At 47.9% G+C, this 126,328-nt stretch overlaps 1 protein-coding gene across 6 annotated transcripts; it reads left to right on the top strand.

The window, feature by feature from the left end:
- Positions 1–43,218: 43,218 nt before the first annotated feature.
- On the top strand, positions 43,219–113,774 carry CCDC15 (coiled-coil domain containing 15). Of its 6 annotated transcripts, none has more exons than XR_012155904.2 (11): positions 43,219–43,600; positions 44,979–45,128; positions 46,155–46,364; positions 48,106–48,222; positions 52,331–52,495; positions 55,648–55,767; positions 60,233–60,336; positions 66,652–66,831; positions 66,959–67,107; positions 78,152–78,228; positions 93,153–94,517. XR_012155904.2 is itself a non-coding variant. In XM_073320787.2 (10 exons), the coding sequence occupies exons 1-10, from the start codon at positions 43,295–43,297 to the stop codon at positions 113,071–113,073; spliced, it is 1,548 nt and encodes a 515-aa protein (XP_073176888.1). In that variant the 5' UTR covers positions 43,219–43,294; the 3' UTR covers positions 113,074–113,774. The 6 variants fall into 6 exon arrangements, 4 of the variants coding, with proteins under 4 accessions (XP_073176888.1, XP_073176889.1, XP_073176891.1 ...); XR_012155906.2 differs by lacking the exon at positions 93,153–94,517 and adding an exon at positions 80,191–81,459; XM_073320787.2 differs by lacking the exons at positions 78,152–78,228; positions 93,153–94,517 and adding an exon at positions 113,027–113,774.
- Positions 113,775–126,328: the final 12,554 nt, after the last annotated feature.

Genomic DNA, 126,328 nt, shown 5'->3' with positions numbered 1-126,328 from the left:
AACTCCACATTAATTTGGCAAAACACCATGATTCAAAAGTGTGCAACTGTAAGTAAAGGCCTGCCTCATAATACGGGGGCAGTGTCCTTTGCCTCAGCTTTCCCCCTTGCAGTGTGAAAGTCCAATGGACAAACGTCCATTTAACATGCCACTTCCTTTCCCCTCTTTTGCACCCACAAAGCCCCAGAATTCAGGGGTGCTTTCACACGGGTTCCCCTCCCATCCGTGCCATCTGCTGCTGTCTCTGCTCACCCACACCGCTAATGTCTCTGCTGCTTGCCACTCACCACGGCCTCCGCCTCCAGCTGCAGTGACATGTTCCGAGATTCCCCCACCGAGCCCGGTTCTCAGTGATCTCAGCAGGGATCTTGGTGCGATCTTTCACTACAGGGCTCTCCCCAAATCCAATGGAAGGCTCAGTCCCCCGACCTGCTGATCAGTGATTTCAGCTCCAGTGACCCCTGAGCAGAACCAGGGGCTCTAAGTGGACTCTGATCAGCTCTCTCTTTAAGCACTGGAGGCAGAGGGTTAAATAGGACTCTTTAAACAGAGGCCATATATCGCCAAGTAGAAACACTTGTCCACCCCCTCAAATGTCCTTTGGACTTTACATTACCCCCTGCTTAGCACGTGAGTCCTGTAGGACATGTTAAGTTGCCTTTTCATAGAATCTCAGGGTTGGAAGGGACCTCAGGAGGTCATCTAGTCCCACTCCCTGCTCAAAGCAGGACCAATCCCCAATTTTTGGCCCAGATCCCTAAGTGGTCCCCTCAAAGATTGAACTCACAACCCTAGGTTTAGCAGGCCAATGCTCAAACCACTGAGCTATCCCTCTCCTTACTTTTAGGCACACAATAAGGATAATTATATTTCATTATCCCTGTGGTCAAGACTAAAGTGAATTTTAACCTAAAATAGCCAAAACTGGTCATTCTGGCGACGCAGTTCTGGCTGCTGAGCACCTAGGTAGAGTCGGAGTGTCGATGGACGCCTTTTCCACCAGTTTGTCAATAGATGGCAGAAGAGAATTCACTCAGATCCTGGCTAACACTGCAGATTGTTCTGCCGGGAGGTGGCATGAATGTGGTCTTGCCTGCTGAAGCCTGCAATCCGTAGTAACACTGAATTCCATCCCTGCAGATTTGGGGGGGCCCTGGGTAAGCACCTAAGGATCCACATATTGATCCAACACTCCAGACGCTCGAATTAGCAATAGACAATTGGTAGGTCAGAGACGGAGGTTATTTACAATGCCCAGTGGTTAATGTGAGGGGCCTGGAGCTAACTCGGTGTGTGTCAATCATCCCTCTGATTACTGCACCCGTTCCGTCACACCTCACCTCACCTGTGTTTGTCTTTTTACAGAGTATGTTTTTTTGTGGCAGAGGCAGCACGTACGTGTGTCTATATAGCACCCAGCATAACACACCCTGAACATGACTGTGCCCTTGGCTACTACAGCACTATAAATAAAGAACTGGGAAGATTGAAGGGGAAGACATGAAGGGGAAAGGAGTCCAGGAGAGCTGGCTGTATTTCAAGGAATCCCTGTTGAGGTTACAGGGACAAACCATCCGGATAAGTCAAAAGAATAGTAAATATGGCAGGTGACCAGCTTGGCTTAACGGTGAAATCCTAGCAGATCTTAAACATAAAAAAGAAGCTCACAAGAAGTGGAAGGTTGGACATATGACCAGGGAAGAGTATAACAATATTGCTTGGGCATGTAGGAATGAAATCAGGAGGGCCAAATCGACCTGGAGCTGCAGCTAGCGAGAGATGTCAAGAGTAACAAGAAGGGTTTCTTCAGGTATGTTGGCAACAAGAAGAAAGCCAAGGAAAGTGTGGGCCCTTTACTGAATGAGGGAGGCAACCTAGTGACAGAGGATGTGGAAAAAGCTAATGTGCTCAATACTTTTTTTGCCTCTGTCTTCACTAACAAAGACAGCTCCCAGACTGCTGCGCTGGTCTTCACAACATGGGGAGTAGATGGCCAGCCCTCTGTGGAGAAAGAGGTGGTTAGGGACTATTTAGAAAAGCTGGACGTGCACAAGTCCATGGGGCCGGACGAGTTGCATCTGAGAGTGCTAAAGTTGCAGTGGGGGAGGTTTAGATTGGATATTAGGAAAAACTTTTTCACTAAGAGGGTGGTGAAACACTGGAATGCATTACCTAGGGAGGTGGTAGAATCTCCTTCCTTAGAGGTTTTTAAGGTCAGGCTTGACAAAGCCCTGGCTGGGATGATTTAACTGGGAATTGGTCCTGCTTTGAGCAGGGGGTTGGACTAGATGACCTTCTGGGGTCCCTTCCAACCCTGATATTCTATGATTCTATGATTCTATGAAAGGAATTGGCGGCTGTGATTGCAGAGCCATTGGCCATTATCTTTGAAAACTCGTGGCGAACGGGGGAAGTCCCAGATGACTGGAAAAAGGCTAATGTAGTGCCAATCTTTAAAAAAGGGAAGAAGGAGGATCCTGGGAACTACAGGCCAGTCAGCCTCACCTCAGTCCCCGGAAAAATCATGGAGCAGGTCCTCAAGGAATCAGTCCTGAAGCACTTACATGAGAGGAAAGTGATCAGGAACAGTCAGCATGGATTCACCAACGGAAGGTCATGCCTGACTAATCTAATCGCCTTCTATGATGAGATTACTGGTTCTGTGGATGAAGGGAAAGCAGTGGATGTATTGTTTCTTGACTTTAGCAAAACTTTTGACACAGTCTCCCACAGTATTCATGTCAGCAAGTTAAAGAAGTATGGGCTGGATGAATGCACTATAAGGTGGATAGAAAGTTGGCTAGATTGTCGGGCTCAACGGGTAGTGATCTGGCTCCATGTCTAGTTGGCAGCCAGTGTCAAGTAGAGTGCCCCAGGGGTTGGCCCTAGGGCCGGTTTTGTTCAATATCTTCATAAATGATCTGGAGGATGGTGTGGATTGCACTCTCAGCAAATCTGCGGATAATACTAAACTGGGAGGAGTGGTGGATACACTGGAGGGTAGGGATAGGATACAGAGGGACCTAGACAAATTGGAGGATTGGGCCAAAAGATATCTGATGAGGTTCAATAAGGATAAGTGCAGGGTCCTGCACTTAGGACGGAAGAACCCAATGCACAGCTACAGACTAGGGACCGAATGGCTAGGCAGCAGTTCTGCGGAAAAGGACCTAGGGGTTACAGTGGATGAAAAGCTGGATATGAGTCAGCAGTGTGCCCTTGTTGCCAAGAAGGCTAATGGCATTTTGGGATGTATAAGTAGGAGCATAGCGAGCAGATCGAGGGACGTGATCGTCCCCCTCTATTCAACATTGGTGAGGCCTCATCTGGAGTACTGTGTCCAGTTTTGGGCCCCACACTACAAGAAGGATGTGGATAAGTTGGAGAGAGTCCAGCGAAGGGCAACAAAAATGATTAGGGGTCTGGAACACATGACTTATGAGGAGAGGCTGAGGGAACTGGGATTGTTTAGTCTGCAGAAGAGAAGAATGAGGGGGGATTTGATAGCTGCTTTCAACTACCTGAGAGGTGGTTCCAGAGAGGATGGTTCTAGACTATTCTCAGTGGTAGAAGAGGACAGGACAAGGAGTAATGGTCTCAAGTTGCAGTGGGGGAGGTTTAGGTTGGATATTAGGAAAATCTTTTTCGCTAGGAGGGTGGTGAAACACTGGAATGCGTTACCTAGGGAGGTGGTAGAATCTCCTTCCTTAGAAGTTTTTAAGGTCAGGCTTGACAAAATCCTGGCTGGGATGATTTAATTGGTGATTGGTCCTGCTTTGAGCAGGGGGTTGGACTAGATGACCTCCTGAGGTCCCTTCCAACCCTGATATTCTATGATTCTATGATTCTGTGATTGTAAGGAGCTGTGTACATGTGTGCTGCTGGTACGTGGATGACACTCATCTGTAGATCTCTTCTACTAATAAGGCATGGCCACCATCTTTATAACCTCAGTCCGCAAGACTTCCCAGTGCCTGGAGGAACTGCAGCTGGCTGAAACGCAGTTGGCACACAGTCAGTGCAGGAAAGACAGAAGTGGTGTTAGGAAGGACAGACACTAGCAGAGCGTACAACCGTACAAACACCGGAAGGACGGAGGTACAGACTGTGCAGAAACAGTGAAGCCGCGGGGTTATCCTGGCCCCCGCACTGCGTCTGCGCTGGTAAGGAGCAATGCCTTCTTGTACCTTCGGCTCAGCAGACTGCTGAAGCCAGTTCTCTCAGACAAGGAGCTGGCCCAGGGATGGACTCATTAGGTGTTGCACCCACAACGGTTGCTGTCCTAGGGGGTCTTTTTAACAGTTTCACTCTTAAATTCTGAATAACCACACAAGCTGGGGCCCCCTCTGCTTCATCAACTAACGGGCGCAGAAAAACTGCAAGTTACAATACCAGCATGGTTTCTGAACCCTCTTCTTGAACGATGGGAAATTATAACCTGAACGTTCTCGGCTACTTAAACAATGGGTTTTGTCTCCAAACACAGACAGAAGAGGAGACAAGGGAGGGAAGAGAACTCCTTTCTGTGCTGGTGGTAAGTAAGTAATGATTGCTGGCAGCTTCAAACTGAAGTCTTGGCTTTTTCCTCTAATAAGCAGAGTTTCTGGTCCATCTGGGGTCAGGTTGGAACAGTTGGATTGGAGGGGCAGTCCCATTGTTTGGGTAAAGTTTCCCCCTTGAAGACAGCATCATCTGAGAGCAGATAAATCCAGACCTAGGCCTGGCCAGATTCCTGGTACTTCTCACTGCTGCCCTGGCCTGAGAGTCAATAGGCACCATAGCTTGGTGCAGAAAGTAGAGAAAAGGACAGACCCAAACCACAGTATGCACAGTATCCACAGTATGCATCCGATGAAGTGAGCTGTAGCTCACGAAAGCTTATGCTCAAATAAATTGGTTAGTCTCTAAGGTGCCACAAGTCCTCCATGTCTTTTTCCAAACCAGACAAAGACTCCTTGGGGTTACTCTGAGTTTATGGGCGGCAGGTTTGTATAATTTTTGGTGGTGACCAAGTGGATCCAACCCATCCATAGGACATGGGGTCCAGGGTGGCCTGGGAGGTTAGCGGGGTGCCTGGCGCCGATGGCAGCGAGCAACCCTGCTCCACCCCGCCTCTTCCTACCCCACCCCCACTCCACCTCTTCCCTGAAGCCCCCACCCCTGAGCAATGCTGGCGAAGTGGAGCGGAGTGGGCTGGGGCCAGGTCACTCACTGCTGCCAGTGCCAGGCCCCCCACTAACTCCCCTGGGCACCCTGGACCCCATGACCCCCTGAAGTACAAGGCAGGGGTAGGCACCACCGTGTTGTGCGATGAACACTTGACAAAATTCCCGGACTTAGTGATGGACATTGGGGGTGGGGGGGTATTATATCATTCAATCATTCAACCCATAAAATAGCACACATTTTGCCACACTGAAAACCCCCCAGTAACCTAGCTAATAAATAATAACAAGAATAAAGAATAATAATAATAAATTCAACTCATATAATTAATGAAAAATGTGTGTCTACTGTATATGAGATTATATGAGAAATGAAAATGAGCTTGCTTTGGGATTTTACAAGGCACTTACATCATTTAAACACATTTGGTACCCTGAGTAATGATAACACTTCTTTCAAATCACATAAATAGGGAACCCATGGTCCCCTTCTCTCACCCCATTGCAAAGGCACAGGGGTTATTGCTGGCTGCCCTAGGGCTGCAGAAAACCCTATGGGCAAAACATATGGAAAGAAGAGGATCAGTTTATACAGAGGGCTGAAGGGGACTCCCACAGTGCATTAATTAACACTTAATAAATACATCAAAAGTAAATACATTACAGAGATAAGAACCTGTAAGGACAGGCTTTACTTCATGAGACGCTCCAGAGAAAGAAGACCCAGAGGAAGTAATGGGAGGGGCAATCCTAAGGAGACCAAAGGGGCTGCTAGAGGGAGCAGACCGAGAACAAGGGTAGGGGCAGAGTCACTGCAGGGTTGACCCAGTCTTCTGCCTCTCCCCTGTGGGTGGAAACACTGATCACTTTCACTATAGGAGGGAACAATAGAATGGAATGCCCAGAAGAATGAATGACTTGAGAACGTTTCAGAGTAACAGCCGTGTTAGTCTGTATTCGCAAAAAGAAAAGGAGGACTTGTGGCACCTTAGAGACGAACCAATTTATTTGAGCATGAGCTTTCATGAGCTACAGCTCACTTTATCGGATGCATACCGTGGAAACTGCATCAGACTTTATATACACACAGAGATCATAAAACAATACCTCCTCCCCCCCACTGTCCTGCTGGTAATAGCTTATCTAAAGTGATCATCAAGTTGGGCCATTTCCAGCACAAATCCAGGTTTTCTCACCCTCCACCCCCCCACACAAATTCACTCTCCTGCTGGTGATATCATGCACATTGTGTAAAGAGTTGTCACTTTGGATGGGCTATCACCAGCAGGAGAGTGAATTTGTGTGTGGGGGTGGAGGGTGAGAAAACCTGGATTTGTGCTGGAAATGGCCCACCTGATGATCACTTTAGATAAGCTATTACCAGCAGGACAGTGGGGTGGGAGGAGGTATTTTTTCATATTCTCTGTGTATAAATAAAGTCTGCTACAGTTTCCACGGCATGCATCCGATGAAGTGAGCTGTAGCTCACGAAAGCTTATGCTCAAATAAATTGGTTAGTCTCTAAGGTGCCACAAGTCCTCCTTTTCTTTTTGCGAATACAGACTAACACGGCTGTTACTCTGAAACCTGTCATTATGCAAGGCACTGCATTTAGCCGTATGGAGTGGAAATCTATCAACTGCATGAAAAAACTTGTACAGATACAGACAGACATCATCTTCCTTTCCAAATGCAAACAGATGGACATCGTACCAAAAGGACTGAAGGTAAAAAATCCATTACAATCTACATACCACACAGACTACGCTGATAGCTTGTGCCACACGCTCTCAAAGAAACTGCGGAATCACCTGATCAACATCCTCTACAGCAAACAGAGAAAGATTAAGAATGAGCTCTCAAAAATGGATACTCTCATAAAAAACCAACCTTCCACACAAACTTCCTCGTGGCTGGACTTTACTAAAACTAGACAAGCCATTTACAACACACACTTTGCTTCTCTACAAAAGAAAAAGGACACTAAACTTTCTAAACTACTACATGCTACAAGGGGCCACAGCAATGGTTCCCTCAACCCACCTAGCAATTTTGTTAACCTATCCAACTATACTCTCAGCCCAGCAGAAGCAGCTGTTCTATCTCAGGGCCTTTCCTTCTGCCCCTCCACCCCCACGAACATGATACAGTTCTGTGGTGACCTAGAATCCTATTTTCGACGTCTCCGACTCAAGGAATATTTCCAAAATACCTCTGAACAACATACTAATCCACAGAGACCTCCCTACCAACACGACAGAAAGAGGGATTCTAGGTGGACTCCTCCTGAAGGTCGAAACAGCAGACTGGACTTCTACATAGAGTGCTTCCGCCGACGTGCACGGGCTGAAATTGTGGAAAAGCAGCATCACTTGCCCCATAACCTCAGCCGTGCAGAACACAATACCATCCACAGCCTCAGAAACAACTCTGACATCATAATCAAAAAGGCTGACAAAGGAGGTGCTGTTGTCATCATGAATAGGTCGGAATATGAACAAGAGGCTGCTCGGCAGCTCTCCAACACGAGTTTCTACAAGCCATTACCCTATGATCCCACTGAGAGTTACCAAAAGCAACTACAGCATTTGCTCAAGAAACTTCCTGAAAAAGCACAAGATCAAATCCGCACAGACACACCCCTGGAACCCCGACCTGGGATATTCTATCTACTACCCAAGATCCATAAACCTGGAAATCCTGGGCGCCCCATCATCTCAGGCATTGGCACCCTGACAGCAGGATTGTCTGGCTATGTAGACTCCCTCCTCAGGCCCTACGCTACCAGCACTCCCAGCTACCTTCGAGACACCACTGACTTCCTAAGGAAACTTCAATCCATCGGTGATCTTCCTGATAACACCATCCTGGCCACTATGGATGTAGAAGCCCTCTACACCAACATTCCACACAAAGATGGACTACAAGCCGTCAGGAACACTATCCCCGATAATGTCACGGCTAACCTGGTGGCTGAACTTTGTTACTTTGTGCTTACCCATAACTACTTCACATTTGGGGACAATGTATACCTTCAGATCAGCGGCACTGCTATGGGTACCCGCATGGCCCCACAGTATGCCAACATTTTTATGGCTGATTTAGAACAACGCTTCCTCAGCTCTCGTCCCCTAAAGCCCCTACTCTACTTGCGCTATATTGATGACATCTTCATCATCTGGACCCATGGAAAAGAAGCCCTTGAGGAATTCCACCATGATTTCAACAATTTCCATCCCACCATCAACCTCAGCCTGGTCCAGTCCACACAAGAGATCCACTTCCTGGACACTACAGTGCTAATAAACAATGGTCACATAAACACCACCCTATACCGGAAACCTACTGGCCGCTATTCCTACCTGCATGCCTCCAGCTTTCACCCTGATCACACCACACGATCCATCGTCTACAGCCAAGCTCTGCAATACAACCGCATTTGCTCCAACCCCTCAGACAGAGACAAACACCTACAAGATCTCTGTCAAGCTTTCTTACAACTACAATACCCACCTGCTGAAGTAAAGAAACAGATTGATAGAGCCAGAAGAGTTCCCAGAAGTTACCTACTACAAGACAGGCCTAACAAAGAAAATAACAGAACGCCACTAGCCGTCACCTTCAGCCCCCAACTAAAACCCCTCCAAAGCATTATTAAGGATCTACAACCTATCCTAAAGGATGACCCAACACTCTCACAAAACTTGGGAGACAGGCCAGTCCTTGCCTACAGACAGCCCCGCAACCTGAAGCAAATACTCACCAACAACCACATACCACACAACAGAACCACTAACCCAGGAACTTATCCTTGCAACAAAGCCCGTTGCCAACTGTGCCCACATATCTATTCAGGGGACACCATCACAGGGCCTAATAACATCAGCCACACTATCAGAGGCTCGTATACCTGCACATCCACCAATGTGATATATGCCATCATGTGCCAGCAATGCCCCTCTGCCATGTACATTGGTCAAACTGGACAGTCTCTACGTAAAAGAATAAATGGACACAAATCAGATGTCAAGAATTATAACATTCATAAACCAGTCGGAGAACACTTCAATCTCTCTGGTCACGCAATCACAGACATGAAGGTCGCTATCTTAAAACAAAAAAACTTCAAATCCAGACTCCAGCGAGAAACTGCTGAATTGGAATTCATTTGCAAATTGGATACTATTAATTTAGGCTTAAATAGAGACTGGGAGTGGCTAAGTCATTATGCAAGGTAGCCTATTTCCTCTTGTTTTTTCCTACCCCCCCCCAGATGTTCTGGTTTAACTTGGATTTAAACTTGGAGAGTGGTCAGTTTGGATGAGCTATTACCAGCAGGAGAGTGAGTTTGTGTGTGTATGGGGGTGGAGGGGATGTGAGAAAACCTGGATTTGTGCTGGAAATGGCCCACCTTAATTATGCACATTGTAGGGAGAATGGTCACTTTGGATGAGCTATTACCAGCAGGATAGTGAGTCTGTGTGTGTGGTTTTTGGGAGGGGGGTGAGGGGGTGAGAGAACCTGGATTTGTGCAGGAAATGGCCCAACTTTATTATCATGCACATTGTGTAAAGAGTTGTCACTTTGGATGGGCTATCACCAGCAGGAGAGTGAATTTGTCGGGGGGGGGGGGTGGAGGGTGAGAAAACCTGGATTTGTGCTGGAAATGGCCCACCTGATGATCACTTTAGATAAGCTATTACCAGCAGGACAGTGGGGTGGGAGGAGGTATTTTTTCATATTCTCTGTGTATAAATAAAGTCTGCTGCAGTTTCCACGGCATGCATCCGATGAAGTGAGCTGTAGCTCACGAAAGCTCATGCTCAAATAAATTGGTTAGTCTCTAAGGTGCCACAAGTCCTCCTTTTCTTTTTGCGAATACAGACTAACACGGCTGTTACTCTGAAACCTGTCCCTACAATGTGCATGGTAATCAAGGTGGGCCATGTCCAGCACAAATCCAGGCTTTCTCACCCCCCCCCTTTTTTTTTTCCGGGGACACACACACACACAAACTCACTCTCCTGCTGGCAATAGCTCATCCAAACTGACCACTCTCCAAGTTTAAATCCAAGTTTAACCAGAACGTCTGGGGGCGGGGGGAGGGGTAGGAAAAAACAAGGGGAAATAGGCTACCTTGCATAATGACAAATGAGAACAATTTCCTGACGGGACCTTTACCCTTGCAGAGCTTTTCTAGCAGCAACATTTACATTTCTACACAGGGTGGTTTGGCCCACAGAAATAAAAATCTGCACACCTTCCATGTGTTTTTGGACCAATGGAAAAAAACAGGTACAATTCAAGTGACTTTTCAAATTGCCTATGAAACCGAGTTAACAAAATAAATGAGCTTATGAACAACCAGAAAATATACTTCTCAAGTGAAAAAACTATCCATGGACTTCTTTGCAAAGAAATTGTCAGTTTTCTTACAAGAAAAAACACAAACTGTCTGGAAAGGAAGAGTCGATTGAATTACTTGCCTCAGTGAAATTAAATACCCAGAGAACTGCTGGGCCTGTAATGACGACAACGATGACTGGGGCTTGCTCACCTGTGGCTCCCCCTCCCCGTGCTGTGGAGGCATAGCCAGGCAGGTCTGCATCTCCAAGCGGGCCCCCAGCCTCAGGTGCGGCTCCCATTGGCCGCGTTGGCCAATAGACTGGGAGCCTCCCAGCCAATGGGCTGGGGCGGAGTAGGAAGGCAAAGGGGGAGATTGCAGGGAGCTCTGGAGTCGGGGTGGAGAGCTGTTTCTGGAGGCACAAAGGGGAGGACTCTCTGGAGAGGGGTGATGGGGGCACAGGGCCAGTTGGAGGGGGAGAGGGTTGTGTGGGTCTCTGTGGGGCAGGGGGAGTGATGGACGGAGCCAGCCGCAGCCCAGGTCTGCTCTGCGGGGGGGTGTTGCTATAGACCCCTCAGGAAGCCCCCTCTGTACTGTGTCTTTTATGCCAGTCCCAGGGTGCCCATCGCTGCTCCTTTCCCCCGCCCACAGCTCCGTCTGTCTGTCCCCACAACCCCCACACCATATCTGTGTGTTTCTGACAGCGACAGACGCTTGCTGCTCTCTCTGCCTGCGGCTCTCTCCCCACCCCTGCTGTGGAGCTGTGGCCAGGCAGCTCTGGCATTGGCCCCTGCAGCTCCCATTGCCCAGGGTTCCCAACCAATGTGCCAGGAGCTGGGTCAGTGCGGGGGCCTCTCCACAGCATGCAGCGACTCCGGGATCTGGAGGAGCTGCTTGTGGGGAGGCGAAGGAGCTGCCCTTGAGGTGAGAGTGTCCCCCGTTGCCGACGCATGGTGCGGGGCCCCCCCAAAGCACGGGGTCTGGGGCCCAAACATTGGTGAAGCTGGGCCCACATTCATGAATATTGATGGAGCATAGGCACCCCGGGCCCATATAACTTGCTGCCTATGCTGAGTTTTACACTGACAGCTCATGGAAGGTTCCTAGATCTTTACAGTCAATGCTCCATGAGCTTTCCGGTAATATCTAATACCAACAAACTTAACCCAGAAACAAAGAAACCTGGAGGAATTTCACACCATTGCCTGCCTAACCCATCCTCAAACACAGAGGTGCAACCCACACTCATGCTGCCCTCTGGCCCCTCTAGTAGTTAGTCTATGGGTAGCCACCAAGCGGCTAAGGCTCTGCCTCGTGCTCCTAGATGCGGCGCTCCCAGGTTGAATCCCCACAGATGATGCAATCGTTATACAGGGTGGGCCCTACTCATCAGTTCATGCCATTTGGCCTATCTTCCCTCAAACAGATCAACTGTTCTTCTAATTCAGGCTATAAATTACTCCATATATCTTAATTATGTGTTTCTGGTTTTGTCAAGGACATGTGTTTTTGCAGCCAAAATGAAAAAATGCTTCTTTTGCTCTGCAGGCACAAAACTTCTAACCAGACATCTGTCTGTCTTTAACTTCAGACATATCAGGATGTTCCTAGCATTGAGCCGTGGGAACTTGGGGGATATGGGCCCTGAAATAACTTGTGTCAATTTTCTAGTCTTAGGTTAGTAGTTATACTGGATTTAAAATCCCAAAAGAAAATACTTGTGTTATTAAAGTATATGTTTTAATATTCATTGTAATCCCTTATAATTATGAATGGAGAAAACACTTGTAATATAGCTACAACTCAAATTATTAAAATTAAAATCAATGCAAACAGGAAAATTTCAATATTTTTTAAAATTAGTATAGGTATAGAGAAAATTCAAAAATTCAATAAAGACAAATGCAAAGTGTGACACTCTGTACCTTTGAGTAGCACTCTGGAATCCATATTTACCACTGTAATATAATTATGATATGTTTTGTATACAGTATGCCTTGTGAGGTATCATTTTAAAAGTCTTGATCTGTTGAACATTAATATCCTGTTGGATTGTATGTGCTGTCATTGTTTGTGAAGTTATGAGGTTTTGCTATGTGTGTGTTACTGAAATATGTTGTGAGGTTGGGAACACCCACAACCAGCCTTTCAGGTACAACAATGGAGTAGCCAGACGTGCTGATGGCTCATTAAAGGGAATCCACACTCTCAACAGCCATCCCAGAAGACTTCTCAGAGAGAACATGTGGACAATGGAAACCGCTTGACTAATGGGGACTGCCTGATCCCCACATCACAGCAGTGACATCATCACTTGGCCTTTTCCGTTCCCCCTACCAACTCAACACCTGGAGGAATGTCTGGAGGACAAAGACTTTGAACTGGGGAAGAGGGTTCCAGGCTGGAAAAGAGTCCCAGCCTGTGTACTGAGGAACTGTACCATCTGTCAGGGCGAGACACTGCTTGATTCAAATTCTGTTTAGTTTATATAACTTAGACTGCAAATTTATTTTTATTTCTTCTGTAACCAACTTTGATCTCTATGCTTGCTACTTATAATCACTTAAAATCTATCATTCTGTAGTTAATAAATCTGTTTTTTACCTAAAACAGTGTGTTTTGGTTGAAGTGCTTGGGAAATCTCAGCTCAGTTTACAAAGGCTGGTGTGTGCCCTCTCCACATAGAGCGAGTGGTAAACTGGATAATGAACTTACACTGGCCAGGCTTCTGATCAGGGTAGGACGGTACAGTTCTGGGGTGTAAGGCTGGGGGGTCTGGGGGGAATTGGCTGTAGTCTCTTTATTAATGGTTCATGAGTGGCTGGGAGAGCATTCATGTAACTCTGTTGGGTGTGTGCCTGCCTGTGGATGGCTGTGTTAGTGCAGTCCCTGCCAGAGGTTTATGGCTTGACAACAGCATCACAGTGTGAGAGGGATACCCCATGCTGGTGGGACAGAAGGCTCAGCGGGCCCACAGTCCAGATTGGGGCCCACAGTCCTGGGGACCCTGTCACACAAAGTACTACACTTAGGAAGGAAAAATCAAATGCACAATTGCAAAATGTGGAATACCCTAGCTAGGTGGTGGTACTGCTGAAAAGGATCTGGGGGTCATAGTGGATCACAAATTGAATATGTGTCAACAATGCGATGCAGTTGCAGAAAAGCTAATATCATTCTGGGGAGCATTAACAAGAGTGTCAGATGTAAGACACGGAAGGTGATTGCTCCCCTCTTCGTTCTAAGAAAAGACGACTGAGGGGGAGCCTGATAACAGTATTCAAATCTATTAAGGGCTGTTATAAAAAGGACAGGGATCAATTGTTCTCCATGTCCACTGAAGGTAGGACAAGTATTAAAGGGCTTAATCTGTAGCAAGGGAGATTTAGGTTAGATATTAGGAAAAACTTTCCCCTATAAGGGTAGATAAACTCTGCAATAGTTTTCCAAAGGAGGTTGTAGAATCCCAATCATTGGAGGCTTTTCAGAACAGGTTGGATAAACCCCTGTCAGGGATAGTCCAGGTTTACCTGGCCCTGCCTGAGTGGAGGGGGCAACTTCATGAGGTCCCTTCCAGCCTGACATTTCTACAATTCTTGGAAAATACTATAAATTGATTGTGTTTACAGCCATGGAGAGTTTAGACTTGGGAGCATTTCCGCTGCATTTATACTTGAGGAATCAGAAAGACAACACAATGAATGGACACTTTACAAATGTGTGTGCATACTGCTCCCTTGAGGAGATATTAGAGGTGTTTCTTTCTGACAAACAGGGCAACAAGGAAGCATTTGGTGCCTGTGCCATTGATCTTGGTCTCAGAGGTCAGTCATTGTACTGTGCTGTGTTCTATGTATCAGGGAATCACCTACTGCTCCCCAAGTTGATGTGGTCTGTAATGTAGCTGCACAGCAGGGCGGCCCTGCCCACCATGCTGCCATGATCTGTCAGAGATTTTAAGAGAGAGTGTTAAGGGTGGTGGGAGATTAGACTGCAGACAAGCCCCTTTTCAGGGAGCTATGTGGATAGGCTAGTTCTTTGGGATCTATAGGAGATACATGCACACACAATGCCTACAGAGTTTCTTTTACAGACTCTGTTGCTGTCTAGAAGGAATCACGTCCTTTGATTATCAAAAGGAAATGAAATGCACATGGGCAGTTCTGACCCCTTCTAGTCAGGGGCGGTGCAGCACAAGACAAGCACAAACACTAGACAGTGGATTCCACACAGAGTACCTAGATTCACTGTCCAACCTTGAGGCTGCAATACTGCACGCTAGGTGCTACACTACAGAGGAGCTGTTAAGCTGAGCTCCTCTGGGCTGCAGGGGGTAAACCAGAGGGATCTGAAGATCTCTTGGCCCTTGGTTTGTCACTGTGGTGTTTGGGACAAATTTCCCCTTCTGGGTAAAACAGGCTGCAATGCCTTAGCCTGTTTGGAAGGTACCGCTGAGCTTGGAAAGGCTGCTGTGTTTGCTGTACAGACCCTCAGTGAAGGAGTCACTCATTGTACCAAAGTGCTCTGACCCACCCATCAAAAGCAGCCCTTCTTCTAGCTGCAGATCTGGATCCCAAAGGACACAGCCACATGCCACCAGAAGACATAGCCATCAGTGACAGCACCATCACCAACAGATCTTACATCACTGCCAGAGGCAGAAACACAATCTCGGAACCGCTGCTGGAGGCTCAGCCACTACTCAGCAAGGCAGCGCTAGCCACTGGGTCCCAAATAGTCTGGTGTGTAGCCATGTGTCTCTTGGCAGAACATACGTAGGGCCCTACTAAAGTCACCATCCATTTTGGTCAATTTCATGGTCATAGGATTATAAAAATCGTAAATGTCATGATTTCAGTTATTTAAATCTGAAATTTCACAGTGTTGTAATTGTAGGGGTCCTGATCCAAAAAAGGAGGTTTTATTGGAGGAGGGGTTACAAGGTTATTTTATGGGGGAGTTGCAGTCAATGTACCCTCTAATTTTTTATATCTATGTGTGGAATAAATTTTGTGCACCAATATGAAGGTGATGTGTGGCGGGGGTGAGGCCGTGGGATTCAGAGTGTGGGGGGTGAGGGCTCAGGGCTGGGGCAGAGGGTTGGGGTGCTGGGGTGAGGGCTTGGGGGTGGGGCCGGTGGTGAGGGGTTCAGCGTGTGGGAGGGGGCTCAAGGGCTGGGGCAGAGCATTGGAGGGTGAGGGCTGCAGCTGGAGTGTGGGCTCTGGGGTGAGGCCAGGGATGAGGACTTTGGAGTGCAGACTGCCCTGGGGCTGGGGCCAGAGGACTCCCTGCAGCTTGCTCAGACCTGATTGGCTGCTCTTCGCAGTCCTTCTCTAATTGGCTGCCTCCTACACAGACTCCCTAGGGCTCTATTAACCCCTTTATAGGCCAGTGTGGGGCAGGTGCCCCATCACAGTCTCCCTCATAGTGACAGCCATTTGTTTTTCTGTCTCTGTCTTGTGTGTTTTGTCTCTTTCCTGCACAGGCTGCATGGATGCTGAGATCAACCAAACGCAGATCCTGTTGTCCAAAGCCATCAGTGCAACAGCATGTTCTGGTCCCGGGGAGATCCAGGGCAGGGACAGCAGCTGCTCTGCTATTGAGAACCCAGATAGGAAGCTAACCAAGGGGGTCCACATTTTGAAAAGGAAGAAGGAAAAACCAGAGAGAGTGCAGAGAAGAGCCATAGAAATGTTACAAGGGCTGAAAAAATGCCTTACAATGAAGACTTTAGGGAGCTCAATCTTTTAGCTTACCAATAAGAAGATGACAAGTTGATTTGCTTACAGTTGTAACCCTTCTGCCCGTCAGAGTCGGCAGCAGCAAGGGCTGGGTTCAGTATCTAGGGGATCCATTCCAATAACACAATGCAAAACTGGCTCAAGCCCCCACCCAGTGACCTGGGACAAACGTATACCACCCCCGCTGGGCGCCTCCAAGAGGCAATACTTCCCCTCTCCCAAGCACATAGTCTAAGTGTAGCAAAAAGCCTCTAATAACAGAGAAACAATGTGGCATTATGTTGGGGAAACACCACCAACAGGATTCATAACACAACCCATGAGCAAAAACCCCACCCCAAGCAAATCGGGGCATGTCCTTTCCCTTTGGTTCTTGAGTCCAGCAACCCCAAATCACCCAAAGTCCCAGAAGTCCAACGACCCAAAAGTCTCTGTCCCTGGTCAGGGTAGCCCCAGAGTTTGAAAGTTTATCTGCAGAGTTTTACCTCCCATCCTGGGTGGAGATTGGTGGTGGTGGGGGGGGTGTTAAGGGGCACCTGACATGGCCCAAAGCTGATGGCCCCACCTCTCCATGGGGCTCTGCTCTGCCAGCTGCCCCATGAGATGCTCTAGGCATCCGACAAAATGCTCTGCTCCACAAGCCGCTCTGTTATTGGGGCAGGAAGAATAAATAAATAACAGAGATCCCTCAGCAGCCAAAGTGACTATTTGGGCAGCTATGGCCTCATTCTAGGCGGGGTGGGTGTGCCTATGCAAATGAGATCGGCCCCTGAAGTTCTTTTCCACAACTTGCCACACCTCACCACCAGATGTCAGGGTGGAGCTCATCCTGACTGCTTACACAGTGTATAAGTACCTTGATAGGTAGCAAATACCAGGTTCTAAAGCAGGGGTCTCAAACTCCCGGCCCATGGGCCATCTGCAGCCCAAGAACCTCCCCAGTATGGCCCGTGGGGCTCCAGCAATTTTGGGGCCGGGTCTCTCCCTAGGCCCTGCCTGCGCATCCCCTGGGCAATTTACAATGGCCCGGGGCCCCACTCACCACCGGCATCGCAGCAGAGCTGACTGGCTTCTGCCTGCTCTCTCCACATGTCTGCCGGCCCCCCCCTGCAGCCCCAGGGCAGGGCGGGGAGAAGCAGTGCCTCCGCGCACTGCCCGTGCCCCAAGCACCCCTGTGGCCAATGGGAAGCTGCGGGTGCAGTGCCTGGGGGTAGCAGCACAGGGAGGCCCCCCTCAGCCCACCCTGCCTTGGAGACCCAGGTTAAGTGCTGCTCCCCCACCCCCAAACTCCCTCCCAGAGCCTGTACTCCCTCCCCCTTCCCCCACACCCCCTCCCCACACACCCCCAGCCCTTAAACTTCCTCCCAGAGCCTGCACCCCTCACCCTCCTCCCTCACAGAGCCTGCAACCGCACCCCCTCCTTCTGCCCCAGCCCAGAGCCTACACCCGCCACGCAAACTCCATCACAGATCCTTCATCCCAGGCCCCCTCCCCAACCCAAACTCCCTCCCAGAGCCTTAGGCAGGTTGGGGGCAGAGTTTGGGGGGGCAGAGTTTTGTGGTGCAGGTTCTGGGCATCATGAGTGACATTATTGACCTGCTGGGAGGATTTGAGGACCGGCACTGGCCCTAAGGTAAATTGAGTTTGAGACCCCTGGTCTGAAGCGATCTGTAATCTAGCAGAGAAAGGCAGAACGAGAACCAGTGGCTGGAAGATAGAGGCAGAGAAATTTGGACTACAGAGACACACATTTTTCAGCACTGAGGCTGATTAAGCATTGGAACAAATTTGCAAGGAAAGTGACGGATTTTCCATCTCTTGAGGTCTTCAAATAGAGACTGGATATTTTAGTCAAACATAAATGTAACCTTCTGCACATCAGAGTTGGCAGCAACAAGGGCCGGGTTAAGTATCTAGAGGTTCTGTTTCAATAACACAATGCAAAACCGGCTTGAGCCCCCACCCAGTTACATACCACCCCCTTGGGTGCCTCTAAGAGGCAATATTTCCCTGCTTGCAATCACAGAGTCTGAGTGTAGCAAAAAAAACCCCCAAAACCTTTTAGTAAAGGAGGGAAACAATATGGCATTATGTTGTAGAAACACCACAACTAGGGTTTATAAACACAAACCATGAATCAGAGACCAACCCCCAAGCAGATTGGGCTGTGCCCTTTCCCTTTGGTTCTTGAGTCCAGTAACCTAAAAGTCACCCAAAGTCCAGCACAGCCCCAGAGTTCAAAAGTTCATCTGCAGAGTTTACCTCCCAGCCTGGGTGGAAAAGTGGGGGGGTATGGGGAGACCTTTCATACTCCGCTGCTTGTGTCACTTGTGTCAACAGCCAACTGCCCTGGGTCTTCTACAGCCTTCACCACAAGCTGCTCCACTCCACCAACCATTCCAAAAGCCACATCCCCCTAGCTGCTCACCACTATATCTTCAGTGCTGATACAATATTGGCCCAAAGTAAATACAGCTCACCAGCCTGTAATCTGACTCCTAATAGAACCAAAATTAGCTCTAACACTACATAGTAGAGGGAGACCATAATGAAATTAGCATTTGAAACCATCAAAAGAAACACACATACCTCTCAACACATTGGGTTCTAGAACCCATGTCCCTTGCCTAGCGAGTGCTACTTAATTGAGGGCAAGTCCCTCCATCATAAAATGGCAGGTACAGTTCTACTGTCCTTGATTCACATAACCATGATAACAACACTTTATTACTCCTGTCCCAATAACAAAGAGACTGGGGATCCCACAGCAGCCAAAGTGACCATTTTGGCAAGGAGTCCCATCATGCTAGGCGGGGTGGGTGTGCTCATGCAAACAAGATCAGCCCTTGAAGTCCTTTTCTACAACTCACCACCAGATGTCAGGGTAGAGCTCAACTTGACTGCTTACATCAGTTATTGGGCTCAGTGAAGGGGTAATTGGGTGAAATTCTCTGGTTTGTGTCACACAAGAGCCGAGCCATCTGGACAGTCACCAGTGCGGGTCCTATACGCTAGGCCCATGTGCTTTTAAGCTTCCCTTGGGCTAAGTAGACTGCAGCACTGCTTTTCTTCCCTGCCTCTCTGGCACATTTTCTGGGCACAGACTGTTTGTGACCCCTTCGCAGAAATGGGCCCAAACAGCCTGGGTCCCCTATGCCTCAGGACCAGTGCTGACCCTGTCTTCCCACTGTCTTAAGCACATCCTCCCAAAGCTCCACGCTTGTGGCTACTCTGGGTTTATAGTTCACTTCTTGGACCACTTGGACTAGATGACCTCCTGAGGTCCCTTCCAACCCTGATATTCTATGATTCTTCAGGGGCACAGCATAGGTGAAGTAAAGATTTACACACAAGTTTTGCAAAGGTCTCCAATGACACGTGCTCTTTACTTTAGCTAGCACATGGAGCTTCCGTTTGAATGGAATCTCAGCTCTCCCTTGTTAGCCCTCTGCTAGGTGCAAGAAATGTTCCCAACTTCTCCTTTGTGTTTTAGCTCAGCTTGGAGGCTCCAAGGCCAGTTTTACAATGAAAATGGCCTTCACAAAACAAAATGGACAGGTAGGCTGGTGGACCCAATCTCCAGACTGGGAAATCAACTAGGCACACCCAGCTGAGTCTGTCACCCCTGTCTCAGGGCCCTGTTTATTCTCCAGCACACAAAACAGAGAAAAGTGGAGCAATAGCATAAAACACTCATCCTGTTCCTAACCTGGGTTTGGACCCTCTATCAGCTTACTGGTCAGGACCTTCCCCAAGCAGAGGGAAGGATGGGGGTTGATTGCAAGGCCAGTTTGCCCTCTTACAGTTATCTGCTCTAATCCCAGTAAATGGGCATGGGCATCTCCTCCTCCCATTGCCTTACAGAGCTGGGCTCTCATTTATATCCCCTAGCTGGGATTCATCAGGTGCAGTCACTAGATGCTGGGTATGAAGATTCCCAGCACCTGCCTGCTGGGATCATCTCCAGAATAGGGCTGGCTGCTCCATGGCCCTCCTGGCTCTTAAAGGGGCAGACCACCCTGTTATCGGAGGTTGCAGATTGACATAGGAGTGTGCAGACATAGTGTAATCTCTCACAGGATGCCACTCCAAAACCCAAAGCTTGGGCTGGCTGGGGTTCACCCATGTGACTCATGGCCAGGTGATTAGAAGGAAGCAATTGCAGCTGCAGGCTCTTTATTTTGGTGCTGGGGAAGGAGAATCAGGAGTGAAAAAGCTGTAGGGCTGACAGAAAGAACAGCTTAGTGCCAGACAGTCCTGGCTAATGTAGCCACCATGGGACCGGGATGAGTCTATACAGCAGGACCAAAAACTCATCGTTCTGAGCTCATGCTGCACCCTCGCTTCAGAGCACACAGTGGGAGCTGAGGATTTGTGCTTCTTGAACTCTGAACCAGGTCAGAGAGCACTTCATCTGTGTACCTAGGCATTGGGGACTGAATCCCTACTCTCATGGGGGATTCAGGGGAAGGTCTCTGTGTAACTTTCCACAGGGATCTCCTTCTGACATTGCTTCCAGACACAGGCTGGGGCTTCGCTGCTTAGTATCGCTTTATTGATGTCGATTTGAGCAGTCACCTCCTGCCTCCCTAAAGGGGGTTGGTGCTGGTCAGCTGCTTGTCCCCAGCACAGGGTTTAGGACCTGGCCACCACGCAACTAGCCTGGAGACCCCCATATGGCAGGGGAGACTCTAGTAAGACAGCTGGACCATGGGCCTGTCTAGCACCCAGACGGATAAATACAGCCTGTGTCACCACCCTAGCGTGACCGAAGGGCTCGTGGGAGATTACTAATTTTCCATATTCGGAAGAGAAATGTTACAGAAGTGCTCTGCATCCACAAATAGGTCAATAAAATATAGGTCAACAAGTTTCCAGTAGGTGGCACTCAACAGTAGTTCCTGGGATCTGTAGCATCAATAGAAACTTTGTGTTGTGCCTTAGACTCTATTAATAGTACACTGCCCTGCCCTTTGGGCAGCAGTCAGTGCCTGGTCTATACCGTAATGGAAAAGGACTACTGACCAAACTACAAAGAGAGACAAGGCGAGTGAGTGAATTTCTTTTACTGGACCAGCTGTTGGTGAAAAAGACAAGCTTTCAAGCTACACCGAGCTCTTCTTCAGGACCTGAAGTTAGTCCAGTAAAAAGAAGCTAGACCAATAAAAGATAGTACCTTACCCGCCTTGTCTCTCTATTATTCTGGGACCAACACAGCTACAGCACTGCAAACAAACTACATAATTCATAGACCGCAAGGCCAGAAGACACCATTGTGATCATCTAGTCTAGTCATTGTGATCATCTAGTGATCACCATTGTGATAATCTAGGCTGACACTTCTTGTCAGCAAGTTAAGGAAGTATGGGCTGGATGAATGCACTACAAGGTGGGTAGAAAGCTGGCTAGATTGTCGGGCTCAACGGGTAGTGATCAATGGCTCCATATCTAGTTGGCAGCCGGTATCAAGTGGGGTACCCCAAGGGTCGGTCCTGGGGCCAGTTTTGTTCAATATCTTCATAAATGATCTGGAGGATGGTGTGGATTGCACTCTCAGCAAATTTGCGGATGATACTAAACTGGGAGGAGTGGTAGATACGCTGGAGGGGAGGGATAGGATACAGAAAGACCTAGACAAATTGGAGGATTGGGCCAAAAGAAATCTGATGAGGTTCAATAAGGATAAGTGCAGGGTCCTGCACTTAGGACGGAAGAACCCAATGCACAGCTACAGACTAGGGACCGAATGGCTAGGCAGCAGTTCTGCGGAAAAGGACCTAGGGGTGACAGTGGACGAGAAGCTGGATATGAGTCAGCAGTGTGCCCTTGTTGCCAAGAAGGCCAATGGCATTTTGGGATGTATAAGTAGGGGCATAGCGAGCAGATCGAGGGACGTGATCATTCCCCTCTATTCGACATTAGTGAGGCCTCATCTGGAGTACTGTGTCCAGTTTTGGGCCCCACACTTCAAGAAGGATGTGGATAAATTGGAGAGAGTCCAGCGAAGGGCAACAAAAATGATTAGGGGACTGGAACACATGAGTTATGAGGAGAGGCTGAGGGAGCTGGGATTGTTTAGCCTGCAGAAGACAAGAATTAGGGGGGATTTGATAGCTGCTTTCAACTACCTGAAAGGGGGTTCCAAAGAGGATGGCTCTAGACTGTTCTCAATGGTAGCAGATGACAGAACGAGGAGTAATGGTCTCAAGTTGCAGTGGGGGAGGTTTAGATTGGATATTAGGAAAAACTTTTTCACTAAGAGGGTGGTGAAACACTGGAATGTGTTACCTAGGGAGGTGGTAGAATCTCCTTCCTTAGAGGTTTTTAAGGTCAGGCTTGACAAAGCCCTGGCTGCGTTGATTTAACTGGGAATTGGTCCTGCTTTGAGCAGGGGGTTGGACTAGATGACCTTCTGGGGTCCCTTCCAACCCTGATATTCTATGATTCTATGATTCTATGACTCCTGTATAAAACAGTCCACAGAACTTCCTCAAAATAATTTTTAGAGCAGATTTTTTAGAAAAACATCCAACCTTGATATAAAAATTGTCAGTGATAGCAAATCCATCCTGTTCTGGTGTCCACAATTCAAGAAGGGTGTTGATAAATTGAAGAGGGTTCACAGAAGAGCCATGAGAATGACAAAGGATTAGAAAACCTCCCTTGTAGTGATAGACTTAAGGAGCTCAATCTGTTTAGCTTAACAAAGAGAAGGTAAAGGGGTAACTTGATCACAGTCTAGAAGCACCTACATAGGGAACAAATATTTACTAATGGGCTCTTCAATCTATCAAAGAAAAGTCTAACATGATCCAAAGGCTGGAAGTTGAAGCTAGACAAATTCAGACTAGAAATAAGGTGTACATTTTTAACATTGGGGGTAATTAATGAATGGAACAATTTACCAAGGGTTGAGGTGGATTCTCCGTCACTGATGATTTTTCAATCAAGATGGGATGTTTGTCTAAAAGCTCTGTTCTAGGAATTATTATGGGGAAGTTCTCTGGCTTGTGTTATCCAGGTCAGATGAGATGATCACAGTGGTCCCTGGCCTTAAAATTTATGAATAGTACACTGCCCTGCCCTGTGCTGTTCTATGAAACCCTGCACTGTGCTGCACTACAGAGGTGCTGACTTTTAGTTTTCCCCGGGGGTCCCCCACTCCATCCCAAGGCCCTGCCCCTACTTCGCCCCTTCCCCCAAGGCCCTGCCCTCACTCAGACACTTTCCTTCCCTTGCTCCACCCCTTCCCCTGAGGCTCCACCCCCTCTCCTGAGGCTCCGCCCTCCCTCTGCCTCTACCCGTCCCTGCTCCAACCCCTCCCCCAAGACCTCCACCTGCCCACCGCTCGCTGCTCTCTTCTGCCAAACAGCTGTGGCTGGTGGGTGCTTGAGCCCCAGAGCAGCACGAAGTTGGTGCCTATGCTGCGCTATCCTGTGCTGTCTCACACACGCAGTATCTGAGCACCCCCGAGTCATTAATGGTTTTATCCTCCTCCTCCCAATGACCCAGAGAGGGGCTAGCCTTACCTTACAGATGGGGAATGAAGCACTGGGTAAATTAAGTGACTTGTCACACACAAAGTCTGCTGTTGATCTGGGAACTGAACCCAGGTTGCAGGCCATTGCCTTGTCCTCCAGCCCATCCTTACTGCAGCTGAGCAATTACTGGTGCTTGGCAGAGCAACATTCAGCAAAGCCAAACATGTGCCAAATGGTTTGATGTGTGTCTAAGAAAACAGAAGAAGGATTTGTCACATCTGGAAGGGAACATGGGTACCAAGGGACAGTGACCAGCCCCAAAGTCCAGACTGGGAAATCAACTAGGCACACCCAGCTGAGTCTGTCACCCCTGTCTCAGGGCCCTGTTTATTCTCCAGCACACAAAACAGAGAAAAGTGGAGCAATAGCATAAAACACTCATCCTGTTCCTAACCTGGGTTTGGACCCTCTATCAGCTTACTGGTCAGGACCTTCCCCAAGCAGAGGGAAGGATGGGGGTTGATTGCAAGGCCAGTTTGCCCTCTTACAGTTATCTGCTCTAATCCCAGTAAATGGGCATGGGCATCTCCTCCTCCCATTGCCTTACAGAGCTGGGCTCTCATTTTGCAGGCTCTTTATTTTGGTGCTGGGGAAGGAGAATCAGGAGTGAAAAAGCTGTAGGGCTGACAGAAAGAACAGCTTAGTGCCAGACAGTCCTGGCTAATGTAGCCACCATGGGACCGGGATGAGTCTATACAGCAGGACCAAAAACTCATCGTTCTGAGCTCATGCTGCACCCTCGCTTCAGAGCACACAGTGGGAGCTGAGGATTTGTGCTTCTTGAACTCTGAACCAGGTCAGAGAGCACTTCATCTGTGTACCTAGGCATTGGGGACTGAATCCCTACTCTCATGGGGGATTCAGGGGAAGGTCTCTGTGTAACTTTCCACAGGGATCTCCTTCTGACATTGCTTCCAGACACAGGCTGGGGCTTCGCTGCTTAGTATCGCTTTATTGATGTCGATTTGAGCAGTCACCTCCTGCCTCCCTAAAGGGGGTTGGTGCTGGTCAGCTGCTTGTCCCCAGCACAGGGTTTAGGACCTGGCCACCACGCAACTAGCCTGGAGACCCCCATATGGCAGGGGAGACTCTAGTAAGACAGCTGGACCATGGGCCTGTCTAGCACCCAGACGGATAAATACAGCCTGTGTCACCACCCTAGCGTGACCGAAGGGCTCGTGGGAGATTACTAATTTTCCATATTCGGAAGAGAAATGTTACAGAAGTGCTCTGCATCCACAAATAGGTCAATAAAATATAGGTCAACAAGTTTCCAGTAGGTGGCACTCAACAGTAGTTCCTGGGATCTGTAGCATCAATAGAAACTTTGTGTTGTGCCTTAGACTCTATTAATAGTACACTGCCCTGCCCTTTGGGCAGCAGTCAGTGCCTGGTCTATACCGTAATGGAAAAGGACTACTGACCAAACTACAAAGAGAGACAAGGCGAGTGAGTGAATTTCTTTTACTGGACCAGCTGTTGGTGAAAAAGACAAGCTTTCAAGCTACACCGAGCTCTTCTTCAGGACCTGAAGTTAGTCCAGTAAAAAGAAGCTAGACCAATAAAAGATAGTACCTTACCCGCCTTGTCTCTCTATTATTCTGGGACCAACACAGCTACAGCACTGCAAACAAACTACATAATTCATAGACCGCAAGGCCAGAAGACACCATTGTGATCATCTAGTCTAGTCATTGTGATCATCTAGTGATCACCATTGTGATAATCTAGGCTGACACTTCTTGTCAGCAAGTTAAGGAAGTATGGGCTGGATGAATGCACTACAAGGTGGGTAGAAAGCTGGCTAGATTGTCGGGCTCAACGGGTAGTGATCAATGGCTCCATATCTAGTTGGCAGCCGGTATCAAGTGGGGTACCCCAAGGGTCGGTCCTGGGGCCAGTTTTGTTCAATATCTTCATAAATGATCTGGAGGATGGTGTGGATTGCACTCTCAGCAAATTTGCGGATGATACTAAACTGGGAGGAGTGGTAGATACGCTGGAGGGGAGGGATAGGATACAGAAAGACCTAGACAAATTGGAGGATTGGGCCAAAAGAAATCTGATGAGGTTCAATAAGGATAAGTGCAGGGTCCTGCACTTAGGACGGAAGAACCCAATGCACAGCTACAGACTAGGGACCGAATGGCTAGGCAGCAGTTCTGCGGAAAAGGACCTAGGGGTGACAGTGGACGAGAAGCTGGATATGAGTCAGCAGTGTGCCCTTGTTGCCAAGAAGGCCAATGGCATTTTGGGATGTATAAGTAGGGGCATAGCGAGCAGATCGAGGGACGTGATCATTCCCCTCTATTCGACATTAGTGAGGCCTCATCTGGAGTACTGTGTCCAGTTTTGGGCCCCACACTTCAAGAAGGATGTGGATAAATTGGAGAGAGTCCAGCGAAGGGCAACAAAAATGATTAGGGGACTGGAACACATGAGTTATGAGGAGAGGCTGAGGGAGCTGGGATTGTTTAGCCTGCAGAAGACAAGAATTAGGGGGGATTTGATAGCTGCTTTCAACTACCTGAAAGGGGGTTCCAAAGAGGATGGCTCTAGACTGTTCTCAATGGTAGCAGATGACAGAACGAGGAGTAATGGTCTCAAGTTGCAGTGGGGGAGGTTTAGATTGGATATTAGGAAAAACTTTTTCACTAAGAGGGTGGTGAAACACTGGAATGTGTTACCTAGGGAGGTGGTAGAATCTCCTTCCTTAGAGGTTTTTAAGGTCAGGCTTGACAAAGCCCTGGCTGCGTTGATTTAACTGGGAATTGGTCCTGCTTTGAGCAGGGGGTTGGACTAGATGACCTTCTGGGGTCCCTTCCAACCCTGATATTCTATGATTCTATGATTCTATGACTCCTGTATAAAACAGTCCACAGAACTTCCTCAAAATAATTTTTAGAGCAGATTTTTTAGAAAAACATCCAACCTTGATATAAAAATTGTCAGTGATAGCAAATCCATCCTGTTCTGGTGTCCACAATTCAAGAAGGGTGTTGATAAATTGAAGAGGGTTCACAGAAGAGCCATGAGAATGACAAAGGATTAGAAAACCTCCCTTGTAGTGATAGACTTAAGGAGCTCAATCTGTTTAGCTTAACAAAGAGAAGGTAAAGGGGTAACTTGATCACAGTCTAGAAGCACCTACATAGGGAACAAATATTTACTAATGGGCTCTTCAATCTATCAAAGAAAAGTCTAACATGATCCAAAGGCTGGAAGTTGAAGCTAGACAAATTCAGACTAGAAATAAGGTGTACATTTTTAACATTGGGGGTAATTAATGAATGGAACAATTTACCAAGGGTTGAGGTGGATTCTCCGTCACTGATGATTTTTCAATCAAGATGGGATGTTTGTCTAAAAGCTCTGTTCTAGGAATTATTATGGGGAAGTTCTCTGGCTTGTGTTATCCAGGTCAGATGAGATGATCACAGTGGTCCCTGGCCTTAAAATTTATGAATAGTACACTGCCCTGCCCTGTGCTGTTCTATGAAACCCTGCACTGTGCTGCACTACAGAGGTGCTGACTTTTAGTTTTCCCCGGGGGTCCCCCACTCCATCCCAAGGCCCTGCCCCTACTTCGCCCCTTCCCCCAAGGCCCTGCCCTCACTCAGACACTTTCCTTCCCTTGCTCCACCCCTTCCCCTGAGGCTCCACCCCCTCTCCTGAGGCTCCGCCCTCCCTCTGCCTCTACCCGTCCCTGCTCCAACCCCTCCCCCAAGACCTCCACCTGCCCACCGCTCGCTGCTCTCTTCTGCCAAACAGCTGTGGCTGGTGGGTGCTTGAGCCCCAGAGCAGCACGAAGTTGGTGCCTATGCTGCGCTATCCTGTGCTGTCTCACACACGCAGTATCTGAGCACCCCCGAGTCATTAATGGTTTTATCCTCCTCCTCCCAATGACCCAGAGAGGGGCTAGCCTTACCTTACAGATGGGGAATGAAGCACTGGGTAAATTAAGTGACTTGTCACACACAAAGTCTGCTGTTGATCTGGGAACTGAACCCAGGTTGCAGGCCATTGCCTTGTCCTCCAGCCCATCCTTACTGCAGCTGAGCAATTACTGGTGCTTGGCAGAGCAACATTCAGCAAAGCCAAACATGTGCCAAATGGTTTGATGTGTGTCTAAGAAAACAGAAGAAGGATTTGTCACATCTGGAAGGGAACATGGGTACCAAGGGACAGTGACCAGCCCCAAAGTCCCGGGCTTCAGTTCTCAGAGCCCAGAACATCGAGATGGGTTTTCCGGCATTCAGGAACCTGTATAAACATCAGCCCACTTGTAATAAGAGATTTTGCTTTGAGTGCTCTGAAATACCTTGCAGCACCTTAAATAGAAAATTGCAGAAAAACCTCGGAAGGTGTTTAAACATCATAAAAATCACTTCTCCCAAATTGACATAATTAAGGTGGTGACAATATCAGGACACTTTGGTTTGCATTAAACACAGGAGTGAAAGTAACTTAAAGGATTTACTGGTGCGCTGGAGTCCTGAGTGGGGGCATGGCCTCAACCGGAAGAGGCAATTTAAAGGCCCTGGGGCTCTGGCTGGGAGCGCTGGGGCCTTTAAATCAGCCCGCTGCAGAGGTGGCTGGGAGCCCCGGGGCTCAGGGGTGAATTAAAGGGCCTGGGGCTCTGGCCGCCGCAGAGCTCTGGGCATTTTAAATCCCTGCTGGAGCCCGGCTCCCAGAGCCCCAGGGCTCTGGCAGCTGGGCTTAGGTGGGGATTTAAAGGGCCCAGTGTTCCGGCCACTGCAGGGAGCCCCCGCCCGAGCCCCACTCCCAGAGCTCTGGTGGCGCTTTAAAGGGCCCGGGGCTCCTCACAGTGGCAGGAACACCTGGCCCTTTAAATCCCCGCCTGAGCCCGGCTCCGGCAGCTGGGCTCCGGAGGTGAATTAAAGGGCCCGGGGCTCCCCACAGTGGCAGGAGCACTGGGCCCTTTAAATCACCGCCGGGAAAGCCGGTCTAGTCCGGCATGGCGTACTGGCTCTTGCTGGTATGCTGGACCGGACCGGCTTACTTTCACCTCTGGCCAAACACCACACTGTCTCAGGGCTGCAGTCACACAGTTCCCTCAATTGCCAGAAGCTCCTAGGTCTCCTCTACAGTTTTCCTTGGTCAGAAAGACAGTCCTCACACTCCCTGGTGGCTAACTCAGCTGGCAGGCTACTGACCCTTCCTCTCCAGTAGAGAGGCAGTAGCTCCTGTCTCTTCGCCAGGCAGCCCCATACTGAGCCAAGGTCTCCTTTAGTCCCCACTCTAGGCCTCACATTGGCTGCAGAGATATGAGGCAGGGCTCGCTGGGCCCAAAGGCTCTTTAACTCCTGGCGGGCAGTTTTTCTGCTTCATCACAGGAAGGTTCCATGTCTCATCAAGATTGCACCTCTTCTCAGCATAACAGACCCTTGGATAGCGCCTAACCCTGCACAAATCTATTCCTTTTATTTTTGTCCATTGAGCCAACATCTTATTTGTTATGAAGGCAAGCAGTTTGCCGCTTTGAATTTCTTCCATCCTACCTCTAGCTCCTGCATTAGGAAGCTGCCGTACCACAAACAGGTAATTTTTGATGTATTAGAAAAGAATGGTTCATTATTTTTCCCATTTCGCTGATTGTGACCTCCACTTCCCTAAACAGCTGTGCAGTTATCTTTGCATTCTAAGTATCCTTGAAATCCTCCCCTATATCTTCATTTTGTTGTTTCTTTAGCTTTAACAGGTTTTTCAGCTGAACTCTCTCTGATTTTCCTTCCACAATACTGATTCTGTGCTATTATTCCCAACACTTCAACTACCAGTATTGTTCCTATATACGTTTTCTCTCTCTTCCCTTTTCAGGCTACCAAATTTCTTCCAATTCCACCTCACCCATAGATTCTCTAAAATTTTGCATGACAGTAGTTCAACAATCCATTACATAGTAGGGACCTTCCCAACTGGCCTTTTATCTGAGACATACTGCATAAGTACCCGATCTCCACTTCATGCTCCTTGCCACAGGCTTGGCCATCAAAATATAGTTTTTCAATTTTCACTGGGCTTCCCCTAAATTAAGCAGCTCACACTTCTAACTGTGGTTTTATTTTATATTTAAGCTTTGAATACTGTCTTCACAGGTGAAATAACGTTTTGGCCTGGGCTCTGTTAGCAACACTCTGTTTTACTGCCACTTTTGAGCTCTTTATTCTTTTGAGTCTCAAGCAACTAAGATCTCAATAGAGTTTTGGCTATGGTGTTATTCATGTTTCTTCTTCTTTGACTTACTAGGTGTTTTCCCTTTTTTAAAAAAGATTATTAATATCCTCTTTAACACACTATTCCTGAATGTCTCAGCTATGCAATGTACTTAGAGTCTGTGCCAAAGCTCCTATTAATATCACTTTTCTTTACGTTACTCAGCTTCAGTTCTTCATTGTCAAACAAGACATTGCCCAAGGCCTCACTAGTTACTAAATTCTGGGATGTAAACTTTCTACCATATATGGCAGAGTGACACAGTTTTCCGCCAAATTATTTGGGAGCTTTAAGCTTATCTCTGTGCCTTTGATACTCATTTTGCAGCTGCAAAGCTGTATTGCCAGAGACAGTCCTTGAAAGAGCTGCTTTTTGTCATTTTCGGCTTTTCAGTAACCACATGGATCAAATCTGCTGCCTCTCTACTGTATAGATACTGTTTCTGAGGAAGGGGATCCTGTCCCTCCACTCAGATACATACATATTCTCCCACACTGGTATTTAAATTTAGCAAAAACTGAAGCAAGAGGCATACACAGCTCCAAAACCTCAAGTATTTTTCACAATCTCCTTTCAATCTATGGAATTAAGCCTTTTAACTGTAAACACCCTGTGAGCCATTGGTATACACATGTTCTCATTAGCCTGTGAGGTACTCCACAGCTTATCTCATCCATGCAGCAGGGAAAGGGCAGAGAAGCAACTGAGAGGGGAGGGTCTCAGCATTGGCTGGAATGCCAGTCTGTGCCTGGGAAACAAGGCCTTTGTGTGGGACTGAGACTGCCTGGGAGGGGTGAGGTCCAGGCTCCCCACCACGAGGAACAACAGAGAGATTAGCTGTGTGAATTTACAACTCAAACACACTGCTGGGAACTAGTACTAGACAGCTCCTTCCCAGCAAACCTGCGTGTGGCTTCATGTACCCACTTCCAGGGAGCTGCCTTTGCAGCACAGATCTCATGGAGACAGGGAGGGGAGTGCCCAGCCTGCATTGGATCCAGGCATTTCCCAGGCTCTAGTGCCATAAACTTTGTGTGGTCCAGCTCCGAGAGGCATTGTGGGAGTACCCAGGGGGCTGCCCCATCTCAAATCAGCTATGTTAGCACAGAGAGGGATTCTGTGTACAGTAAACATTGGATCTGATGAATGACAGCCGCACTGGAATCCTAAGACTGCTCTGTGCCTCTCAGTGAGTGGCAGGGCTTTGCCCATGCCCTGTTTGTGGCGCTGGAAGACAAAGGTGACTCCAGGCCTGGAGTGGAGCCTGGTTAGGATGCAGGGGCTTGGCAGCAGCTTGGGGGGCTCATTTCAGGACTGAGAGCAGCCATAAACTGGACACACACCAGGAAAACCAGAGAAAGGAGCCGCTCTAAGACCTTGCTTATTCCCTTTCCCATTGCTCCCTACATAGGGTTGCCAATTTTGGTTGGATGTACTCCTGGAGACTTCATCACATGACAATCTTTAATTAAAGATTAATTTTTAATTCCTGGAGATTCCAGGCCAATCCTGGAGGGTTAGCAACCCTACGTCCCTAGATGGGCTCAATAATACTTTTTTTCTTTTAAAAGCAAAAAGTGATTTTATTAAGTATAAAAAGGATGTAGGATTTAAGTGGATCCAAGTGATAACAGACAGAACAAAGTAAGTAACCAAGCAAAATAAAATAAAATGTGCAAGTCTAAGCATAATATAATAGGAAACTGAATACAGATCAAATCTCATGCTCAAAGATGTTCCAATACACTTCTTTCACAGACTAGACTCTTTTCTAGTCTGGACCCAATCCTTTCCCCGGGGTACCATCTTTGTTCTAGCTCAGGTGGTAGCTAGGGGATTTCTCATGACTGCAGCTCCTTTTGGTCTTTTTCACCCCCTTTTATAGCTTTGGCACAAGGCGGGACTCTTTTGTCTCTCTGGGTCCCCACCCCTCCTTCTAAATGGAAAAGCACCAGGTTTAAGATAGATTCCAGCACCAGGTGACATGGTCACATGTCCTGTGAGACTTAGCAGGCAAATAAACCTGCCTCTATTCAGTTCAAACAGCCCCCGGGCTGGGTTATCTGCTATTGGAGCATTTCACAGCAGCTCTCCCTGGGCAGGTTGGTACGTGTCATTCACAAACACACTGCTGAAATGGCTGTCCGCCTGGCATGCAGCAAAGCACAGAAGGATAGGCACAGGAGCTGAGCCACACCATAAAAACCAATGCAAAGCCCTACAGGGCTGGTCACATGGTTAGTGTGTTACCCTACAATTTTAGGTTTCAGAGTAGCAGCCGTGTTAGTCTGTATCTGCAAAAAGCAAAGGAGCACTTGTGGCACCATAGAGACTAACAAATTTATTTGAGCATAAGCATCCGGTGAAGTGAGCTGTAACAAATAAATTTGTTAGTCTCTACGGTGCCACAAGTACTCCTTTTCTTTTTTCCTAAAATTTTAGGCGCCAGTTTTGTTACCTATAAAATTTATCTAATTTTATCAAAAGATTAAACAAGGTTGTGGCCTGCCCTAAAGGAATTGCCAGGATGTTACCAGGGAGCTTGTCTCTGACCAGGGGCGGGCTCCCGAGAGCAAGTTAGTCTTGCTAACCCCGCAAGGACACAGATACAGCCTTCTGCTCAAGGACAGACACACAAGCAGTAATTCTTTGAAAACCAAAAAATATTTATTTAATGAAATAGGAGGTTGCAATGTTTTTAATAAAGCAAGAAAGAATAAATAAGATATAGTAAAACACAATAGAATTACATTTAAAAGAAGTGGTGGAACAAAATGAAAACAAAACAACAACAAAAACCCAACACAGACTACACAGGATATCTAACACATACAGTCGTTTCAATGTAATATGCACATAGGGATCCCGTATACACAAAGGCTTTTAGTATTAGTGACACCATATTGGATTAAGTACGGGGTTAAATTGTATACGTGACCTCTATATACACGTGAGAAACCACTGTAATGCCACAGATTTAAAGGAGACATTTACTTAGCACTAACATTAACATTTAATATTAAACAGAAACATTTAATACTTAATACCTAACATGAAGTATTTACATTAACTTCCTGTAAGGGCTGATCAGGCTGTCACAGCATGGGTAGGGGAGATCTCACTCAAACACGGGCATCCAGCTTTATTGACAGCCAGGACCCACACATTCCTTAATGATAGAAAAAAAATCACATTTACACTTCTTCTTACTTCCCTCTGACATAGTCACAAACGGGCCGTTTGCTCTGGCAGTTGGTAGCGTGGCTGTTTTCAAGGCGGGTGCTGCTGTCTTCTCTAGGTCTCCTCAGAAGCAGTGGTGGACGGTGGTTGCCACTTATCCGTTGCTGCAGGGCCGGATTAACCTTTTGTGGGCCTGGCGCCAAACATATTTGTGGGCTCCCACGGGGGCAATGGAGGATGGCACAGGGAGGTCGGTCCCCAGAGCGAGGGGCCAGCCAGGGGCAATGGGGCATGGCATGGCAGGGCTGGCCCCACTCCGCCCAGCCCAGTGCGAGGGCACTATTTACAAACCAGCAGTTGCCAGACACACAGTGGCCTGCCCAGCCCTGTGCTGCCAGCGTGCCCCTTCCCCTCTGGGGTGGGCCCATGCCACGCCACACAGCCCCCCCCCACCCCCCTCCCGCACAACACCCTCCGACTCCCTATGCCCAGAGCCGCCCTACACAAATGCACAGGGCCCTGCACACCACCCAGGCCCAATGCTCCCCTGCCCACAGCCCCACCACAACTGCCCAGCGCCCCCACAGAACCCCTACTCCCTAGTGCCCCAACACACACAGATCTTCCCCGCTCCCTCACAACCCCCCCCACGACCTCCCAGAGACCCACTGCCCCAAGCCCTCTCTCCTGGCTGCACTCACCAGCCCTGCTGGGAGGCGATTATGTCTGCCGGGCTGATCCGGCAGCGCAGCCAGGGGCAGGTCCCAGGGCCAGGAATCGCTCCGTCCCCTCAGGAGTGGCGCAATCAGTCAAGACGCCTTGCCTGGAGGGGCCCAGCCGAGTCCCCCACACTTTCCCGTCCCCTCCACCTGGCTGAGACTGGCCAGGCTTCTGCACCAGGCCCAGGTGGCTCAGCTTCGGGGAGACGGGTGGGGCCCCACAGGTGGTGGGAAGCAGAGACTGCCCGGAGCCAGAGTCCACTGGGGTCTGGCCAGGGGCCAGAGAGGAGCCCTCGGCCAGCCGGCAGGACCAAGTGGTGGGCGGGGGGCGGAGCAGGGTCTCGGGGTGCAGCGCAAGCCGAGTAGGCCGGGGCCGCGTCTGAGCATGGGCCTGGCTCAGTGGAGCCGCTGGTGCCACTGTAAACCCAGCACTGGTTGCTGCTGGTAAGGAAGCTGCTGGCAGGCAGTTGCTTGTTGCTATGGCAACCTTAGAAATTCTGCCGCTGCTTGATGCTTCTTGTTCTTCCAGGTAGCTGCTTTCGGATGTTCTGTTCTTCTTCTTCTTCTTCTTCTTCTTCTTCTTCTCAGGTGTCCGGCAGATCTGCTCTTCTCAAGGATCCCAAACCCACTACCAACCCAGCCTGCTGGCTCTCGGCCTTATATACTGATTGCTCCCATAAGGTCAGCTCCTCTCAGCCAATCAGCTTTCAGCTTTTCCAGCTCTTCCCTATGACCTCATACCTATTTTTAGGTAGGAAAGCTCCTCCCTCTGATACCATCTTGGATTCTAGACCTTTCTAACCTCCGCCTTCTGATGCCATCTTGTTTGCTAGAACTTTCCACTACCTAAATTTAGACTGGTCTCAGAGCAGCAGCTGTGTTAGTCTGTATTCGCAAAAAGAAAAGGAGGACTTGTGGCACCTTAGAGACTAACCAATTTATTTGAGCATGAGCTTTCGTGGGCTACAGCTAAGTGGGCTGTAGCTCACGAAAGCTCATGCTCAAATAAATTGGTTAGTCTCTAAGGTGCCACAAGTACTCCTTTAAATTTAGACTATTATCCCCGTCTCCACCATTTTGGTCAGCCATGTTAGATTTTCTAAATTTAAACTATCATTAATTTTTACTTAATTAGAGCTTTAATCTTAAAACTAATTACTGTTTAATCAGAGGTGAAAGTAAGCTGGTCTGGCCCGGTACGGCATACGGGCAAGAGCCCGGGGGTCCTGCCACTGTGAGCCCTGGGCCCTTTAAATCACCTCTGGAGCTCCGGCAGCGGGGCTTGGGTGGCACTTTAAAGGGCCGGGGCTCCCCACAGTGGCAGGACCCCCAGCCCCTTTAAAGCGCCACCGGAGCTCTGGCAGCGGGGCTCGGGCGGGGGCTCCCTGCAGTGGCCAGAGCACCGGGCTCTTTAAATCCCCACCTGAGCCTGGCTCCCAGAGCCCCAGGGCTCTGGGAGCCGGGGTCCAGCAGGGATTTAAAATGCCTGGAGCTCTGCGCGGCCGGGAGCCCCGGGGTGAATTAAAGGGCTCGGAGCTCCCAGCCGCCTCTGCAGCGGGGTAATTTAAAGGCCCCAGGACTCCCAGCCAGAGCCCGAGGCCTTTAAATCGCCTCTTCCGGTTGAGACCACGCCCCCACTCAGGACTCCGGCATACCATAAATCCTTTAAGTTACTTTCACCCTTGGGTTCGGCCTCACCAACCTTATGGCTGCCCTGCCCAAAGAAGCCTGGGACTGCGGCAGGGTGTCACCCATGATCCATGAAGGGGCACTCTGGGAGGAAAGCCACCCCAGCGAATTGGAATATAGGGGCCATGCTCCAAACTGAAGGAAGAGTGGTAGGAAGTAGCCCAGGGCAGTGGATTTAGACTCCCTGTTGGGAGGACCCCCTGTTCAGGAGTCAACTCTCACAGGGCCCTGGGTGGAGAGGGAAGGCTCATGTCCCCCTATGCCCCCCCTCTGCCTAAAAGACCGAGGCACCTCAACCAGGGAAACAAGGGGCCAGAGGTAAGGTACACAACCCACTAGGCCGCCTGGCCCTCCAGGAACCGTCTTACACTTTCTCTGGTAGTAGAAGAACCTGTGGCCACAGAACTAAATCACGCATTAAGGGTATTTGGTGTCCAGCCCATAGGTACATTGGAGTTTACCAGGGCAGATTACATCTTAAAGGAATATGTTATTCAACCTCAGATACTGGTACAGACAGGTGGGGGAGTCTGAAAATCCCCAGATACTTCATGTTGCTCCAAGGGCAGCAGCACCTGGTTATGTCATGAGGTACTGCAAAGTGCATTGCCAGAATGTGGGCTCACCTTGGTTGAAGAAACCCCAGATTGTACAGTATGCCTGAGACAATGGGGACAAGGTCAAGCCAAGGTTGCAAGGGCTGGAGAAGGCAAAGATTGTGTAACCTTGTGGGCTGGACACTTGTAATAGGGCACATAACTGGCCAATGTTCTGTTTTGCTCCAAGGCAGGTTACCTGAATATGGGGAAAGGCCATTTTTCCAGTTCCCCACCATGAGATCCACAACATATCAGCTGTTGCCCCTCTGACTGGTGGTGCCCTAGACCAGTGCTTCTCAAGATATCTGATGTGGGGGACCAGCAATTTTTCCCCCCAATATGCGCGCAAACCGGCAGCCGATGGCTCGTGGACCACCACCACTTTGAGTAGAACTGCCCTAGACATTGCGGTACAGTTAAGCTGCGTCATGCCACCATCGCATTTCAATGTGCAGGCCTTAACGAGTAGGCACCCAGAATGTTTGTTGACCTTAGGTCAGGAAAGTTGAATTTTTCAAAGTGATACAGATGTGCTGAGAAATTCCCCATGCTGGAAGTTCGCATACAAGATTGGGGACCATCTGTGGATACAAATGGTATCAATAGGCTTTGTAACTATGCAAGCTATATTGGTGATCATGTTAATTACTTAGATTTGAAAAGACAGGCACTTGGGTAGGCACTTGGGAAAGAGGAGATGTAAATGAAATACAGGCCTTGGTGAAGCCTTAAAAAGGATTCTATTGCTTCATGCTAGGGAGTGTTCGGAGGAAAGGTATATTTAGGCCTGACTGAAGCCAGCTGTGATCCAACAGTTTTACAGCTTATCATGCTTAATGTTGGGCATGTGCAAGAAAGATGCAGAGTAATCATGTTTGTGAGCAAAACAAAAGATAAAGTAATCCCAAAACTAGAAGAAACTGGTTTGCACTAACATCAAACCTGTTTTGACAGTAAAGGAGCGTTAACGTGGAAACGACAGACTAACACGTACATATAAGATAGCAGAAAGTTATATAAATGGAAGCTGAAGCTGTGTGTTGGCCGGTGCTGGATGTGATCATGGTGAGACCATCCTGATGTGCTTTCCACTTGTAAGTAACTGATCACTTCTTATGAGCTTTGCCTTAATGAAGATTTGTTAGGTCCACCTGCTGAGTGGTGAATTGTAATCCAAGAATGTGCAAATAATCCTCCCTCTCTGCCCAATGCATCGCCCCCTAGCCATGAGCAGAGACAGCAAAGAGACACAGTCATAGGTGCTGGAACTAGGGGTGCTGCACCCCCTGGCTTGAAGTGGTTTCCATCATGCCCAGGGTTTACAGTTTGGTTCAATGTCTCTCAGCACTCCCACTGTACGCACTGTTCCGGCCCCCCTGGATGCCGTGATGAGGCACTTTCATCCCAAAGCATATTACACACATACAGGGTTGCCGAAACCTGCCCCAAGGGGCACAGCTGCAGGGCCTTGCACAGTTCCAGCCCCTTCCCCGAGCCGCTCCCCCACCTGGCCTCAGAAAGTCTGTGGTGCTTAGATAACAAGGCCAGGACATGGCCCCATACCTCCACGTTTTGGCAGGCCATGAATCCAAAGCCAAACCACAAGCAAGCATCAGCAAGATCAGTCCGGCCTGGGCTTGCCCATCTTGAGGTGATTTTGGAACAATGGATGGGTAGACTTGCCAACTTTCTAATTGCACAAAACTGAACACCCTTGCCCCACCCCCTGCCCTGAGGCCACACCCCTTCTCTACAGCCCTGCCCCCACTCATTCCAGCCCCCTCCCTCCATTGCTCACTCTCCCACACCCTCACTCATTTTCACTGGGCTGGGGCAGGGGATTGGGATGCGGGACGGGGTGAAGACTCCAGCTGGGGGTGCAGGCTCCGGGATGGGGCCAGAAATGAGGGGTTAAGGGTGTGGGAGGGGGCTCCAGGCTGGGGCAGGGCCCATGGAGTTGGGGTGCAGTAGGGGGTGCAGGTGTGGGCTCCAGGAGGGGGCTTGGGGCTGGGGCAGGGGGTTGGGGTATGGGAGGGAGGAAGTTTGGGGTGAGGGTTCCAAGAGGAAGTTTGGATGTGGGAGGGGCCTCAGGGCTTGAGCAGGAGGGGGTTGGGGTGCGGGAGCGGGTGCAGGGTCTGGTAGGGTGCTTGGGTGCAGGAGGGAATTCTGACCTGGGGTTCGGGGTGTGGGCTATGGCCAGGCAGCGCTTAGCTCAGGCGGCTCCCGGTTGGCAGCACAGCAGGGCTAAGGCAGGCTCCATGGCTCCACGCTGCTCTGGGAAGTGGCCGCCATGTCCGGCCCATAGGTGGAGGTATGGGCAGGTGGCTCTGCACGGTGCACGATGCCCGCGCCCACCGGTGCCATCCCACAGCTCCCATTGGCCACGGTTCAGGACCAATAGGAGCTGCGGAGGCGGTGCTGGGACAGGGGCAGTGCGTGGAGCTTCCCTGATTGCACCTGTGCCTAGGGGCCGCAGGGACATGCCGGTCGCTTCCGGGAGCTTTGCGGAGCCAGGGCAGGCAGGGAGCCTGCATTAGCCCTGCTGCGCTGCCGACTGGACTTTTAACAGCCTGGTCAGCAGTGCTGACTGGAACCGCCAGACTCCCTTTTTGACTAGGCGCGCCTGTTGAAAACTGGATGTTTTTGGATGGGGCACTGCCCTGGAGCAGAGGAATCACTAGAGGCTGCATAAGGTCCTTCTTAGCCTCAAGCTTGGCATGTGGCAATGGGGGAAATCCTGTACAAGTCTTTTAGTTCTCCTCCCACCCATCTGGTGTCAGCTAGGAGTCAAGGACGTGAAGGTGGCATAAAAGACTGCAAGTGAGACAGACTCAGGCCCAGTGTGGTCTGAGTGACATCCCTTTGAGAGGAAGAGGAAAGAAGTGTCGGTCACAGAGTGGTCCATGGCACTTAAAGCTGGCAGAGTGGGAAAAAAGGAGAGGTCAACGCTACCCCAGAGTTGGCAAACAGGAAGTTTGGCCAAGTGTGTGTGGGCAAAGTACGGGAAACTGGAGAGAAGCAAGAAAGTAGCTCAAGCAGAAGAGAGAGGCAGAGGGAAGCAGAGAGCCGTACCTGCAAACATGGCTCCTCGCTCTTCTGCTCAGGGGCATTTGCCAGGAACTGCTGCCTGACTCGGGCGCCCTTTGAAATGGAAAATCAGGGTGCTGGATTCCCGCTGCAGAGCTGCCCTTGCTAGCAGTAGTGTCAACAAATCAAAGTCACCCCCCCGCCCTGCCCTTTGGGGAAAGCCTTCTTTCTGTTCGTTCTTCGTTCTGTGTGACGCTGCCGAGGTTCTGCACTAAAGCGCAAGTTTCGTAGCGGGTAAGGCCGGAAAGGACCATTAGATCGTCTGCTGTGACCTGGGATGACGTCGGGTGCACACAGCCCTCCAGTTCCTGTTAGAGGGGTAAGTGGGCCCTTGGGGAACACATCAGTGCGTTAATGACTGTGCAGGAGGCAACATGAAGATGGCCATGAATGTTTGAGATTTTGTCTTTAACTTTCTTGAGTGGTGGGTGTGTCCTGTTGCTGCCTTAATAGTCAGGAAATGAAGGCTTGTCTGTGTTAATTCTGTAGTATATACAGGGTTGGGACCTGTGACAGAATGTATCCTTGTCTTGATACTTTATGCACTATTGTAATAATCTTTGTATGAAGATGTCATGGAGGATAGGTCCATCAATGGCTCTTAGCCAGGATGGGCAGGGATGCAATTCCATGGTATGAGCATCCCTAGCCTCTGTTTGCCAGAAGCTGGGAGTGGATGACAGGGGGTGGATCACTTGATGATTGCCTGGTCTGTTCATTCCCTCTGAAGCACCTCAGACTGGCCACAGTGGGAAGACAGGTACTGGGCTACATTAGTCTGACCCAGTCTGGCTGTCCTAATTTTCTTAAGTATGCCTTTTAAGGTATCATTTGCAAACTCATAATTTTTGGGTCATATTTGCCCTGGTAAAATATGGGTGGCAACATGGTATGTGAAGTTATAAGATTTCCCTGTATAATGTTAACACACTCCAAACCACAGCCCTACCCAAGCAGAAGTTGGCAGGCAGGGGTAGCCACAGAGCCACCTGGTCGCTCGTGAGCCTAGCAGCCGCTGCCGGACATACAGCCGCTTCCGCAAGCTGCCTGAGGTAAGCGCCTCCTGGCCAGAGCCTGGACCCTGAACCCGCTCCTGCACCCAAACTCCCTCCCGGAGCCCAAACCTCGAACCCCCTCCTGCCCCCAAACTCCCTGCCGGAGCCCAAACCCCGAACCCCCTCCTGCCCCCAAACTCCCTCCCGGAGCCTAAACCCTGCCCCCAAACTCCCTGCCGGAGCCCAAACCCTGCACCCAAACTCCCTGCCGGAGCCCAAACCCCGAACCCCCTCCTGCACCCAAACTCCCTGCCGGAGCCCAAACCCCGAACCCCCCCCTGCACCCAAACTCCCTCCCGGAGCCCAAACCCCGAACCCCCTCCTGCCCCCAAACTCCCTGCCGGAGCCCAAACCCCAAACCCCCTCCTGCCCCCAAACTCCCTCCCGGAGCCCAAACCCCGAACCCCCTCCTGCGCCCAAACTCCCTGCCGGAGCCCAAACCCCGAACCCCCTCCTGCCCCCAAACTCCCTGCCGGAGCCCAAACCCCGAACCCCCTCCTGTGCCCAAACTCCCTGCCGGAGCCCAAACCCCAAACCCCCTCCTGCCCCCAAACTCCCTTCCGGAGCCCAAACCCCGAACCCCCTCCTGCCCCCAAACTCCCTCCTGGAGCCCAAACCCCCTCCTGCCCCCAAACTCCCTCCCGGAGCCCAAACCCCCTCCTGCCCCCAAACTCCCTCCTGGAGCCCAAACCCCCTCCTGCCCCCAAACTCCCTCCCGGAGCCCAAACCCCGAACCCCCTCCTGCCCCCAAACTCCCTCCCGGAGCCCAAACCCCGAACCCCCTCCTGCCCCCAAACTCCCTCCCGGAGCCCAAACCCCGAACCCCCTCCTGCCCCCAAACTCCCTGCCCCAGCCCTGGGCCCCTCCCGCACCCCAACCCACTGCCCCAGGCTGCGCCCCGAGCCTCCTCCCAAGCCCTCGGCCCCACCGCCAAGCCCCCTGCCCCCGCCCGGGGAAAGTGTGGGTGAGGGGAGCCAGCGAGGGCGGGAGGGGGAATGGCGTGAGCGGGGCAGGGCCCGGGGCAGGGGTCCCCAGCGCGGTGCCCGCGGGCGGCACTGCGGCGGCGACGCTCCTGTCCGCGGCCGCTTGTGGGCGGCGGGGCGTCTGGCGCCCGCCAGTCTTCTGGGGGGTAGGAATCTGCTGCGCCCAGGCAGGGTCGGGGACCCCTGGGCCCGGGGAAGGGGCGTGGCCTGGGAAAGAGGCGTGGTCCGGGAAAGGGGCGTGGCGTGGGGAACGGGGATGCCCCGGGAAAGGGGCGTGGCCTGGGAAAGAGGCGTGGTCCGGGAAAGGGGCGTGGCGTGGGGAACGGGGCGCGGCTCGGAGAAAGGGGCGTGGCATGGGGGTAAGGGGGCGCCTCGGAGAAAGGGGCGTGGCCCGGGGTAAGGGGCGGGATCGGGCAGGGCGAAGGCGTTTGGTTGGTCGGGTGACGCTGGGACGAGCGGTGCTGCAGCGCCCTCTGCCGGGACGCGCTTCCCCATCGGGATCCCGGCACCCCGCGCACTGCACAGCGGGGCAGCGCCTGTCCCCGGCCACGCGCACACCTCGGGCGCGCTCCCGCAGGCCCTGCCCCGCCCTGCTCGCCCCGCAGCCACCGCGCCCCCTGGGGACCGCGGCCGGGGCTGTTCTGCGACTCACACGGCGCCTGCGCAGCAGCCGCCAACGGCCCCGCCCAGCCCGCCCGCGCGCGGCCGAAACCCCCTGGGGGCGTGTCCCGGCGGGAGCGTGGCGGGAGGGGCGGGTCCTGGGGCGGGGCGAGCGCGCTGGGCGGAAGCGGCGCCTGGATTCAAAGTGGCGGTTGGCGGAAGCTGCTTCCGGCGCGCGGAGCCTTCGCGGGGGTCTCTGAGTTGCTATGGTGACGGGTGCGCCTGGCTGCGGGGCAGCGCTGGGGGCCGGGGCCGGGGCCGGGGCCGGGGTTATGGGGGAGGGGACAGGAGGGGCTGGGTTTGTTTTGGGGGGGGGAATGGGGGTGTGGCGGGGGGCGCTGGGTAGGGTTAGGGGGGTGGGGTAGGGTGATGGGTGGGGGCAGGCAGTGCTGGGTTTGTTTTGTGGGGGGGAATGGGGGTGTCTGGCAGGGGGCGCTGGGTAGGGTTAGGGGGGTGGGGTAGGGTGATGGGTGGGGGCAGGCGGGGCTGGGTTTGTTTTGTGGGGGGGAATGGGGGTGTGTGGCGGGGGCGCTGGGTGGGGTAGGGTGACGGGTGCGGGCAGGCAGTGCTGGGTTTGTTTTTGGGGGGAAATGGGGGTGTCTGGCAGGGGGCGCTGGGTAGGTTTAGGGGGATGGGGTAGGGTGATGGGTGGGGGCAGGCGGGGCTGGGTTTGTTTTGTGGGGGGGAATGGAGGTGTGTGGCGGGGGGCGCTGTGTTGGGTTGGTTTAGGGGGGGTGGGGTAGGGTGATGGGTGGGGGCAGGCAGTGCTGGGTTTGTTTTGTGGGGGGGAATGGGGGTGTCTGGCAGGGGGCGCTGGGTAGGGTTAGGGGGGTGGGGTAGGGTGATGGGTGGGGGCAGGCGGGGCTGGGTTTGTTTTGTGGGGGGGAATGGGGGTGTGTGGCAGGGGCCGCTGGGTAGGGTTGGTTTAGGGGGATGGGGTAGGGTGATGGGTGGGGGCAGGCAGTGCTGGGTTTGTTTTGTGGGGGGGAATGGGGGTGTCTGGCAGGGGGCGCTGGGTAGGGTTAGGGGGGTGGGGTAGGGTGACGGGTGGGGGCAGGCGGGGCTGGGTTTGTTTTGTGGGGGGGGAATGGGGGTGTGTGGCAGGGGCCGCTGGGTAGGGTTGGTTTAGGGCAATGGGGTAGGGTGATTGGTGGGGACAGGTTTGTGCTGCATTGGTTATGTTGCTGTGGGATGGGAGTGTCTTGGGTAGGGTGGGAGTGGGGGCAATGGGCTAGTTTGGGGCTGGCATAGGGATGTCTGTGGCAGGCAGCAGGCCCACTTCTGTGGACATGGGATGGGGTTGGGGACACTGGACTGCTTTTGTGTAGATCTCTCTCTTGAGCTGCTGTTTTCATTGTCTTTGAACAGGGCTGTGGATGAGGGGCTGGCTTCCCCTGTGACTGGGATGCTGTCACCTGCGAAGCAGCAGCCCTGTGCCCGGAGCATGGCAGTGGGACAGCCTGTAGGGGACAAAGCGAGGTGTCTGTGGGGGGCAGTGAACCAGGCGGTACTGGCTGAGAGGAACCAGAGTGTGGCCCCTGTGGGGGTTTGGGTGGAGAGCGCCCAAACTGGTGGCAGATGGGAGGAGAGCATTGCTTTCGTGAGTGCCGTGTCTGAATGCTTTCTTGTTATGCTGTTTGCTTTCTGCAGGTTGTTCCCTTGTCAGCTCTGATAAGCCAGGAGTAGATCCTCTCCGAGTGGGAATCTCAGCTGGGGTTCAGATTGTAGCTTCTAAATGTTCTTCCTTGATTTTTTGCTCCTTATTTCTCTACTCTTCCCTAGAAGTCTGATAGTCATGGGCAGGGTATTCTGCGATTCCACAGCTCCAAAGTCCTCTCTTGCTGCAGAATCTATTTTATTGAATTCTGTTTCTAGTACTCATAGTTGTGAAGATAGAAAAGGTGACCTGAATGTAAACCAATGCAGCGTTGTTTTCCTGAGTTTGCAGATAGTATGAAATGATACCTGTGAGAGACCTGAACAGCTCCCTTCATCTTAAGGGGTTGTTAATGCAGAAACCTTAAGATGACAATCTATAGTACTCTGGAAAATGTGCAGACAAGTTCATTTTTTTTGTAACTAACCACAAAATAAATCCCACAGTGGCAGTCTTAATTCTGCTATTGTGGTTTTATGTGCTGTGACTTATGTATTTTCGTACTATATATATGGAGCTTCATGGAGAAAGGTAAATCTAAAAGAAAATGCCAGGTTCTTTTCCTGAGTTTTCTTGCAATTTATCTAATTTGGGTTTGTGGTGTTGAATGCCTGCTCTTGGTGTGGTGCTAATGTTGAATTTAGGGTATTTATTAAGTCATATTTGAAACTAATGTTGTTTGACGAATGGCCCTCGTGTGCAAGTGAGACTTGAAATTGCTGATTTATGTGAGTGTTTGTTTTGTATCCGATGGTGAAAGTACTGAGAAGAGCAGGTCTTGCTTTATTTTGGCCCCATAAGTTAGTTCCCTGACATGTTATAACAGATCTGGGATGGGTACATGAAAAGGTTGTTGAAAGACAGATGTGGGACTTGCACTGGGGCTTAATGGAGACCACAAAGGATGTCAACCCTCGGTTTTCTGATTCAGGTTTTGTGGTTCTGTCAGTCTTTCTGAAAGCAGCTTCATGTCTGATTGCCCCACGAGTGGCTTTATTAAATATGCCTCTTCTCTTTCCTTTTTTATATTATGCATTTTAAAGGGGGAAAGTAAAGATTTCCACTTTGTAATATGATCTTCCCAACCCATCTGTGCAGCTGTTACTAGATTCACAGAACAATCTGTGTTACACTTTCACAATTTTAACTAATTGTGTTTATCTTTAAACCAGAACATTTACACACATCCCTTTCCCTAGAGATACTGCTTGCCTGTAGGTTTATATACAGGTCCCAGAGAGTGAGAGAAGCTGAAATCCAGGCTGTAGTGAAGCTGCATGGCGAAAAAGCTAACTTGAACATCTCCTTTAACCTGTTACAGGCTTCAGCGTTTCAGGTTGAAGAGGACCTAAAGGAGCAGCAAAAGGAAAAAGAGGAAAATCTGAAACGCTTCCAGGGGGAAGTGAAGCAGAGGGTGAATCAGCAAATCAAGATGAGGAGAAAGCAGCAGCTCCAGAAATCCTGTGAAGCGGTAGGGAAAACCTGTATCATCACCAGCCTCTATCTGCTCTGATTCACACCAGGAGCCTTGCTTAGATGGTGACACTGCTTCAAAAGCAAGCATTCCTGTGTAAAATTCAACCACTATTCATACAGTCTTAAGGCTTGACTCTTAATTGGAGAAAAGTCAGGAAACTTGCAATTATTTCCACAGCTGCTTTGACTCTAGGCATCCTGCATAGACTTAATGTCCAGAGATCTATGTCCTAGGGAAGACCAGCAGGGAATTCTCTCCTCCTCTTCCTCTCCTTCCCCCCGGCCTCTTCCCGCACCCACTCACAACTGAAAACCATTGCTGAGGTGTCTATTACAGATACGACCCTTGCAGGATTCCTACTGTTAAGTCTTGTACACTAGTGTGTGACTAGCTGGGAGCTTCCCTAGTTCCGTATTTTGGATCTTTTAGGTATTGGTAGTTGAGCATGAGCCTCCTCAAGTGCATGTTCCAACCTGCAGTATCTCTAGAACCTTACTAGCTAGTGCCTTCTGACTGCTCCACTGCAGACTGCAATCTGCTTGAGCTACATTGTCGCTGGACTGGGCTAGCTCCTTTCTTCTTCTTCCCCTCCTCCTCTCCTGACAAGGCAGGGGAATGGGGAAGAGAGCAAGAGTATTGCCTCTGAAGATCCATACTTTCTGCCCTGCTTGTATCTTTGAACTCTGGCAGGAGAGGATGAACAAGGAAGGGAGGTTAGCACAGAAATGCCCTTTATTAAACTTGATCCACATGTTCAGTTCTATGAGGGGTCACCTTTGTGATCTGAGGGGGCACTAACCTTCAGGTGCACGCAACTCCTGAGTGCGGAGCAGCAACCTCAAAAATCCATCTGCTACTGCTACCTTTCTGTCATCACATGAATGAAAATTCCACAGGTAGCACCTGGTGCAGCAAACGATCAACACGTGTGGATTTACTCAATGAGTGACTTCAGTAAGATGGTTGTTCAGGACTTGTGTGGTTTTTTCTCCTCCCTTCCCCCCCACCCCATCACTGCAGGCAGAAAAAGAAAGCTCTGTTGTGATGCAGTGTTCGGATTCTGCGCTGCACTTGACCCCCAAGAGGAATACATGTGTGTATCGAAGTAATGCGGCATCTGCCATTTGCAGTTCTGGTACCAACTTGATCCCTGTGCAGCAGCTTTGTGTGAGTTGGGAGGAAGAGGGAAGAGAGAAGCAAAGCCAGTTATTCCATCAACAAGCCAACACAGTGAGTGTTTACTGACCGCCAACCGCGTCACAACCTCCATTTGTTGTGTGCCCAGAATGAAAACATATTTTCAGTAACACATAACATTAAAATTTCCCCAACTGCGATACAGAATCACTCTGTTTTAGAAATGAGCTAGAACACCTACATATTGTGAATGTAAACTCTTTGTAGAGTACTCTGACACTTAGAATTACAAGGGAAGCATGTGTGAGTTGTATTGTTATAACTGGGTTATTACAATATAACATTACAATGCTTTACTTCTCTTACCCTACTTTTACCTTTTGTACATCTCATTCATGACACTTACCTCTTCCTAAGGTGGAAGATGATGGTATGTGTTGTGTTTTTACTCCAGTCTCTTCTTTTATCCACTGGATGTCATTGTGTGTTTACATTCAGTGCTTTGTGGTGGCAAAGTACAGAGCTATTATATAGGGGACTTTTTTTGGATTATTGATTCTGCTGAGGTTCCATTTAGCCATAATCTCAGTATTAAAACTAACAACAAGTATCCCTATTGAGAATGCTGTACTTAAATTTGGTCCATCATCAGTTAAAGGGAATGCTTGCATTTCCGCTAGTGAAAAATCTTCAAAGAAGTGAGGTAAAACCTCCATAAAATAAAGGTTCTTCCCTATTGGTGTGTGTCACTGGGTAGAAGGCACTAGGTGGAGTCATCTCCCCACTGACATTCTGCATATCGAGTAACAAAGGTGTGAGATAACTACAGCCTTGTGGAATGTGTGAGGAGGGGGGCTAGCTGCCTTTTCAAAGTTCATAACCATGCTTATGATTTATCTTTGCAGTTTAAAAAATTGCTCACTATCATCCCACGTGGCTGTGCTTGAGCTTAACAGTTCAGTTCCCAATGCAAATTCAGTGAAGTTTAGAGGTATCTGGCGCTTTTGGCTCAGTACCCTCTCTAATAATGATGGTATATTTCTGTATCATAAGCCTTTAGACCTGCTTATATTAAAACAACAAGAATAAAAAAGAAACCACCACCACCTTGGGTTAAGGTTACTGAGTATCTGTGTCTGTCTGTCAGTATATACATGAGCACATAGGACATTCAGATCTGGATCAAGGTGGACATCCAGCTTCTGGTACTGGTTTCTAACAGATATTTTAGAGGGGGGCGGTAAATCCCTCCTCCCTCTCGTGCACAGGTTACTGGTGGTAAGAGAATTGGGGCTAAATGGAGTAAAGCACAGGTTTTTCTCTGATCTAGTCACACAGCACCTGTAATTGGGTAGCAGGAATGAGATCTAGAACTTCTCATGTCTAGGCCCAAATCTAAAACAGTCAGAGGGAACCAAAGTCAGGCTGTGACAGCTTTGAGGCACATGAAACAAACTGTTGGTGATCATATATTAATGGGGCACATCCCTGGCCATCATAACAGATTGGTCAAGGAGTGAATTGGCCATAAACAAAATCCTTTCTCTTACCAAGAGCTGTCCCATGGATTAGAGTTGAGGTATGCCTTCAAGGCACTGCAGCTGCTTGTCATGTACCTGTCAGTGGATTACTCCCAACAGTCAAGCTACTGATGCTGGATTATACCCTCAGGCAAAGTGCCAAGATGATGTTGGCCACTTTGAGTGACGACTACTTTCAGATGTGGTGTCTTCTACCTTGTAATGAACCTTTTGGCTTTCTCGTTTGTAGCAGCAAGCTATCGCTAAACTGTGAACCTGTAAGCACTTTGTTGATGTGTCTTTCTTACTGGCAGCTTAGTAAAACCATGAAACAGGTCCGTCGCCGGCTAGCATCCTGCAAAACAGTGCCCAAAGGAGCAGGCCTGCCCGAACTTCCAGGAGGCGTCTGGGGTGTCAGCCCAACCAGAAACGTAAGTGGGGGGCTGACTCAGCTCAGCCACTAGTTGTGATCATAAATTATTTGCTGCATTGTGTGAAGATCCTGAGCCCTGTCCAATCAGCCAACCACACGGTGCAGTGGATCTTTTCAATAAAGAGTAAAATAAAATGGGTTCTTGTTGTCACTTAATTATTTTCCCATATGTGTAAATTAACTGGGGATGAGAGATCCAAGGACATACCTTTACTGTACAGAGTAGTGTGCCTTGACTGTCCTGTTACTTTTTCTTTCCCCTCCTATTACTATTTATTCAGGTAAAGCAAGCTCCACTGAAAACCACATGAAAAGAAACTTACTGAAACCACCATTAAAGTACAGTCCTGCTCTGAATAGTGACAGTAAAGATGTCTCCTTCTTGCCCATCAGCCCTGAATACACAGAGAACAGATATTTCAATGCTTTTCACTTCTGTATGAGCAACCTCCTTTTGCCGTGCAGAGCCAACAGTTGAGAGAGACTTCAGGTCACTTTCTTCTTTATCCACTTCCAGGGCTAGCGTTTCAAACAGCATCACATAGCTGTCGTGAGAGAGAGAGAGAGGTGTGTTTTGTTTTTAAATCAGCCTTCCAGATCAACATTTCCTTCTATACCCCTCCTTTTTAAAATGTGGAGTTTGCTTCCCAAAATGGCACTAGCCCAAGGCTCAGGGCTGGCCACATTCAGTCCTGCCCAAATGATGAGTAAAAGGCCTGATATTATCATAGAATCATAGAATATCAGGGTTGGAAGGGACCTCAGGAGGTCATCTAGTCCAACCCCCTGCTCAAAGCAGAACCAATCCCCAACTAAATCATCCCAGCCAGAGCTTTGTCAAGCCTGACCTTGAAAACCTCAAAGGAAGGAGATTCCACCACCTCCCTAGGTAACGCATTCCAGTGTTTCACCACCCTCCTAGTGAAAAAGTTTTTCCTAATATCCAACCTAAACCTCCCCCACTGCAACTTGAGACCATTACTCCTTGTTCTGTCGTCTGCTACCACTGAGAACAGTCTAGAGCCATCCTCTTTGGAACCCCCTTTCAGATAGTTTGAAAGCAGCTATCAAATCCCCCCTCATTCTTCTCTTCCGCAGACTAAACAATCCCAGTTCCCTCAGCCTCTCCTCATAAGTCATATGTTCCAGTCCCCTAATAATTTCTGTTGCCCTCCGCTGGACTCTTTCCAATTTTTCCACATCGTTCTTGTAGCATGGGGCCCAAACCTGGATACAGTACTCCAGATGAGGCCTCACCAATGTCAAATAGAGGGGAACGATCACGTCTCTCGATCAGCTGGCAGTGCCCCTATGTATACATCCCAAAATGCCATTGACGTTCTTGGCAACAAGCGCACACTGTTGACTCATATCCAGCTTCTCATCCACTGTCACCCCTAGGTCCTTTTCCGCAGAACTGCTGCCGAGCCATTCGGTCCCTAGTCTGTAGCGGTGCATGGGATTCTTCCCATGTGATGTTATGTGACCTAGCAAGACCCCCCCCCTTCTTCTGACCCCCCAAATCCAGTGCTTTATACCATTAGAAAATTGCAAGGGGGTTGTCAGTTCCTAGCTTCCCAAAAGGACCCACCGTGTTTTAGAAGGCTTCTAAAATGAACACTTTCATGTAGAGCAGGGGTTCTCAAACTTCATTGCACCACGGCCCCCTTCTGACAACAAAAATTACTACACAACCCCAGGAGAGGGGACAGAGTTTGCCTGAGCCCTACTGTCCCCAGGCAGGGGGCCTGTTACTTGATCCCCCACCACCTTTTGGCTTGGGCCCTGGGCAGTAGGGCTTTGGCCTCGGGTCCCAGCAAGTCTAAGCCAACCCTGGTGACCCCATTAAAATGTGCTCACGACCCACTTTGGTGTCCCGACCCACAGTTTGAGAACCGCTGAGAAATGCTTCTGGGTCATTGAGGGAGTTCTCTTGACATGTGCACTACTGGGCTTGTGGTGCTCAAGGAGTTTGGCTTTATGGTGGAAGAGCTACAAAAATAGCTTAACTACTGCCTTATCTTGCTCAAGCTGTTTAGGAATGTGTTTCTCTGAAAGCCATGGTGCATGGCAGGGTGAAGCAGTACAAATGGTTTTTTTTTGGCACTTTTTTGGGATGCTAGTGGCCTCAATGCTCATAAGTAACGCAGTCATTACTTAGGCCAACAAAACCCTTTGTCTCATCTCTTGCCATTGTGCGTTCTTTATTGGTCTGGCCTATTGCAAGGTTTCAAGACTGTCTTTTTTTTTTTTAATCAAGCCATAGAAAGAGCAAAGTAGAACAAATCCTGAGTCCATGATACCCTGGGTCTGCATTTTATCTTCCTTCGTTTTCAGAGATGCCCTTTAAGATCTACCGCATCTTCAGATATCCAGAGTCTGAAGCAATAGCCGGCCTGCTTCTATGTGAACACCGCCCCTCTGTCTTCCGTGGCCTGATTAAATGTATTGAACACTTCCATGTGTGTGTTCAATAAAAGAATTATCCACAAATTCTTGTTCTAGGTTTTCTTCAGCTTAAACTAGAATCTGTTGTTCTTGGAGAATGTTACTATGGATCCGTTTGTAAGTGTCCATGCTCCTCATGCATGTGAGATTTGTCTTTTGGATAGCCATATCTATCAGGGCTTTGCTTGGGCCCTCTGTCTCCTTGGGCCCTGGTATTAGGGTATCAGTGGTGGGGAAGCCACGACCCTCCAGTTCCCTCTTACCGCTAGACACAGCTAAATAGAACTCAGTGAGTGTCCAACTCTCTGTCCTTTAACTTCAGCTAAATTCGATATTCTCTTTACTTGTTGAAGGAAACTAAAACAAATGAACTCAGCCCATCTGGGCTAATTCCTGATGGACAGAATTTTGCTCCATTGTATCAACAGGACCATGTCTTTTAGCGTGTCTGCTCACCTGTTTGAGGCCCCATCTAGCCCTTCAAAAAGTCAGGCCATCTCATTGCAAAGACTCTCTTTCTAAGTGGATCACACAATGTATTTCCACTTGTAACAAGATAGCTGGCAAACCTCTCCTTTCAACTCTCAAGGCTCACTCTGTCAGGGCACAGGGATATGCCAGTATCTGAGATCTGCATGGCAACACTGTAGAGCAGGTCACTGACCTTTGTCAGATATTCTGTCCTTGACCTCGAGGCTAGATCAGGTACCAAGTTTTGGAGAGCAATGCTTCAATTTTTATTTGAAACTCCTCATTCCCACCATCTAATGAGGAAACTGCTTGCCAGACACCTGCTGTGGGATCCACACTCTCATTCTTGAAGAGAGATCTGTTACTTATCCTACAGTAACTGGCTGGTTGAGATGTAATCTGTGTGGATCTGCTCCCCATCCCTGCTTTTCAGAATCCTCCACAGCCATGGACTTTGAATTGCAAGGACCCAAGGGAAGTTTGTGGCTATCCGACCTTTATGCCCTCAGATGGGAGCATCAGGAGAAAGTGTGTGTGCGCACCACCCTGGCAGACACTGTTCTTCATAAAACTTTGATCTCAGGTACACTTACAGTGGGAGCCACACTGACTACAACATCTCAAATATTTATAGTTATTGCAGGGTAAATATCCTCTCTTCTGAGAGGTCTCAAGATTCTGCACACCTTGATGTGACTCCAGAAAACCTGCACATACAGCACCCTGTATTTGCCAACAGTTACTTTGCAAATATCACAGGTAGTTCCTGTTTGTACCACAAATATGGATGGTGCAGATGGCTACTGTTCTAAGTATTGAGAGAATCTGTAGCAACAATTAGCAAGTGCTGTCTTTTTTTTTTTGTTTGTTTGTTTGTTTGCATCTCTTGCAACTGCAAAATGACATGCACAGAAGACCACTTCCTTTTTTCCCACCAGCTGGTCACTTTTGCACTGTTGACAAAATTGTCCACGAGTTAGAATCTACAGTGGCAGTATTCCTTGCTCGTTCCCCTCTACTGAAGTTTGAGCATGTCCCCTTTCCAACCTGCCTAGTCTCCACTGACCCAGAGAACAAGTTTCCTCAGGTTGCTCTTACACCCAAAGCTTACAGGGGTCTTATATTCATGAGCTGCTCGTGCATTGAAATAATGTAGTTAAGTTTAAATCTCACATTTGTTTCCCCAGAAACCAGTGTCTCGCAGGCCAACTCCAGTGCATGGAGAAGAGTGTGAGGAGTTTCCTCTGGCAGGACGTCATGACCTTCCCGCTGAACTACAAGACCAGGCAACAGCCAGAAAGCAGGCTGAGCAGGGTGATGACAACTTGTACTACAAACTAGAATTTGGAAAAGTAAGACATCTAAAATCCCAGACCTGATGTGACCAAGGCTGGGTCAGCCAGTCCTGGCATGCCTAATTCTTGTTCTAAGTCAGGGGTGGCCAACCTGTGGCTCCGTAGGCTCTTCAGAAGTTAATATGTGCTTCCTTGTATAGGCACCAACTCCAGGGCTAGAGTGGCCGGCGCCAACTTTCCAGTGTGCTGGGGGGAGCTCACTGCTCAACCCCTGGCTCTGCCACAGGCCCTGCCCCTACTCCACCCCTTCCCACACCCTCCCCTGAGCCTGCCATGCCCTCGCACTCTCTTCCCCACCCCCACCCCCCCAACTCCTTCAAGTGTCCTGCACGCCATGAAACAGCTGATGGGGAGAGAAGGGGAGGTGCTGATTGGCAGGGCTGCTGGTAGGTGGGAGGCAGGGGGGCTGACGTGTTACTGTGGCTGTTTGGCAATGTACATTGGTAAATTCTGGCTGCTTCTCAAGCTCAGGTTGCCCACCCCTCTTCTAAGGCTTCTGGTCTTTAAGACTGCTGTTCCGGAACAGCTACTGTCTGAGCAGTGGTGATGCCCTGCCAGATGACCTCCTAACCTGAACTTTAGGCTTCAGATGAGAGTTCAGACTTCTACTTTGACCTCTCTGCTGAACTTGATAGCAAAGAGTGGCATTTGTAGTGGTGACTTTTTTTTATGTGGGTGTCTATTCACTCAAGTCACTAAACAGCAAGTAGCTGTTTAATTTTTTTTTTATCACTGCCATTTTGGGCTGGAGTTGAACCCATGATTACTGGTGAATATTTCATGTGAATCTGGGACAGGTACTTGTGACAGCATATTTAATTACTGGAATTTTTTTTTTCTGTTTTCAAGCAGGCAGCTGTATTTATATAAACATTTGTTTGAATTTGATACTTTATGCAAACATTTCACCCAATGGGTTGTTTATAAATTGTTTGCTCCCATTTTTGAGTATTTACTATTTGTGCCAAGAATGGTTATATTAGACATGTGATGTTCTTATTTTTGATTCATGATTCGATTATAAATATTGAAGCAAGAGGGTTTGAGCAAGTTCTGTCTGCTTCAAATATTTGCCTAAGTATTTGAGACTTCCACATCCTGAAAATATTATTGTAAACAAGTATTCACTGGTACACATGTTTGTTAAACTAAAAGAAAAAAAAAGTAGTGAATATAGCTAAGAATATGCACATGTAACTGAACAGTTTGCAAGTAGCTGTTTGCAGTATTTGCACACCTTTCTTGCTTTATCCCTTTACCAGCTACCAAAGTTCTCCAGTCCCCCTAAATTCAGTTTTTGATCCTTAAACAGTGGTTTTACAAGACGAATTGATGCATAAGTGGCCTTGACTTCGCAAATAAATATGTGTCAAGAATGAACTGAAAAGTATTATTTCTGGCAGGACCCAAGTTCAGAGTTCATGTAAGAGTTAACTATCACTCGCACCCAAAGTAAAGCAGAAAGCTGCTTTCCTATAGTAATGCTCTGAGGGAGCAAAAGCAAACTCCAAGACAGACTTATCCATCCGTAATAGGTGAGTGCTCACACAAGTGCTTTGCCCCTTAGTCAGTCAGTGGTTGTGCAAACTTTAGTCACCTTCATTAACATACAAAAATACGCATTCCCAAACCTGATTCTTAAGATGGCATGCTGAAGAATCTCTTCTTCACTAGCATTCTGTGTGCCACTAATTAGACAAGTGAAGCTGAACACATTGTATCTGTGTATAGAAACTTAAGCCAAGGAATTATTCTATTTGTATTGAAAGGGCTCCTGTGGCTAAAGTGTCACACTTACAACTGGCTTTACACACACGTCTCTGAGACCTTACAGGGAAAAAGAACGTAAGAGAGAGGGGAGGATGGTAGTGATTTGGCCACTGTAAGAGTGCAATGGCTTTACCTATTAAGATGTCTACAAACCTCTTAAAGTCCTTGATCAAAAAATCCCCATCTTTCAATGTGGAAGCATGACTCTGCAAACTGTGATCTGCTTGAGTAGAAGTTTACAGGATCAGATCTTAAGTATGAATGGGGGGAAAAAAAGGGAAGTTCGTGCTAGTGATGCTACAGGGTCAAAAGTATGGTTTTGGGGGACCTTACCTGTACATCTCCATGTTTTGAATTTCTCATATTTTTTCACCAGGACATTCAGAATTTAGGTCTTTAATTTGTCAGTTTTGGATAACTGCAATGTTCTTGTAATTTCTGTCCTTATAATAAGTATAGAATCTCAATCTTAATGGCATCTTTAACACATTTCTGTCTGGGAATATCTAATAAAATAAGTCAGACATACCTGTGTTTAAAAAAAAAAAAATAAAAATCATACTGTGCAAAAACATCCACTAATTTTCACATTAATTACATAAGAACATGAGTGGCCATACCGGCTCAGATCTATGGTCCATGTATAGTATTCTGTCTTCTGACAGTTGCTAGTGCCTGTTGCTTCAGAGGGAATGAATACAACAGAGCAATTTGTTGAGTGATCCACCCACTATTGTCCAGTCCCAGTTTACAGCAGTCAGATGTTTAGGAGCAACCAGAGCATGGGATTGTGTTCCTGACGATCTTGGCTAGCGTTATTGATGGACCTGTCCTCCATAAACTTATTTAATTCTTTTGGAATCCAGTTATGCTTCTCGCCTTCTCAATAATCTCTGGCAATGAGTTCCACAGGTTGAGTGTGTGTGTTTTTTTTTTTGTTTGTTTTTTTTTTTTTTAAAAGATATGTTGAGCACAGAGCTCCGTAAGGGTATTGCACAATTTCTGGGCTAAAGTGGGGAAACTTCAATTTCCAAAAATGATTATAGCCATGAATAAAACTTCAGTTTGCTTTCAAGCTGAGGTTTCTGTCCAAAACAAACTTGAATGGCAGTGTTATAAATGCCTGATTGTAGAAATGCAGATGTTTTATGAACAATAATAGTGGCACCAATGATCTTTCCTATGTGCCATGCATAAAATTATCAGCAATGTTAATGCCCGATATTGTGTGTTTCGTATGAATGGTGTACAGATCTTGTGTACTTAGTCAAAAGACCAGTGTTACTCCTATAAAGTTTCAATAAGCCAGAGTGTCAAAAAACTTCTGTTGAAGTGCTGAGGCCAATCATGTCTTGATCCACTGATTTTTTTTTTTTCAGGTTTATAATGGATTAATGAAGGCGTCAGACCCTGCTGGCCCGTCTTCAGGTTTGAGCATTGATTGCCAAGCTCCCCTTGTACTTTGTCCTGGGATAGACAGAGAAGAAACCAAGAAACAAGTATGTCAAATAGTGTAAAGTCTTATTTTGTTCTCAGCGTCTGCATCTGAATTATACCAAGAGCAGGGCACATTAGGAGACACTGCTATTTACTGTGAAACACCAGAAACTGGCATAATATATCAAAGCTGGTGGCATAGCTGCCAATACTGTATAATACTTATTAACACCCTTAAGGCTGTTGGTAGACTTCATACATGGAATCACTGGGGCAGTTGGAACCATAACTATGTAGTCTCGGTGGGTGAGATAATCCCTGCATGGATCCCAGCACTTAACTTAGCATGTACACTGCCACAAAAGACATGCAAAACCACTGAAATGCTGCAGTCCAAGAGGAGCAGAGTGCATGCTCAGCCCATGAGGATTTCTGTTCTCTTGCCATTTGGCTTCTTTCTAGGGTCTTTCTAGTTGTGAGGGAGGATTGATATTTCTCTGTTGTTGGACCTTTACTGAGGTCCAAGTCATTGTTTATGGAACTGGCTCCTGTGCAAGTTTTTCATTCGTTTACACACAGGGCTGGCTTTAACTACAAGCAAAACTTGTTACTTTTCCATTTATGTATGTTGGAATCTAGACAAACTGCAAAGCACGCACTGTACAGCGTTGCAAACAAAGTACCCACCTGTAGAGGAAAAAGGTTTCTGTGGTCTGCCAAACCCAGTAGCACTGACCTGGATTTCTGCAGCAAAATTCTTACAGAACATTCATTGTAACAAAATAATTCTAATTGTACCATGCAATGAATCTGTGACCACTGTCTTTATGAAGCACCCTCAGTGTGCTTGGTATTGTACAACACACAGGATGAGCCATGCTATCTCTTAATATTTAGTAACTATTAAGTACAGACCACGTGATTGACACTGCATCAGACGCATCATGCTAGTCCATACCTTGCTGAGCTTACAGCCTAGAAGACCTAGGATGATGACAACCCCTGGCAGACCCAAAAGAGAGAATATTTTAGTAGGTGCTTCCCCCAACCCATTCCCTTTCACTGTCCACTTATTTGAATGTAATATTTCCCTCTTTCACTTGTGGGCCTTGCCATATTTTATACCTAAGCTTCAAATGATAAACAATTTGCTTTTATTCTTAAATTATTTTAACTTCTTATCAATTACTTCACAAGCACTGAACCCCCTGAGATCCAAACAATCTTTCCTTGGTGGCTTCCAAATGGTCTCTCACCTCTGAATATCAACCCTTCTGACTTGTTCCTCCACCCATTCCTCTCTGCTTACTGCTCTCTTCCACTCAGCCTCCCATTTCCTTTCTCTTTCACACCCTAAAGCTTGATTCCTCCATTGCAAGCCTGCCAGTATCTTGCACATCATTATTTCTAGCTTCATGATCACCCAAAAGTTCAATCATCTCAACTCTTAGCAGAGGGTCTACATGGGAGGAAAATCCTATATAAACTGTGAAAATAGCAGTGCATCAAATACCTAGAAACCAGTTCTTTTAGGTACATGGAACAGTTCTCCACCAAAAAAGCATTGACTTGCATTTCTATGCCATGTGCAACATTTGATGTATGCTCAGCAAACCTCTGTTCTGAAGCTATTTCTAGACTCTGTATAGGGTTTCTTTCCCATGTGAAAGATGAACTAGTTCAACCTGAAGTTATGGGCTTGATCACTGGGTGAAATTCTATGGCCTGTGTTATGCCAGAGATCAGACTAGATTATCTTAATGGTCCAATCTGGCCTTAAAACTTATGAATCTGCATGGGATGTGAGCTTAGCTAGAAGCTTTCTCCACTCTTAGTACATCCATGGGTTTTTTCTTCCCTTTGAATTCTATGGATGGGGCTGAAGCCTTTACAGCAAAGACTTCCCTTTATATAGCAACACATACAGGTCTTGTCTCCCCTGCGAAACCACTGATCCTAATAAGGCTCCAGCTGTTGCTGGTGTTGATGGCATGGCTTTTTCACATGGCCTGTGGTTGATCAGACAAAGGGCTAATCTTAAAACCGTGTGGTCTCTTATTTTGAATAGAAAATGTGAAAGGGTTGAAGGAAAAAATGTCCCTAGCCCCTCCTCTCTCCTTGGCTGGGTAATGTAAATCTTCCACACACCTGGTTCTGGCTTCTCACTACAGGCCCTCCTTTATGCTTGATGTCCCTTCTTTCAGAGATTCGACAACAGAAGTTGTCTAGGTCGATTTTCGCACTCTGGCACTTCGAGTGCAGAACGTGGGGGCCTGCAAGGACTTTAAAAAATTAATACTTGCCACTCCAGGCTTGTATTAAACTCCCAAGGTTACAGCTTTTCTTTGACCTTGGATTGGTAGATGCTGCCACCACCCAAGTGCAAAACCCCTTTGAGAACTCAAGAAGGCGCACTGGGGAATTTCTTCCTGTGGGGTGTACCCTCAAGCCCTTTCACACCCCCCCTCCGGGGAAGAGGTGAGAGAGAAGAAAGGGAAATCCACTGTTGCCACCAGCTAATTAAACATGTGCATAAACCTCTTAGGACACACAAATCCAATCCTATTCTTAAAAAGGTAAATTTTTATTAAAAACAAAAAGAAAATACTTCTGGAAACTCGGGCTATTGCTAGATTTAAAAAACAAAAGAAAAAACCCTTCCGAGGATTAAACATCAAGAATAACCTTCTTGAGGTCCAGTTTAAAGGTACAAGCAAAACAAAAGCATTTGGGGTTAGCACAAAGGAGTCTACAAGCCATAAAGAAATAAAAAAAAGAGATAAACCTGATCGTGTCTTCCTAGACACTTCCTGATCTACTTACATATCTGGGGGTTTCAAATGAGTAATTTCTAGATATGATTGATTCAAATTATTTTTCAGACCTGGCCCAAAGCTTCTTACAGCATAGTTGCTGCCCTCATAGAATCTCAGGGTGGGAAGGGACCTCAGGAGGTCATCTAGTCCAACCCCCTGCTCAAAGCAGGACCAATCCCCAATTTTTGCCCCAGATCCCAAAATGGCCCCCTCAAAGATTGAGCTCACAACCCTGGGTTTAGTAGGCCAATGCTCAAACCACTGAGCTATCCCTCCCTCCAATAGAATATCAGGTTTGGAAGGGACCTCAGGAGGTCATCTAGTTCAACCCCCTGCTCAAAGCAGGACCAATCCCCAATGCCCTGTTCCCTCTCTCCGAGGAACAACCACAGACAGACAAAGGGGAAGTTTTTTCCCAATTTTAAAAAGTTCTAGCCTTCCCATTGTCTCTTTTGGTCAGGTGCCCCCTCCCTTTTACCTATGCAGGGAGACTTTTTAACCCTTTACAGGTAAAGCAAGTAGAGAACAACTACTAAGAGGGATTTTATAGCTGGCTGGCTGGGTGTCCATAAAAGAGAGCTACCCTCCATCCTTTCATTTTCACAGAAGTCTTGGGGATGGAGGAAGAACTATGAGTGCATGTGGTCGGGTAGATGAATGTTGTCTTGGAAGATCCACTGTGGGTCAATCAGGAGCATAGAGGTTCTCAAACTGTGGCCTATGGCTCACTTGCTGGTGGTTGTCAATGAGCTGGCTGGTCACATGGTGCTTCCTCTACCTCACTGCAGCTATAAAATAACACTGAAAGAAGGCAAAACTTAAAGGTGACCGGGAAAAATGGAATTTCCATCCTGTGGGAAAGTCTGACACTTCAAAATTTCCTTTCATTTCCAATCAGGATGAGAAGTCAAAATTTACCATGGAACAAAAATTCTGAAATACTTTATTGAAATGATTTGTTTCTGTGATATCCAAACATTGAAAAACTTTTAAATTTAATATAGTTAATTTTTTAAAAAGTTGAAACAAAACAAGAAAATTGGAACAAAGCCCTCCATTTCCATTCAAATAAACTTTTCTGTCAGTTGGTACGTTCCAGTGAAACCTTTTTGATTTCAATGAAACACCATTTTCTGATTGGGGGTGGGGGGAAGGGGACTCTTCTATTGGCCAGCTCCAGTAAAAATACCTTACAACATAAGCAATATGAGATGATATTGCTAATAAACTTTTTGGCAGTGTGAGATCTTAAGAACCCCTGCAGTAGAAGATGTTGGTACCAAGATCATAGTTCTGCAAGGTAGCTGGAGAGAAGAGGAGCAAAGTACCAGTAACAGCTTTCTTCCTACCTTTCGTTCAGTTGTGGAACACGTGCAGTGAAACATTTTAATTCTCCCTTGAGGAGAAAGCAGAAACTCGTAGGCAGGGAGCACAAGATTACTGACAAGACATCTGTTTTCTATCATCAGAAGGACCATCTGCAGCAGCTGGAGACAGGTAAACTCTGTGGTGGATTTCACAGGGTCTTCCTTATTGGGTTTTTATGCAGTGTGATATTTGATGAGACTTCTCAGCTCAAAATTTAATCCTTCCTCCTTTAATTCTTACAGTATAACGTGCACAGTGTGAGTTCTTGCAGTGCCACTTCCAGGTCCTGCTGTATATTGCACCAAGACACCTTCCTCTTAAGACTATGTCGTCTTTCCTGCAGCGTCAAAATCAGTACCTGAGATACAGACGTCTCTTCATGGATATTGAGAGAGAACAAGTAAAGGAACAGCAAAGGCAGAAAGAGCATCAGAAGAAAATTGCAAAGTAGGTATCTGCTAATAATCATGAATTTCTTTATAGGTTAGGGGTGGCTAATCTGAGCCTAAGAAGGAGCCAGAATTTACCAATGTACATTGCCAAAGAGCCACACCATCAGCCCCCGCTCCCAGCACCTCCCATCCAGCGGCAGCCCCGCCGGTCAGTGCCTTCCCCTCCCTCCCTGCACCTCCCGATCAGCTGTTTTGTGGCATGCAGGAGGCTCTGGGGGTGAGGGGGAGGAGTGAGGGCACGGCAGGCTCAGGGGAAGGGGTGGAGTGGGGGTAGGGCCTGTGGCAGAGCCAGAGGTTGAGCAGTGAGCACCCCCAGCACACTGGAAAGTTGGCGCCTGTAACTCCAGGCCTGGAGTCGGTTCCTATACAAGGAGCCACATATTAACTTCTGAAGATCCACATGTGGCTCCGGAGCCGCAGGTTGGCCACCCCTGTTATAGATAAGGAGTACTTGTGGCACCTTAGAGACTAACCAATTTATTTGAGCATGAGCTTTCATGAGCTGTTATAGATGTTGCCCTTGATGTATAGTCAACTGAAAGAAGGTTGTCGTAAATTTCACAGATTTTAAGGCCTGAAGGGACAATTGTGATGATCTAGTCTGACTTTCTTGATTTTTCCAGGCCATAGAATTTCAGAGTAACATCTGCATCAGGGCCAATAACTTGTGGCTTTACTAGCATGGAAGCTTTTTAAAAGACATCTGATCTTGATTTAAAGACTTCAAGTTTTAGCAAATCCTCTACTTGCCTTGATAAGTTGTTCCAATGGTTATTTACTCTCACTGTGAAAAGTTTGCACTCCTATTTCCAGTTTGAATTTGTCTAGTTTCAATTTCAAGCCACTGGAGCATGTGGTGGTTTTTGTCTGCTACGTTTAATGAGCTCTCTACTATTAGCTTCTCCCTGCGTGGGTACTTACAGGGTATGTCTGCACTGCAGTGATGTAGCTGTTAGAGTACATAAGCGGTGTCCTGGTTGGGCTACTGCAGCCCAAGCTGCCTGGGCTTCGCTACTACTAATAGCTTGGCTATGTCCTCAAGAGCTTTGATTGCAATGTAGATAGACCCATAGACTGTGATCCATGTCAACTCTTAGCATTCTGTTTGATAAACTCAATAGTTTCTGTAAAGAGAGATTTTCCAAGTTAGTCTTTAAGGTGCCACCGGACTCCTTGTTGTTTTTGTGGATACAGACTAACACGGCTACCCACTGATACTTGACATTGAAACATGATGATTTGCAATTAAATATAGTCTTTACTCTAAATGTGGTGGTTTTTTTTATTCACCAGGAGGCTACGCAATATTAATACATTCATTTAAGCAATTATCTTACACTTATTCAGGTTCTCAATTATTATGTTTTTATGATGTTAGAAATGTATTGTTCACCACTTTCTTACTACATGACTTTTTTTTTCTTGTGATTTGTCATGCTCTGTTTGGGAATTCAAATAAATAAGCAAAAAAGATATTTTAATATGTTTTTATTAATTAAATAAAACTACCTAAGATATGCTGGATACATAAGAAGAAAATTCTAATGTTTATCAATATGTTTTGCATTTAAAACTAAGTATTATGTGTAGTTATTGAATTGAACTGAACTAATTGCTTCTGGTCACCACTGTCCTTGAAGATTTTAGAACTAATAGAGCTCATATCCTCTCACACCTAGTTTTTATTTATAGGTTGGAAGAGGAAAACAAACTTTCCTGCATCTTCCAACTCCCAGGTGGCTTCTTAAATGTGAATGAACTAGTCATTATTTCAAACTGAAATGAAAATATTCTCTCTGCATCTGCAGATGAGGTTACTGCTGTCAAAAGCTGGTTTAGCACTCCTGCAAACTCTGCTTCCAGATGCTTAGTCAGTGACTTCCACTACTTCAATAATCTGACTTTCTTTAAAACTTTGGTAGCAAATGAGCACTGCTTACTATTGCTTTAATTCAGCTTAAATCATTTTATTACATTATAGTACATTTAGGCCTTAATGTAAGTTGTAGTAATTTCTTATTTTTTAAAGTAACTTTTTCATTTAAATAAGCTATTTTTTTAAATCCATGTTTATTCACCCTGCCTTGGGCACATCTCCAAATCTAGTACAGTGACTGCCAGGGCTAAAGGGTTCTTTAAAGATGGGGATTGGCAGTAATTGTAAGGAGGGACCGACCAACTACACCGTGGTGTTTAGGTGCTGCTTGTAATGATTAGAACTGGGAGCACTGGCTGTTGGGAGTCTGAAAGGACAGGAAACAGGAAGGGGTGGGGGGAAGTTGAGGAGGCTGAGTGAGAGCTACCGAGGGTGCAGCAGCAGCTTGGTAAAGAGGTTTCCACTTGAAAAATAAAGTCCTGTTGAAGTTTTAGTACCTTGCCTGTTTGCTACAACATGCACAACCAAAAGTGTTAAGTCTACTTGTATAGTTAACTTATCTGCTATTTAATTGCCACGCTCTGTATAAGCTGGGCAGTTGTTTCATTTGCTAGAATGTGGATTTTTCTAGCTACAGTTTTAGATAGACTGTTTGCATAAAAGGTTTTGCAGCGGCAGGGGAAACTTTGCTGGGTTCCTAAGAAGACTTGGTGGGAGAGCTGGTTTGAGGTGACAATAGTTATGATTTGGACAGTTGCACTATAGATAAAATCCTCATGGTATGCATTGAGAACAAGCTTCCATGTTCAGAAATTATTGGGTGAGGTTTTCTGGCCTGTATTATGCAGGAGGCCAGACTAGATGATCATAATGGTCCCTTCTGGTCTTTAACCTATGAATTTGTACAGTATAATAAAATATCCCTTGGCTTCCATCCCTAGGTTTGATAAGTGACTGTAAACGTGCATTGTGGGGCTCCATTTTAATTTCAGTTGCTAACTTCCTGATCAAATGTGTTGCGTCTACGAGAAGAAAGATGTTTTTTGTTAAGTGCCTATCCTGCAAACTAGCCTTGGGAGGTGAAAGTTACATAATCATTAAATACAAATTTAAATAAAAAGTAAAATTTAAATTAAATCATTAAATAAAAATTATGCCAGCCAAACTGTCCCCAGTACACCTGTCCAGTTCTAGTGTCTGAAATGGGTTTGTGTAGGTGTAACAAACTGATTCCATTGGTGCTGCACAAGTATGTTGAAGGTCAGAATCTGGCCTTCCAATTGGCTCTGGGCTGTCAATTTCATTGAAAGAGAAGAAACAGGATGCAGTTCACTTGGCCATAGCTGGGTTGATTCTGCCGAGCTAACTGGAGTGAAGTAGTAACAGTCGTTTGTCTTCAAAGTCAACAAGTCTGGCTCTGGATACCAACAGGGAGCAGACATGTTAAAGAATGTTATTTTTACATTGTCGCTTTTCAGAGTAGAACTGCACCTTTTAAAGAAACATTTCTTTGGTGGTTACATTTCCTTAAATAAAATGTGGCGATGAAAGAGTCTTTAGTACAGAACCAGTTTTGCCCCAGGAATGAACGCCAAGAGGCTGCTGTGTATGTTGAGACCATCTAAAGGATTTTCTTGTTTCAGGTTGATGCAGTCTTATGAGAGTTAACTGAATTTACTAGCTGCCCAGCCTTTCTATATATGGAAGCGAGCTGTTCCTATAGTCACTTGATGTAAAGCTAAGATGTCCTTGCTCTGAGATTTATAGCAGGACACTTATGAAGTACTTAAGTCTGTATTAGCAAGTCATTGTGAAGACATCTTAGGGCGTTATAACTTGACTAGAGAAGCTTTGGCTTAGGCACTCTCTTCCTTGGTGTGTGGGTTTTTTTTTTTGTGGGGGGTTTGTTGGGCCAACACTCTTTATTTAATTGCTGGTACTCTTCCAATCCGAGTTCAGCCCAGCTTTGATTTCAGATTGAATTTTGGCAGTGATTTGTTAGAATATGTTGTTGCATTTGGTATTCATTGAAAAGAATAACATGGTAGATATCTCTGTTTAAAGTCCATTTCTGCCTATGGTAATAACTTGTTCCAGGGAATGTCCTTAACATTTTTAGTACACGCTTATATAGTTATTTACACAATAACCCAGATTCCACAGCAAGGTATTAAACACCACCTAGATGTGAAGAGCTTTATTGTAAAACCAAAAAGTAAATATAAAGAATGTTCTGGTCCATTAAAGCACCAAGCACAGCATGGCATACCTCAGCCAGAGTCAGGGCCCTCCTGGGGTGGAGGGCAAAGGTGGCTGTAAAATACCTTTGTGCTCTCTGTCGTCTGGCATACATTAGAGCTGTGTGTCCTGTGGTGCAGCCCAGAATGTCCATCACACTTGTACTAAAGTCTTGACCCTAGCTTTGTCCTCAGCATGTCCCCTAGGATGGTGATTGCATGGATGCAGTCTGCCCCATGTATTCGCTGGAGCAAGTTGCTCCCCAGCCAACTCCCACGCAAAGCTCTAACACTTAGCTCCCATCAACTGAATTCCAGAGAGGAAGAGAATCCCACCCTCCATTCCCACCTCAGCCCTCTCACTAACATTCCTTTCTCTCACTCTTGTTGCCAGTCTTTGCCCCAAACTCCAGACAGCACATACGTTTTTTTTGGGTTTTTTGAAAGTCCACTACAATTTAACAAAGATTAATTCCCCAGAGCTGGTCAGCCCAACACTTGCACTGAAGACAAGCAGCTTTGAGCCTTTCTGTATCCCTTCCCCATCAGCCTTTGCATGGAGTCTCTACACCAAATTTCTCCCTAGATTCAGGCTTCCTTCGCTCTTCCTGCTCTGAGAATGCAACGGGGAAAGAAAGGGAAGCCCAGATCACAGCTACAGCCCTCTGCTTTGGCTGATGGAGTCCTGTCCTCCGCCTGGAGTGGTGGGAGGAGTGAAGATCACCCCCAGTGCTTGGGGAGGAAACCCACTTACCAGGGCCCTTTGAAACCTGCAGTGAGCTGACTGGGACCGGGAAGCAGAATTGCTGGTTCCTGCCCTTTGGGCAGCTGCTCCTTTAAGAGAATGAAGCAGCAGTGGCATAGGCATTGCTGCTACTTTCCAAGGTGGAGAACAGGAGCTGGAGTGCAGAGCGGCCCAGGAGCCTCCTGACAAGGAAAGTAGCCATACTCGCAAGTTGGGGGATTCCTATCCTGAGAAGCAGGGACTCTGACAAAGGCTTGATGGACATGGTGGGTAACTTGAACAGGACATCCGAGTGTGATCCTGTGGCCCTATGGGCTAGTATGACCTCTGGATGCATATACAGGGGAATCTCAAGTAGGTCTAAAGAGGTTATATTACTGCTACATTTGGCACTGGTTCGTCTGCTGCTGGAATACAGTATCCAGTTCTGGTGTCCACAATTGGGGAACAATGTTGATAGATTGAAGAGGTTCAGAGAAGACCCATGAGAAAGATTAAATGAATGGAACAGTTGCTTTGATGTGATAGCTTGAATTCCTTGAGGTTAACAAAGAAAAGGTTAAGGGGCGACTTGATCAATCTTTATGTACTGATATGGGGAACAAATATTTGGCTCTTAAGTCCAGCAAACAAAGATAACAAAATCCAAAGGGTGGAAGTTAAAGCTAGACAAATCCAGACTGGAAATAAGGCGTACCTTTTTACAGTGAAGATAATTAACCACTGGAACAATTTACCAAGTGTTGTGGTAGAATCTGTCACTGATCATTTTTAAATTGAGGTTAGATGTTTTCAGCTGAAGTTCAAACAGGAATCCTTTCTGGGCAGTTCTCTGGCCTGTGCTGTACACAAGATCAGACTAGATGATCACAGTGGTCCCTTCTGGCCTCACAAACTGACTATTGGAACTGTGTGTAAATCCTCCAAGCCAGAAGCAAGCCTGGGGGTGCAGGGGGCAGAGCTCTCTGGAGAGAATAAATGTGAGACAGAAAACATGGGGGGGTGGGGTGGGCGCGAACAAAAGACAACGGGGGGGAAAACAGGAAAAGCTATAAAGGGGTGGAGGAAAGGAGAAGGCACACACAAGGCACAAAACTCTCCAGTGAGGAAACCAGGAGGGAAAATTAGCTTTGACAGATTGCAGGGAACAGTTATGTTATGTTAAAGTTTATCACATAGAAAGCTGATGATGCATTTAAACACAGTGCAGAATTGTTTTACTCTGCAGAAAGCAGCAGAATCCAAATCCTTGCTGTAGATCCAATGCTTCTAAAAGGAGGGTATTGTCAGTATTTTACAGTTGTGGGGGGGAAAGCGGGTATGTGACATACCCTAGGTCCCACAGGCAGCAGAAAACAGAACCCAGTGCTCATGACTTAGTCCTGTCCTCTGACCATGGGACCCACTTCCTTCTCTCTGAAAGATCCAATTAAACAGCACTTCTATCCACAGAATTAAGAGTGAGAAGGAGCACCAGCGTCGTGCAGAGGAGCAGAGGATCCAGGAGATGGCCTACCAGCAAGACACCTGTTCTGGGGAGAAAGCATGTGAAATACTGGCTCAGCTCAGACTGGAGGAGAGAAGAGTGAGGAAAAGTAAGGAAAAGCAACAGAGAAATAAGGAATACGTGAGGTGAGCTGGTGAATGATTCTATGATTGAGGGTTTCCTCCTCTTGTTCTCAAAATCCTGGATTTGCCAGTGGGATTAATGAAGACAATGGTACCATCCTGTCACAGGGAAACTGTTTTATTTTTGCAGATACATGGAAGCTTTAAGAGCTCAGATGAGGGAGAAGATAAAACTGTATAACATTGACTTGCCTCCATTATGCTGCTGCGGCTCTGATTTCTGGGACTCTCATCCTGACACCTGTGCCAACAACTGCATGTTCTACAAAAACCACAAAGGTATGAGCTCTTGCTTCATAGTAAGGAATTGGTGTAGACCCAGTAACTGAGATCAGATGTCTGAGTCCTGCCATACCGGCAAATGTAAAGCCTGGCTAGGAGTTCCCATAGTTTCATGGCACCATTTCCATGAACGTACTCTAATGTGGGCTCTGCACTTATGTATGTGTGCACACATCCGCCATGCACTCTCGGGAATATAGACCACTGGGTTCGTATTTCATTTGATAGCCTTAGTGGTCTGTTGAACTAGATTTTTCTTGTAGCACAGATATTTTGTAACTTTTTTATACAGCTGTTAAAGAGAGCTTGCTAAGCACCAGCTGCTGCTCTCACTAATGCAAAGTCAAGGGGGAGTCCAAATCCGGGAACTAGAAAAGCCTGCAGACACTCGACACCCATTTGTAACCCTTGCTTTGGAGAAACTGCAAGTGTCACACCGAGAGCTGGGTTGGCAGCTTTTCAGGGGTGCACCGGTTTCTGTTTGAATTAATAATGAAATTATATTCGAAAGAACAGATGGGGACACATTGTGGGAGGAAAAATACTGCAAAGCAACTATGTAAATGGTACAGAAAATGCCTGGCTCTTGGAAAACTCGCTCTCCACTTTAATGCCAAGGTCTTTATTGGAAGGTGGATGGGAGGGAGATGTTATCAATCACCGGTAAGAAAGCAGTCCTGTGGTTTAAATTATTCTGCAGAACAATTAGGGTATTTGGTTGTACAGACATTTGGAGCAATCTACATAAACTGCTTTCAAAAATACAAAGTCATCAGACGTAAATGGGAAATGCAACAGTTTGTTTAAAAAAAAAAAAAAATACACAGGCCTAAAGGCTCATGTGGGCATTAGGCTTACCAGTTAACCAACATTAACCATTAAGCCTGGCAGCCCTGCACTGGCTGGGAGGTACCCCAGCTGCGTTGGCCAGAGCTGCCATGTCAGGCTGATGGGGCCCCAGCACTACCTCCAGTTAACTGGTTATAATTTTAATCGTTTAATTGATTAACTTTTTAACCGATATTTACATCCCTAGCCCAGACATGTACGTATGTTGTAGAATGCCAGCTACTTAAAAATCTCCTTCTCCAGCACTTACCTTCTGGCTCCTAGGTTCAAGGTTCTTTATTCGCCCTGTACCCACTAATACATCTCAGACACCTGCAATGGTGTTGGGAGCATTTCCCTACCCTGTTTCAAGTGCTGCTTGTGGCCTACAGAAAGGGCCCTGAATATCTGAGCTGACTGAGTGAGTGAGGAACTGCTGTTCAAACTCTTTACATTTTAAATGCTTGTGTGCAGAATACATGCAAGGCTCTCTTATGGAGTCGGGATCTTTCATATAGAGTCTCCCATTTGGTGCCCAATCCTGCCCTTGCTCATTCTGTGTCTCCAGTTCCCCTAGTGTCAGCTTCCCTTGTGGTAATCTGCTAAACAGCTACACTGCACCCACAGCCATGCAGAAGCTTATCTTGCTCAGTTATGCAGCAACAGGAGCACATGACTGCTAGATACCCGTAGATCCTAGGAATTTTCCCCCTTCAGAGATGAGGCCCTTGGGAAAATCTCTCAAGAGGCACAACTGCATTTTTTGCTTAATTCCCAAGTTAGCAAATGACTCCAGAAGTAAGCCCCAGGGCTCTGTGGGAAAGCTGGCTCAGGCTATAGTCACTTAGCACTCTTTGATTTTTCAGCTTATGCTCGAGCATTGCAATCGGTCATCTCGTCATGTGACATTTCGGATGGGAATTCAACCACACGACTTGCAATCCATAACTTAGCTTCAGCACATGCACCTTCTGTGAAGAATCCATGAAAGGTCGCCTTGGAATCAGCTTTTACAAATGTTCAGCAGACAGTTGGCCTGTGCACAGAGTAGCTGATTGTTCCCAGGAGCAGTTTTCTGTCCCAGAGCAGACACTCTTCATTCATTAGCCTTTAGAGAGACAATAGGTTTGTTTTGACTAATATTCACGTTCAGGGTTAAATTGTACCTCTGACTCCTTTCATCATGCATAATCCATATACACTATGGAAGGTGAGTACTCCAAAAGCCCAGAATTAGCCCTGCTACTACCACTGATCAGTAATGCAGGGATCTAATGTAAAGGGATTACCATGGGATGGTTAAAATAGATGAGGGATTTTTGTTTGCTTGAAGCATAAATTCAAATTTCTGTCTATTCAACTGCTGAATAAACCCTTCCAAGTTCAAAGCATCTGTGCAGGATTCTTCTGTGGCTGTAGTTGTGCATGCTTTCATGTTGTACAAGTCTCTAAAATGGGGAGTCTGGCTGTGATTGAGTCTCCCTCCCTCCCTCCCTGCTCCACCGTCTCAACAATCCGCATTCTGTTAGTGTGTCTGCCCAGAAGGCTTTTTTGCAGCTTTTCATTTATCAAACGAACTGTTCAGAAAAGAGATACAAATCTGCAACATCTTCAGCTTTTGCCCCATGAGAAAAAAACTTTAAGGCTTCTCCAACTGAAGTCCAAAGAGAAGGAGGCGGTAAGATGTTTAAAGCAAAACACCCAATTTTCTTGTGTTGTCAATCCCATATTCTCCTTTCTGCAGGGTACAGAGCACTGAGTTTTTTTTCTCTTGTTAAGTCCTGGCAATTAAGAGGTCCCAGGCTGCGTATCCAAGTGTATACTGTGCATTCTCATTCTGCTGTTTGCAAATGGCTCTGTCAAGTATCAGAATATTTGTGTACTCAACCCTGTGTGCTGCATCCTTTCCTTGGATTTAGTCCGTTTAGCCCTCTTCCTGTAGGGATATGTTGCAGGCTGGTAGTGTTTGCTTGAAAGATGCCGGACTTCCAGGGAAGGTTAGGGGGTGTCTGCTGACTCACTGGGGCACTTGCCTTGTTCTCTGGCACTTTAGAGAGGCCGTAGACTTGGTCAGGAGGGAGGAAGCTGGGTGGAGGGCGATTTGAGCGGGGCTGTTCTCTGTGGTGTGTAAAGAGAATCCGCAACAGGGTGAGTTTGGATTCCACGTGCTGTGGACGCTGTATCAGAGTTCCTGTCCTGCATGCTGGCGAGGACTGGTGAAGAGTGTCCAAGCTGCAGTTGGATTTCCCAGGAGGAATTTTGTTTGAGGCAGCCAGAATTCCCTCTGCGGAGTGGTCCCTCTCCCACTAGGGAGAAGCCATCACACACCTCCTCCCCCCTTTCCTTCTGGTTGGTTAGCAGATGCCATAGGAGGGAGCAGGGACTAGCCCTACCTATCAATTTCCAGTTTTGCTTTGAGACCTCGTCCTATTCCCTATTGACAGACTGGCTAATCCACAATTAGCTCTTCACATGGCTGCCAAGCACTCAGTAGCTTCTCCTGTGTCTAGCTGGAGGGGAGTGGGTGTAGCGAGCAGCTTGTTGTGATGAGCCTGTCTCTTCCACAGTTGGATGTACAGAATCTTAACATGCTTCCACCTACTTGGAATGTAGGTAGGTATCATTCTCCCTCTTCTACAAATGACTAAACTAAGGCAGAGCTGGGAAAAGAATCCAACTCTCTGTTGTCCTGGGCCTGTATATTAACATAAGAATGGTCATACTGGGTCAGACCAAAGGTCCATCAAGCCCAGTATCCTGGCCTCTGACAGTGGCTAATGGCAGGTGCCCCAAAGGGAATGAACAGACCGGTTATCATCAAATGATCCGTGCCCTATTACCCAATCCCATCTTCTGGCAAACAGAGGTTAGGGACACCATTCCTGCCCATTCTGGCTAATAGATCCATCAATGGCTATTTTTCATGAATCTATCTCACTCCCTCTTGAACACCATTATAGTATTGACAAGGAGTTCCAGAGGTTGACAGTGCATTGCATGAAAAAAATACTTTCTTGTTTGTTTTTAAACCTGCTACCTATTAATTTCATTTGGTGGCCCCTTGTTCTTGTATTATGAGAAGGAGTAAATAACACTTCCTTATTTACTTTCTCTAGACCCCTCATAATTTTATAGACCTCTATCATATCTCCCCTTAGTCGCCTCTTTTCCAAGCTGAAAAGTCCCAGTCTTATTAATCTCTCCTCATACGGAAGCTGTTCTATACCCCTAATCATTTTTGTTGCCCTTTTCTGAACCTTTTCCAATTCCAATCTATCTTTTTTGAGATGGGGCAACCACATCTGCACGTAGTATTCAAGGTGTGGACTTTCCATGCATTTATATAGAGGCAATATATTTTCTGTCTCATTATCTATCCCTTTCTTGATGATTCCCAACATTGTTAGCTTTTTTGACTGCTGCTGCACATTGAGTGGATGATTTCAGAGAACTATCCACAATGACTACAAGATCTTTCTTGAGTGGGGTAACAGCTAATTTAGACCCCATCATTGTATATGTATAGTTAAGATTGTAATTATCAAGATTAGCCACAAGTCTGTCCTTCCCCATTAGTTCCTGGATTGTTTTGTTCCCTCTCTTGATCCCAGTCTCTCTCCTGTCTTTTCTTCTTTGCTACACCTGCCTAAGACCATGCTTTTCTCCCTGCTGGCTTTGCAATAGTCTCCTCCCACAGCCCTTCCCTAAATCTCTCTGCTCCTGTCTCCTTCACACTGTGGCTGCCTCCTGCACTTGGAATGTGTTACTGCTCAGGTCCCAGGAGCAGCAGTAGTGAAATGGGAGCAGAGGTAAAGGGGGCAAGCATTGGTTGCCTGCTGAGAAGCCTTGGGAGTTGGTTCTAGTGGCCAGGAGGAGGTGCTGCTGGCAAAACAATATACACTACTTGTAGCCCTGCTTATGAGTGACCGCAGGGATGAATGTGATTATTGCTGCAGCTGAGTGACACTTAGCAGGTTTGTGTTTGGCCGGGCTGCATGAAACGGAAATCAGCTTATCAGGAAAATGAGTGGCTACACAGCACTGTGCAAATAAGACTAAGGTACAGTCTTCTGATGAAACAGGCTCTGTTCCACATGGTTGCTCCCTCCTAGAGTGGAAGAAAACTGATGTCCCTGGAGTTTTTTCCAAATTTTCCACCCCTGAACCTCCCCCACCTGCTACCATCACATGGAAGAGCAGGGGATCTGATCCCTTCAGAGGGACCTATACTGACAAATTTAATAGTCTCCTACAGCAGACTATCACTGTGTGATGGGAGAGGGACAAGAGATGCTGTGGAGGCAACGATGTCCTAGCTCACCAGCTCAGCTAATCCTGATGGTGTAACAAGATCTAGGAAACTGACAGACCTGTAGAGCAACCAAACTCCTTAGGTCCTGTTTGGAATATGAGTCCTAAACACATCTATGGCCCTCGCATACTTCCATATTTACTATATTAGATTCTAGCACATCACTTCAGTATCTAGGTGTTGTAGACAAAATTAAGGATCTGCATCCTGCTTAATAAGGCAAAAGCTCTCCACATATCCTTCAGTTGCCTGCTCCCCTGAGTTATTTGTAGCCACCTCTGCCAGCTACCAGAGGAATCTGCCTCTTCTATATGTTGACAACATGTGCATAGCTTGTCAAGCCAACAGTCCTGTTGAATGGAGTGGACTCTGATGTCAGGGACTGCGTCCTAGGGTGTGTGTTACTCACTTACTGAAGAAGCGCCTGCACAAAGACGTGATCCTGGACTGAGTTCTAATAGCATAAAGATTGGCTCACCCTGATCTCCAGTAGGAGGTCTGAACGGACCTGTGTATATAAACGGGTGATAGCCTTGCAGGTATCTCTGTACCTCATCCCCTGAGCTCCAAGTCAACCTCTAGAGCATGTTGCAGTAATGCTGCTCTCACTGAGGGCAAGCCTACACTACAAAATTGTCAATCTAAGTTGCACCAATGTACAGCCACCGCAGTAATTAAATGACTCTTGCATGTCCACACTGCGCTCCTAGCGTCAGTGGTGTGTGCCCTCACCAGAGTGCTTGCACCAATTTAAATGTCAGCGTGGGGCATTGTGCAACGGCTTCTGAAAGTCAGCACCAGTCAGCGTAAGCAATGCAGTGTCCAAACCTGACACTACATCAACCTAAGCACTACGCCTCTCGTGGAGGTGGAGTTAAGTCGGTGCAGTGGGAGAGTTACATCAGTGGGATCTACATTTTAGTGTAGGTGCTGACCGACGTCGACATAAGCTGCCTTCCATTGATCTAACACTGTAATCTAGACTAGGCCTGAGAGCATGCCTGCACTAGGAAAATAAACTGTTTGAAACAGTGTTTGTGTAGTGAACGTTTCACGCTCTCCTTTGCACTTTGTGCAGGCATGACCACCTCTTTAAATGCTATTTAACATTTTTCAGACACTGTTTATTTTTCAGTTCAAACTGGTTTCTGAGGTCTGTGTGAGTGATGCTTACAGCATTACTGTATTTGACTCCCAGATCTCATGCTCAGTTCAGGATAGGAGTTCTGCAGGCTCTCTCTGACTAGTTCTCATCAGCCTCCTCTGCAGCTCTTCATGCTGGTTCGTCTCCCAGGAGGAGGCAGCAATGCTGTCACTCCCCAGAAGGATAAGGAGGTTTCTTAGCTAGTAACAAGAAAAGGAGGACTTGTGGCACCTTCATCGGATGAAGTGAGCCGTAGCTCACGAAAGCTTATGCTCAAATAAATTTGTTGGCCTCTAAGGTGCCACAAGTCCTCCTTTTCTTTTTGCGAATAGACTAACACGGCTGCTACTCTGAAACTTAGCTAGTAACGTGTACTTCAGGCAAATTCAAGGCATAGATTCCCAAACCCCTGCCTTTGGATGCTGGAAGCCTTGGAGTGATTCTGGCTGGGGGCAAGAAATGTGATGGGTCAGCGCTGGTGCTGTTTATAGGACATCAGGTCTGATTTAGCCCTCTTGAGAGTATTTGCATGGTCCTAGTGGCAACTGCTCTCTGGTCACGCAATCACAGACATGAAGGTCGCCTTCTTAAAACAAAAAAACTTCAAATCCAGACTCCAGCGAGAAACTGCTGAATTGGAATTCATTTGCAAATTGGATACTATTAATTTAGGCTTAAATAGAGACTGGGAGTGGCTAAGCCATTATGCAAGGTAGCCTGTTTCCTCTTGTTTTTTCCTACCCCCCCCCCCAGATGTTCTGGTTTAACTTGGATTTAAACTTGGAGAGTGGTCAGTTTGGATGAGCTATTACCAGCAGGAGAGTGAGTTTGTGTGTGTATGGGGGTTGGGGGGATGTGAGAAAACCTGGATTTGTGCAGGAAATAGCCCAACTTGATTAACATGCACATTGTGTAAAGAATTGTCACTTTGGATGGGCTATCACCAGCAGGAGAGTGAATTTGTGTGGGAGGGTGGAGGGTGAGAAAACCTGGATTTGTGCTGGAAATGGCCCACCTGATGATCACTTTAGATAAGCTATTACCAGCAGGACAGTGGGGTGGGAGGAGGTATTGTTTCATATTCTCTGTGTATATATAAAGTCTGCTGCAGTTTCCACGGTATGCATCCGATGAAGTGAGCTGTAGCTCACAAAAGCTCATGCTCAAATAAATTGGTTAGTCTCTAAGGTGCCACAAGTACTCCTTTTCTTTTTGCGAATACAGATGATTTAACTGGGAATTGGTCCTGCTTTGAGCAGGGGGTTGGACTAGATGACCTTCTGGGGTCCCTTCCAACCCTGATATTCTATGATTCTATGACTAACACGGCTGTTACTCTGAAACCTGCTTTCCCAAGAGTTCTGACCTTGGGGCCAGGAAAACTTTCTTCCGGCAGCTCACGGAAGCTACTAGATCGCATGCCCTGATTCTCATGGGTGACTTTAATTTTCCTGATATCTGCTGGGAGAGCAATACAGCGGTGCATAGACAATCCAGGAAGTTTTTGGAAAGCGTAGGGGACAATTTCCTGGCGCAAGTGCTAGAGGAGCCAACTAGGGGGGGCGCTTTTCTTGACCTGCTGCTCACAAACCGGGTAGAATTAGTGGGGGAAGCAAAAGTGGATGGGAATCTGGGAGGCAGTGACCATGAGTTGGTTGAGTTCAGGATCCTGACGCAGGGAAGAAAGGTAAGCAGCAGGATACGGACCCTGGACTTCAGGAAAGCAGACTTCGACTCCTTCAGGGAACGGATGGCCAGGATCCCCTGGGGGACTAACTTGAAGGGGAAAGGAGTCCAGGAGAGCTGGCTGTATTTCAAGGAATCCCTGTTGAGGTTACAGGGACAAACCATCCCGATGAGTCGAAAGAATAGTAAATATGGCAGGCGACCAGCTTGGCTTAATGGTGAAATCCTAGCGGATCTTAAACATAAAAAAGAAGCTTACAAGAAGTGGAAGGTTGGACATATGACCAGGGAAGAGTGTAAAAATATTGCTCGGGCATGTAGGAATGTTATCAGGAGGGCCAAATCGCACCTGGAGCTGCAGCTAGCCAGAGATGTCAAGAGTAACAAGAAGGGTTTCTTCAGGTATGTTGGCAACAAGAAGAAAGCCAAGGAATGTGTGGGCCCCTTACTGAATGAGGGAGGCAACCTAGTGACAGAGGATGTGGAAAAAGCTAATGTACTCAATGCTTTTTTTGCCTCTGTTTTCACTAACAAGGTCAGCTCCCAGACTGCTGCGCTGGGCATCACAAAATGCGGAAGAGATGGTCAGCCCTCTGTGGAGATAGAGGCGGTTAGGGACTATTTAGAAAAGCTGGACATGCACAAGTCCATGGGGCCGGATGAGTTGCATCCGAGAGTGCTGAAGGAATTGGCGGCTGTGATTGCAGAGCCACTGGCCATTATCTTTGAAAACTCGTGGCGAACGGGGGAAGTCCCGGATGACTGGAAAAAGGCTAATGTAGTGCCAATCTTTAAAAAAGGGAAGAAGGAAGATCCTGGGAACTACAGGCCAGTCAGCCTCACCTCAGTCCCTGGAAAAATCATGGAGCAGGTCCTCAAAGAATCAATCCTGAAGCACTTGCATGAGAGGAAAGTGATCAGGAACAGCCAGCATGGATTCACCAAGGGAAGGTCATGCCTGACTAATCTAATCGCCTTTTATGGTGAGATTACTGGTTCTGTGGATGAAGGGAAAGCAGTGGATGTATTGTTTCTTGACTTTAGCAAAGCTTTTGACACGGTCTCCCATAGTATTCTTGTCAGCAAGTTAAGGAAGTATGGACTGGATGAATGCACTATAAGGTGGGTAGAAAGCTGGCTAAATTGTCAGGCTCAACGGGTAGTGATCAATGGCTCCATGTCTAGTTGGCAGCCGGTATCAAGTGGAGTGCCCCAAGGGTCGGTCCTGGGGCCGGTTTTATTCAATATCTTCATAAATGATCTGGAGGATGGTGTGGATTGCACTCTCAGCAAATTTGCGGATGATACTAAACTGGGAGGAGTGGTAGATATGCTGGAGGGGAGGGATAGGATACAGAAGGACCTAGACCAATTGGAAGATTGGGCCAAAAGGAATCTGATGAGGTTCAATAAGGATAAGTGCAGGGTCCTGCACTTAGGACGGAAGAACCCAATGCACAGCTACAGACTAGGGACCGAATGGCTAGGCAGCAGTTCTGCGGAAAAGGACCTAGGGGTGACAGTGGACGAGAAGCTGGATATGAGTCAGCAGTGTGCCCTTGTTGCCAAGAAGGCCAATGGCATTTTGGGATGTATAAGTAGGGGCATAGCGAGCAGATCGAGGGACGTGATCGTTCCCCTCTATTCGACATTGGTGAGGCCTCATCTGGAGTACTGTGTCCAGTTTTGGGCCCCACACTTCAAGAAGGATGTGGATAAATTGGAGAGAGTCCAGCGAAGGGCAACAAAAATGATTAGGGGACTGGAACACATGAGTTATGAGGAGAGGCTGAGGGAGCTGGGATTGTTTAGCCTGCAGAAGAGAAGAATGAGGGGGGATTTGATAGCTGCTTTCAACTACCTGAAAGGGGGTTCCAAAGAGGATGGCTCTAGACTGTTCTCAATGGTAGCAGATGACAGAACGAGGAGTAATGGTCTCAAGTTGCAGTGGGGGAGGTTTAGATTGGATATTAGGAAAAACTTTTTCACTAAGAGGGTGGTGAAACACTGGAATGCGTTACCTAGGGAGGTGGTAGAATCTCCTTCCTTAGAGGTTTTTAAGGTCAGGCTTGACAAAGCCCTGGCTGGGATGATTTAACTGGGAATTGGTCCTGCTTTGAGCAGGGGGTTGGACTAGATGACCTTCTGGGGTCCCTTCCAACCCTGATATTCTATGATTCTATGATTCTATGAAAACGCATGCTTCTACGAGTGGGGATCGGTGCTCTCAGCCTACCAGAACTCTAGTGACTGGGACACTAACCGCAGCTTTTCACTTGTGTTAGACCCAGCTCTGGGAAAAGGAGCTGCCATCTGTCCCTTCTTGTGTCTCATCAAAGGGATTGTTGAGGACATTCCAGTGAGCGAGGGGGCTGGCCAGTGTGTTATGAGGCAATGGGGTGGAATAGCTGATTCTGCAGGCTTAGCTCAGGCAGCAGAATCTCGCTGATGGGAGATGATGCAGCAAAAGGAAAGAGCCCAGCATGACTCTCAGAGGCTGGGGTAGTTTCTGTGCTGCCAGCTGGAAAAACATGCCCAGCTCAAACCCGCTGGAGAATCCCCATGGAGCTTTAGCGGGTAGATTTATGCTGCCCTAGCTCAGACAGTCAAACTTGCTCTAAAACCAGCAGAGCAGATATCGCAGCTTGAGCTAAGCACCCCGAGCTTGAAGTCAGGTGGGCTTGAGTGTCTGAGCTGCTTCCTGAACTGCAGTGACCACACTGCTGTTTTTTAGCACGCGAACTTGAGCACAGGTAGAGGGAGTCTGTCTGTCTAGCTTGCTAGTTGCTGCAGCATAGACATACCCACCAGGACCTTTGCCCAGAGTCACTTTTAGGGCAGAACAGCACTTGACGTTGTTCTGGTTTATCTTGTGGAAATCAAATAATGAAGTATTTAAAATTCGTTAAAGCAATAATAAATCTGATGACTAAACAGGCAGACTTTAAAAGTTAATAGTTAGCACAGCTGCTGAGCCAGAGTTTTCAGATGTTATATCTCCAGTGATCACAAGCATTCTGGATTGTGACCTCTCGCCAAGGCCGATAAATGGGCGCTGTGCTTTCCTCTAGCAAACAGGAGCAGCTAACAGGGGAGTTGTGCGAGGGAGTTCTCCAGGTGAAGGAGGAGCGACTACCTGACGCCTGGGGTGAGTTTGTCGCCTGTTTGTGTGCTTGCTGCTTGACTGAAGTTTACAGTGTGGTCTGTTTGTGTGGGGGGGCCGCGTGCTGAGCCTAGTGGCCTGCTAGGCAAGGCTGAGAGCTTCTTAACGATGCTTTGATCCCTAAGCCCTTTAGCACCTGTTAGCCCTTCACCAGGGGGTTAAAAAGCCTGCTCCAAAGCAACCAGAGGAGCTAGCGAACAGGAACAGCTAACGGGAGTTTTGCGAGGGAGTGTGAGAGCCCAATACACCTGATCAACCTGCAAACTTAGGCCAAGAAATATCTGCTTTCCCCACCCCACAAGAAAAAAATTACCCCCCAAAACAATTTAAAAAGCTACAGGAGTAAAAAGCATGCAAGCAGAGTCCAGCAGCAGAGTGGGGGCTAGCCAGTTTATTGCACTCAGTGCAGCATGTACCTTGTTTGTAGGCAGGTGCCGTGTGCATTCAGTGCAAGCAGCTCATGGCCCTCAGAGACAGAGTACGAGCTCTTGAGATCAGAGTGGCTGAACTGGAGGAGCTAATGGAGACAGAAGTGCAGAAACGAGACTTTTTTGGTCCCAGCCCCAGTCTGACAGCCTGTGTGCTGTTGAGGAGGGTGAAAGTCTTGGGGAAGGAGAACATCCCACGGGAGTAGAGGGATACAATCCCATAGTTGGGACCCTCCTTCCAGATGATGTCATGGTGTCCTCTCGGGGTTTCTCTACATCTTAGTAAAGAGGAGAGGATAGAATCGTAGGACTGCAGGGGTCCTCGGGAGGTCATGAAGTCCTGTCCCCTGCACCCATAGTAGAAGTATTATCTAGACCAGTGTTTCCCAAAGTGTAGTACGCATACCCTGGTGGTACGTGAAAGGGTTTCAAGAGGTACATGGCAGAATTTTTTATTTTACTTTATCGGTTTATTTTAGCAGCAGAAAACAATTCACTAAAATTTTATATAAGAATGGTGTACACTTGTACAGTAGAAATACACAGGTTTACATTGTAACTAATATGATAATGCGTTCAGTAACCTCTAATAGCACAGCAGAGCCGATGCAAACCACGCGTGCGTGTTACCACGGCTCGGGCAATACACTTGCCTTTGTGGCATGCACAGAAGTCATACTGACAGATAAAAGATCAAGGTGAATAACTACTCCTAGTAATCTGGAGATCATAGCAAGTACATAATTTGTGTAGTAATATACAAAATTTCTTTTTGTTAAACCCATTTACAATGGATTGCTGGCTAAAAACGGGAAGTTTGAAACGTACAAAAGAAAATTATGAAGGAAATACGAATGTTAGTGATAATTATGCCAAAAAATGCAGTGATATGGCTACATCAGACAATTGTGATGACAAAATTAGTGAACCGTGTGAACCATCTGTAAGTTTATTGAACGTATCAGCTGCAAAGAAAACGAAAAAAGCCTGCAAATATGTTGAAGAATATCTTAAACTGGGATTTTCGTGGACTGGCGATGAGGTGGAGCCTGTTCCACTGTGTGATTTGTTACGAGATTCTCACAAATGAAAGTATGAAACCATCCAACCTAAAACGCCATTTCAATAGCAAACAAAGAATACAAGGGAAAACCTGTAGAATTCTTTGAAAATAAGCGCAAAGATCTCCAAAAGTCCCAGAAAACAATTTGTAATGTGACAGGAGGTGAAAAGTTTTGGAAGCTTCATATAGTGTGGCGTATTTAATTGCAAATTCAGGAGCTGCTGAAGTGATTGGTGAGACATTAGTAAAACCTGCAGCCAAATAATGATGATTGGAGACAAGGCTAGCAAAGCTATAGATTGTGTCCCCCTCTCAAATAACACTGTTCATCACAGATATGGCCGAAAACGTAAAGCAGTAATTATTGTCAAGAGTACAAAAGAGTCGCTACTATGCACTGCAAGCGGATGAATCCACTGATATTGTGAATTTAGCTAATCTTTTGTGGTTTGTCAGATACGAGCTGAATAATGAAGTCCACGATGATGTTTTGTTCTGCCAACCTATGCCAACACATACAACTGGAGAAGCTATTTTTAAAGCTAGTGATGACTTTATCAAAAACAATGACTTGGATTGGAGTCGTTGTGTTGGAATAAGCATGGATGGTGCCAGAGCCATGGTTGGCTCAAAGAAAGGAGTTGTTGCACATATTCAAGCTGTTGCACCAGAAGCAAAATCGACTCATTGTTGCATTCACAGGGAAGCACTTGCAACCCAGAACATGCAGGCAGATCTAAAGCAAGTACTGGATGAAGCTGTGAAAATAATCAATTTTGTGAAAGGCTGCCCTCTGAACGCCTGGCTGTTTTCTCAGCTTTGTGATGAGATGGGCAGTGATTACACACACCTCCTATTTCATACTGAAGTGCATTGGCTTTTGTGTGGGAAAAGTTCTGAATCGCCTGTTTGGAGCTGCAAGAAGAACTGCAAGTTTTTTTTAGATGAAACCTTTAACCTGCGAGACCGTATATAGGACTGGAAATGGCTATGCAAACTAGCATATATTGCAGAATATCTTTGCTCATTTAAACAACCTCAATCTATCCTTGCAAGGGAAACTTATATCCATATTCCATGTTCAAGACAAAGTGAGCGCCATGGTCGCAAAATTGAAGCTGTGGCATAAACGTCTTAGTCATCGTGAACTGGATTCCTTTCCATCTCTTCATGACTTAGTAATAAACTCGACTAACGAACTTGATAGTGATGTGTTGCAAACCATGAAGCAGCATTTGGAAAGCTTGCAGAAAGATCTTCATAATTATTTCCCTGAACCAGACGGCACCTTTGAATGGATAAGGAACCCTTTTATCATCGGTGTTCAAGCATTGCTAAATAACCTCTCTGCTTCAGAAGAACAACTGCTCTTGGAGCTGGCTTCAGATAGCTTCCTGAAAACAAAATTTGAGCAAAATACACTGACGTCATTTTGGTTGGGGGTTAGCTCTGAATATCCAGCTCTATCAGACAAAGCTGTCAAATATCTTCTACCTTTTCCCATCTCATATTTATGCGAGATCGGATTCTCTGCACTGGTTGGCATCAAAACAAAAAAACGAAATAGTCTTATTGATGTGGAGCCCCATCTTCATCTTAAGATCACAAACATTGAGCCAGATATCCCCGCGATAGTGTCTGGTCACAAGCAGTTCCATCCCTCGTACTGATTTCAATACCGAAATAGTAAGTATTAAAACTAGCGCTTTCTTCTCTAACCTAACCAAACCAGCGTATTTTAATTTCAGAATGATACAAATTCACTAATATATGCTGTTTGTTTGCTTCTATTTTAATTATTTCTAGTACTATTTCTATATAACATATTTCTATTAAAATTTTTGTTTCAACTGTGTGTAATTTTGTATTTATTTCTAATAAACATTTAATCCAGAATTAAACTAATTAGGAGTGTTATAAAAATGTGGCTACCCCCGCCCCCCAAATTATCTTCACCAGAGAAGGGGTATGCTGGTAAGACAAATGTCTCAAAAGGGGTACACAACTGTTGTAAGTTTGGGAAACACTGATCTAGACCATCCCTGACAGGTGTTTGTCTAACCTGCTCTTAAAAATCTCCAGTGATGGGGATTCTGCAACCTCCCTCGGCAGAAATTGAAAAAGTACAGGTGGGAACTGGAGAGAAACAGTCCAACAAAAGAGTCCAATTCATTTGCATCATATAACAGATTTATAAAATTTGACACATTTTAGCTGTGCTTGTATACAAATGCCAGAAGTCTAAATAGTAAGATGGGTGAACTAGAGTGCCTGGAATTAAATGAGGTTATTGATATAATAGGCATCACAGAAACTTGGTGGAGGGATATAATCAATGGGACATGGTAATACTAAGGTACAAAATATATAGGAATGACAGAGTAAGTTGTGCTGGGAGGTAGCGGGGGGGCGCTATATGTGAAAGAGAGCATAGAGTCAGATATTAGTAAAAACCTTCAATGAATCAAACTACCATAGAATGTCTGGATAGAAATTCCATCCTTGAATAATAAGAGTACAGCAGTAAGAGTATACTACCAACCAACTGACCAGGATGGTGATAGTGATTGAGAAATGCTCTGGGATATCAGAGAGGCTACAAAAATGGAAAACTCAGTAATAATGGGGGATTTCAAATATCCCCATATTGACTGGGTACATGTCATCTAAGGACAGGATGCAGAGACAAAGTTTATAGACATCACCATCTGCTTCTTGGAGCAGCTAGGCCTGGAACCCACAAGGGAAGAGGCAATTCTTGATTTAGTCCTACGTGGAGCACAGGATCTGGTCCAACAGGTGAATATATTGCTGAGCACTCCGTAATAGTGACTATAACATAATGCAATTTAACATCCTTGTGGGGAGGAAAATCCCAAAGAAGCCTTCAGCTTCCTCTTTTTTTCTGTAGTTCCCCCTTTCTGAAGTTAGTTAAACAGAAATTAATAGGTACAGTCACAAAAGTGAAATGGCTGCAAGCTTCATGGAAACTTTTTAAAAATACCATAAGAGGCTCAAATTAAATGTATACCCCAAATAAAAAAAATAGTAAGTGATTAGAGCAAAAAAAAAGGCATCCTTTAAAATTGGAAGTCAAATCCTAGTGAGGAAAATTGCCAGAGCTTATGTTCCTTTCTAGTCAAGTGTAAAAGTACAATTAGGCAGCCCAAAAAAGAATTTTGAAGAGCAACTAGCCAAATACTCAAAAACTAACAGCAAAAAATGTAAGTACGTTGTTGGGCAGTCTTCCTGCTTCAGATCAGTAGCACCACTGAATGACTGAGGTGCTAAAGAAGCACTCAAGGAAAACAAGGCCATTGCAGAGAAGTTGCTTGAATATTTTGCATTTGTCTTCACCACAGAGGATGTGAAGGAGATTCCTATATAAGGATATAAGCCACTCTTTTAAGTGACAAATCTGAGGAACGGTCTCTCAGACTGAGGCCTCAATAGAGGAGAACTTAGAACAAATTGATAACTTACACAGTAATAAATCACCAGGACCAGCTGGTATTCACCCAAGAGTTCTGAAGGAACTCAGATATGAAATTGCAGAACTACTAACTGCTATGTTACCTATCGCTTAAATCAGCCTCTCTGCCAGATTATTAATATGACACCAATTTTTAAAACAGGCTCCAGATGCAATCCTGGCAATTACAGGCCAGGAAGCCTAACTTCAATACCAGGCAAATTGCTTGAAACTATAGGAAAGAATAGAATTATCAGACACTAGCTGAATTTGATTTGTTGGGGAAAAGTCAACATGGCTTTTATAAAGAAAGATCCTGCTTCACTAATCAATTAGAATTCTTTGGTGGGGTCAACAAACTTGTGGACAAGAGTGATCCAGGGGATATAGGGTATTTGGACTTTCAGAAAGCCTTTTGACAAGACCAAAGACTCATAAGCAAAGCAAGCTGTCATGGGATAAAGGGGAGCGTCCTTTCATAGATCTATAACTGAGTTACAAGACCAGAAACAAATGGTAGGAATAAATGGTCACTTTTCACAATGGCGAAGGGTAAACAGCAGTGTCCCCCAGGATCTGTTCTAGGACCTGTGCTCTTCAACACATTCATAAATGATCTAGAAATGGGGTAAAGGGTGGGGTGGCACAATTTGCAGATGATACAAAATTATTTAAGTCCAAAGCAGACTGGTGAAGAGCTACAAAAGGATCTCACAAAACTGGGTGACTAGGCAACGAAATCGCAGATGATATTCAGTGTTGATAAATGCAAAGTAATGCACATTGGAAAATATTGGAAAAAAAATCAGTCCCAGAACCCCACTCTGGTTCCCTAAAAAAGTTCAATTCACAGCGGTGCTAGCCCTGCTGACAGTGATGGGTTGCATAAATGTCCTCAAGGGCCTGATTTGACCTGAGGAACCTTCGTTACACATACATGACACAGAGAGGAAAGAGCCCAGCTTGACTCAGATTGCACAAAGCTGCTAGTGAAAGAAAAAGAAGCATCTTTATACTTGTAAACTGAGCTCATTTGGTTTGGAATCATGGAGGGGAAGCTCCACAAAGGAATTTTGTTGCCTAAATCCAAGATTTAGATTTTCAGAACCTGATCTCAGCTAATCCTGTAAGTGCCTAAATTATTTAGGTGCCTACATTTCTGCTGCTAAAGTCCCCGTGGCACCTAAATTTCATTGGGCAAGAGACCAAATAACTCCATAGCCCAGGGGCTAGGGCGCTTTTCTGGGACATCCAAATTAGTTATTCCACTGGCTATTTATTTATACAGACCAGAACCCCTTCAATAGAAGAGAGCCCCGCTCCCAAGTGTCCCGTAGTTCAGACATGCACCTGTAGAGTGAGAGACAGGGATTTGAGTGTCTGCTGCAAATTAGGCAGAGCAGAGATTTGAACTTGGGTTTTCCACATCCTAGCTGAGCACCCACACCATTGGGCTAGTGAATATAAGGTGGCAGGGCTACTCCCTACAAAATCATGCTTGGATGATTTTTTTTCCTTTGGGCAAGAAAGGGTTGACCTGGATTAGGCACCTAATTCCAGAAGAGGGTTTGTAGGTCACAGTGACACTAGTGTAAGCAGAGTCAGAATGATCTCTACCGTGACATCTGGTGGTGAGCTGTGGAAAAGGACTTAAGGGGCTGATCTTGTTTGCATGGGCACCCCTACCCTGCCTAACATGATGGACTGCCTGCCCAAATGGTCACTTTGGCTGCTGTGGTATCCCCAGTCTCTTTTTGTTATTGGGGCAGGAGTAATAAAAGGTTGTTATCCTGGTTATGTGAATCAAGGACAGTAGAACTGTACTTGGCATTTTATGATGGAGGGACTCTCCCTCAACTAAGCAGCACTTGCTAAGCAAGGGACATGGGTTCCAAAACCCAGTGAATTGAGAGAGGCTGGGGATAGATATGTGTATCTGGTGGTGTGGGCCCCCTTCTGAGGGTACTAAACACTCCTTTGACCCCCTCCTCTCTCCACTGAGTAATAACAGAGCTAATTTTGATTCCATTAGGAGTCTTGTGACATGCTGCAGAGCTGAAATCACTTATACCTAGGTCTAAGCATTAGACCTAGTTTTGGCTAGTGGTGCACCAGCACTGGGGCTCCCCTACTACCAGCTAAGCTCACTGAGAGCTGAAGTCACTAAAGAGCTGGGTTAAGTAGGGTGGGGGGGCTAGCAGGATGGCAGGGCAGCTGGTGGAGTGGAGCAGAGGGGATAGCAGGGCAGTTGGCAGAGAGGCACAGCTGGCGGTGAAGACTGCAGCAGAACCCCATGGAGAGGCGTGGCACTCAGGTGTCGACCCGAGCAGCGGAGTGTGTAAGATGCTCCCCTTACCTCCCTCCACTTCCACCCAGGCTGGGAGGTAAACTCTGCAGATGAACTTCTGAACTCTGGGGGCTGCACTGAGCAAGGTCATAGAAACATAGAACTGGAAGGGACATCGAGAGGTCATCTATTCCAGTTCCCTGCACTCAAGACCAGGACTAAGTATTATCTAGACCATCTCTGACAGGTGTTTGTCCAACCTCCTCTTAAAAATCCCCAATGATGGAGATTCCACCACCTCCCTAGGCAATTTATTCCAGTGCTTAACCACCCTGACAGGAAGTTTTTCCTAATGTCCCAGCTAAACCGCCCTTGCTGCAATTTAAGCCCATTGCTGGTTCTTCTATCCTCCGAGGTTAAGAAGAACAATTTTTCTCCCTCCTCCTTGTAACAACCTTTTATGTACTTGAAAACGGTTATCATGTCCTCTCTCAGTCTTCTCTTCTCCAATCTTCCCTCATAGGTCATGTTTTCTAGACCTTTAATCATTTTTGTTGCTCTTCTCTGAACTTTCTCCAATTTGTCCACATCCTTCCTGAAATGTGGCGCCCAGAACTGGACACAATACTCCAGTTGAGGCCTAATCAGCGCGGAGTAGAGCGGAAGAAGTACTTCTCATGTCTTGCTTACAATACTCATGCTAATACATCCCAGAATGATGTTTGCTTTTTTTGCAACAGCTTTACATTGTTGACTCATATTCAGTTTGTGATCCACTATGACCCCCAGATTCCTTTCTGCAGTACTCCTTCCTAGGCAGTAATTTCCCATTTTGTATGTATGCAACTGATTGTTCCTTCTTAAGTGAAGTACTTTGCATTTGTCCTTATTGAATTTCATGGATTTCCTATTTACTTCAGACATTTAGAATCATAGAATATCAGGGTTGGAAGGGACCTCAGGAGGTCATCTAGTCCAACGCCCTGCTCAAAAGCAGGACCAAGCCCCAATTAAATCATCCCAGCCAGGGCTTTGTCAACCCTGACCTTAAAAACTTCTAAGGAAGGAGATTCCACCACCTCCCTAGGCAACGCATTCCAGTGTTTCACCACCCTCCTAGTGAAAAAGGTTTTCCTAATATCCAACCTAAACCTCCCCCACTGCAACTTGAGACCATTACTCCTTGTCCTGTCCTCTTCTACCACTGAGAATAGTCTAGAACCATCCTCTCTGGAACCACCTCTCAGGTAGTTGAAAGCAGCTATCAAATCCCCCCTCATTCTTCTCTTCTGCAGACTAAACAATCCCAGTTCCCTCAGCCTCTCCTCATAACTCATGTGTTCCAGACCCCTAATCATTTTTGTTGCCCTTCGCTGGACTCTTTCCAATTTATCCACATCCTTCTTGTAGTGTGGGGCCCAAAACTGGACACAGGACTCCAGATGAGGCCTCACCAATGTCGAATAGAGGGGGACAATCACATCCCTTGATCTGCTCGCTATGCCCCTACTTATACATCCCAAAATGCCATTGGCCTTCTTGGCAACAAGGGCACACTGCTGACTCATATCCAGCTTCTCGTCCACTGTCACCCCTAGGTCCTTTTCTGCAGAACTGCTGCCTGGCCATTCGGTCCCTAGTCTGTAGCTGTGCATTGGGTTCTTCCGTCCTACGTGCAGGACTCTGCACTTATCCTTATTGAAACTCATCAGATTTCTTTTGGCCCAATCCTCCAATTTGTCTAGGTCCCTCTGTATCCTATCCCTGCCCTCCAGAGTATCTACCACTCCTCCCAGTTTAGTATCATCTGCAAATTTGCTGAGAGTGCAATCCACACCATCCTCCAGATCATTTATGAAGATATTGAACAAAACCGGCCCCAGGACCGACCACTGGGGCACTCCACTTGACACCGGCTGCCAACTAGACATGGAGCCATTGATCACTACCCGTTGAGCCCGACAATCTAGCCAACTTTCTACCCACCTTATAGTGCATTCATCCAGCCCATACTTCTTTAACTTGCTGACAAGAATACTGTGGGAGACCGTGTCAAAAGCTTTGCTAAAGTCAAGAAACAATACATCCACTGCTTTCCCTTCATCCACAGAACCAGTAATCTCATCATAGAAGGCGATTAGATTAGTCAGGCATGACCTTCCCTTGGTGAATCCATGCTGACTGTTCCTGATCACTTTCCTCTCATGCAAGTGCTTCAGGATTGATTCTTTGAGGACCTGCTCCATGATTTTTCTGGGGACTGAAGTGAGGCTGACTGGCCTGTAGTTCCCAGCATCCTCCTTCTTCCCTTTTTTAAAGATGGGCACTACATTAACTTTTTTCCAGTCATCCGGGACTTCCCCCGTTCGCCACGAGTTTTCAAAGATAATGGCCAATGGCTCTGCAATCACAGCCGCCAGTTCCTTTAGCACTCTCAGATGCAACTCGTCCGGCCCCATGGACTTGTGCACGTCCAGCTTTTCTAAATAGTCCCTAACCACCTCTTTCTCCACAGAGGGCTGGCCATCTATTCCCCATGTTGTGATGCCCAGCGCAGCAGTCTGGGAGTTGACCTTGTTAGTGAAGACAGAGGCAAAAAAAAGCATTGAGTACATTAGCTTTTTCCACATCCTCTGTCACTAGGTTGCCTCCCTCATTCATTAAGGGGCCCACACTTTCCTTGGCTTTCTTCTTGTTGCCAACATACCTGAAGAAACCCTTCTTGTTACTCTTAACATCTCTGGCTAGCTGCAGCTCCAGGTGCGATTTGGCCCTCCTGATTTCATTCCTACATGCCCTAGCAATATTTTTATACTTTTCCCTGGTCATATGTCCAACCTTCCACTTCTTGTAAGCTTCTTTTTTATGTTTAAGATCCGCTAGGATTTCACCGTTAAGCCAAGCTGGTCGCCTGCCATATTTACTATTCTTTCGACACATCGGGATGGTTTGTCCCTGTAACCTCAACAGGAATTCCTTGAAATACAGCCAGCTCTCCTGGACTCCTTTCCCCGTCATGTTAGCCCCCCAGGGGATCCTACCCATCCGTTCCCTGAGGGAGTCGAAGTCTGCTTTCCTGAAGTCCAGGGTCCATATCCTGCTGCTTACCTTTCTTCCCTGTGTCAGGATCCTGAACTCAACCAACTCATGGTCACTGCCTCCCAGGTTCCCATCCACTTTTGCTTCCCCTACTAATTCTTCCCGGTTTGTGAGCAGCAGGTCAAGAAAAGCTCCCCCCCAGATGGCTCCTCTAGCACTTGCACCAGGAAATTCTCCCCTACGCTTTCCAAAAACTTCCTGGATTGTCTATGCACTGCTGTATTGCTCTCCCAGCAGATATCAGGAAAATTAAAGTCACCCATGAGAACCAGGGTGTGCGATCTAGTAGGTTCCGCGAGCTGCCGGAAGAAAGCCTCATCCACCTCATCCCCCTGGTCTGGTGGTCTATAGCAGACTCCCACCACTACATCACTCTTGTTGCTCACACTTCTAAACTTAATCCAGAGACACTCAGGTTTTTCTGCAGTTTCGTACCGGAGCTCTGAGCAGTCATACTGCTCCTTTACATACAGTGCTACTCCCCCACCTTTTCTGCCCTGCCTGTCCTTCCGGAACAGTTTATAACCATCCATGACAGTACTCCAGTCATGTGAGTTATCCCACCAAGTCTCTGTTATTCCAATCACGTCATAATTCCTTGACATCACCAGGACCTCCAGTTCTCCCTGCTTGTTTCCAAGGCTTTGTGCATTCATATATAAGCACTTGAGATAACCTGCTGATCGCCCCTCATTCTCAGTATGTAGCAGGAGCCCTCCCCTCACAGACATTCCTGCCTGTGCTTCCTCCCGGTATCCTGCTTTCCCACTTACCTCAGGGCTTTGGTCTCCTTCCCCCGGAGAACCTAGTTTAAAGCCCTCCTCACTAGGTTAGCCAGCCTGCTCACAAAGATGCTCTTCCCTCTCTTCGTAAGGTGGAGCTCGTCTCTGCCCAGCACTCCTCCTTCATGGAACACCATCCCATGGTCAAAGAATCCAAAGCCTTCTCTCCGACACCACCTGCGTAGCCATTCGTTGACTTCCACGATTCAACGGTCCCTAACCAGGCCTTTTCCTTCCAGGGGGAGGATGGACGAGAACACCACTTGCGCCTCAAACTCCTTTATCCTTCTTCCCAGAGTCACGTAGTCCGCAGTGATCCGCTCAAGGTCATTCTTGGCAATATCATTGGTGCCCACGTGGAGAAGCAGGAAGGGGTAGCGATCCGAGGGCTTGATGAGTCTCGGCAGTCTCTCCATCTCATCGCGAATCTTAGCCCCCGGCAAGCAGCAGACTTTTCCCGGTCAGGGCGGCAGATAGATGACTCAGTCCCTCAGAGTAGAGAGTCCCCGACCACCACCACCCGCCTCCTTCTCTTGGGAGTGGTGGTCGTGGAATCCCCCATCTCAGGACAGTGCATCTCATGCCTTCCAACCAGCGGAGTCTCCTTCTGCTTTCTCCCCCCCAGACATACCATCTGGTCCACTCTCTGCAACGGTACCTGTGGAGAGAACATGAAAGTGGTTAGTTACCTGTGTCCGCGTTGCTGGAACCCGGACATTCCCCCTTCTTCTTCTGGAGGTCACATGTTGCCAAGCTTCTTCACTGGCCTCTTGGCTCCGCTGTGCAACCTGCTCTAAATCTTTAGAGCTTTGTGCCCGTAGAAGCCTATCCTGACTTTTGTCCAGAAAATCCTCCGTTTCTCGTATGCAACGCAGGGTCATTATCTGTTGCTCCAGACCTTCAATCTTCTCTTCCAATATGGAGATCAGGATTAAAATTCAAATCCTATCTTCCAAAGCACTCTCAACCCCTCCGAGCTTGGTATTGTCCACAAACTTTATAAGTATACTGTCTATGCCATTATCTAAATCATTGATGAAGATATTGAACAGAACCGGCCCCAGAACCGATCCCAGCGGGACCCTTCCAGCATGACTGCGAACCATGTAACTGCTAACTACTCTCTGGGAATGATTTTCCAACCAGTTATGCACCTACCTTCTAATAGCTCCATCTAGGTTGTATTTCCCTAGTTTGTTTATGAGAAGGTCATGATGCTAAAAGAGCACTCAAGGACGATAAGGTCACCGCGGAGAAACTAAATGAATTCTTTGCAGCGGTCTTCACGGCAGAGGATGTGAGGGAGATTCCCAAACCTGAGCCATTCTTTTTAGGTGATAAATCTGAGGAACTGTCCCAGATTGAGGTGTCATTAGAAGAGGTTTGGGAACAAATTGATAAACTAAACAGTAATAAGTCACCAGAACCAGATGGTATTCATCCAAGAGTTCTGAAGGAACTCAAACATGAAATTACAGAACTACTAACTGTAGTATGTAACCTATCATTTAAATCAGCTTCTGTACCAAATGATTGGAGGATAGCTAATGTGATGCCAATTTTTAAAAAGGGCTCCAGAGGTGATCCCAGCAATTACAGGCCTGTAAGCCCGACTTCATTACCGGGCAAACTGGTTGAAACTATAATAAAGAACAAAATCTTCAGACAGATAGATTAATGTAACTTGTTGGGGAAGAGTCAACATGGTTTTTGTAAAGGGAAATCATGCCTCACCAATCTACTAGAATTCTTTGAGGGGGTCAACAAGCATGTGGACAAGGGGGATCCAGTGGACGTAGTGTACTTAGATTTTCAGAAAGCCTTTGACAAGATGCCTCACCAAAGGCTCTTAAGCAAAGTAAGCTGTCATGGGATAAGAGGGAAGGTCCTTTCATGGATTGGGAACTGGTTAAAAGATAGGAACCAAAGGGTAGGAATAAATGGTCAGTTTTCAGAATGGAGAGATGTAAATAATGTTGTTCCCCAGGGGTCTGTACTGGTCCTAGTCCTATTCAATATATTTATAAATGATCTGGAAAAAGGGGTAAACAGTGCGGTGGCAAAATTTGCAGAGGATATAAAACTACTCAAGATAGTTAAGTCCCAGGCAGACTGCGAAGAGCGACAAAAGGATCTCTCAAAACTGGGTGACTGGGCAACAAAATGGCAGATGAAATTCAATGTTGATAAATGCAAAGTAATGCAAAGATAAATGCACATTGGAAAACATAATCCCAACTATACATATAAAATGATGGGGTCTAAATTAACTGTTACCACTCAAGAAAGAGATCTTGGAGTCATTGTGGATAGTTCTATGAAAACAGCCACTCAATGTGCAGCGACAGTCAAAAAAAGCGAACAGAATGTTGGGACTCATTAGGAAAGGGATCGATAATAAGACAGAAAATATCATATTGCCTCTCTATAAATCCATGTTACACCCACATCTTGAATACTGCGTGCAGATGTGGTCGCCCCATCTCAAAAAATATATATTGGAATTGGAAAAAATACAGAAAAGGGCAACAAAAATTATTAGGAATATGGAACGGCTTCCGTATGAGGGGAGATTAATAAGACTGGGACTTTTCAACTTGGAAAAGAGACGACTAAGGGAGTATATGATCAAGGTCTATAAAGTCATGACTGGTGTGGAGAAAGTAAATAAGGAAGTGTTATTTACTCCTTCTCATAACACAAGAACTAGGGGGTCAACAAATGAAATTAAGAGGCAGCAGATTTAAACCAAACAAAAGGAAGTATTTCTTTACACAACGCACAGTCAACCTGTGGCACTTTGCCAGAGGATGTTGTGAAGGCCAAGACTACAACAGCACTATTAGCCAGGATGTGCAGGGATGGTGTCCCTAGGCTGTGTTTGCCAGAAGCTGGGAATGGGTGACAGGGGGTGGATCACTTGATGATTATCTGTTCTGTTCATTCCCTCTGGGGCACCTGGCATTAGCCACTGTCGGAAGACAGGATACTAGGCTACGTGGACATTTGGTCTGACCCAGTATGGCCATTCTTATGTTCTTAAGGCTGAAGCTCAGTGCGGGACCAGATGTTTGGCTGGAGCTCACCAATATCTCATCTGACAGAAAGCAGCTCTGTTTTGTGAAGCAAGAACATCCTTCCATTTAAGGGCACTTTTTGGAAAATTTCAGAGCTACATCGAACGTATTGTATTTTTCTTGATTTAAATTTTGTGAAAGAGAAGCAAAGTGAACTTTGGCTTGTCTGCAACAGTAACCCAGATAAGAATGATCAGGAACTTCAAACTTAAATTAGACAAGTTAAAAAGTCACACTACTGATGTAATTCAGTGGCGCACCCCAAAATATATCAAGATATAATTTATGGCATTTAGACTCATAAACTTTAAGGTCAGAAGGGACCATTATGATTGTCTAGTCTGACCTCCTGCACAACAAACGCTTGTCTAAATTATTCACTTGTTCTTGCCATATTTTAGCCTGAATCCTACCTCAATTTCACTGGTGTTCATTATGGGACATGTGATCGCTCCTAAACTTTTTGTGGAAGCTAAAACAAAAAAGTCATTTAGCACTTCTGCCATTTCCACAACAACAGACGACGTGGGTTTGGCGAGTCTCCTCAATTCAGAGCATTTAAAGGGCCAGCTGGTTGTATACACACCCACTGTAACAAAATATTGATTTTGGAATAGAAGGTGTTGGCATATTTCAATAGCATTTTTGTAGCCCAATCTTCCTGCCCTTAATCTGCCTCTTTGTTTTCTCCTGTTTTATAGTTCACCAGAAGTTTGTGAGGCTTGGCAAACATTAGCACCTCAGCATAGTGCAGAAGCCCCAAGCTCCATCTCCTCCGGCTCTTGCTGGACAGCGACAGGGTACCAATGCTACAGTTTGAAAACAATTTGCAATTATGTTACTCCCCATGATGCTAGGTTGGTTCCAGTTTGCCAGTTAGGGGTCTTCAAGTCACCAGGGCCTGATGAAATACATCCGAGAATACTCAAGGAGCTGACTGAGGAGATATCTGAGCCATTAGCGATTATCTTCAAAAAGTCATGGAAGACAGGAGAGATTCCAGAGGACTGGAAGCGGGAAAATATAGTGCCCATCCATAAAAAAGGCACCAAGGACAATCTGGGGAATTACAGACCATTCAGTGTACAGAAAGATAACAGAGCAAATAATCAAGCAATCAATTTGCAAACACCTAGCAGATAATAAGGTGATACGTAACAGTCAACATGGATTTTTCTCAAGAAAAAATCATGTCAAATCAAGCTAAGAGTTTTATTTGATAGGGTAACAAGCCTAGTGGATAGAGGGGAAACAGCAGATACGGTAAATCTTGACTTTAGTGAGGCTTTTGTTACTGTCTCATGACGGTCTCATAAACAAACTGGGGAAATACAACCTAGATGGAGCTACTATCAGGTGGGTGCATAACTGGTTGGAAAACAGTTCTCAGAGTTATCATCGGTGGTTCACAGTCAAGCCGGAAGGGCATAACAAGTGGTGGGACCAAGAGAAAGGTGCTTGTCCCAGTGTGGTTTACTCTCACTGTCCAATTTATGGGGAGAAGCTATACCAGTATAAACCCTGTTAGCAGTTGTCACAGGGCAAGTGTGCTCTATCCCCTTTTGGGGCAGGGTTAGGGTTATTTCCCTGCAGCTGAGTCTGTGTGATCACCCTTTGTCTCAGGATAGCATGGCCTAGGGGCAAGTGTCAATATGGCTGCCCTCCCCCTCAGGCCTGCTTGGCCCAATGGCCAGAGTCAGTATAGCTGCCCTCTCCCTCAGGGCAGTGTGGCTTAATGGCCAGCGTCAGTAGGGCTGCCCTCTTCAGCAGGGCTGTGTGGCCTAGTGGCTGGTCAGGTGGGTGGCAGCCAGGGTAGGGGGGACCCAGACCCCCCTGCTCCACTGGGTCCTAGCTCAGGGCCCTAGCAGTGGGAAGCGTGCTCACCATTGGGTCAGCGGGGGATCCATCCGAAACACACTGACATCACCCGGCACAATGACTAGTCCCCCTAAGCCCTGGTCTACACTAGGACTTTAGGTCGAATTTAGCAACGTTAAATCGATTTAAACCTGCACCCGTCCACACAGTGAAGCCCTTTATTTCGACTTAAAGGGCTCTTAAAATCGATTTCCTTACTCCACCCCTGACAAGTGGATTAGCGCTTAAATCGACGTTCCCGGCTCGAATTTGGGGTACTGTGGACACAATTCGATGGTATTGGCCTCCGGGAGCTATCCCAGAGTGCTCCATTCTGACCGCTCTGGACAGCACTCTCAACTCAGATGCACTGGCCAGGTAGACAGGAAAAGAACCGCAAACTTTTGAATCTCATTTCCTGTTTGGCCAGCGTGGCAAGCTGCAGGTGACCATGCAGAGCTCATCAGCACAGGTGACCATGATGGAGTCCCAGAATCGCAAAAGAGCTCCAGCATGGACTGAACGGGAGGTACGGGATCTGATCGCTGTTTGGGGAGAGGAATCCGTGCTATCAGAACTCCATTCCAGTTTTCGAAATGCCAAAACCTTTGTGAAAATCTCCCAGGGCATGAAGGACAGAGGCCATAACAGGGACCCGAAGCAGTGCCGCGTGAAACTGAAGGAGCTGAGGCAAGCCTACCAGAAAACCAGAGAGGCGAACAGCCGCTCTGGGTCAGAGCCCCAAACATGCCGCTTCTATGATGAGCTGCATGCCATTTTAGGGGGTTCAGCCACCACTACCCCAGCCGTGTTGTTTGACTCCTTCAATGGAGATGGAGGCAATACGGAAGCAGGTTTTGGGGACGAAGAAGATGATGATGAGGAGGAGGTTGTAGATAGCTCACAGCAAGCAAGCGGAGAAACCGGTTTTCCCGACAGCCAGGAACTGTTTCTCACCCTAGACCTGGAGCCAGTACCCCCCGAACCCACCCAAGGCTGCCTCCTGGACCCAGCAGGCGGAGAAGGGACCTCTGGTGAGTGTACCTTTTAAAATGCTATACATGGTTTAAAAGCAAGCATGTGAAAGGATTACTTTGCCCTGGCATTTGCGGTTCTCCTAGATGTAGTCCTAAAGCCTTTGCAAAAGGTTTCTGGGGAGGGCAGCCTTATTTCGTCCTTCATGGTAGGACACTTTACCACTCCAGGCCAGTAACATGTACTCGGGAATCACTGTAGAACAAAGCATTGCAGTGTATGTTTGCTGGCATTCAACCAAAATCCGTTCTTTATCTCTCTGTGTTATCCTCAGGAGAGTGAGATATAATTCATGGTCACCTGGTTGAAATAGAGTGCTTTTCTTCAGGGACACTCAGAGGTGCCCGTTCCTGCTGTGCTGTTTGCCTGTGGCTGAACAGAAATGTTCGCCACTGTTAGCCACAGGGAGGGGGGAAGGTTGAGGGGGTAGTCACGCGGTGGGAGGAGGCAAAATGCGACCTTGTAACGAAAGCACATGTGCTATGTATGTAATGTTAACAGCAAGGTTTACCCTGAAAGAGTGTAGCGACTGTTTTATAAAATGTGTCTTTTTAAATACCGCTGTCCCTTTTTTTTTCTCCACCAGCTGCATGTGTTTCAATGATCACAGGATCTTCTCCTTCCCAGAGGCTAGTGAAGCTTAGAAAGAAAAAAAAACGCACTCGCGATGAAATGTTCTCCGAGCTCATGCTGTCCTCCCACACTGACAGAGCACAGACGAATGCGTGGAGGCAAATAATGTCAGAGTGCAGGAAAGCACAAAATGACCGGGAGGAGAGGTGGAGGGCTGAAGAGAGTAAGTGGCGGGCTGAAGACAGGGCTGAAGCTCAAATGTGGCGGCAGCGTGATGAGAGGAGGCAGGATTCAATGCTGAGGCTGCTGCAGGACCAAACCAGAATGCTCCAGTGTATGGTTGAGCTGCAGCAAAGGCAGCTGGAGCACAGACTGCCACTGCTGCCCCTCTGTAACCAACCGCCCTCCTCCCCAAGTTCCATAGCCTCCACACCCAGATGCCCAAGAACGCGGTGGGGGGGCCTCCGGCCAACCAGCCACTCCACCACAGAGGATTGCCCAAAAAAAAGAAGGCTGTCATTCAATAAATTTTAAAGTTGTAAACTTTTAAAGTGCTGTGCTTAAAGTGCTGTGTGGCATTTTCCTTCCCTCCTCCACCACCCCTCCTGGGATACCTTGGTAGTCATCTCCCTATTTGTGTGATGAATGAATAACGAATGCATGACTGTGAAGCAGCAATGACTTTATTGCCTCTGCAAGCGGTGATTAAAGGGAGGAGGGGAGGGTGGTTAGCTTACAGGGAAGTAGAGTGAACCAAGGGGCGGGGGGTTTCATCAAGGAGAAACAAACAGAACTTTCACAGCGTAGCCTGGCCAGTCATGAAACTGGTTTTCAAAGCTTCTCTGATGCGTACCGCGCCCTCCTGTGCTCTTCTAACCGCCCTGGTGTCTGGCTGCGCGTAACCAGCAGCTAGGCGATTTGCCTCAGCCTCCCACCCCGCCATAAACGTCTCCCCCTTACTCTCACAGATATTGTGGAGCACACAGCAAGCAGTAATAACAGTGGGAATATTGGTTTCGCTGAGGTCTAAGCGAGTCAGTAAACTGCGCCAGCGCGCCTTTAAACGTCCAAATGCACATTCTACCACCATTCTGCACTTGCTCAGCCTGTAGTTGAACAGCTCCTGACTACTGTCCAGGCTGCCTGTGTACGGCTTCATGAGCCATGGCATTAAGGGGTAGGCTGGGTCCCCAAGGATACATATAGGCATTTCAACATCCCCAACAGTTATTTTCTGGTCTGGGAATAAGGTCCCTTCCTGCAGCTTTTGAAACAGACCAGAGTTCCTGAAGATGCAAGCGTCATGTACCTTTCCCGGCCATCCCACGTTGATGTTGGTGAAACGTCCCTTGTGATCCACCAGAGCTTGCAGCACTATCGAAAAGTACCCCTTGCGGTTTATGTACTCGCCGGCTTGGTGCTCTGGTGCCAAGATAGGGATATGGGTTCCGTCTATAGCCCCACCACAGTTAGGGAATCCCATTGCAGCAAAGCCATCCACTATGACCTGTACATTTCCCAGGGTCACTACCCTTGATATCAGCAGATCTTTGATTGCGTGAGCTACTTGCATCACAGCAGCCCCCACAGTAGATTTGCCCACTCCAAATTGATTCCCAACTGACCGGTAGCTGTCTGGCGTTGCAAGCTTCCACAGGGCTATCGCCACTCGCTTCTCAACTGTGAGGGCTGCTCTCATCCTGGTATTCATGCGCTTCAGGGCAGGGGAAAGCAAGTCACAAAGTTCCATGAAAGTGCCCTTACGCATGCGAAAGTTTCGCAGCCACTGAGAATCGTCCCAGACCTGCAACACTATGCGGTCCCACCAGTCTGTGCTTGTTTCCCGAGCCCAGAATCGGCGTTCCACAGCATGAACCTGCCCCATTAGCACCATGATGCATGCATTGTCAGGGCCCATGCTTTCAGAGAAATCTGTGTCCATGTCCTGATCACTCACGGGACCGTGCTGATGTCGCCTCCTCGCCCGGTATCGCGTTGCCATGTTCTGGTGCTGCATATACTGCTGGATAATGCGTGTGGTGGTTGATGTGCTCCTAATTGCCAAAATGAGCTCAGCGGCCTCCATGCTTGCCTTGGTATGGTGTCCGCACAGAAAAAAGGCGCGGAACGATTGTCTGCCGTTGCTCTGACGGAGGGAGGGGCGACTGACGACACGGCTTACAGGGTTGGCTTCAGGGAGCTAAAATCAACAAAGGGCGTGCCTGTACATCAAGGAGTATTTCAGGCAGGACTGCACGGAGGGTTCCAATAAGAAATGGTGCACCAAAGTTATCGTTGTTATTGGAACAAGGAGGTTAGCCTGGCCTCTGATTGATACATGGCTAGATTTACCTCGCTGCGCCTTCTCTGTGAGTGACTGCAGTGTGATCTAGACAGGGGAGGAGGAAAATGAGTACAAAACAAATCTGGTCTATTTCTTGTTCTGACCCACTCCATCTATCCTTTACATCTTTGGCTGGCAGCAGACGGTGCAGAAGGACTGCATGCCATCCACATCTCATGGCTGCTTGGCAGAAGATGGTACAGTACGACTGCTAGCAATCCTCATCTCTTGCCTGCCTGGCAGAAGATGGTACAGTACGACTGCTAGCAGTCCGTATCGCCTGCCCGCTCACCATAAGACGGTTCAATAGGACTGCAGGACTAAAGAGAATGACCTGGTCAAGTCACTCCAAATTTAGTCCCTGTGCCCATGTCTGCCCAGGCGCTCCCAGCCGACGTGGCCAGGAGCACCTCGGACACGACGAGGACGACTACCAGTCATATTGCACCGTCTGCTGCCAGAAGGCAATGGGTTGCTGCTACTGTGCAGCAAAGCCGTACCGCGTCTGCCAGCACCCAGGAGACATAGGGTGACGGTTACCTGAGCTGGCTCCATGCTTGCCGTGGTATGGTGTCTGCACAGGTAACTCATGAAAAAAGGCGCGAAACGATTGTCTGCCCTTGCTTTCATGGAGGGAGGGAGGGAACGGGGGCCTGACGACACGTACCCAGAACCACCCGCGACAATGTTTTAGCCCCATCAGAGTGCTCCATTGTGAGTGCTCTGGACAGCACTCTCAGATGCCCGATTGTTTGCCATTGCTCTGACGCTGGGAGGGGCGCTTACAGGGTTGGCTTCAGGGAGCTAAAATCAACAAAGGGGGTGGCTTTACATCAAGGAGTATTTCAGGCAGGACTTCACGGAGGGTTCCAATAAGAAATGGTGCACCTAAGTTATCGTTGTTATTGGAACAAGGAGGTTAGCCTGGCCTCTGATTGATACATGGCTAGATTTACCTCGCTGCACCTTCTCTGTAAGTGACTGCAGTGTGATCTAGAAGAATGAGTCCCCTAGACAGGGGAGGGGGGGAAGCAAATCTGGTCTATTTCTTGTTTTGATCCACTCCATCTATCTTTTACATCTTTGGCTGGCAGCAGACGGTGCAGAAGGACTGCATGCCATCCACATCTCATGGCTGCTCGGCAGAAGATGGTACAGTACGACTGCTAGCAGTCCGTATCGCCTGCCTGCTCACCATAAGATGGTTCAATAGGACTGACTGCAGGACTAAAGAGAATGACCTGCTCAAGTCACTCCAAATTTAGTCCCTGCGCCCATGTCTGCCCAGGCGCTCCTGATCGACCTCACAGAGGCGACCAGGAGCACCTCAGACATGACGATGACGGCTACCAGTCGTACTGTACCGTCTGCTGCCACAAGGCAAGGGGTTGCTGCTACTGTGTAGCAATGCCGTACCGCGTCTGCCAGCATCCAGGAGACATAGGGTGACGGTTACCTGAGCGGGCTCCATGCTTGCCGTGGTATGGCGTCTGCACAGGTAACTCAGGAAAAAAGGCGCGAAATGATTGTCTGCCCTTGCTTTCACGGGGGGAGGGAGGGTGGGAACGGGGGCCTGACGATATGTACCCAGAACCACCCGCGACAATGTTTTAGCCCCATCAGGCATTGGGATATCAACCCAGAATTCCAATGGGCAGCGGAGACTGCGGGAACTGTGGGATAGCTACCCACAGTGCAACGCTCCGGAAGTCGACGCTTGCCTCGGTACTGTGGAAGCGCTCCGCCGAGTTAATGCACTTAATGCACTTAGAGCATTTTCTGTGGGGACACACACACTCGAATATATAAAACCGATTTCAAAAAAACCGACTTCTATAAATTCGACCTAATTTCGTAGTGTAGACATACCCTAAGCTACTTCCTACCCTGTCTCTGGTGTAGTGGTCCTGGCATCTCCAGGGTCTCTGGGCTCCTCAGCCCATGCAGCTCTCAGGAGCAGCATCACTCCTTGGGAGTCTGCAGGAGCTTGGGCGTTCACCTGGGTCTCGACATCTCTGCCCCCGCCACCTGGAGCCTCAGTAATTCCTAGACTGGAGCTTGCAGCATGCATCTTCCCTCTTCAGCAGTCAGCACTGAATGAGCCGGGCTGCTCCCTTTTATACCTGGTGTCCAGCCAGAGCATGCCCAGCAGGACTGAAGGGGCATGGCCTCCTGAGCCCAAAGGATGGTATTAACCCTTGTAGTACCAGTGCGAGGCAAGCAAGCCCCATCATGCCAGTATAACACCCTCCACACCAAGGGCTGTACTGGTGTACCTACATGGGTAGAAAATCAAACCCTTATCCAACGTGGTTATACTGGTACAAAATCCATGTCCCTCCCTGGGGATTTGCTCCTGGTGGGAAGGCTTGTTCCAAGGCCCCAGAGATCTGAGGCTGGCAGGAGCTGTAGTTCCCGGTAGGGCCACCCAAGCCGGAGAGGCAGTGCCCAGACAAAAAGCAGCTCACTGGCTCTCCAGGGTGCTGGTTTTCAGCAACTGATCCTTGCAGAAAATGTGAAGTTCGAGAAACACAGCCAGGGAGCCATTCCCTTCAGGGACGGCCATGCCTTGTTTGTGCCCTAAGCAACTTTTGGTGGCATGGGGATTCCAATTCAGGAAATCTGTGGGCAGTCCAGGCCTTTCTCTCCACAGAAGTCATTACAGGGCAGTGAAGAGTGACTGCCCACCACCCCTATAAAAAGTCTTATAATCAATCATTTGGGGCAGATTCTCTGTCCTGTTCTTCTCCTTTGGTGCCACTCAGGAGCATAAAACATCTACAGTCATCTCTGGAGAGTCCCCCAATGGGAGGCAGGCACCAACCAGCACAAAGCAGTGTAGCTGGTTCCCAGTGGCGGATTACCCATGGGATGGAGGAAACCCCTGCTGCAGACCCCCCCCCCGACCCCATCCCCAGCAGAAGCTTGGATGGGGGAAGCTTCCCCAGCAGCCTTCGACCCCATTCCTGGCAGAAGCTGTGCGACGGGAGAAGCCTCCCGCCCCCACCAGTAGCCTCAGACCTTGGCAGAGGAAGCCCCAAGTGCCCCGACCCTGTTCGGCAGAAGTGCTGGTGAGGCAGAGGAAGCCCCCATGCCCCGACCCTGGTTCCACACAGTAGCATGGGGCATGGGGGTGGAAGTCCCAGCACCCAGACCCGCCCTGCGGCCCTGGGACTGATGGAGCTTTCACTCCCTGCTGTGGCCCTGTGGCCATGGTGCAGGGACAGCACGTCTCCACTCTTGGGGCCTCAGTGACGGGGTCAGAAAGAGCAAATGGGTTATGGGGCAGGGAGGATCCTGGGTGGAACAGGAAGGGGTCATGGGGAAGGGGCAGAAAGGGGTGGAATGGGCGGAATGGGGCAGGGCCACAGGTGGAACATGGGGCGGGGCCACAGGCAGAAGGGATGGGGCTCAGGGCCCCAGGAAACCTTAGTCTGCTTCTGCTGGTTCCCATGCTTTCCTTCCTCCCTGTTACTGGAGTGACTGGAGCATGCACTAATGTACGCTGGCTAGGGCTGGATGGTTCTTAGCTTTTCCTTGTTGCTGGGCTGCCCTGGGTGGCTGCATGATTGGAAGCGTTGTCCTGTGCTAGGAAGTCCCCTGGGACCCGGCAGAACCCCAGTGGTTCTCAACCTGCAGCCCAATCAGCAGAGAGCTGCGGGCTATGTGACATCCTCAGGGCCATACAGGTGGTATTGGATTTAGCCCACAGTGGTAAACAGGTTGAGAACCACTATGCTAGATCCTCCAAGCTCCTCTCTGTGGGAAAGGGCCAGCTGCCTAGGCAGAGTAGCCAGGGGAGAAGAAAGCAGAGGAGAGGAGAAGAGAGACCCAAGCGTTGGAGGGGCACATGCAGGAGAGAAAGGCAGTCAGACCCAATAGTGAGTGGGGCCATGGAGCTAGACATATAAGGGAAGCGGGCAGAAGAGGAACAGGCAGCTGAACAGCCCATGCCTGGGCATGGGAGAGGAGACACACAGTGCCGGAGGAGCAGGAAGTGAAATGAAGAGCAGGCAGGTGACCAGGCCTCCACTGACGCTCTAACCCCAACGATTTTTCAAATAGGAAGAAACACTCCTGGACCAAGACAGTGAAAACAGAAACACTTCCCGCCTGTAGTTCTGTTCCATCAGCCACTGCTGTTTCCTATTTTGGGAAGGGCGCCAGGGGGAGTGGGAGGGGAGGTGGGCACATGGCACTGCAGGGCACGTCGAGGGGGTGTTGCGGGTTAGGTCCACAACTCTCTCCCCGTTAAGATGCAATCCAGGCTGTGCCAAAGCTTAAGGAATCTGGGGTCACCCTGATGCTCACCTGTTCTCAACACCACAGGGACAAGGAATCACATAGTTATACAGTGTGGCAAGGGACATTGAGGGGAAGGCCTCTATGCCATTATGCTTCCCCCGACAATCACACACACACACAAACTCACAGATGATATCCACCGCGGAGATGCTTTAGCTGCTTCGCGGCAACACAAATGCCATTGTGGCCAAGAGCCTTTTGCAGAGGTCAGAACTTGTACTCCAATCAAAGGCATCAACAGCAGAGTAATAAACTTTATTGGGGCTTATCAGAAGCAAATAAAGATTCTCAACAGCGAGATACAAAGCAGCAAAGAATTTCCATAAATGCCAACAAAGCCTTGACAGAAGTGTTGCCATGCGGAACTCCTAGGCACCTGCTGCCTCATGGGACCCTCAGCCCAGGGGAGGTACCCAGGCACCCTGCACACCATATGGGGAGAGTTAGGCACCTAAGAAAGGGATCCTCAGGGGCCAGCAATGTGAGCGAGGAGCTGCCTGATCTAGTCCGGCATGAAATGCAGAGGAAAGGGACAGGGCTTAGGGCCAGATCCTCAAAGGTAGTTAGGTGCCTAACTCCCATGGACCTGAGCCTTGGGGCATTTCCTCCTCTCAGGATTCTCAGCCATGATCCCTCTCCAGGAGCCAGGCACCTAAGCCAGATCAGCCTTATCTCACAAATAACGGAGAGAGAGAGCCAGCCCATCACAGCCAGTAGCTCAGTTGTCAGGGCACTCACCTGGGTAGGGAAGAGCCAGACTCTAGTCCCTGCTCTCCCTATTTTGGAGCTCCCAGGTGAGCACCCCACCCACCCAGCTATTGAGAATACGGTTTGGGGGGGGGGGAGGCGTGCCAGGGCGTGTCTCTAAATCTCCCTATTAATGGGGCCAGAGTGTGCAAGAGACTGAGACAGTCTGGTGGTCAGGGTACTCCTGGGATGTGGCAAAGGCAGGTTCAGTCCCTGCTCCAATAATTCTTGACGTAGCGATACAAAGGGAACAGTTCCAGGAGGAGAGCTTGAGATACAGGCCCTCACCTGGATACAGGCTGCTGTCCAAACCAGGCAGAGGGGGATCCAAACCTGGGCCTCCCACATCCCCAGTAAGAGCTCCACCCACTGGTCTGTTGGGGAATCTGGGGACAAACACACACGGCTGCCTTTTCTGCCAGGCCTGACCCCGTGCCCATGCTCTCAGCATGCCTCTGGGATGGGGCCCCGCTGGTGAACTAGGCAGGGGAACACCTTGTTTGCGACTCCCACAGGGCCATGGTTTGTGCTAGGGCTCCAACCTGTTGGTTAGTCCTGGGGTGTCATCAGGACACAGGAGACTTTGAACGTGGGGGAAAGGGGAGCACTTTGGTGCCCACGAGGGAAGCAGCAGCTGCGCGCTGGTGCGGAGAATGTCCGTGGTGCCAATACGTTGCACTTAGGCAGCGGAAGAGGCTATTAGGCACCTGCACTTTGTGAAGCTGGCCCTCGGTAAATGGAATATGTCACAGCTTTGCCCCGAGCCAGCAGTAAACACTGGGTCAATAGCCTAGATCCATATAAAATGTATTTATTTCTGAACGTCACAATGCGAGGGGAAGGGACGGACTGACAGTATTGCTACAAAGAGGGCGGGCTCAGCGCCAGGTTGCTAGCAACTCAGTAGTTATGACAGGTAAATTGGATGAGCAAGGCAAGCATGAATCATAGAATCATAGAATATCAGGGTTGGAAGGGACCCCAGAAGGTCATCTAGTCCAACCCCCTGCTCGAAGCAGGACCAATTCCCAGTTAAATCATCCCAGCCAGGGCTTTGTCAAGCCTGACCTTAAAAACCTCTAAGGAAGGAGATTCTACCACCTCCCTAGGTAACGCATTCCAGTGTTTCACCACCCTCCTAGTGAAAAAGGTTTTCCTAATATCCACCCTAAACCTCCCCCACTGCAACTTGAGACCATTACTCCTTGTCCTGTCTTCTTCTACCACTGAGAATAGTCTAGAGCCATCCTCTCTGGAACCACCTCTCAGGTAGTTGAAAGCAGCTATCAAATCCCCCCTCATTCTTCTCTTTCTGCAGACTAAACAATCCCAGCTCCCTCAGCCTCTCCTCATAAGTCATGTGTTCTAGACCCCTAATCATTTTTGTTGCCCTTCGCTGGACTCTCTCCAATTTATCCACATTCTTCTTGTAGTGTGGGGCCCAAAACTGGACACAGTACTCCAGATGAGGCCTCACCAATGTCGAATAGAGGGGAACGATCACGTCCCTCGATCTGCTCGCTATGCCCCTACTTATACATCCCAAAATGCCATTGGCCTTCTTGGCAACAAGGGCACACTGCTGACTCATATCCAGCTTCTCATCCACTGTCACCCCTAGGTCCTTTTCCGCAGAACTACTGCCTAGCCATTCGGCCCCTAGTCTGTAGCGGTGCATTGGATTCTTCCGTCCTAAGTGCAGGACCCTGCACTTATCCTTATTGAACCTCATCAGATTTTTTTGGCCCAATCCTCCAATTTGTCTAGGTCCTTCTGTATCCTATCCCTCCCCTCCAGCGTATCCACCACTCCTCCCAGTTTAGTATCATCTGCAAATTTGCTGAGAGTGCAATCTACACTATCCTTCATATCATTTATGAAGATATTGAACAAAACCGGCCCCAGGACCGACCCCTGGGGCACTCCACTTGACACCGGCTTCCAACTAGACATGGAGCAATTGATCACTACCCGTTGAGCCCGGTGTAAAGTAGAGCAATGTACACTGTTTGGGCCCGGGCTATGAACATGACAGGCCTGTGACAAACAGCTACCCCCAAGAGAAGTCAGTAATGAGAGAGGAAATGTATAGAGACGGGAAACTTGATAATGCACGCAATGGTTGGGCTGTCAGGAACCCTATGCAGCAGGGCAGAGATAAGGAAGTGAAACAGTAAAGCTTTTGCTGACTCTGGGTGTCCATCATCCTGTGCCAAGAGCCAGAGCAAGGCCTAAACACCAAGAAGGGATCCGCCGTTTCGAGGGATAACTAGTCATGCAGAGTTACGACAGTTACTGCTTACAGATTTTGAATGGACATTTGAACTTCCGGCTTCTGGGCTTTAGCCAGTCCCTACCTATTAGAGACCAAGCTGGAGGCGTACCTAATGCTGTGGGTAGACAAACTGTTGCAGAGACTAGGGGTCATTGAGTACATCACTACCAGTGGTTTGCAGCCCAGGGGCTGCTTGAGACTCAATCAGCATGTGACATCCTCAGGGCCATACAGGTATTATATATATTTTGTGTAAGTGTGGCCCACATAACACAGAGAGAGCTGCCTATGCGGCCACAATGGTAAAGAGGTTGAGAACCAGTGATCACTACCCTTGATTTGACTAAAGAATGTTGGCAGATTCCCCTAACTGTGGCATCATTTGCAAATCTCGCCTTCCATACACCCTTCAGACTTTCTGCAAATTTCAAGCGATGCACTTTGGCCTATTCAGAGCAGCAGCCACTTTCCAGAGGTTGCTGAACAAGGTATTAAAACCACACAATTGATAAGCAGTGGCATATATTGACGATATCTTTGCGTACTGCAAGGCTTGGGGAGACTACTTCACACATTTCACAGTAGTCTTACAGACCCTCAGAAACATAAGACTAATGGTAAACCCATCTAAATGTAAATTGGCCAGATGACCTGGGTTATATGGTGGGGGGGGCGGGGCAATGCCTATGACCTCTGCAAGGGAAGGTGCAGGGTTTGCAGGACTGACTCATTGCAGGGCAGGTTTCAGAAAAGTGTCACAAGAGTGATTAAACAGTTAGGAAACCTGCCTTGTAGAAACAGACTCAAGGCGCTCAATCTATTCACCTTAACAAAGAGAAGGTTAAGGGGTGATTTCGTCACAGTCTGTAAGTACCTACATGGGGTACAGATTTTTAACAATGGGCTCTTCAGTCTAGCAGAGAAAGGTAGAATATGATCCAGTGGCTGGAAGTTGAAGCTAGACACATTCAGGCTGGAAATCAGGTGTAATTGGAACAACTTACCAAAGGTCGTGGTGGATTCTTCATTACTGCCAATGTTTAAATGAAGATTGGAATTGTTTCTGAAAGAGCTGCTCTAGGCATTATTGCGGAGAAGGTCTCTGGCATGTGTTTTACAGGAGGTCAGACTAGATGATCACAATGGTCCCTGGTCTTAGAATCTATGAATCTATAATTCATAGCTTCAGTAAAACACACAGTCTACTTGTTATAAATGTACATCAAGCACTACATATTTCCTAACAACCCCAAAACCTTCAAGGCCAGAGCACAGTCCAGCACAGCACATTAACGTGGCTAACCATTAAAGTGCTCTTTCAAAGCCTACTTCAACCTCATAGCTAGCTCCATGTTGAGCTCATGTAATGACCCTTGTGTCTGGTTGTTCAAACTCAGCAGACAGCTGCTCCCCTGCACCCTGGCAGTACCTTTTCTCCATTTGCTTCACAGATATTATGCAGAACACAACATGCAGTATAACCGTTGGGATATTTTTCTTACTGAGATCCAATCTGGTGAGTAAACACCACCAGCGTCCCTTCAATCTACTCAAACCTCATTCAACTGTAATTCTGCACTTGCTGAGCTGGTAGTTGCATCATTCCTTGGTGCTGTCAAGGTGGCTGGCAGACAGGTTCATGAGCCAGGGGAGCAAGAGTTAGGCTGGGTCCCCCACAATCACTGTGGGCATTTCAATGCTGCCAATGATAATCTGCCAGTTGGAAAAAAATGTCTCTGCTTGCAGCTTTCTGAACAGTGGTGTTTTCTTAAAGATACAGATGTCATGCTCCTTCTCTGACCAGCCCACACTGATGTCAGTGAAGTGTCCCCGGTGATCCACCAAGGCTTGCATAAGCATAGAAAAGTAAACCTTTCTGTTGATGTACTCTGTTATAAGGTGGATAGGTGCCAAAATAGAGATGTCCATGCTGTCTATCATCTCATCAAAATTCAGGAACCCCACTGATGAAAATTCATCCACAAAGCAGGAGATGATGAATGGCCCTGCACCTTTGCATGGCAACAGCCTCCACTGTGGATTTTCCAACTCCGAAATGATTCCCCACTGACCAGTAGCAATACAGCATTGCAAGCTTCTGGAGTGTGATCATCACTCGCTTCTCCATTGTCAGTGCAGCTCTCATTCTACTAAGATGGAGTGATAGGACACTGCCTTTCAGATGCTATGGCAAGAATGGGGGTTATTTATGGTTTGAGGACAGGAGTTTTCAGCGTATGTCTACACTGCAATGTAAGCCCAGGCTCTGACTCAGCCCTGGTCTACCCTACGAGTTTAGATCGAATTTAGCAGCATTAGATCAATTTAAACCTGCACCCATCCGCATGATGAAGCCATTTTTTTCGACTTAAAGGGCTCTTAAAATCGATTTCTGTACTCCTCCCCCGACGAGGGGATTAGCGCTGAAATTGACCTTGCTGGGTCTAATTTGGGGTAGTGTGGTTGCAATTCGACGGTATTGGCCTCCGGGAGCTATCCCAGAGTGCTCCATTGTGACAGCTCTGGACAGTGCTCTCAACTCAGATGCACTGGCCAGGTAGACAGGAAAAGGCCTGCAAACTTTTGAATCTCATTTCCTGTTTGGCCAGCATGGCAAGCTGCAGGTGAGTGCAGATCTCATCAGCAGAGGTGACCATGATGGAGTCCCAGAATCACAAAAGAGCTCCAGCATGGACCGAACAGGAGGTACGGGATCTGATTGCTGTATGGGGAGATGAATCTGTGCTATCAGAACTCCGTTCGAAAAGACAAAATGCCAAAACATTTGAAAAAATCTCCAAGGGCATGAAGGACAGAGGCTATAACAGGGACCTGCAGCAGTGCCATTTTGGGGACGAGGAAGATGATATTGAGGAGGAGGAGGTTGAAGATAGTGCACAGCAAGCAAGTGGAGAAACCGTTTTCCCTGAGAGCCAGGAACTGTTTCTCACCCTGGACCTGGAGCCAATACCCTCCGAACCCACCCAAGGCAGGCTCCCGGACCTGCCAGGCAGAGAAGGGACCTCTGGTGAGTGTACCTTTGTAGATATAATACATGGTTTATTAGCAAGTGTGTTTAATGATGGATTTTGCCCTGAAGATTGGGACGCATTTGTGGCCAGTACAGATACTGGAAAAGTCTGTTAACGTGTCTGGGGATGGAGCGGAAATCCTTCAGGGACATTTCCATAAAGCTCTCCTGGATGGTCACTCTTCATGGTCACCTGGTTGAAATAGGGTAATTTTATTAAGGGGACATTCAGAGGTGGCTGTTCCTGCTGGGCTGTGTGCCTGTGGCTGAACAGAAATCTTCCCCGCTGTTATCCACGTGCTGTGGGGAGGGGTGAAGCCATCATCCCAGAGAACTGGGTCTGTGGGGAGGGTTTAGTTGGGTTTGTGCTGCACGTTAACTCGAAAACCGCAGCCCCTCCTTTTAAATGGCCAACCCATCTTAAATGGCTGACCCAATGGCTGCTTGGTATGGGAAAGGAGGGCGCTGCTGTTTGAAACCATTCCCACATGTTATGAAGGTTAAAGAAGCCAGAAGACTGTGGCTTACCATGGCTGCCTGCAAGCCGAAGTCTGTTGCCCGGCCCTGCGTGTGTGATCTCTCACACCAAACCGGCAGGCCCTCAATATAAGAAGCAACATGCGACCTTGTACTGAAAGCACACGTGCTATGTAATGTTAATAGCAAGATTCACTGTGAAAGAGTCTACGCATTGTTCTCTAAAATGTGTCTCTTTAACTACTTTTTTTCCCTCCTGCAGCTGCAAATGTTTCAACGCTCACGCTATCATCTCCGTCCCAGAGGCTGGAGAAGATTAGAAGGCGAGAAAAACACTCGCGATGAAACGTTCTCTGAGCTCATGCAGTCCTCCCGCACTGAAAGGGCCCAGCAGAATGCGTGGAGGCAGACAATGGCAGAGCCCAGGAAAGCACAATGTGAACGCAAGGACAGGTGGTGGGTTGAAGGGGATAGGTGGTGACAGCTGCCTGACAGAAGGCAGGAGGCAATGCTGAGGCTGCTGGATGATCAAACTGACATGCTCCGGCGTATGGTGGAGCTGCAGGAAAGGCAGGAGCACAGCCCGCCGCTGCAGCCCCTGTGTAACCAACCGCCCTCCTCCCCAAGTTCCATAGCCTCCACACTCAGATGCCCAAGAACGCGGTGGGGGGGCCTCCGGGCACCCAGCCACTCCACCCCAGAGGACTGCCCAAGCAACAGAAAGCCAGCATTCAATAAGTTTTAAAGTGCTGTGTGGCCTTGTCCTTCCCTCCTCCCCCATGCCACCCGCTGCTTCCCTCCTCCCCCTCCCCCATCCCGGGCTACCTTGGCAGTTATCCCCCTATTTGTGTGATGAATTTATAAAGAATGCATGAACTTGAAACAACGATGACTTTATTGCCTCTGCAAGCGGTGATCGCAGGGGGGTGTGGAGGGCGGTTAGCTTACAGGGAAGTAGCGTGAACCAAGGGAGTGGGTTTTCATCAAGGAGAAACAAACAGAACTGTCACACCGTAGCCGGGCCAGTCATGAAACTGATTGCGTGGGCTACTTGGATCACAGCAACCCCCACAGTAGATTTGCCCACTCCAAATTGATTCCTGGCTGACCGGTAGCTGTCTGGCATTGCAAGCTTCCACAGGGCTATTGCCACTCACTTCTCAACTGTGAGGGCTGCTCTCATCATGGTATTCTTGAGCTTCAGGGCAGGGGAAAGCAAGTCACAAAATTCCATGAAAGTGTCCTTATGCATGCGAAAGTTTCGCAGCCACTGGGAATCGTCCCAGACCTGCAACACTATGGGGTCCTACCAGCCTGTGCTTGTTTCCCGGGCCCAGAATCAGCATTCCACGGCATGAACCTGCCCCATTACCACCTAGATGTCCAAATTGCTGGGGCCTGTACTTTGAGAGAAGTCTGTGTCCATGTCCTCATCACTCTCGTCACCACGCTGCCGTCACCTCCTCGCCTGCTTTTGCAGGTTCTGGTTCTGCGTATACTGCTGGATAACACATGTGGTGTTTACAATGCTCATAACTGCCGCGGTGATCTGAGCGGGCTCCATGCTAGCAGTGGTATGGCATCTGCATGGGTAACCCAGGAAAAAAGGTGCGAAACAATTGTCAGCTGTTGCTTTCACGGAAGGGGGGGGGCTGATGACATGTACCCAGAACCACCCGCGACAATATTTTTGCCCCATCAGGCATTGGGATCTCAACCCAGAATTCCAATGGGTGGCGGAGACTGCGGGAACTGTGGGATAGCTACCCACAGTGCAACGCTCCAGAAGTCAACACTAGCCTCAGTACTGTGGACGCACTCCACCGACTTAATGGTCTTAAGTGGGGACACACACAATCGACTGTATAAAATCGATTTCTAAAAAATCGACTTCTATAAATTCCCCCTTTCCATCTACACTCAAATCACACTAATCCAGGGCTTGGTCCGAGGGTCCCAGGACCCTCCTGGGCTGCAGAGTCCAAGCCCAAGTCATGCTGGGACCCAGAGTTTGAGCCTTATTGCTTTGCAGTGTCAACGCAGCCTCACTTGACTCATGTCCTGGAAGTCCACCAAAAGTATCCACATTCCCAAGGGCCAACTTCCTTTGTCCTCTTGGTCCCAAGAATCTCCAATGGAGTCAGGTGAAAATGGAAGCCAGCCCCCTTGATGTACAGCAGCAGCTCAGTGAGTCGGCATTCACCTTTCCATCATCTTCTGACCACTGAGCTGCAAATTCCCCATTGGAGAAGAGCCTTTCATGTGTGCAATGGAGACTGACCAGAAGAAGCCTTTTGCAAAGGGCGCTACCTCATGGTCATGGGAACATGGCCAGATTTTGGTGAATCTCTGGTGAGAAGTCAGCAAAACTGTGGACTTTAGCAAAAGTACCAGGAATGACCACGCAGATAGTGAAAAAACTTTGCAAATTTTCCAGACTGATGGCCTGTGCAGGGAGCAGATGAAGAGGCTCAAGAGTGAATACTGGAAGACCAGGTACCAGCACTTCACCTGGGCAACTCGCCAACCTAATTCCTGTTTGACAAGGTGTTTTACTGGATGCTGAGCACCGCACCCATCGCAGAACCTATGGTGGTACATGACAATCTGGTCAACCGGGATGGTGACTGATGGAAACCATCAAGTGACCATCAAGTCACTCTGTTGCTGAAATTGGTCCCACAGCAGACTGTGAAACAGGATCAGCAACAAATTCTGGGTCCATACTTGGAGGAGCTGTTTGATGCCCCTGCCCCCCGAAGTAACAGCCCACCGCTGAGCCTGCAGAAAACCCAGAGGAGACACAATCTTCCCCTGAACCTGGTAAGTTTCTGGTGCCATTTAAAAGTTAATTACTACAGCAAAGCAACAGTAATGAGAATCTGCAGCTACCAGCATGTACCCACCGATGGCAGATTTTATCCCAGCACCTTGTCACCCCTCAACCCGCTTCCCTTCACATGGCTTTCAAAATGGCAGCTGGGAAATGCAAAGAGTAAAGAACATCTCTGAAGAGCATTTTCACTGGGCAGGGACTTTGGGTCATTCCTTTTTCCTCAAAGTAATAGCGGCTTTACCTTTGCTGCTCTGTAGTCACTCAGCGGATCTGCGGAGCTGCCAGGAACCAGTGTAGTCTCTGTGTGTGTTTGGGGAAATGTGTTGTCTTTCCAAATCTAGTCCATTTCAGTTGGAAGTAGTCCAAGCAGTCCATAGGGGACAAAATCATGTCTCCCAAGTACGACCGGGGTGTCTGTTTTTGTCCAGAAATGTGCCAAGGGTGGGGAGCAGGAAGGCTGTGGAGTTCTGCGCGTTTGCATGCAGCCATAACAGGCTAAGCCCTGTGGAAGCTAACACAGCATCCTATTAATTTCCTCATGGATTCTGACCAAATCCCAGACGCTGATAGATGGGTGCTTCTCCTGAAGCAGGAACTCCAGCTAGGCAGTCGCATTGCAGGGAAGGGTGTATTTCCCAGGGCCAGCTTGGCAGCTGACCAGCCCATTCCACTAATTAACATGCTGGTCAGTCTCTCTACATCCGAATACTTTGGCTGCACACACTGTAGGTTTCCCACCAGGAACTTGGAATAACATCTCCCTCGGCCACTAGGGCACCATAAGAACCATTATGGTGTCCAAAACATGAAAGGCTGAAATGCTAAATGCCTTTTGTTGCAAGGCCACCCCCACTTCAACTAATTATGCAAAATTTATCAAACAGAAAGAGCATGTAACCATTGTCTCTGCACCTCTATAAGTGCAATTAACCAGGTTGTGTCCAGGGCCATTCTGTGGACTGGAGCATCCCTTTCACAGTCTACTGGGGTTCAGTTTTGAAATGTAACATTTTATGTCCTTGAAATTCCACAATAATTAATTCTGTGCTCCTTCACTGAGCTCTTTGAGACAATAACCCTCTGTGGCTTGTTCAGTTTCAGGCCCCTTGACCTCTAGTAGCTGCTGTATGTCCACAACTTGACTCCAGGCTCAACGTACTTTCATGAACAGTTCCAAGAGGAAGCATATCCATGATGAAGTTACGATCAAAGTTCTTGAAAGGGCCAACAAGCAGGTCCAGGACCAGGAGCAGAGAGACTTAAGACTGGAGAAGTGGCATGCTGAGAGGCAGGTGGAAAGCTGAGGCTCACCGCACAGCTGGAAGGCAGGTGTTTCAGTATGGGAGCAGGCAGCTATGCAGTTCCTGGAATGGGAATGGTGGCTAAGGAAGGACAACAGAGCACAACAAAGAGACCTGTTTGAGCAATTCATCTCCATCATGGCTGGAAGAGCACCACTCCTGCTGCCCTTCCCACACCATGGTCTGATCCCTCTGCAACGTACCCTCTGTCCAGAAGTAGCTCGGACAACTCCATGTCTGGGTGGCCCATGCAATCAGGCCCCATGAGTGGCTGGGCAAGGCACCTAAGACCTGTGCAGCCTTCCTTCTGAAGCCCTCTCCTGTGGATACATCCATCCCCCTCCCGTGGCACCAAGTGTGTAGAAAATGGGGAAAGAAGGGAAAGAAGAATGCGGGGCCAGGAGACATGCGCGGGAGGGGAGGGGAGTTGAATCGTGCCTGCACTGTGTTCTGCACTTTAATTTTGTTTGGTTTGGAAATGTTCTGTTACTTGGTGGTGGGTGTTGTTTTGATTTGCTGACGTGCCTGGCAATGGTTGAAGATCTACCGGTTTATGATATGTTTACAAATAAAACATATTATAACATCAAGGATTTTTATTGCTATTACTGCATCCTATCATATAATCATGATTTTGTGACAATAAAACTAAATATATGATCAGGAGCAATTATACATAACTAAGCAAACACTTCTCCTCTACACAGTTAGATACAGCAATTCACACTTCAATAACTTCCTTACAAGATCCTATGCTGTGATTCATTGACTGCCCTCCTCTACCCAAATCATTACTCATCATGTCATTCATAAGTACATTGCATGGCAATCAAGCCCCCTAACACCCAAGAAGGTTGGGACCCTCCACAATTAATTAACCCTTTTCTCCCCACAAGCACATTCATAGAGGTGCTATTCCCCCTCTTCCATTGGACCAGGCAAGTCCATAACGTGGAAGCACAAAGCAGGGAGGGATACCTCAGTGGTTTGAGCTTTGACCTGCTAAACCCAGGGTTGTGAGTTCAATCCTTGAGGGGGCTATTTAGGGATCTGGGGATTGGTCCTGCTTTGAGCAGGGGGTGGGACTAGATGACCTCCTGAGGTCCCTTCCAACCCTGATCTTCTAGGATTCTACCCCTGACTCCTGTGCCTGGGGGCATCCATCTCCAGCTGGGGCGGGTGCACTTTCTGGCTGAGGCACCGATCCAGCGGCCTCTCGCTGTCACAGGTCCATTCAGGAGGAAAAGGCTCAGCTCTGGCTTCACACAGATTGTGAAGAGCACAGCAAGCCACAGTGATGCGGACAGCGTTGAGGACACTGGCATCCAAAGGGGTCTGTAGACACCTCCCGTGGGATTTCAATCTGCCAAAAGCACATTCAGCAACCACTCTGCACCTGCTGAGAGTGTAGTTAAACCGTCTTCTGCCAGGCCGCTGACATCAGGGTACAGTTTGATAAGTCAAGGCAAAAAGGGGGTACACAGGGTCCCCCAGAATGCCGGTGGGGACAGTAACTCCGTTTATGACACTGCCATGTGGTGGGAATAGTGTCCCAGCTGGGCCATGAATGTAGACTGCTGATCAGCAGAAAACCCTGGCATCATGAACTTTCCCTGTGCAGCCCCCATTAAATCACCCTTTGTGGTCCATGAGGACTTGTACTACCCTTTGTGGTTTATATACTCAGGTGCTTCTTGGGGAGGGCGAACTATGAGAACATGAGTCCCATCAATGGCGCCGGCAGAGTTAGGAAACCCCATTCTCTCAAAGCCAGCAATTGCCTCTGGAATAGCTTGGGGTAACCCACACGACTGACTGCCTCCGAGACCTCTGCCACCACTCTACCCGCACTCGACTTTCCAACACCAAACTGGCTGGCAACAGACCTGTAGCAGTCTGGGGTAGCCAGATACCAGATGGTCATAGCAACCCACTTCTGGCCCAGCAAGGGTGGCCTCCTATGTGTCTCTTTACACTGGAGGGTTGGGACAAGCTGCTCACGAAGCTCCAGGAACGTAGCTTTCTTCATGCGAAAGTTCTGGACCCCCTGCTGCCCATTCCAGGGCTGCATGACAACGTGATCCCACCAGTCTGTGCTTGTGGCCCAGTGCCAGAAGTGCCAGTCTACGTAGGGGGCATCAGTGGCCATGCCGATGGTACTGTGCATCTTCCAGTGTCAGTCTGCCATGCCCAGGTACTCTTCCTCCTCCGCCTCCGCCTCCTCCTCCTCCGCTCCCGCATGAAGTCTCACAAGTACGTCTGGTGGGTCAGAATGCTGCTGAAACGTCCACCAGCATCTCACGGACGCTCTGCCCAATTCCTGACGCAGGAGTGAAAGCGCAAGCAAGAGAAGTTCTACAAAAGACGTCTCCTCCGCCCTGTTGCTGGCTCTGGGAGCTGGGAGCACACAGACCAAAATGACCCCTTGGCAGGCTGCGTTGGCGGGCTGTTCAAACTTCCTGCAATGTGCAGGGCGGACAGCCAAGTTTCCCCACAGTGCACCAGGGTCAAAGGGCTGGAGTGGCCACATTTCAGAAGGGTGCTAGGGACTCAGATATTGTTGACTCGTGTCTGTGTGTTCCAGTGTGGAAGCCAGAGCCCCGGCTCAGAAAAGTCTGAACAGGGTTAAGAATCAGTGTAGCTGCTCAAGCCCATGGTTCTCTAACACGGATCGGCTGACTTGAGTCCCACTAACCCTTACATTACAGTGTAGACAGTGGCCTCTGAATCTGCCTCCTTCCACAGCTGGAGCCACCCCTGGGAGTTGGCCTACTTATAGGATGGGACAGAGAAAAACTTTTGCATCAAAAGCAGTGGCTCAGAGATACAGCTGATGTGCTCAAGGGCTGTAAAACCCAACCCAGACAGAAGGAGTCAGTCTGAGTGGGTGGAAAAAGGAAAGTAACTCCAAGACTCAGGTGCAAACCCCAAACCCAAGCTCTTTAGTCTGTCCTCACACAAGCTGCTAAGTTATCTGGAGTGGATTTATATTGGCTTTTCAGGGGGGATAGATGAAGGAGAGAGGGCCCAGGGGCTCTGTATGTTTAATAAACTAGGAATTTTTAACTCACAAGGCTCACTGGGGGTAGGTTTTTTCAAAACACCACCTGGAAGCATTCCAGTCTGCACAGCATCACGACATTCCCATGGGGGGCCCAGTGTCCCTCTCAAGGCACCCTGCAAGCTGAGAGCCAATCAACATAGATGAGTTTGGTTTTGGCCTTAGGGTGATGACAATGAAATGTCGTCCCTCATCACACTGCCCAGTCTCCCTGTTCAGGAAAATCCAGCTGGAGGTACTTAAAGTCTTCTGTGGTTCCGGAAATCTAACATCAGGAAGCCAGTAGCTGCAGCGACAGTCCCTCTGCAAACCACTCAGCCAAGTACCTTGGTGATGTGCTTGTTGGAATTCTGCCACCAATGGCAGGGAGAGTTGGGGTGATCTCCCAACCTTCTCCACTTGATCCTTCTTCATCCCTGCCAGAAACGACTTTTCCCAGGATCTTAAACTTCTCAAGCACCAACACATTCTGAAAATGTTGCAAGAGCATTTCCAGAAATTGCATTTAATCCAGGTTTATTTGCCAAAGGGTATTTCCTCCCTCATTAGCTTTGAAAATGTTTTTTTAAAATGGGTAGATAACTGACTAGGCTCTCGTAAGCACACACAGAGCTGGGTTTAGCAGAGGCCAAAGGAAACCTTTGGTTAAAATAATGGCAGCAAATCACTGAAATGAATGTCACCAACTCAAGGAAATTTCCTCTTCAAGCCATTAAGTGTATGAGTCACACTTGTTCCAATACATACCCCTCAGACCCGACTCCTATTAACCTCTATCCTTTCTAGGACAGGCAGAGCTTCCTTATTGCCTAACCAGTGCTTACTCCATAACAAGACTTTGCCCCTTGTCCTGCGGGTTAGTTAGATTCCTTAATAAGCTTTTATGACAACCCTTATCAAAAGCTTTTTGGAAACCCAAGTAAGTTATGGACGAGGTCACATTCGACTACTCCTGAATTATTGTTTTCAAAGAGTAGCAGGTTAGAGATCTCCCCTGCTGTTTTGAGCCTGACAGGTTTTACTTATCTGAATGTTCTTCTTGTCTGTCAGCAACAACAGATGAGAGTGTCTGTGATTGTCACACACACTTGAATGTGCTGAGGCATGAGTCAGGGGAGTGCTTTAGCACACCAGGGTGTGCGCGTACAGTCCCTGACACTCACTCCCAACATGTTCTATTGTACTTGTGTTTTGTTTTGTTCTTTTTGCGGGGGGAGGGGGGGGGCGTTTACATGGGAGCTTTATGAATATAAGATTTGCCAGACCTGATCAGGTCATAGGTTCCATGTCCTGGCCTACAGATGCCAGTACCAGATGCTTCAGAGGTAGGTGTAAAACCTTCATAATGGACAATTACGCAATAACATGCCTACCTGGGATGTTTCTTCCTTACCCACAAGCAGTCAGTGATTGGCGTATTCACTGCAGTGTTCAGACATTCTGTCCTTTTGACTGTTGATGTTCCCATCGGTCATCTAAAAGTTCAATTATTTCCTGAATCCTGCTAAGCTTTCATCCTCAACTGCATCTTGGAGCAAGGATTCCCCTGGTTAATGGTGCATAGTGTGAAAGAGAAAAGTATTTCCTTTAATCAGTTGTAAATATGCTGCCTTCCACTGCCATTGCACAGACCTTTGCTGCTGGGTTATGGAAAAGGTAAACAAGAACCCCCTTTACATCATAGTCACAGATTCCAAGGCCAGAAGGGACCAGTGTGACCATCTAGTCTCACCCCCTGCATAGCACCCACCAGATGGTCTCACCAAGAGATATACTCTTCTCTACACCCTCCATTATTAAGCACCTCTATCCTGAGCCTCAGACATTAAGACAATAAAGTTAAATCCTCTGCCCCAGCAGATGACAGGCTGCTGAAGGCACAGGTCCCAGAGGCTACTGATGCCCCCACACTGACCCACCAAGGGGGTTTGTCAGGCCAGGGCCAGGCAGGCCAGCTGGCAAGCCACAGATAGGCAGGGGAGCAGGGGCTTTATAGGCAATGGGAGGGGCAGAAAGTGCAGTTCCCACCAGCAACCCACAGATAGGTCACCAGCTTGGGACTGTGTAGCTGGAAGGGGCAGCATTTTAAGAGGGGCAATGTGGGGTGGGAGGAGTCAGCTGGTGCATGAAGGAGGTTTGTTGGGTAAGGAAGCTCTTGCATTTGACAGCTGTCAGAGATAACAGCTACCCTGTCTCAGCTGGGGCGAGGAAGTCCTCGTGTGGACGGAGGGCAAACCTTATTCCCACTGAGGGTGTAGAATGTAGAAGACCTCAAACATTTGTGCTTCAGCTGGACAGAGCCTATTCTTTAACTTGACCAGTCTGCCTTCTTTACTTGTAGTGTGTTAGTTCGCGCCTGCTAGCAAGACATCTTTCAACCCTAGCCTAGACAAGGATGTGGAACAGCCTGGAGCCCCTGGCTCTGGCCTCCTGCAGACATCCCAGGATCTATGCAGCTAGGGATCCAGCCCACAGCCTGCTCTGTGGAGGATTACCTCATTCCACTGCCACCCCTCCCCACATAAGCTATAGGAAAGGAAAGGAGGAAAGGAATTGGACGTATTATCCAGTACAAAGAAATGCATGTTTCCTCATAGCAGCACCTTAATTCCGACTCTAAATAAAACCCTTTACTCAATAAACTCAAATTGCAAACACAAAATACAACCCTTAGGGAAAAGAAAATAATTCTTTCCAGCAGACACCCTTAACTACTCGCAGCTGGCCCAAGATAACTAACATTCCTTCACTGTCTGCAGTTTCCCCTAAAGCAGTGGTTCTTAAAGCCAGTCTGCCACTTGTTCAGGGACAGGCTCTGACAGCCTGGGCTGGTTTGTTTACCTGCCGCGTCCACAGGTTCGGCCGATCGCGGCTTCCACTGCCCGCGGTTCGCTACTCCAGGCCAGTGGGGGCTGTGGGAAGCAGCGGCCAGTACATCCCTTGGCCCACGCCGCTTCCCACAGCCCCCATTGGCCTGGAGCGGCAAACCACGGTCACTGGGAGCCGCGATCGGCCGAACCTGCGGACGCGGAGGGTAAACAAACTGGCCCAGCCCGCCAGGAGCTTTCCTTGAACAAGCGGCGGACCGGCTTTGAGAACCACTGCCCTAAAGTACAGGGATGTAAAAGGAATGCTTCAAATACGGAGGTAACGGTGTCTGTTTATCTAAGGCCTTGTCTACTCAGGCAAGTTTCTGCGCAGTAAAGCAGCTCTCTGTGATGTAACTCCCAAGGGGTACACACTGCCAAGCCACTTGTGGGCAGAAACTCCGTAGTTGCAGCGTTGCAAAAAACCCACCTCGACGAGAGTCGGAAGTCGCGCAGAGGCTCCAGCGTTGTATTGGCCGTGTGAAAACAAGGACATTGTTGTGACTGGTTTATTTATTTGTCTCTTTCAGGGGCCCTGCCCCCTCCCCATTCTGTGAGGCTCCCCGTGGATGTGATCTTGGCCCTTTGCTCTTCCTACCACATTCCCTATCTCTGGGTGACCTCATCGGCTCATGGGGCTCCAGCTCTCACCTCTGTGCTGATGACTCACAAATTTCTCTTTCCATCCAATCTCACATCTCACTTTACCTCTCTGACATCTCCTCTTGCAGGCCTTGGCACCACCTTACACAGACAATGGCTAAAACCAAACTTTTTCTTTCCTCCTGAACCTTCTCCTTTTCCTTCCTTCTACAGCCCCCTCTCCCCCCAGTTCCCATCCCTCTGGGCCACAATCTTAGGGTTATTTTTGACTCTCTGGCCTCCAAGCAGCATAGACGTTGCTCCCTTTCAGTCCATACCAAATGCGGCTGCTAACCTTGCCAGAAGATTTGATCAGATAACTCATCTTTTTGAATCCCTCATTGGCTTCCCATCTGACATAATTTCATATTTAAGTTCTTTTTGTTCTCACCTTCAGAGCTCTGGGTAACTCGGCCCCTCCGTACTGGGTCATCTTTGTCAAGCCCCTCTTTTCCCTTCCACCCAATAAAGCTGTTTGAGAAATTGAGTTTCACTTCTGCTAAAACTGTTGAGGTTTTGGAAAACAAATGTGTCCTGAATTGGAACAAAAAGACTAAACCTCAAAGATTTTTGCACAAATGAACTGCGGCAATGTTTTGTTCCCAAAACAATGAAATGGTCTCACAGTAGAAAACATTCCCAGCTGGATGCCAAGGACCCAGGTGCAGGGGAGTACCGGCACCACAAGTGCCTGCCCAGCTTGCTGTCAGGGAGCCTGGGAACCCAGGGAGCCCCAGCTCTGCGGCAGCTTACCTGGCAAGCTACAAGGGAGTCTGGGAGCTGGGAACCCCAGTTCTCTAGCAGCCCACCAAGCAGGCTGCAGAAGAGCCAGGCAGGTGGGCAGGAGGGTAAGTTGGCAAGAAACCACACAGGTTTGCACAGGAAGTTTTGCCAAAATCATAGACTCTCAGGGTTGGAAGGGACCTCAGGAGGTCACCTAGTCCCACCGCCTGCTCAGAGCAGGACCAAGTAAATCAACAAACACACTGGTGAATCACCATTTCCCAATGAAAACCTGTTCCACTGGGAAATGTCCACCCAGCTGCACTCCCTGCGTTTGCCAGAGGGTGAATGCTCAGCATTTTAAATTGTCTGGAGTTGGACACCCAAAAACGGACACAACCAACTGTGAAAAGTAGGTCTGGTGTCATGGAGGTAGTTGGACATAATAGCGCTGGGCACTGTATAAATATCCAGCTAGATGGGTTGTTAGGTGCAAGAAGCAGCACAAGGGAATCAGGTAAGAGGGTGTGATGAGTTGGGAGTCTGTCTGTACAATGCGTGAGATTACAAACTCTATGTGTGTATCTGCGCCAAGCTGCAAACTCCATTTGCATGTGAAGGCTAGTTGTCTTCTCTGTGTGCTTCTGCCTCTCTGCCGGTTTGGAATGCTAAAGGCGGGTGGCAAAGAGCTAACAAAAGAGGGTCATTGACTTAAGTGCTCGACCACTGAAGTGGAATTTCTCTAGACAAAAGACTGGCCTCCAAACAGGAGAATGAGTTTGTCAGGGGAGAGATCACCTTGCAATGAGGTCGCTGTTGGGACTGATCAGAAGGCCAGCGGACAGAGGGAATGGAAGGTTATAAGAGGACAGGAACTGATCTCTTTGGCTAATCATGGGCCAGCTTAAGATGTGGGAAGCTGATGCAGGATCCGGATGAGGTGGGGGAACCCTGCTTCCTTGAACACAGATGGTTCCCAAGGAAGGACTCCTAAGGAACGGTGAGCTAAAGTGAGGAGCACTGGGCACAAGCTGTTTGTTGTTTTCTGTAGGGTCTGTACCTGCTGGGTAGTTCTTGTGTGATGAAGCAAAGAGCAACAACGTGTCAGACCCTGTGCAAAGTGTCTGTGTTATACGCTACACCTGCCACGTGGCCCCTTGAGGCAGTAACCCAGCAGGCTCACCCCTTTGGCCGGACGAGGCCGGGGTGGCCAACCTGGGGCTCCGGAGCCACGTGCGGCTCTTCAGAAGTTAATATGCGGCTCCTTGTCTAGGCACCGACTCCGGGGCTGGAGTTACAGGCGCCAACTTTCCAGTGTGCCACGGGGTGCTCACTGCTCAACCCCTGGCTCTGCCACAGGCCCTGCCCCCACTCCACCCCTTCCCGCCCCCTCCCCTGAGCCTGCCGTGCCCTCGCTCCTCCCCCGCCTCCCAGAGCCTCCTGCACGCCACAAAACAGCTGATCGGGAGGTGCGGGGAGGGAGGGGGAGGTGCTGATCGGCAGGGCTGCCGGTGGCAGGAGGCACTGGGAGCGGGGGGGTGGGGGAGCTGATGCGGGGCTGCTGACATGTTACTGTGGCTCTTTGGCAATGTACATTGGTAAATTCTGGCTCCTTCTCCGGCTCAGGTTGGCCACCCCTGGACTATGGGAAAGGTGCGTTTAAGATATGGGGGTATCTCAGGGGTCAGCAATGGTCTTGGAGGTCTGCAGGGCTCCAGTTCCATCAAGCGGTAACAGACTAAGAGTCAATGCCCAGGAAATGGGGAAGGAACCAGTGCTGCAGCCTGCTCAGAGCCAGGGAAGCTTAGAGTCCATGGGGGAATCTCTGACTTGATCCCTCATTGCAGTCTGCAGGCTGCCAGCAGGGGGAGCCTGACCAGATCTGTGTGACAGCGGGCGATGTCGTGTTCATTTCCCTCTTTCCTCCAAAACTTTTAACACATGGTGTCCATGAGGGAATAACCAGAAAGAGCAAACCAGCTGCTAGAACACACTAGTTACTGTCCCACCCAACTCAGCCTGGCTAGACTCCTTTGGGCCAGCATTGCACAAAGGCATAGAGTCACATGCCATGAATTGTTACACCTCTGCACTAACTTTCAATAATCTGTGATGGCAAAAGTCTCAAAAATCACATGCAGGCCAAATAACTGGGCTGTGCCCATAGCCATGTGCCCTGGGGAACAGAGTTCTCAGGTCAGATCTACACTACAGAGTTAGGTCGATGTAAGGCAGCTTATGTGGACTTAACTATGTAAGCATGCAAATTACAGTGTTCCTCCCGCTGCTGTAACTCACCCGCTCCACTGACCTAATAAATCCACCTCGGCAAGAGGCACAAGGCTTAGGTCGATGTAGTTTGGGCAACACAGTGTCTGAATAGACACTGCATAACTTGCATCAACTGTTGGCTGCCAGTGTTAAAATGTGTTTGGAAACTACAGGAGAAAGTCCCTGGTGATCTGCACAGAAACACTGATCCATAATTTCAGTAGCTGGGCACATGAAGCAAGCTATAAAGAGGAAACATTCTGGCTCTGGAATTTATAGCCGCACTATTATCTTTGGGAGCTATGCACGATGTCCAAGAGGCAGAACTGCATGCTGCTGATAGCTGAGTCTCGGACACTGCCGTCTGTAGCTGCTTCACGTGACCCTAGCTCTTTGTACTATCAGAAAACAGGGCTTTTATTTTAAAATGCTTATGGGATTTTAGGCAATAAATTCACAAACAGCCAAACCTGAGAGCCATCACTCATAACAGAGTGTGACACTGGGGGGCCAGAAAGAGCAGGGACTTGAGAGCTTTCCTCACCTGAGCACAGAGATCAGGGAATGACACAAGTTTCATGTCCCATTAACAGAATAACCCCATAAACCAAAGTAACTGAAACAAATATAAAATAGCAGCAGATTTTAAATAACTAGCTCTGCTTACCCGGGGTCTCCTCACCACCCATAGTCCAGAGACTGTTGTCGAAAAATCCTCGCCAGGCAGGTCTCTATTGGCATGGGAGTTTTATCAAGATTATGTATTAAAAAAACCACAGCTGCAAACCTGGAGGCCCCCTATGGTGGCGTGGAAATTTTTCATAATATTTTGTATGTATATTGTGTGTGCCTCAGTTTCCCCTATGTGCTGTATGGTTAACTAGATGGTGGGGAAAGTTTCTTGGGGCTTGTCTACACTGGCAATTTACAGCACTGCAACTTTCTCACTCAGGGGTGTGAAAAAACACCCCCCTGAGCGCAGCAAGTTTCAGCGCTGTAAAGGGCCAGTGTAAACAGTGCACTAGGCTGGTGGCTATGCCTCTTGTGGAGGTGGTTTTTTTAGCTCTCCCAGCGCTCTGCCATGACTACACAAGCCACGTTAAAGCGCTGCCAGTGTAGACTAGCCCTTACTCTTTGCAGAGACCCAGATATCTGGGTGTGACTGACACCTGGCTGCCTGGGGCCCCGGGCCCATGGAGAGTCTGAGAAGACAACGGCCACTCCAATTGCCTGGACATTTGGCACCTAGCAACTAATGACCATGGATGGCTCAACCTCCTTAGGAAGCCAGTCGGGTGTGAGGAGGCCAGTGACTATGTTTGCCTGGGAACAAGGACAAAGGACTGAGGAGGGACCAAGTGGGGTTATTGAGTGTGGGCTGCTGGAGGCAGGAGAAGTGCCTGGACTGTGACTAAAGAGGAATCAGAAGGCTCTGGGACTGACCCGATGGACTATGGTGTAACTATCTGTTCTCTATGTTAACTAATGACTTTCTATACTGTGTTCCAGACAGCTAATAAACCCTCCTGCTTTTACACCACTGGCTGCAAGCTACTCCAGGTTAAGGAAGTTGGGGCGCATTGCTCCCTTTGGGTGTGCAAGTCTCCCTCAGGTGTCCAACTCAGGTGGACTCATTGCAGGTAGCTCACAACGTAAAGCAGGGGTGCTGAAGGCTCTGGGTTTCCGTCTAAGGAGGCAGTAAAGCCAAGTGACTTACCCTAGTGACAGAGTGTGACCCTAAGGGGGCTGGCAGACTGAAGGGATTCTCCCAGGAACTGTTCCAGAGCTGTACAAGAGCATCAGACTTGTGGATCTGTGACACCCCCAGTGCAGGAAACCTTTCTGTGTTGCCCAGTAGTTTAAATGTGAAGCTGTCCCTTGGCGTAGCTTGCTTGCTGAGCTCAGAGGAGCACGCTGTGGAAGGGAGGTGGGGCTGTCACCAATCCTGCAGAATCAATCCCTTCTTTCATAGAGTCATAGATTTTAAGGCCAGAAGGGACCATTGTGACTGTGACAGATATGAAAATATGGTGGACAAATTTGATTGCATTAAGTATAAGTATCTTTGGAGTTCCTTGTGTTAGAAATGAAAATGTTTCCGTATGACTGTGGGATCAGAGGGGTCGCCGTGTTAGTCGGGATCTATTAAAGTGGCAACGAGTCCCGTGGCACCTTATAGACTAACAGACGTATTGGAGCATAAGCTTTCGTGGGTGAATACCCACTTCGTTGGAGGCATGTCATGGAAATGTCAGCGCGCTGCATGAAGGAGAACTTCCTTTTACTTGTTTTAGACCTGCTGCCCATTAATTTCATTGGGTGGCCCCTAGTTATTATATTATGGGAACAAGTAAATAACTTTTCCTTATTCACTTTCTCCACACCACTCATGAGTTTACAGACCTCTATCACATCCCTCCTTAAGTCTCCTCTTTTCCAAGCTGAAAATCCTAGCCCCTTTAGTCTCTCCTCGTATGGGACCCGTTCCAATCCCCTAATCATTTTAGTTGCCCTTTTTTGAACTTTTTCTAATGCCAATGTATCTTTTCTGAGATGAGGGGACCACATCTGTACGCAATATTCAAGATGTGGGCGTACCATGGATTTATATGAGGGCAATAAGATATTCTCCGTCTTATTCTCTATCCCCTTTTTAATGATTCCTAACATCCCGTTTGCTTTTTTGACCTCCACTGCACACTGCGTGGATATCTTCAGAGAACTATCCACGATGACTCCAAGATCTTTCTCCTGATTAATTGTAGCTAAATTAGCCCCCATCATATTGTATGTACAGTTGGGGTTATTTTTTCCAATGTGCATTACTGTACAATTATCCACATTAAATTTCATTTGCCATTTTGTTGCCCAATCACTTAGTTTTGTGAGATCTTTTTGAAGTTCTTCACAGCCTGCTTTGGTCATAACTATCTTGAGCAGTTTAGTATCATCTGCAAACTTTGCCACCTCACTGTTTACCCCTTTCTCCAGATCATTTATGAATAAGTTGAATAGGATTGGTCCTAGGACTGACCCTTGGGGAAACCACTAGTTACCCCTCTCCATTCTGAAAAGTTACCATTTATTCCTACCCTGTGTTCCCTGTCTTTTAACCAGTTCTCAATCCATGATAGGATCTTCCCTCTTATCCCATGACAACTTAATTTATATAAGAGCCTTTGGTGAGGGACCTTGTCAAAGGCTTTCTGAAAATCTAAGTACACTATGTCCACTGGATCCCCCTTGCTCACATGTTTGTTGACCCCTTCAAAGAACTCTAATAGATTAGTAAGACATGATCTCCCTTTACAGAAACCATGTTGACTTTTACGCAACAATTTATGTTCAATTTATGTGTCTGACAATTTTATTCTTTACAATTGTTTCAACTACTTTGCCCAGTACTGACGTTAGACTTACCGATCTGTAAGTGCCAGGATCACCTTTAGAGCCCTTCTTAAATATTGGCGTTACATTCGCTGTCTTCCAGTCATCGGGTACAGACGCTGATTTAAAGGACAGGTTTAAGTGT

This window comes from Lepidochelys kempii, chromosome 22 (genome assembly GCF_965140285.1).
Source record: "Lepidochelys kempii isolate rLepKem1 chromosome 22, rLepKem1.hap1, whole genome shotgun sequence".
NCBI lineage: Eukaryota > Metazoa > Chordata > Testudines > Cheloniidae > Lepidochelys > Lepidochelys kempii.
Note: the sequence above shows the minus strand (reverse complement) of the source record. Positions and strands in the feature narration are given on the sequence as shown.

Coding starts and splice junctions, on each gene's coding strand:
- CCDC15 (XM_073320786.2), top strand. CDS start 43,295: ATGGGGTTGGGGACACTGGACTGCTTTTGTGTAGATCTCTCTCTTGAG. Junction 48,223..52,330: donor GTGTCAGCCCAACCAGAAAC/GTAAGTGGGGGG, acceptor TTGTTTCCCCAG/AAACCAGTGTCTCGCAGGCC. Junction 55,768..60,232: donor GAGAAGAAACCAAGAAACAA/GTATGTCAAATA, acceptor TCTTTCCTGCAG/CGTCAAAATCAGTACCTGAG.